General features: G+C 43.4%; 1 protein-coding gene, 1 non-coding gene and 1 pseudogene across 3 annotated transcripts; 2 read left to right on the top strand and 1 right to left on the bottom strand.

The window, feature by feature from the left end:
- The first annotated feature begins 2,248 nt into the window (after positions 1-2,248).
- On the top strand, positions 2,249-2,323 carry Trnas-uga. Its single transcript has one exon. It is a non-coding gene; the product is annotated as a tRNA-Ser (tRNA).
- Positions 2,324-56,137: 53,814 nt separating this feature from the next.
- LOC124595645 (non-symbiotic hemoglobin 1-like) lies at positions 56,138-129,567 on the bottom strand. Of its 2 annotated transcripts, none has more exons than XM_047134478.1 (4): positions 129,472-129,567; positions 66,339-66,532; positions 58,531-58,756; positions 56,138-56,743 (listed from the first exon to the last, which is right to left on the bottom strand). In XM_047134478.1, exons 2-4 carry the CDS (start codon positions 66,506-66,508, stop codon positions 56,600-56,602), a joined length of 540 nt encoding a protein of 179 aa, XP_046990434.1. In that variant the 5' UTR covers positions 66,509-66,532; positions 129,472-129,567; the 3' UTR covers positions 56,138-56,599. The 2 variants fall into 2 exon arrangements, with proteins under 2 accessions (XP_046990434.1, XP_046990435.1); XM_047134479.1 differs by having other exon boundaries at positions 56,138-56,746; positions 58,534-58,756.
- Positions 80,839-80,955, top strand: LOC124597240 (annotated as a pseudogene).
- Positions 129,568-144,179: the final 14,612 nt, after the last annotated feature.

Genomic DNA, 144,179 nt, shown 5'->3' with positions numbered 1-144,179 from the left:
TTTTAGAACATCCTGTATACTACAGTATCGAACGCCATTCAGACGTGCAGGAGGTCGCAGTTCGTCTTTTCGCCTGTAAAGTATCTTTTGTGTCTTAGAATGACGTTTTAAAAATTCGGAGACAGGTTTCTTACATCAAAACAAGAAAATAATGTCCAGTAACCATGGGCTCTAAAATGCATACCATAAGAGCTATGATCACTTGTTCTTTCTCGATACAGTGAAACATTTCTCTTCCATCGCAAACTTTTAGCTTTCCATATTTCGAAAGGAGGTAGTATGGAACAAAACAGGAAAACAATGTCCAGTAAAAAAGGGTTCTAAAGTGCACTTCTTCAGTAGACCACTGATCTGCCAAGACATTATGATAACCTACCTAATAGCCAGTATGTCCGCCTTTGGCACGGATGACAGAGGCGACACGTCATGGCATGGAAGGAATGAGGCCTTGCTAGGTTACTGGAGGGAGTTGGCACCATATCTGCACACGCTAGTCACCTAATTCCTGTAAATTCAGGGAAGGGGAGCTATGAGCTCTGACGCCACGCTCAGTGACATCCCAGATGTGTTCGATCGGGTTCAGATCTGGCGAGTTGGCGGCTACCACATCAACTGGAACTCGCCACTGTGTTCCGCCAACCACTCTATCACACGCCTGGCCTTCTGACATGGCGTATTATCTTGCTGAAAAATACTACTGCCGTCGAGAAACATAATCGTCCTGAAGGGGTGTACGTGGTCTGCAACTAGTGTACGATACTCCCTGGCCGTCAAGGTGCCTTACACGAGCTCCACCGGACCCATGCATGCCCACGTAAATGTTCCCCAGAGCAAAATGGAACCTCCGCCAGCTTGTCTCCGCCCTGCAGTACAGGCCTCAAGGAGCTGTTCCCCTGGAAGACGAGAGGTTCACGCACTCCCATCGGCATGCTGAAGAAGGTATTGGGATTCATGAGACCATGCAACTTTCCGCCAGTGGCTCAACGTTCAGTGCCGATGGTCACATGCCCATGTCAGTCGTAGCTGCCAATGTCGTGGTGTTAAAATTGGCACATCCACAGGTCGTCGGATCCAGAGGCCCATCGTTAGGAGTCTTCAGTGCACTGTACGTTCAGTCGTACTTGTACTCTGCCTAGCATTAAAGTCTGGTGTCGAATCCACCACAGTTCGCCGCCTGCCCTGTTTTACCAGTCTGACCAGCCTATGACGTCCGACATCTGTAATGAGGGATGGCCGCCCAACCGCATGATGTCTGGACTTGGTTTCGCCAAGTCTTGAAGACACTCATCACAGCAATCCTCGAAACGCGTCAAGTCGTGCAGTTTCCGAAATGCTCGTGCCGATCCTCCGCGTCATCACAATCTGCCCTCAGCCATATTCAGAGAGATTTTGCGCCTTTCCCATTCCACACACGAACAGCACAATCACTAATATAATACTACATGCACTGTGAGTGTGTCTGATTAGTAGTCATTCCTCGCCAGGTGAAGCTGCTATCACCTGTAGGTGTTTATACCGATAGGAGGTCGTTGGTCATAATGTCCTGGCTGATCAGTGTATGTTTCAGAGTAGCGGTGATGAACAAGTGCCCATAACTCTCGAAGTATGAACTTAAGAGCCCATGTTTACGAACATTCTTTTCTCGTTTTGGTGTAAGAAAGCCGTCCTCAAATTTTTAGAATGTTATTCTGAAACACCCTGTACAAACTAATCTGTGGTACAGACGACAGGTTTCTTCTAGAATGAGATTTTCACTCTGCAGCGGAGTGTGCGCTGATATGAAACTTCCTGGCAGATTAAACCTGTGTACCTGTCCGAGACTCGAACTCGGGACCTTTGCCTTTCGCGGGAAAGTGCTCTAGCAACTGAGCTACCCAAGCACGACACACGCCCCGTCCTCACAGCTTTACTTCTGCCAGTATCTCGTCTCCTACCTTCCAAACTTTACAGAAGCTCTCCTGCGAACATTGCAGAACTAGCACTCCTGAAAGAAAGGATACTGCGGAGACATGGCTTAGCCACAGCCTGGTGGATATTTCCGGAATGAGATTTTCACTCTGCAGCGGAGTGTGCGCTGATATGAAACTTCCTGGCAGATTAAAGCTGTGTGTGGCTAAGCCATGTCTCCGCAATATCCTTTCTATCAGGAGTGCTAGTTCTGCAAGGTTCGCAGGAGAGCTGTAAAGTTTGGAAGGTAGGAGACGAGATTCTCGCAGAAGTAAAGCTGTGGGGATGGGGCGTGAGTCGTGTTTGGGTAGCTCAGTTGGTAGAGCACTTGCCCGTGAAAGGCAAAGGTCCCGAGTTCGAGTCTCGGTCCGGCACACAGTTTTAATCTGCCAGGAAGTTTCATATCAGCGCACACTCCGCTGCAGAGTGAAAATCTCATTCTGGAAACATCCCCCAAGCTGTGGCTAAGCCATGTCTCCGCAATATCCTTTCTTTCAGGAGTGCTAGTTCTGCAAGGTTCGCAGGAGAGCTTCTGTAAAGTTGTTCGCGGGAGAGCTTCTGTAAAGTTTGGAAGGTAGGAGACAAGATACTGGCAGAAGTAAAGCTATGAGGATGGGGCGTGAGTCGTGCTTGGGTAGCTCAGTTGGTAGAGCACTTTCCCGTGAAAGGCAAAGGTCCCAAGTTCGAGTCTCCGTCCGGTACACAGTTTTAATCTGCCAGGAAGTTTCAGGTTACTTCTAGTTCTCTGACAGAAACACCTTTTCCCCAAGGATCGCCATACCGTTTCAGCCAATAATCCGTTATCGCTCCCTAGATGGTGCCGCCGCTCATAAAACTTTCCGCAAGACTCGAGCCGTTCCGCTAATAAGACAGACGACCTCCGGTGCGTCACAAAGGCTAAAACAAGATTAGCGGCCGCGCTCTAAGAAACGAGCATAGACGCTCGGCTCGCTCAGTGCTGTTAGTACAGATACGTCAGCGATACTGCGCGCCTGCGGGTGCCAGGGCGTACGTGCTAGCAGCGGGACAGTGAGTTTGCCTGCTGTACGAGAGCAACACGGCGCAAATGCGAGTGCAAGGCGATTAGTGACACGGAGGCTCATTCCAAAACTGTGGCTGCTGTTAAATTTTCATGAAAGAAGTGCAGGAGTCGTAACAAAACGGTGCATAAACAGGGATGCACGAAGGTGCTGGAAAGGTGCAAATCGTTGGTGCCAGAACCGTGCATGTGAGAGACTGGACGTCGCGAAGGTAATGGAGCAAACTTAGGCGACTCTAGGGTTAGAACTGTGAACAGTAGAGAAATAGAAACTTTTTCTGGGCTGACCAGCTGTTCGAGTGACGCCTTGGTGATGCAATATCGTCGCTGTCTGTGTCGAAAGAAGATGTACAGATTGTGAGCGAGGAAGTGACTATTTTCGCAGCTTTTCGCAGCCAAGAGTGAGCTATCGCCGTTGGCGGGGCACAGCTTCGAGGGTAACCACGGGCGATGGAGGAACACCACGGGAAACCTCGGCGATGGGTGGTGGGTAAGATTTCAGGCCTGCGTGGGGGCTTGCGCAACCTACTGGGCGCCTTCAGAGGCTGCTTCGTGCGCTCGCCCTACAAGGAGATGGACCCTGAGCAGGAGCTCGACTGGGACTACCTGCAGGTGCCCAATATGGACTCGACGCGCTCGCTGCCGGCCGAGCGCTAGCAGCCGATTCCGCTCAGGTGCGGCCGCAGCTGCATTAGCCAAGTGTGCGCCCTCCATATTGTTCCTGCCACTCGACGCGGGTCGGTGTCGCTAGTGGCACGGCCCCATCTTCCTTCCCACTACGCTGTTTTGCTGGGTGGAGACACCACCAGTGAGTCAACGAGTGATGCAGTAGCTTTAGACCAATTTCTGGCTGAAACTGTCCTAACATTATAGATTTTGTGGTATCTCAGGTTTTCTCGGCGTGATTTAGTAATGCTGTACTTCCGATTGCTCATCCGAATAACTGAATCCATTTTGTGCACAACATTTCGACAACAGACCATGCCGTCTTTTTTTCCCCTTCAGTTTATTGACTTTCAGGTCGCGTACATTCGGCCGTCTCAGTAATGGAAGGACGATACGATAGCATATTGAAGACAATTTTCTTGTCAGTTACGATGTAAGGACAACACAACATCCAGTCTCTGAGCGGAGAAAATCTCTGATCCAACCAGGGATTGAACCCGGACCCTTTGGTCAGCAAGCTGTCGTGTTAATCGGACAGCTATCGAGGCGGTATCTCTTCTTCATGCGCTGCAGTTGTGCTGTTATGTGTACTCGCTGCCTGGACTACAACTAGACTGTGAACTGTAGTTATTCTCGCGTCGCTATTTATGGCTGAGTTCAATTACCGACGCCTCCCCCCCCCCCCCCCCCCCAAACATGGCCTTTGTTACTCTTTTCATTTCCAGAGCTTGCACTGATATTTTTGAAACGCACATTCTCTCAGCGTTTACAGGCTCTGCCAGACGTCACGTCTGGCGAGATTTTAATAAACTGAGTTCCTGACTCTGAGCTCTCCTCCTCGGTTGATTAGGTTTTTCAACGTCTTTATTTTGACAGACTCATTAATTACGCTGTCCTAGAAACACCAGCGTACTGGATTCCTCGCATTTAATTTCGTGATTGCATTTGAGGCTGGGCTCAGCTACAGTTATTTGCTTCGTTGTTTCAGTCGGATGTATCACAGATTTTTTTTTTTTACCTCTCTTCTCAACTGTCCTAATACTCTGTCACAGAGAATACATTCCACAGTCGCATGGAGTAACGATTCCAGGAAAACCTAGTAGGTTGGAATGGAGGTTATAATTTAACTGTGGTGTACATGTCCACTGCAGTGTACAACTATTAATGGTCGCTTATTTGGCACTTTCAGTCACTCTTGAGGTTGCAGCTGCACGCACGGCCCAACACCAGTGGGGAATATCCACTGGAGTTGGCTGCGTACATTTTCGTCCTCAAGATTGATTGAAAAGGCCAAATATGCGATCATTAACAGGTGTACACTGCAATGGAAATATGAACCAAAGGATTAAATTGAAACATCTGTTGCCGGCCGGTGTGGCCGCGCGGTTCTAGGCGCTCCAGTCTGGAACCGCACGACCGCTACGGTCGCAGGTTCGAATCCTGCCTCGGGCATGCATGTATGTGATGTCCTTAGGTTGGTTCGGTTTAAGTAGTTCTAAGTTCTAGGGGACTGATGACCTCCGATGTTAAGTCCCATAGCGCTCAGTGCCATTTGAACCACCTGAAACCTCTGTTCCAGCTTATAAGGTTTTCCTGGAATCGTTATCCCACACGAAAGTGGCATGTATTCCCTGTGGCAGACTGTTAAGACAGTTGAGGAGAGTTGCAAGAAACATGTGGCACACCCGACTGAAACAACGAAACAATTAACTGTCGCGGAGCACTGTCTCGAACACAATCATGAAATGAAATACAAGGAGACCAATATTGTAGTGTATTTGGGACAGCGTAATTACTCAGTCTGTAGAAATAAATACGTCGGAAAATCTAAACACCGAGATGGATATTTCTATTTAAACAAGGCTTGGTGCAGGCACTCACTTTATTAAGATATCGCCGGGCATCACATCCACCAGAGCTGGGACCTGCTGAGATAATGCGCGTTTCAACAAACATCAGAGGGAGCTCTGGAAAACAAAGGGGTCTCAAAGAACGTCTTGCGAGAGGTTGGTAGTTGAACTCGGCCATAAATAACGACGCGAGAACGACAATAGGTCACATTCTGGTTGTAGTCCAGGAAGCGAGTACACATACCAGCAAAACTAGCAGCACCTGAAGAAGATGACTGCGTCTGTCTTCGAAATATTTTACGTAAAATGGAAACAACAACTCGACCGAATACCTGGAAGCACACCATTAATGAAAGTTCTTATTGAGTAGTAAATTTGAGTTTCCCAGCTCCACAAATGACGTGCATTTTGTGACATAGATCATCGTCAGTTTCGTGTAGCTCGTGTTGGGTGTAAAGTTGGAATTCAGTCAAGAAATTAGATTTGCGTTCTGGAGACAGCCACCCAGATTCAGGTTTTTTCGTAGTTTTCTTAAATCCTATGAAAAGGACACGGACGATATCCTTACCTATCCCTACCAACCTCTATTTGTGTTCCGTATCTAACGACCTTCTCGTCGGCAGAATGTTGAACCCTTCCTTCTCCAAATCATCTGTGTACATCAAGTCCGTTTGTATTTATAAACAACAAATTTATCTACAATAGTGTATGTATTTAATTTTGGATATTCATAGACGACAGCATTTAGCAAACAAACCACTATGTCCTAATTTGCTCAAGGAGGCAGTGTGATAAGAACTATAGCTACTATAGCACTGTAGTCCTCTCAGGTCTCCAAGTTAGGTGTAGAAACTGGTTGTATTACTTCATAAAAAGTTGACGTTCTTCGTTGCTGTTAGTAATTCCATCGATTCATTTTTAATGTCTTACATTGAACTGGAGCAACAAATATTAATACAACTAATTTTCATTATATATCACTAGTGCAGTTGCATCAGTATGTAAAACTTGAAAAGAGAATGGATAACTTATTTTCAATAATTTATGTAAGATGAGTATCAGTTGTGCCCTGTTAATCGCATGCATTACTTCGAGTGCTATACAAATAAAACAGCTTCATAGCAACTTGTTCCTTTTCTTAATTTTATTTATTTGTTTGTACTCTAAATGCATTGCGAGATGTTTGCACTGCAACCGGAAACAATTCTTCAAAGACAGCAAACAATGCTCATGCATAGCTACAAATACAGTGATAAATGCTGTCCCTTTTACTTCACCAGTAATTTTTGTAAATTTTTCAGTTATAGTGTAAGTACTTCATGAAAACAACTTTAAGGTTGGAAAAAATCCGTTCAGAAACTTCAGTGGAATCAGATTCATGTCGCTGTTTTTCTTAAGGAAATGTTACACAGGACGTTAAAACTTATGTATCTTCTTTGAGATCAGTTTGGAAAATCACTTGGCGATCATCTAACAAAAAATTTAACTTATTTTTGTTCAAAATTGTATGAGAATAATTATCAAAAGTTGTTTACGCCTTGAAACGTACGCATTTAAACGCATATCCTGTCAAAACAATACAGGGAGTTTGGGCAGATCAGTTGAATGTAGCTGTATGAAGAGCTAATATGAACATTCGAGTTTTACAGAAAAAGTTTCTATGTAAGTTTTCTGTTTTTTTTTTGTTTTTGAAATAAAGCATTATAATTCAAAAACTACTTGTGTTAATTTGGTTCTCAGTTATTTCAGTTTAATATCCTGTAAACCTTCGATTGTTTTGAGTCTCGAAAGTTGTCATACTGTCAATTCATAATGCTTCCAGTTGTTCTGTTATATTTCTTTTTCTTTTGCCTAGATCAAAAATAAAGATGTATGACTGTATTGTGGACATGTAGTGTTATTAGATTTTTCGATTAATAGGTTTCCATTTGGGTCAATTTTATTTTATCTGCGTAAGTGAAGTCAGAAGGTCTGTTCAAATACGGCATCGTTAGGTGACGGAAATTTCATACATGGGAGTGAGTAATATCTACCGTTATCAAGATGAAATGTTTAATCAATATATTGATACTAATGTCATGATGTACATGGAGTATGCACCAAAGCATAAGGTTATTTATTCAGTTCTTTTACTTCATTTTGGAGCTTATGGTTTTCGGTGTACTATAGATTTCTACTAAATAAAGTTCTATTCATTTAACTTACTGTTTACACTAAGGAGATTTCCTCTGCCAGATTTATCAATAGAAAATTATTTGTATAATTTATGTCTTCAAAACTGCGGCAATTTGTGTCATTTCTTTGATATTTGAAGGAGTGAGCTTTTAAAAATATTGTGTGTACTGAGAATAGGGGAGTACAATATATTGACTACATATGCATATTTGGTAGATTTTCTTTTTTATGATAGTGGAAACATCAGTTTTTAAAGCAAATATGTATGCACTGTGACCAAACCAGCGTCGCTGTCAAATATATAGTACTACTGAGTAATTGGAAAGTGGAATTTACTAAGTCGTCATTACGTCATTGGTAATGGTTAAGTGTCACAAGCATGTTGTTTCCTGTTGTCTTTCGTAGCGTTTATAGCTACCAGGTAAGTCGCCGAGACAGAGTATGCTGATGCATGTAGTTCAGAGGGACTCCATGATCACATCAATCTCCTCACCACAAATTTTGTCATTGTTTGTTACAAGTTGAACCTTCTTATTCTGAATGTTTATTACAGATGGCAAATACATTGTCTTGCTCATTTGGCATCAAGATGAAACTCATTACACAGTCATGCATTAATGCAACAGCATTACTGGTCAAAACCCATTAATACTTTTATTTCATAAACTTTTAAATTAAACACTCTGTGTGCTTACGAAAACACTATCATTATTGTTAGAATTTACGATTCATATTGCATATCAGGGAACCATGACTCGAAATTGTTTAAAATCAGTTTGAAACTTACTTCAAAATTTCAGTTGAACGTTTTGTAATATTTTTCAGTACGACTGTAGGCTTTCAACATGATATTTCTTTCTGGGAGTACTACAGTTTCATGTGATGAACAGATAGAAAGTGTGAAATATTTAAACTTTGTGACGTAATTTGCGGATCGTTTGCAAATTGTGACCTGATTGCATATACTATAGTTAGTTAATAAAGCAAACTGTTGTACATGGTAGTTACAACACTGAACTGTATTCTTCCTGCAGAATACACTTTAGTTGTGCTTAAATGCTATTGTGAGCGCTTTTTCTTCAACTCTGTGTTATTTTCTTACTGTGGAAGTTCGCGAGTGGAAAAGCGTTGGTACCTTAATTTCGTGACTAGCTTATCAGATGGTCATCATTATCAATTATTTGATACCAGCTGCTGGAAAAATATCCCATTCAACTTCTTACATTAAGGTTTCCAGCCATACACATTCGTACTACTCCTGAATGTTTTTACAGTAACATCTACAATTTTGAAATATGTCGTCGCCTCAGTTTTTTCTTATATCTTGTGATTCAACAGTGTACCTCCTTGGACCATTCAGAAATCGAGTCTGTTTTAGTATCTCTCCTAATAATCCCCACACAGATCGATCGTTGATCAACCCTTAGTTTTTGTACAGTTTTCGCAATATATGTCTGTCTGTATTACTAAAAGGCTAAAACACTCCACGACGTGCGGTGAACTATAGATATGCAGTTCCAGCTGCGGGTTTCCTAGGCTTTCAAGAGCAACAAAAATTTGATTTTCAGTACTTCATTTAATTATTGACCGAACAGAAAACGTTCAGATGTTGTTATAATCTACTCATTAAAAGATATAATGTTACGTTGTAGGTTTTACACAATAATTCAAGTATTACTGTTATTCAGAATTTGAGAGTAAGAACTGTTAGCGACTTCCAACAAACTTTGCTTATAATTCAAACCTTTTCGAAACTTTTTCTCGTTGACAGCCTCCCTCCCTTCCTACTTACACAAAATAATGGAAGCAAAAAAAGTTCATTTTTGATGTTCATGCAGTAAACTTCAACATCAGGCATGAGTTTTCAATTTATTACTTCCGTTCTACTAAATCTATTCACAACATGTTTTGCAGGAAATAAGCGCATATGATGTGGAATGTACGTGCAAAATCGTATCACTGTACAGTGCACGACAATAGTTCAAGAGGCATGACGTTTTATACATGGCACTTCGATTCTATAAAGAATCGAGGATGAGGGCGTTTACTGATGTCTCACTAACATGAGTCAAACCTAGTAATTGTAAACTCAACATTTCAAACACATCGAAAGGTTAATTTCGAAATATCTGTTTACTTTAGCAAAATGATTTCAGATCATTTCACTCTTTCGTTTATTTATTTTGATGCCCATCTAGTTGTTGTCTTCATATCCCCTAGATACAAAAACTAACCAACTTACTCTATGACGGTATTTAATTTGTACTATTTTCTTTCTGGTGAGTGCTTTTCACATTATTTTAGTCTCATTATAAATTATTTTCTTGCCTGCTTATACCTGCATATTTTTCAATTAGTTAGCTTGCCAGAAAGACAAATTGCACAGTGTCATCAGCAAATCGCAGGTAGTTTACAGGTTTTCTTTCTTTGTTTTCCCAACTGAGCAACATGAAAAATTTCTCAAGAGCTGCTAAGGATTCCTCTATCAGTTACGGATTTTCCACTGTCCTCTTGATGTCTAATGGATGTTGTATGGCTCGAATGGCTTTATACATGTCACCTGGGAATCCTTCCCGAATGTTATTTTTTTCAATGTGAGCTGTTTGTATTTTTTATTCCTCATTAAAAGCTGTCTTAGAATGAATGGACAGGTTTTCGTGCCATTTGTCATTTTAACTGACGAAGTCTAAAGTCTTCCCAACGTGAGTTTATGTCTGATTTTCTTCATATCTTCTTGTTTTCAGTTGTTTCCTTCATTAAATTTTTATTCTATCATCTCATCTCTTTTCAGGGTATTTTCAAATGGTTTTGGTTACTGTTGCTAATTCTAACATCTGCATGTCACAGTGTACTAAAAATAAGTCTTCTCTTTAATTGTTACGTTGAGGTTTTCTGTTCTTTTTACTCGCTCATACTTGCAACGTCCATCGCTTTTTGCTTAAATACCTTCTTAAATAATTGTTCATTTCGCCTATGTTGACATATTTTCATTTTATGTGATCGTGGACTTGCTGAATAATTTGCTCTGATATAACTCCAGTTCTAAAATAAATACTATTAATCTACGTTTCTCACCCGGTAAATTTGATTGTTTTTAGCTTTATATCTATTTTGACTTTGGATTCCACTACTAGTCGTATAGTCATAGTCTGTGATTGCTCGAACTTCAGTAATCCTTTAACATTCACACTTCTTGTATAAATTCCTTATTGCTTTATCATACAAATACACTCCTGGAAATGGAAAAAAGAAAACATTGACACCGGTGTGGCAGACCCACCATACTTGCTCCGGACACTGCGAGAGGGCTGTACAAGCAATGATCACACGCACGGCACAGCGGACACACCAGGAACCGCGGTGTTGGCCGTCGAATGGCGCTAGCTGCGCAGCATTTGTGCACCGCCGCCGTCAGTGTCAGCCAGTTTGCCGTGGCATACGGAGCTCCATCGCAGTCTTTAACACTGGTAGCATGCCGCGACAGCGTGGACGTGAACCGTATGTGCAGTTGACGGACTTTGAGCGAGGGCGTATAGTGGGCATGCGGGAGGCCGGGTGGACGTACCGCCGAATTGCTCAACACGTGGGGCGTGAGGTCTCCACAGTACATCGATGTTGTCGCCAGTGGTCGGCGGAAGGTGCACGTGCCCGTCGACCTGGGACCGGACCGCAGCGACGCACGGATGCACGCCAAGACCGTAGGATCCTACGCAGTGCCGTAGGGGACCGCACCGCCACTTCCCAGCAAATTAGGGACACTGTTGCTCCTGGGGTATCGGCGAGGACCATTCGCAACCGTCTCCATGAAGCTGGGCTACGGTCCCGCACACCGTTAGGCAGTCTTCCGCTCACGCCTCAACATCGTGCAGTCCGCCTCCAGTGGTGTCGCGACAGGCGTGAATGGAGGGACGAATGGAGACGTGTCGTCTTCAGCGATGAGAGTCGCTTCTGCCTTGGTGCCAATGATGGTCGTATGTGTGTTTGGCGCCGTGCAGGTGAGCGCCACAATCAGGACTGCATACGACCGAGGCACACAGGGCCAACACCCGGCATCATGGTGTGGGGAGCGATCTCCTACACTGGCCGTACACCACTGGTGATCGTCGAGGGGACACTGAATAGTGCACGGTACATCCAAACCGTCATCGAACCCATCGTTCTACCATTCCTAGACCGGCAAGAGAACTTGCTGTTCCAACAGGACAATGCACGTCCGCATGTATCCCGTGCCACCCAACGTGCTCTAGAAGGTGTAAGTCAACTACACTGGCCAGCAAGATCTCCGGATCTGTCCCCCATTGAGCATGTTTGGGACTGGATGAAGCGTCGTCTCACGCGGTCTGCACGTCCAGCACGAACGCTGGTGCAACTGAGGCGCCAGGTGGAAATGGCATGGCAAGCCGTTCCACAGGACTACATCCAGCATCTCTACGATCGTCTCCATGGGAGAATAGCAGCCTGCATTGCTGCGAAAGGTGGATATACACTGTACTAGTGCCGACATTGTGCATGCTCTGTTGCCTGTGTCTATGTGCCTGTGGTTCTGTTAGTGTGAATATGTGATGTATCTGACCCCAGGAATGTGTCAATAAAGTTTCCCCTTCCTGGGACAATGAATTCACGGTGTTCTTATTTCAATTTCCAGGAGTGTATATAACGATATATACAGAACAGGACAGACGATGAATACAGAACAAAATCATGGAAAATTTCGTCAGGGTTGCTAGTCCTCCAAGTTTCGCAGGTCGACTTCTATGAAGTTCGTAAGACAACTGGTGAGTTACTGGCGGAAGTAAGCCTGTGAGAACGGATAGTGAGTCGTACTTGAGTAGCGCGGTCTGTGAAAGGCAAAGGCCCCGGGTTCAAGTTCCGTCCGACACACACCTCTGATATGTTAGGCCGTTGCAATAGAAGAATTAGCCAACCTTACAGCAGATGATTGTGGACGACGTCTGTCTCAGCCACCTCTCAGGAAAGTATTATTTGGTATTATTAATATGGCTTCACCTAGTAAGCAGATGCATGTTCCGCTATTTGTTTACCATATATCCATGTCTGGGAGAAGGATTATGTGGGGAGCCAACTTTATTGATTTCATTTCATTTTATCTTGTATCAGCATCCTAAATTACCCTTTATCCATAACATAATCAGAATTACCTCACTGGTGTATGAATGAGTGGTTAACTGGGAGTGCGTGTGGGATCGTACAGGCAGTACACATTGTTCGCCTCTTGTTGCAGAAGCATGAGAACGTCTGTTGAATTTTAACTTTCAAAGCTGACTCGTGGTGTGACCAGACTAGAGACAGCGTGCCCAGCTCTTTATAAAAGTACGTCTTGCGGTTAGTAAGTCAGAAGAACGTACGGACTGTGGAATTTTCCACTGAACAGTCTTTCGAAATTTTGTTTGGTAAACTCGTGCGAGAATGAACAAAAGGCACTGGCAGATTTAGCTCGGACCCACTTGGACTAAGTGTTTGGAACTGGGGATAGTTTGTTGTGATGACAGGGTGGCAGCCAATCCCACTCTGAGGGTTTGCACAAGAGCAGAATGTCTGAGACGTTTCAGAGGGAGGTGATAACAGCAAGTCGGAGTCTGATGATGTTGTGAGTAACACGTGCTGTTCCCGAGCGCACTAACAAGGGGAGGCCGCCAATTGTGAAATTCAGATTCGATTCATACTGCGCATAATAAAAGCTCATGGCCAGCGGTGTAATGTGGCAAAGCACCAAGATGCACTTCTCAGCCGTTGTCGAGAAAATCGACAGTTAAAAGAAACAGTTGCGGTGAAATACCCTCTACGATTAATAATTTTCTACAGCGTCGTGGCGCAGCGGTAAGCGCTCGAGTACGTAATCCGAAGGTCGCCGAATCGAATCTCGCGCCATACAACTTTTTTTTTAGTATTTGTTTTTTGTAATTCAAATATATATATATATATATATATATATATATATATATATATATATAAAATTCCCGGCAATCAGTTGCAACAATTATGCATATAATAAGTTGTTGAAAGTCGTTTGTCGTGGAAAAACTGGCGACTTCGAACATCATTATGTTTTCCGCAAACAAAGTTGTATTTCACAAATGTTATTAATTGTCTTCGTAATGTTAACCACGTATAGTTAACGGAAGACGTAGAAACGATATTCCGAAACGAATACGTATAGCGTAAGTCAAACGTTCGAATTAGAATAGAGACCCCACGAACAGAAATTTGCTGTGGCAGGTATGAAATATAAACTCCGTTACTCGCTCGTTACACTTGAAGGACAGATGTTGAATGGGCCGAAACGAGCCGCCGCATAACAGCGTAGTTGCCTGCTAACTTCAAATGAAGGTAGATGCGGTCCCTAGCGCAACTTAATAACATCGTCGAAAATCAGTGCGGACGTGAGAGCTTTGGTACACTCTGTTAAACAAACGGAAAAATGGAGGCGGTACGATTGGAGAGCGATCCGCCTTCACCAACATGCATAAGCAATTCATTAATAGCATATATATATATATATATATATATATATATATATATATATATATATATATATATATATTTGAATTACAAGAAACAAATACCAAAATGAAGGAGGTTGTACTTACAAGAAACAAATACCAAAATGAAAGAGGTTGTACGGTGCGAGATTCGATCCGGCGACCTTCGGATTACGAACCCGAGCGCTTACCGCTGCGCCACGACGCTGTAGACAATTTTTAATCGTAGAGAGTATTTCACCGCAACCGTTTCTTTTAACTGTCTATTTTCTCGGCAACGGCTGAGAAGTGCATCTTGGTGCTTTGCCATATTACACCTCTGGACATGAGCTTTTATTATGCGCAGTATGAATCGAATCTGAATTTCACAATTGGCGGCCTCCCCTAGTTAGTATAAAATATTTTGTCTGGCAATTCGGTTAGTTGTTTTCGTTTCATAATGTTGGTAATCCACGCAGTAATTAAATTCAATTATCATGGGAGTTACGTAGCTAAATTCAACTTAGTTTTTGGAATGGCGACTAGATTTTTTTTTCTTTAGTCACAGTTCTTAGGATTTCGTGATTATGCTCAACATATTTTCTTGAGCAGAACGAATGGTCTCAAGCCAGGTCTGACGACAGCCGCACGCGATTCGTAGGAATTGTTTGTGAACTTAAATTGTTTGCGCTCCAGTGCTGTAGCAAGTGATCGATTTTAATATATCCACGAAAGCAGACATGTATCATTTGTTCGATGGTACAGTCCTTCGCTGACAGAATATTGTCCATAGAATTTATTAAGAAATCAAACTGCACTAGGTTCAAAATGGTTCAAATGGCTCTAATCACTATGTGACTTAACCTCTGAGGTCATCACTCCCCTAGACTTAAAACTACGTAAACCTAACCAACCTGAGGATATCACACACCTACATACCCGAGACAGGATTCAAATCTGCGACCGTAGCAGCTGCGTGGTTCCGGACTGAAGTGCCTAGAAGCGCTCGGCCACAGCGGCCGGTCAAACTGCACTAGGAAGCATAAGGTTAGGGTGAATCTGGCTTATTAAATGACAGCTGAATTTCGAATGGAGTATATCCCAGTTTGATAGATGTCCTTTTCAAGGAGTATAATTCATAGTCTTTTCGCCTACAAGTAATCATCCGCTCCTTTCCACTTCCTCTGATTAATGACCTGTCCTTGCTTGACAAATGTTGTTTTGAATCTTCATCAACGAAATTCGTTCCTGACTAGTCATGTTTTATTGCCGACTTGAGAAAACATTGCAACAATGTAATTTACTAATATAGAGGCACTGCCTACTCGTGATTGGAAGCACAACAGCTCCATCAAATCCATTTGATATGGCGAAAGGTGTACCCATCAGTACAAAACTGGTGAACTTCAGAATTAAAATAAATCCAATCAATCAATCAATTAATAAAAAAACATGCGTGGGCTTTTTTCAGCTGAAAATTATACTCTGAATTCAACGAATTGAAATACAACTACAAAGAGCCCATAAAAATTTCATGGAATTCTTGGACAGAATTTCGTACAGATAGAAAACTGACAGCTGGGAAATGCTGCCGTAGGACGATATTGCGACAAAAGCATGAACAAAGTGGGCTGAAGAAATAAAAAGAATTCCCGATGAAAAAATGAGAATTACATGGAACCTCAGAAAACTAAAACATAAAGCTTTACACGACCCAACAGGGGCCTATCACACCTAATGTTAATATTAAGGTTTTCATACATACATTACATCAAAAAGTAATTTGATATTTAGTACAATTTGGTTATTTACAAGACCATTTTCAATTTGTTTTTACGTTTAACCTCTCAGACTGTGGTAGTGGAACAGTCATTTATAATGGATCCTCTGCTATCTATGATACACATAAATAGGAGGGTTGGAACTTAAATAATGGCAACTATTTATTCACAACGGATAGAGAAGAGTTACATGTTTGCGCCTGTTACTGTCCTTCAAAGTAGTCACCAGTGTTGTGTAGAACCCGTTGCCAGCTATGTGGAATGCTTAGTATACCGTTAGCAGAGCCTGTTCTGTTGATGGTGGCAATGGAGCGGTCTACTGCCTGTCGAATCTCTGGAACAGTTCTGAAGCGAATGCCACGAAGTGGTTCCTCATCTTCGGAATCAAATCAAAGTCAGAAGAATTTAAGTCCGGGGAGTATGGTGGATGGTACAGTACTTCCCAGACCCATCGACCGAACAGAGCAGCCACAGCTTGCGCTGTATGCGCCCGCGCATTGTCGTGCAAAATGATGGGTGGGTTGCGCTGAAAGTGTCGCCGCTTCTTCCGCAAAGCTGTTCGCAGGTGATGCTCCAAAAACGAACAGTAATACTGTGCATTGACGGTCTGCCGTGGAGGAACGCAATGCGTTAGGATAACACCATCACAGTCGTACACGAGAATCACTATAACTTTAGACGGCACCATTCGCACCATCAACAGAGTAGGCTGTGCTAACGGTATACTACGCCTTCCATATCGCTGCCAACGGGTTATACACAACGCTGGTGCCTAGTTTGAAGGTCAGTAACAGGTGCAAACATGAAACTCTTTTGTATCGGTTGTGAATAAATAGTTGCCACTGTTTTAAGTTCCAACCTTCGTAATCTCCCACGTCAATTGTTGGAAAGTGCAAATTTTGTCGCTTCTACAAATGGTACAAGTTTAGGAATCAAAATTTGGCACCAGTGCTCTTACTGAAAGGCAGCTAATGGAATATATGAAAACATCGAGAGAAGGTTCAAAGGAAATGGTTTCATATCAAATTTTGAGAATACTCAGTGTATATAGTTCAGTACCTCTCATAGAATTCCACCGACTACAAAAGTTATATACTCAGATAATGAAAAACGGAAAGTAGAAACTTTTTAAGTTTTTGGTACTACAGACTGATCACAACCATAACCCAGCAACACTTGCAGTATGCGTGATTACTGGTACATGTGGTTTAGCAGAGAAGAAAAAAATAGGGTCTTCTGCGTATTTCCACTCACCAATAAGTGGGGGAACGCTCTTTGCGTGTTGTATCCACAAAATCAGATTCATAATACACTCATGTTCAGAAAAAACAGAACACCTTGAACGTCTAGAGGTAGGACGTTCATATTCACAGGAAAAGTACATTAATATGTTCTGTAGAAATGATTAGCATTTCAGTCACGTCGGTTCAGCATGTGTCTTGCTACCTACTAGGCACAAGGTCCGCGTATAATAAACTTCCTTGAGGCTAAGCAGCTTATGCCCAGGAGTCAGCACGGTATTAGAAAGCATCGCTCGTACGAAACTCAGCTTGCCCTTTTCCCACTTGATGTACTGAGAAATGCGGATGAAAGGCAACAGGCAGATTCCGTACTTCTAGATTTGACACGGTGCCCTATTGCAGGCTGTTAATGAAGGTACGAGCATATGGAATACGTTCACAGGTATGTGAGTGTCTCGAAGACTTCTTAAAGAATAGAACCCAGTATGTTGTCCTCAAAGGTGAGTGTTCACCAGAGACAAGGATGTCATCAGGAGTGCCCCAGGGAAGTGTGATAGGACTGCTGTTGTTGTCTATATACATATATGATTTAATGATTCGGCGGACAGGGTGGGCAGCAGTGTGCTGTTGTTTGCTGATGATGGCGTAGTGTACGGTGAGGTGTCGAAGTTGAGTGACCGTAGGAAAATACAAGACAACTTAGAATGGCAGCTGACCCTAAACTTGGAAAAATTTAAGTTGATGCGGATGAGTAGGAAGAACAGCCCTGTAATGCTCGGATACAGTATTACTAGTGTCCTGCTTGACATAGTCACGTCGTTTGCATAAAATATGAGGTGGAACGAGCATTTGTAAACTGTGGTAGGAAAGACAAATGGTCGACTTCGGGTTACTGGGAGAATTTTAGGAAATAATGGTTCACCTGTAAAGGAGAACGCACATAGGACGCTAGTGGGACCTATTCTTGAGTACTGCTCGAGTGTTTGGGATCCGTAAAAGGTTGGATTGAAGGAAGACATCGAAGCAACTCAGAGGAGGGCTGCTAGATTTGTTGCGGTAGGTTCCAACAAAACTTTAGTGTTACGGAGATGCTTCGGGAACTCAAGTGGGAATCCCTGGAGGGAAGGCGGCGTTCTTTTCGAGAAACACTATTGAGAAAATTTAGAGAACCGCCATTTGAAGTCGACTGCCGAACGATTCTGCTCCCGCCAACATACATCGCGCATAAGGACCACGAAGAAGAGATACGAGAAATTAGGGCTCATGCAGAGGCGTACAGACAGCCGTTTTTCCCTCGCTCTATTTGCATACATTGAAATTAATCTCATTTCTCTACCGCATTACGCTGTTATGCAAAGTAGGTAATAGGCGCTTCCCGCGCCCGGGTTCGATTCCCGGCGGGGTCAGGGATTTTCTTTGCCTCGTGATGACTGGGTGTTGTGTGATGTCCTTAGGTTAGTTAGGTTTAAGTAGTTCTAAGTTCTAGGGGACTGATGACCATAGATGTTAAGTCCCATAGTGCTCAGAGCCATTTGAACCAATTTTTAGGTAATAGGATGCTATGTATCGGCATGTACATTATCGGGAGTAGGACGCATGCGTATCGTAATTATGTTCATTTCATGTAGGAGACATGTGGGGAGTTCTGGGCTGTGAGGAAGCCAACAACTCACAATAGCAGAAGGTGGGGCGACATCTAGTCATTGGAAATTGAGAACGCTTTTGATGTCGGGTCTCTGGGGTCACAGGGATGAAAGCTCGCTGTTTGTACAATGACTGGAGGCAGTTTTCTCACGAAAGCCTCTTCTTTGGGCAGGGAAGCGACAGCTCGGAGCCACAACTGTGCTATTGTCTGGAAGGTTTCGAGGAAATGGTCGTTGAGGACCACGTGACAGCCGACCGAATGGCGCCACACGTAGCATGCCAGTTATCATATTCTGTTGGCACCTGTCGCCATAAAGCTTCCCACGCAAAGTCCTAGCGAAGGCTATGATAAGCTGCTGGACTGTTACACCAATACACGTTAGCAGTCATCGTCAGAATTTGGTGGGAAGAAATGGTATTGCCACCTAAGTTGACGGAGTACGATAGTGGGAGTGTAGACGAATTTATTGTAAGGCCATAAATGACGAGAGCTTTGTTTATTGGGGACGACTGGCCGAGTCCTGGCACAGCGGAACACCTGTCTCAGGGTGCAGGGTGGAAGAGAATTTGAGGAGTTGCTTCCTGGACGCTGCAGGAACTGGTCGCGTACTTTGCCTCCTTTGCTGCGGAGTAATTTCGTTCGCAGGTTCATTTGTGCGTTTGCACTTCGATTAGTGTGCAAGGTGGAGCTCCAGCTTCATTCAGCACAACCGACCACGAATATCAGCCGCCGTCAGCACGCCGCTTTGCGTCGTACTGCCGGTAATGTACGTAGCTCCGGCCTGTAGGGTTTCAGTTGATTTTTCAGCCGCCCAAAATTCGATTTGAAACAGTGGAAACTCCAGGTAGGAATATCAACTATGTAGGAAAAGACAGATTACTGGTTACCGTAAAGATGATACGTTAAGTTGTAGACAGGCATAATTGAAGTACAATTACACGTAATCTTTCAGTCACAGCCTTCGTCAGAAGAAGAGAAATACACTCCATTCATTCACATAAGCAAGCACACCTCACTCACACATAACTGCCAACTCCGGCACCTCCGCCCAGAATTCTTATGTGTAAACGTCTTTTAATTGTGCCTGTCTGCAAATTAACGTGGCATCTTTACGGTAAGTAGGAAACTTCTTTTCGTACATTGTCAAAATTCGATTTGCGCTTCCCCAGCGGTGGTATCCATAGAACCACTTTGCCTCCTTAGGCGATATCGTGGTACTGCATCCGATTACCCACTTGTTAATCGATATTTATACATTTCACCTGTTCTCTTTGCTCCTACTTCTCGCAGTAGACAAGTACATTATATTCCATGCAATGTCGTTTGTAATAGGTTTCTGATTGTTCCTTGTACAAATTCGTGATAAATTTTGTGCTCCATTACAAAAAATAAATGTAATTGTAAGTTTTTAGGACAGCATTTCTCTGTTAAGCAGTCACACTCACCAGAATTCTTTCCCATCATCATTTTTGGAGGGGAACTTTGATGAATTAATTTGATGAATGATTTGTATGAGAGGCTAGCCATCACACTAGGATTTATATCCGGGCCATTATATGATCGTGTTACACACCTTGTGCAGATTCAATATAAATCTACTTGGGTGTGATTCTGCGCCCTAACTTGCATATCAGTTAAGGAGACAGCAAACACGCCTTAGTTTCCAAAAAGTGTTTATGATCTCAGAAACAAACATTTATTTTACCTTATTCGGTGTAAATATTTGCGTTCCGAGAGGTTCGTAGACAGTGACTTTGTTTTGATGTTGGTATATTTTTGTAACGTCCCGAAAACTCAGTTCACTGTAATTCAAGTAACGAGAAAACATCCTGCAACTGTTAAGACATAATTTCAGCTTTCAGAAACTACTATTTTGGTACAAAAAGTTGGCTAATAAAGACAGACGTTACGTTCTCCCTGCTCTTGAAACACTTTTAGAAGACATTTGAAGTCTGTGTTTGTGGATCGTTTAAGCGAACTCAGTGACCACTGTTTGCGGTACTTTCCAGAAGAAATTAATCAACACAGCTGGATCAAAGAGCCACTCAATACAGAACTTCCATAACAGTTACCTCTGAAGAACAAGAGAAATTTATTGACCTTTCTTCAGACTGCACTTTGAAATCGAAGTTCATTTCGTCGTCATCACTCTACGAGTTTTGATAACTTTTGTAACATTCTACTTACGTGAAGCAGGTGTTTCACATCAACATGAAATACCGATCACGAATGAATATGGAGAGAGAGATACGAGTCGTAGTTCCCAATTTTGTGCCGACATATGAAGATCAGAATATGAAGAAGCAAGCTCACACGTCCCACTGATTTCGTTGCGAGAATAATATGTAATAACACTGACAGTTGATAGTTATGAAAACATAAATAAATAAATAACTACTCTTACTAATTTTTTTCGAAATTTAAATTTATTTTTCCCGCTTCCGGCTGGATGTCATGTGCGAAAGGAGCCGCGGATGTGTGTGTTTAGTTCAAGAGAGCCGTGTACCCAAAAAGTTTGAAAACCACTGAACTGATGTAAGTCGTAATTAGCAGAGCAAGCGCATACTTAGCACCAAGCATTTTTTGCTGGAAGCAAAGACGTTTATGTGTTGACAGTTGAAGTGATGTGTTTGTAAGTTACACCACTTGATTGCTATGGTTTTGAGTTGTTTCAATTCGCTCTGAATATACGAGGGTCTGGTCAGTGTTTTAATTTTTTATTTTCTCGTTGTCTTGTAACTTTACTTACATTTATTAGTTTCTTGTCTTTGTATGTTCTTACACTGTTGTCTCACTGTTCCAGTAATACTGGTTTAATAGTTTGAAGTGTTTTCAGTGTGATTCACCTAAAGTTATAGTAATCAATACACCAGAGAACCAATTATTTGGAAAGAAATGGATTAGCAATGAATATTTTACATCACAATCAGACTCATCCAGCCCCGAGCTGTGTTGACAGTTTCAAATCTTTAGCTTATCGGGAAATGATAGTTGTAAGCAAAGTAAACGAAGTATCCTCTGCCACTCATCAGAGAAGAAAGCGAAGTCTCCGGCTCATATGGAAGTTATTTTAAAATCAACTACAAAATTTATCTACATCTACATCTACATTTATACTCCGCAAGACACCCAACGGTGTGTGGCGGAGGGCACTTTACGTGCCACTGTCATTACCTCCCTTTCCTGTTCCAGTCGCCTATGGTTCGCGGGGAGAACGACTGCCGGAAAGCCTCCGTGCGCGCTCTAGTCTCTCTAATTTTACATTCGTGATCTCCTCGGGAGGTATAAGTACGGGGAAGCAATATATTCGATACCTCATCCAGAAACGCACCCTCTCGAAAACTGGCGAGCAAGCTACACCGCGATGCAGAGCGCCTCTCTTGCAGAGTCTGCCACTTGAGTTTGTTAAACATCTCCGTAACGCTATCACGGTTACCAAATAACCCTGTGACGAAACGCGCCGCTCTTCTTTGGATCTTCTCTATCTCCTCCGTCAACCCGATCTGGTACGGATCCCACACTGATGAGCAATACTCAAGTATAGGTCGGACGAGTGTTTTGTAAGCCACCTCCTTTGTTGATGGACTACATTTTCTAAGGACTCTCCCAATGAATCTCAACCTGGTACCCGCCTTACCAACAATTAATTTTATATGATCATTCCACTTCAAATCGTTCCGCACACATACTCCCAGATATTTTACAGAAGTAACTGCTACCAGTGTTTGTTCCGCTATCATATAATCATACAATAAAGGATCCTTCTTTCTATGTATTCGCAATACATTATGTAGTGACGTAACAAGACTGTTACGCCACTTGAGGTAGCCGAAAGAAAGGCACGCGTACACACACGCCGACGGGCGTCAAGTCTGGAACAGGATAACTATTGAATGGTAGCAAGAAAAGTACGTAGCTGCTTTATACTTAACTTTAATGATGCCTTGTGATACATCTCTCTTGACTATACAAATGCGACTCGTAAGATACATGCACTGGTACAATTGGCGCCTTGCTAGGTCGTAGCCATGGACTTAGCAGAAGGCTATTCTAACTGTCTCTCGGCAAATGAGAGGAAGGCTTCGTCCGTATTGTCGCTAGCAATGTCGTCGTACAACTGGGGCGAGTGCTCTATCGTATCTCGAGACCTGCCTTGTGGTGGCGCTAGGTCTGCGATCACACAGTGGCGACACGCGGGTCCGACATGTACTAAATGGACCGCGGCCGATTTAAGCTACCACCTAGCAAGTGTGGTGTCTGGCGGTGACACCACATTCCTCCCCCGCAAATCGGCGAACGGTCGTGAGATAAGGCTTCCGCCCGCCGTGGGAAGGACCCCATGTTGACGTATGCGATGAGGTGGGGAGCCTAACAACAGGCGAGGCTGTGCCACCCGCACCCGGCCATTCGGTCCGAGGGGAGCTAGGAAACGCCTGAAAACCTAGTCCAGGGTGCACGTCAACATGCGGTGTATGCGCCCGTAAAGAAACAGGAGGGGCCGAAGGGTCGACCTCCATTGCGTCGGGGTAGCCGACGCGCGATGACGTCATGTGGTCCGAAGCGGGCAAGAGGTCCATGGTGGAGGACAGCTGGTCACGGGAAGCGATCGGCGGCGCGTGACCCTGGGAGGCGCTTGGCGGCTGCAGCGAAGCGTCGAATGCGGGCTGCGCCGGCGGGAGAACAGGCGGCGGCGGCGGCGGCGGCTGCGGCGGCGGCGCGTCGCCATGGGGCAAAATGGAAGGCATCGTCGGTAACACCTGGGGATGAGGCGAGCCAGTAGATGGGTCCCCAGGGCGCTGACCGGACGGCACCGTCGCTGAAAGCAGACGGGGAGCGGCAGAACCCGGGCGACGACAGAGGCGCAGCTGATTGAGATGCCGACGCACCTCACCAGAGGCCCCCAAAACCAAATACATCGCGCGGCCGAGGCAGCGAAGAATGCACCCTGCGAGCCAACGCCGTGTACCGCGATAGTTGCGATAAAATACAACGTCGCCTGGAGCAAAAGCAGGAGTCTGCCGCTGCACAGGAACCTGATGCGGCGGATGCAGCAAAGACATCAAGGGGCGATGACGACGACCGTGGAGCAACTCAGCCGGCGAGCGACCATCTCGGGGCTGAGAGCGATACGAAGACAAAAAGAGCAACAATGCGTCCTCCCGAGAATGCGACTCTTTCAATTTCAGCATCTGTGACTTGAAAGTCCGGACCAATCGTTCAGCGGCACCGTTTGACTGAGGCGAAAACGGCGCGGATGTCAGATGTTGAATACCATTGGCCTGGCAGAATGACTGAAATTCTGCGGACATGAATTGTGGGCCATTGTCGGAAACAATAGTCTGCGGAAGACCTTCAATGCAAAAGATAGCAGACAACGCTTGGATGGTGGCAGAGGACGTCGTGGAAGACATCCGGACAACAAAAGGAAAATTACTGCAGGCGTCGACCAGAACCAACCATCGAGCATTCCAGAATGGAGCAGCAAAATCAATGTGCAAGCGTTGCCAAGGGGAAGTGGCTTTTGGCCATGCAAAGACTTTCCGCGGCGGTGCGGATTGTTGTTCGGCACACGCCATGCAAGAAGAACACACATTCGTAATCGCAGCATCGATTCCGAACCAAGTACAGTGCTGACGAGCAAGTTGTTGCGTTCGCACTATACCCCAATGTCTTTGGTGAAGAAGCCGTAAAACAGAGGACTGTAACGAACGTGGGACCACTACTCTGGACTGATCATTATCAGAACGCAACAACAAAACACCACGTCGAACAAAAAGTCTCCCCCTGTGAGCAAAGAATCTGCGAACCAACGGATCCTCGATTCGAGACTTTGACAAAGGCCATTGCGTAGCAACAAAATGCAAAACAGTAGCAAGGACAGGGTCAGCAGCTGTGGCTGTAGCTACACGACGAAAATCAATCGGAAACGATTCGACCACTTCATCGGTTTCCGAATCAATGAACATGCAAGCAAGTTCGGAAGAATCGAATGCTTTATCCTCAGCAACAGGCAAACGGGACAACGCATCAGCGTTGCTGTGCATAGCAGTGGACCGATACAAGATATCGTAGCGGTACTGCGAGAGGAAAATAGACCAGCGAATGAATTTCTGCGCTGTACGCGGAGGTACAGGCTTGTTCGGATGAAAAAGCGATGTCAAAGGTTTGTGGTCTGTGATGATGGTAAAGTGACGACCATACAAGAAATCATGGAACTTATTAACACCAAACACGAGAGCCAAAGCTTCTTTCTCTATCTGGGAATAATTTCTTTGCGCAGATGAGAGCAATTTTGACGCAAAGGCAATAGGGCGATCATGGGAGCCAACTTTGTGCGCAAGCACAGCACCGATCCCGAAATCCGATGCATCTACCATCAACAAAAGGGGTTTCTGGGGATCGAAAGGCGTGAGGCAAGTATTAGAAAGCAACGCCGATTTCAACTGGCGAAAGGCGCGTTCGCATTCCGTCGTCCAGACGAACGGAACACCTTTACGGCGTAAGCGATGAAGCGGAGCGGAAATGGAAGAGGCATTGCGCACGTATTTATGATAATAATTAATTTTACCCAACACACTCTGTAGCTGTTTCAGATTTTGAGGGGAAGGCAAATCTTGTATGGCACGGAGGTGCTCTGGACTCGGATGTATGCCTTGGGCATTGATGACATGGCCCAGGTATGGTAAGTCACGAGCAAAAAACACACATTTGTCCTTCCTCAAGCGAAGACCATTTTGTCGCAAGACCTGAAATAACGTTCGTAGGTTCGCAAGATGATCTTCTTCTGTCTGTCCGGAGATCACTATATCGTCCAGATAGTTTGCTGCAGTAGGGACCGACGCACAAATAGTTTGTAAATATTGCTGAAACAAGGCAGGGGCGGATGCACACCCGAACGGCAGTCTTTTGAACCAGTACAATCCAAGATGCGTGTTAACCACCAACACGCGCTGGGATTCGTCGTCCACCGGTATTTGCAAGTACGCATCGGCGAGATCCAACTTTGAAAAATATTTTCCCGGGCACAGTTTAGCAAAAAGATCTTCCGGGCGGGGCAAAGGAAAAGTAGCAGTCACTAGTTGTGGTTTCACTGTGGCCTTGAAGTCCACGCAAAGTCTCAATTTTCCAGAAGGTTTTGGCAAAATGACTAAGGGTGAGGCCCAGAGAGAAGCTTGCACACGTTCAATTACACCCTGTGATTCTAGATCGTTTAACGTTCTTGCGACCTCATCACGCAATGCGTGGGGAACATTGCGCGCTCTGAAAAATTTGGGTTGTGCGTTTACTTTCAGTTCCAAATGTGCTTCATAGTTTTTAGCGCAACCTAAGCCCGGTGCAAAAATGTCTGCAAATTCGTCACACAGACGAGAAACACTGTCTGAAGGCATAGTCTGATTCACTGATAGGACCTGATTTACAATAGACATGTTAAACAACTGAAATAAATCTAAGCCGAACAAGTTCACTGCAGAAGAAGAACGAAGAACATAAAATGACACAAGTTTTGTTTGTCCTTTATATGTTGCAAAAAGAGTGCACTGTCCTAACACAGGAATTGTCTGTCCGGAATATGTGGTTAGCTTAACATTTGCGGCACGCAACGGAGGTTTGCCCAGTTGTTTGTACGTGTCGTGATTGAGCAATGAAACTGCAGCTCCGGTATCGAGCTGGAATGGTATCACTTTACCTTCAAAGTCTAAGTCCACAAAAAGTTTATTGTCCTGCTGACGACAAGAGCGACTGTTTTGTGCAATTTGAACAGACACTTGTACAGAATCACTTGCTAATTGACGTGATTTCCGGCGACGTCGACGCACAGTTTTTGTGGGACGAACACAGTCACTGTTAGAGAAAGTGTCACTGGACGAAGTGGAATTAACGACATGAATGTCCATGGGCGAAGGTCCACGAGCCTGAGTGTCCTTGGTTCGAGTCCGGCGCGAAGCAAAGGGCCTGGAATGATTGTGATTGTCTGATCGGAGCTTTTTCTGGCAAACACTTTGAACGTGTCCTTTCGTATTACAGAAAAAGCAAATAGCTTGGCTTGACGGGCAATGTTCACGCGAATGTCTAGTAGCACACCGCGGGCATGATTTCACTGCATTTGTGTGCTGGCGCGGCACACCTGGTTTAGAGCGCGGCGGCAGCTTCGTTTGTGTGCGCGAGGGAGTTGACCGGGCCGCGCAGCTCGCCCGGCGGGCCGGTTAATGTTACACACCGCTGGCGAAGTTTCAAAAGATTCCTGAGCACAGTCAAGTGTGTCTTGTCTATCCAATATGTCTATCACTTGTTGAAGGGAGGGATTTACGAGTTTCAAAATTTGCTCCCGTATGCGAACATCAGAAACGTTCTGTGCAATTGCATCACGCACCATTGTATCTGAATAAGAAAGACCACAGTCACAATCAAAGGCACAGTCCCTAGTAAGTCCTTGCAACGTTGCTACCCACTCCCTATTAGTTTGACCGGCCGTACGTTTTGTACGAAAAAACGTATACCTCTTTGCAACCACATTAACTGTTTCTTTGAAATAGGCATCTAAAGCAGACAAAATTTCCTCGTAGGACAGAGTTGCTACGTCGCGTCGGGGAAACAATTTCACTATCACACAGTAGGTGGACACACCAACACAAGAAAGCAAAAACGGCTGCCGCTCATTACCTTGAATTCTGTAGGCGGCGATGTGAAAGGCAAACTGGCGGGACCATTCCCGCCAAGTCTCGTGGGTTTCATCAAAACTGCGAAATGGTGGTGCAACGGCAGGTTGTGGCTGCGGTACCGGAGAAGTGGCGGCGGCCGCATCGGTTTGAATGGCACGTTGACCCTGCACGAGCTGTCCAAGGGCATCCAATAACGCCTGCGTCTGCTGATTCTGCAAGCGATAAAATTCGGACAGTACATCTGGCGAAGCCATGACACAAGTAAATGTAAGCAAGCAGAAAGAACCTTTTTACTCGTCACCAATCTGTTGTGATGTAACAAGACTGTTACGCCACTTGAGGTAGCCGAAAGAAAGGCACGCGTACACACACGCCGACGGGCGTCAAGTCTGGAACAGGATAACTATTGAATGGTAGCAAGAAAAGTACGTAGCTGCTTTATACTTAACTTTAATGATGCCTTGTGATACATCTCTCTTGACTATACAAATGCGACTCGTAAGATACATGCACTGGTACAATTGGCACCTTGCTAGGTCGTAGCCATGGACTTAGCAGAAGGCTATTCTAACTGTCTCTCGGCAAATGAGAGGAAGGCTTCGTCCGTATTGTCGCTAGCAATGTCGTCGTACAACTGGGGCGAGTGCTCTATCGTATCTCGAGACCTGCCTTGTGGTGGCGCTAGGTCTGCGATCACACAGTGGCGACACGCGGGTCCGACATGTACTAAATGGACCGCGGCCGATTTAAGCTACCATCTAGCAAGTGTGGTGTCTGGCGGTGACACCACACATTACATTTGTCTATGTTAAGGGTCAGTTGCCACTCCCTGCTCCAAGTGCCTATCCGCTGCAGATCTTCCTGCATTTCGCTACAATTTTCTAATGCTGCAACTTCTCTGTATACTACAGCATCATCCGCGAAAAGCCGCATGGAACTTCCGACACTATCTCATAGGTCATTTATATATATATATTGTGAAAAGCAATGGTCCCATAACACTCCCCTGTGGCACGCCAGAGGTTACTTTAACGTCTGTAGACGTCTCTCCACTGATAATAACATGCTGTGTTCTGTTTGCTAAAAACTCTTCAATCCAGCCGCACAGCTGGTCTGATATTCCGTAGGCTCTTACTTTGTTTATCAGGCGACAGTGCGGAACTGTATCGAACGCCTTCCGGAAGTCAAGAAAAATAGCATCTACCTGGGAGCCTGTATCTAATATTTTCTGGGTCTCATGAACAAATAAAACGAGTTGGGTCTCACAAAATCGCTGTTTCCGGAATCCATGTTGATTCCTACATAGTAGATTCTGGGTTTCCAAAAACGACATGATACTCGAGCAAAAAACATGTTCTAAAATTCTACAACAGATCGACGTCAGAGATATAGGTCTATAGTTTTGCGCATCTGCTCGACGACCCTTCTTGAAGACTGGGACTACCTGTGCTCTTTTCCAATCATTTGGAACCTTCCGTTCCTCAAGAGACTTGCGGTACACGGCTGTTAGGAGGGGGGCAAGTTCTTTCGCGTACTCTTGAAACGTCCCCTTTAAACAATTATACATGACTGTCCTTAAACTGACACACAATATTTTTAGCGCAACGCAATCTGACTTTCAAAAATACCTACAAAAGAATGGCCCTGACTAACAGTAACCTATACGTTTCACAAATCACTTACCTCACCAAAAATCTTCGTTACTCGAACTACTGCAATACAGCGAGCGCCACTACTGCCAGCTAAATAAAAGATTCAAACTACAGAAGGCACTAACTACTGATAGGCATAGTTAGCAAATGAAAGATTTTAATAGAGAACAAACAATGTATTTACCTTAATAATGTTAAAAACTCATAATATACATATCAGTTCATGACATCCAGTTTTAAAAATTTCAAAACTCCGCCATCTCTCTCCCCACATCCACCACTGCTGGCGGCTCACCTCCAACTGCGCAACGCTTCGCGCTGTTCACATCCAGCTGCCGCTGCCTAACACTACAATGGCAGACAACAATGCAAACTAGCCACAGACTGCACACAGCACAGCCTGGGATTTTCATACAGAGCGCTACATAACGTTGCCAACAAGAAAACATAAACAGCCTACTTACATAGCCCCCATGCTCCCCACAAAAAATTTTACAAATTGTTTTGGGCAGTGGCCAATAATGATTTGATAAAATTTTTCATAATTACAATAACAAAGAAATCAAAGGCACACACTTATTGATGCAATGTTGGTCAAAAGCTAAAATTTTCTCACAGTCCATAAAGACAGTCCTGATCATTCATCACAGTAACATTGCAATGTTTTTCTCAAAGTCTGAGCAGTAAAAGAAAATGCACACAGAAGTAGTGGATTTCCATGCAGTCTTGAAGAAGTAGTGTTGTTCTTCCAACGGAAAGAGAGTGCTGACTCTCGACGTGCAGACAGGTAATGGGCCACAACAGAGGAAACCCACAGCAGAGTCATTCGACGTTTTGAAGAATATTGGTAGGTAGGTCATCACAGAGTAGACCCACTGCAGTCCTTGTAGAAATAATGGTATTGGTGGGCCACCAAAGGTGCAGACCCACTGTAGTCCTGGTAGAGATTGTGGTATTGGTGGATCACCAAAAGTGTAGACCCACTGTAGTCCTTGTAGAGATGGCCAGCAGCCATCTGTTGTGACTGCGCAGGTACACAATCACCATTGAAGAGTCTTGCAGATAATATAGCGAGTCCATAACCACCACTTGTGCACTCACAAAGTGTTTGGAATTGTCCTTAGAACCAGCAATGCTGTTATCCAGTCCCTTGCTGAATTATTAACACACGTGCAAACACTAACAGTCCCTACTTCTCACATATTGTCCATATACTATGACCAACAGAAACGTGTGCAGTGAAATGGAACTTACAAGTTACTTAATTTGATGAACTGGTGTCAAGTACAAGTTTATAACATAAGAACACAATAACAAAGGTACAAAACACATCATTAAAAACATAATAATACAGATAACATTTGTGGTAATAGGGGCTTTACAAAAGAATAGAAATAAACATATACATCAGTGTTACAGGAATTATGACATAAGTAAATACATAAAAGATCAGAATAACTTTTGAAACATCAACTTCACACATGAGCATTAAAACAGAACAGAATTAATAATGTCTAATATCTTTACAAAGTAAATAACATATTATTAATGCAAATTATATTTGAGGATAACAGTATTCCTCATCATAGTTCATGTAGCTGAGTATGAGAAAAATTCTACAACATAAGTCTTATGAGGTAAACATATAAAGACAGGACGAACATAAATATACAAGAGTACACAAACACAGCGGAATAACAGAAAGGGAAAGGACAGGGTTTGTTTTACTGCAATATCTTGCAACCAAAACTTTCTTTACTTCTTGGAGATCTCCCTTCGTTCTTCATTATTTCAAAAAGTGCTATCTATACCTGCTTTCTGTATTCTATTCATATTTCTTTCAAAATAATTATTTCTCAGTGTACAATACTCATTTTGGCCCAAATCTTTTTCATATAACTTCTCAATGCATTTTTTCCCTATTGTCCATAACATTTCTTATATAGTCTACCCCCTCTTAAGCTATCTTAAATCTACTGAGCTCAGATGCTAAACTAAGGGACAAGGCAATGCAGCAGCACAAAACAATTAACGCAAACAGCAATGAAAAAAAATGCAGATTTGCAAAGCAAGCAGCATTATAGAAATTAGCAAAGCAATTACAATATTACAACTAATATAAGGCAATGTGCAGCAAACAATAAAAATAAATCATTAGTAAAACTGGCTTAACAGAATAATACAAAGTCAAATTCAGTAACACTATGCCTGGCAAACAGCAGCAGTAAATGCAAAAACTTATATCTAAACATGACATAGCTCAAGCAGAAAAAAATATTACACTAAAAATGGCCATGTCTAATACCTGTGTCACATCTTAACACTAGAGTGATGCATCATGAGAACTTACACTAGCAGATAAGTTACCAAATCGTAAAGAAATTATTTATGCAATTCCTGTGAAGGGAAATGTCTATTTATGTGCCCTTGTTTTCTTGGAAGTAGATCATAAATTTCTTATTGACTGGATCTGTAGGCATAAAATAACTATATTAGTACATATATTAAATTTTATTTTAACCAATGCTGCAGTGCAGCTAGAAACTAGATATTAAAGAAAATGAGCAAATATGTACGAAGGACGGCATGAAACATCATTCATTAGCCATATGGCATTTCATAAGGCAATAAAAATTCTCTCAATTCTCGAGAAAGACGCTTGTCATAATCAGGTGTGCAGATGTAAGTATCTTTCCAAGTAATGAGCGTGTCGTATTTGCGGTGCTTTCTACAAAGGAATGTCAGTAGCGAGGATAATGGCCTCCCTTTTTTTTTCTACCACCTAACGGCTTTTTCTCAAGGCGGCTGGCACACCTGGCCGCTCACAACGAATTACGTCACGGTCACTTACCTTTCCCACCGAAATATTATGACAGCAGTTTTAGCTACAGTGACAGTCTCATATAAAAATTTCACAGGTCGAAAATTCGCATTACAAATGTGTAGAAACAAAATCCTGTAAATATAACAGCGTCCAAAAAATTTTCGCCAGCATTGTGATACATTCACGCATATACACACATTTCATAACTCTTAAAGTACGATTCTTGGTTTCCAACAACCTTTTTCACAAACCAGAGTCCCTAACCACTACTCATTATTCCTTACCTTATTCATCGACACTTCTTCAATATTTCATCATAACAGATATGTAGCATAATCAAATAATTCATATAGCATCAGCTTACTGATCATAAACATACCGCAACAGCATAATACACATAGTCATCGTAATAATAACATCATAACACCTCAGTCAACTCTCAAAATCGTCGTAGCTTCCTCCAATAATTTCAAAACCTAAAAAATATTCTCTGCTCATGTCAAAAGTTTCATCTACCTCAACCGTACTTTAAAAATTATGATCCCATACCAAGTACATCATTCAAAGCTCTCATAGTATCACAATGGTTCTGAAAAAATATGAACAGTTCACAAAGTACAGACAACATACAATTTTGTAAGTGTGAAGTTATCCAACGGTGTAATTACGTAAACGTCTGTCACTGATGTAGTAAAATAAATGTTTGTCTCTCTCAGGTAAATAATCAGATAGCTGTGTAATTCTGTGTTAGAGAAATATGGTACCGATGTGTAAAGTTGTATAAGCAAATACCATATTAGCTAGGGCTCCTTGTGCTTGCCAAACACATGGTACACAAAGTAGTCGTGTACCCCCCTGAGGATTAATGTAATTATACCCTCAGGTGTTACAGATTACAGCAATGGAATGAAATGTATCACGGAAAACCCTTGTATCATTGCACTTTGAATATCTTTAAAAATAAATGTTTTAAGTATAAAATTAATCACTCAAATACGTGTACTGTACCGATAAACTGTGCGTCTTGTTGTAAGATAATCTCTGTGGAAGTGTCGTAGTTATCGTCCTCAGAAAGCTAAGTTCTGCAGAAGTCAATGTACTTACCTCATCATAAACGAAAGTGAGATGCTTTGCATATAGATATCGTAGTTATTACATACCTGACCATGATCAAGAAAGTACTATAATGTAACATATTGTTGTGCTACAGAAAAGGCTGTCTCATTGTAGCTATACCACAAAATTTACTACTAAAACATGTTATACTTTCAAGAATAATTCAGAAAAACTGTGCAGATATAAAACAGAAACACCGCAAAAGCAGCATTGTAAATTGTCACTCATTAGTAGCGTCGTGATAAAATCGTGCAGCTGTCACATAAACTAACCACTGTGTCATCTGGTATCTCACAGAAAGTACTTTAAATCCAGAATGTATTTTCAAGTAAACCAAAATGTTGCATTAAAATCTCATTAGCAGTACCAGTATATGTTCTAAGTATGTAAGCCTTATAGTCTTACGTAATCGTGCAACTAACAAGCAAGAATGTACACACACAATAACACTGTGATGTCTGTTCACTCTAACAATGCATTCGTAATTTCTGTTTCAATAAGTTCTCTTGGTTCTTGACTAGATATTTAACTTCAAACATTGTTGCATGTTAACAGATTCTAAGTCTGACAAGCATACTAGAAATGTAAAGTGAAAAGTTATATGGCAAAGACAAAGTTAAAAAGCAGATTATCTCTCAATAAATGATTTTACATGTGAAATGTGGTGTAAACCTTTACTCTTCCTAGTACGCAGTGTTTTAACTTCGACGCAATTATCATGTGGTATACGTCGGTAAAGAATACTGGAATTTTTCTTAATGTTAGCGTCTATGTTATTTTTCTCTGAGCCAGTTGGCGCACGCGGCTCCCTGCGGTGTGAGTCATTGTCTGTTCCCTTGTTAGCGCGCGTCGTTATTGGGATTAGGAGACCTAGCTTCTACAAATTCACGTTGTCGAAAGTACCCTGCTCTGTTTGAATTCCGCCAGTTCTGATGAAATTCAGGTCTGTCGTTATGATTATCTCGTCTGTCGTCATGTCGGTAGATTTCATAATTTCTTTCTTGTCGGTCATGTGGTGGAGAATTTCTTCCTGAATCGTAACTGCGCGCTGAACTGTTGCATCTGAAGTTATTCTGTCTCCCTTGATAATAATTGTTTTTGTTCTCATATTGTCCGTTTCTAAGGTAATCTCTGTCATATTCACTACTTCGGAAATGCGATCTTTCTCTGTAACTATTATTACTCTGCCAGTGGTTGTCATATGGGTGGTGTCTGTTTTGGTCACGATTTGCGTTGTAAGAATAGACTTGTCATGTCCAGTTATTGTTTCTGTCGTCACGGAATTGTGACAGATGTGACCTGTAGTGATTGTTTTCCTGTTTTCACATCCCGCGACTGTCTGTGTCAATTTCTAATTCTTGTAAGAGTCCCTGTAAAGCTTCAATGTCGTCTTTGCAACGTCCTGCTAAAATAATATGTTGTAAATGTTCAGGCAATTTGAGTAAGCAAATGCGGATGTGTTCTGAGGGGCTGTATGGGTTTGAAAGATACTGACTCTTATGCAACATGTCTTCAAAATATTTGACAAGACTGGAAAATTCAGATTGTTCAAAATGTTTCATCATCATGATGCTATGTTTTACTCGGTCTTGTGTAGCTTGAGACCAATATGCTGAGAGGAAGGCGTGATAAAAATCTCCTCCACTGTGACAATCGTGAATGACCGATTGCATTCTTACAGCTGGTTCATTCTCCAAGTAGCCACACATAAATTCTAACCTGTGCTCCAATGACCAGTTGGGAGGAAAACAATGAGAGAATTGATGGAGCCACGCTTGTGGATGAATGTCGTTGGCAGAATTCTTAAACGTTATGAATTTACATGTAGTAATGAACAGCTTATAGTCAAAATCATCATGTCCGCGAGTAGCATATCGGTCAATGTTACGCCGTGTCGGCGGTTCCATCTCAAAATTCGGTGCACCTTGCCAATTTCTTTCATACTTTCCGAAATGCCCTGTGTTATTATTTTGTGGCTTTTCCGTATTTCTAAGTTCCTCTTCCCGTGTTGGAGCGCGAGTGTCCCCTGAAATATGAAATTTTTGTATTACTTGTGCCAACTGATCTTGTACTTCCCGGATTTCTCTTTTGTATTGCGTATTAATTTGATTCTGATTTTGTTTGAATTTCTTAATTTGTTCATACTCTTCTGTGTCAGTGATGGCTACAGGTCTTGTGTCATTCAGATCATCATCTACCTTTGCAGATAAGTTAGTGAACTGATCCGAAAGTTCGGCTACTTTCTCCGATAGTGTACTTATTTCCTCAGTGTGTTTTTCTGAACCAAGTTTCAGAGTGTCCATTTGTGTTGAAATCGTATCTACTGTGTCCTTTAAGTTTTCTTGAGTTTTTGCAAGTTGCGTAACTGAATCGGTAGATGCAACCGAGTCAATTTTAGCTTGCAAGGTGTCGTGATTTTCATGAACAATAGTTTGCAGTTCTTTTATGGCTGCTTCGTGATTCTGTAATGCATTTTCATGACGCGAAAAAATAGGTTGGAAATGCTCACAAATTTGTGTTTTTACGTCATTACAGACTTTTTGACATTTCGATTCGATGTTATGTAACTCAGTAGTTAAATCTTCATGTGTTTGTTCAAGCGTGGTGTCTAACTTTTGAAGATTTTGTTCCATTGTGTCTAACTTTTGAAGATTTTGTCCGATTTGTTTCTGATTTTGTTCAAGCGTTGTGTCTAACTTTTGAAGATTTTGTTCCATTGTGTCTAACTTTTGAAGATTTTGTTCCATTGTGTCTAATTTTTGTAGCCTTTGTCCCATTTGTTGCATTAACTGTAATAACAATGCACTGGTGTCTGAAACATGTTCCTCAGTGCTTTTCGGCAGTGAATTTGCACCGGCAACATTCACATTTTGACAAGCAGAAAATGTTTCTTGACTCATTTGAGAAAACGGTGAGAACCCAAAACCTGAGTCTACAGTATTTGCAATATTGTGTTCTGTCATTCCCGATTCCTGAGGCGAGCTGTTGCCGACCGATCGATCGATAATGCTTCCCTGTTCACTACCTGTTTCACTGTCTACACCATTATTTGACGCCCGCTCCATTTCCCTATGCACAGTTACCAAATTACTACTTTGAATGTCTGTTAATTCATTACACAGCGGTGCTGGTAAGCTACACTCGTCGTCAGTATTATTTCTCAGTTTACTTTGGAGCCTAGTGTTACGTTTTTCACACGCCATTATTGTCACAATATTTCACACGATAACACAGAAAAGCACAATTTGAAGAGCAAAAATAAGAGAACACATTAACATAGCACTGAAAATAATATGTAGTTAATTGCAAGCGCAGCTGCGAAATGCTTTGTGCTAATCTATATGCATGCCACAACTGTTTTACTGTAAAACAATGAAAGACTGCAACTACAAAGGAGATTCTCTCTACAATTACGCGCTAGCAATAAACAATAGCTACACTAATTACACAAACTGCAAGAAAAAAATCAGAAGATTCCAGTGAAGTATCCTCGGCTAAGGGTCGACATATGAAACGTCCCCTTTAAACAATTATACACTCCTGGAAATTGAAATAAGAACACCGTGAATTCATTGTCCCAGGAAGGAGAAACTTTATTAACACATTCCTGGGGTCAGATACATCACATGATCACACTGACAGAACCACAGGCACATAGACACAGGCAACAGAGCATGCACAATGTCGGCACTAGTACAGTGTATATCCACCTTTCGCAGCAATGCAGGCTGCTATTCTCCCATGGAGACGATCGTAGAGATGCTGGATGTAGTCCTGTGGAACGGCTTGCCATGCCATTTCCACCTGACGCCTCAGTTCGACCAACGTTCGTGCTGGACGTGCAGACCGCGTGAGACGACGCTTCATCCAGTCCCAAACATGCTCAATGGGGGACAGATCCGGAGATCTTGCTGGCCAGTGTAGTTGACTTACACCTTCTAGAGCACGTTGGGTGGCACGGGATACATGCGGACGTGCATTGTCCTGTTGGAACAGCAAGTTCCCTTGCCGGTCTAGGAATGGTAGAACGATGGGTTCGATGACGGTTTGGATGTACCGTGCACTATTCAGTGTCCCCTCGACGATCACCAGTGGTGTACGGCCAGTGTAGGAGATCGCTCCCCACACCATGATGCCGGGTGTTGGCCCTGGGTGCCTCGGTCGTATGCAGTCCTGATTGTGGCGCTCACCTGCACGGCGCCAAACACGCATACGACCATCATTGGCACCAAGGCAGAAGCGACTCTCATCGCTGAAGACGACACGTCTCCATTCGTCCCTCCATTCACGCCTGTCGCGACACCACTGGAGGCGGGCTGCACGATGTTGGGGCGTGAGCGGAAGACGGCCTAAGCTTCATGGAGACGGTTGCGAATGGTCCTCGCCGATACCCCAGGAGCAACAGTGTCCCTAATTTGCTGGGAAGTGGCGGTGCGGTTCCCTACGGCACTGCGTAGGATCCTACGGTCTTGGCGTGCATCCGTGCGTCGCTGCGGTCCGGTCCTAGGTCGACGGGCACGTGCACCTTCCACCGACCACTGGCGACAACATCGATGTACTGTGGAGACCTCACGCCCCACGTGTTGACCGATTTGGCGGTACGTCCACCCGGCCTCCCGCATGCCCACTATACGCCCTCGCTCAAAGTCCGTCAACTGCACATACGGTTCACGTCCACGCTGTCGCGGCATGCTACCAGTGTTAAAGACTGCGATGGAGCTCCGTATGCCACGGCAAACTGGCTGACACTGACGGCGGCGGTGCACAAATGCTGCGCAGATAGCGCCATTCGACGGCCAACACCGCGTTTCCTGGTGTGTCCGCTGTGCCGTGCGTGTGATCATTGCTTGTACAGCCCTCTCGCAGTGTCCGGAGCAAGTATGGTGGGTCTGACACACCGGTGTCAATGTGTTCTTTTTTCGATTTCCAGGAGTGTACATGACTGTCCTTAAACTGACACAAAATATTTTTAGCGCAACGCAATCTGACTTTCAAAAATACCTGACTAACAGTAACCTATACGTTTCACAAATCACTTACCTCACCAAAAATCTTCGTTACTCGAACTACTGCAATACAGCGAGCGCCACTACTGCCAGCTAAATAAAAGATTCAAACTACGGAAGGCACTAACTACTGATAGGCATAGTTAGCAAATGAAAGATTTTAATAGAGAACAAACAATGTATTTACCTTAATAATGTTGAAAACTCATAATATACATATCAATCATGACATCCAGTTTTAAAAATTTCAAAACTCCGCCATCTCTCTCCCCACATCCACCACTGCTGGCGGTTCACCTCCAACTGCGCAACGCTACGCGCTGTTCACATCCAGCTGCCGCTGCCCAACACTACAATGGCAGACAACAATGCAAACTAGCCACAGACTGCACACAGCACAGGCTGTGATTTTCATACAGAGCGCTACGTAACGTTGCCAACAAGAAAACATAAACAGCCTACTTACACTCTGTGTAGAATCGAATTGGTATCCCGTCAGGTCCAGTGGACTTTCCTCTGTTGAGTGATTCCAGTTGCTTTTCTATTCCTTGGACACTTATTTCGATGTCAGCCATTTTTTCGTTTGTGCGAGGATTTAGGGAAGGAACTGCAGTGCGGTCTTCCTCTGTAAACCGCTTTGGAAAAAGGTGTTTAGTATTTCAGGTTTACGCGTGTCATCCTCTGTTTCAATGCCATCATCATCCCGGAGTGTCTGGATATGCTGTTTCGAGCCACTTACTGATTTAACGTAAGACCAGAACTTCCGAGGATTTTCTGTCAAGTCGGTACATAGAATTTTACTTTCGAATTCACTGAACGCTTCACGCATAGCCCTCCTTACGCTAACTTTGACATCGTTTAGCTTCTGTTTGTCTGAGAGGTTTTGGCTGCGTTTAAACTTGGAGTGAAGCTCTCTTTGCTTTCGCAGTAGTTTCCTAACTTTGTTGTTGTACCACGGTGGGTTTTTCCCGTCCCTCACAGTTTTACTCGGCACGTACCTGTCTAAAACGCATTTTACGATTGCCTTGAACTTTTTCCATAAACACTCAACATTGTCAGTGTCGGAACAGAAATTTTCGTTTTGATCTGTTAGGTAGTCTGAAATCTACCTTCTATTACTCTTGCTAAACAGATAAACCTTCCTCCCTTTTTTATATTCCTATTAACTTCCATATTCAGGGATGCTACAACGGCTTTATGATCACTGATTCCCTGTTCTGCACATACAGAGTCGAAACGTTCGGGTCTGTTTGTTATCAGTAGGTCCAAGATGTTATCTCCACGAGTCGGTTCTCTCTTTAATTGCTGGAGGTAATTTTCGGATAGTGCACTCAGTATAATGTCACTCGATGCTCTGTCCCTACCACCCGTCCTAAACATCTGAGTGTCCCAGTCTATATCTGGTAAATTGAAATCTCCACCTAAGACTATAACATGCTGAGAAAATTTATGTGAAATGTATTCCAAATTTTCTCTCAGTTGTTCTGCCACTAATGCTGCTGAGTCGGGAGGTCGGTAAAAGGAGCCAATTATTAACCTAGCTCGGTTGTTGAGTGTAACCTCCACCCATAATAATTCACAGGAACTATCCACTTCTACTTCACTACAGGATAAACTACTATTAACAGCGACGAACACTCCACCACCAGTTGCATGCAATCTATCCTTTCTAAACACCGTCTGTACCTTTGTAAAAATTTCGGCAGAATTTATCTCTGGCTTCAGCCAGCTTTCTGTACCTATAACGATTTCAGCTTCGGTGCTTTCTATCAGCGCTTGAAGTTCCGGTACTTTACCAACGCAGCTTCGACAGTTTACAATTACAATACCGATTGCTGCTTGGTCCCCGCATGTACTGACTTTGCCCCGCACCCGTTGAGGCTGTTGCCCTTTCTGTACTTGCACAAGGCCATCTAACCTAAAAAACCGCCCAGCCCACGCCACACAACCCCTGCTACCCTTGAAGCCGCTTGTTGCGTGTAGTGGACTCCTGACCTATCCAGCGGAACCCGAAACCCCACCACCCTATGGCGCAAGTCGAGGAATCTGCAGCCCACACGGTCGCAGAACCGTCTCAGCCTCTGATTCAGACCCTCCACTCGGCTCTGTACCAAAGGTCCGCAGTCATTCCTGTCGGCGATGCTGCAGATGGTGAGCTCTGCTTTCATCCCGCTAGCGAGACTGGCAGTCTTCACCAAATCAGATAGCCGCCGGAAGCCAGAGAGGATTTCCTCGGATCCATAGCGACACACATCATTGGTGCCGACATGAGCGATCACCTGCAGATGGGTGCACCGTGTACCCTTCATGGCATCCGGAAGGACCCTTTCCACATCTGGAATGACTCCCCCCGGTATGCACACGGGGTGCACATTGGTTTTCTTCCCCTCTCTTGCTGCCATATCCCTAAGGGGCCCCATTACGCGCCTGACGTTGGAGCTCCCAACTACCAGTAAGCCCACCCTCTGCAACCGCCCGGATCTTGCAGACTGAGGGGCAACCTCTGGAACAGGACAAGCAGCCATGTCAGGCCGAAGATCAGTAACAGCCTGAGACAGAGCCTGAAACCGGTTCGTCAGACAAACTAGAGAGGCCTTCCGTTCAGCCCTACGGAATGTCTTTCGCCCCCTGCCACACCTTGATACGATCTCCCACTCTACCACAGGTGAGGGATCAGCCTCAATGCGGGCAGTATCCCGGGCATCCACAGTTGTAGTCCGATCGGGGGATGCGTGGGGCGAGTTGGCCGTCCCCGACAAACCCCCATCCGGACCCCCACAGTGATGCCCATTGGCAACAGCCTCAAGCTGTGTGACCGAAGACGACAGCTGGGCGCGAAGGGATGCCAACTCAGCCTGCATCCGAACACAACAGTTGCAGTCCCTATCCATGCTAAAACTGTTGTGCAAAGAACGTCTGAACTAATCTACAGAGAGCGCAAACAAATCGACACAAAATTTAAACGGTTATTAAAATACAAGATTGCCTAGTAAATGCAGTAATGCTGCTACTTGCGCACTGATGACACACTGCTCGGCGGCGGAAGGAGACTACGCCATTTTACACTATTCAGGTACTAAAACGCGATGCTACAACTCTCAAATACTATAATACGCCCGAAATTTATGAATTAAACAATGCAAGTACCAAAAACACGCAAAGAAATTAAGAATTAAACTATGTAACAAATGAGTGAGGTAGGAGTATACGACTTGCTGCTGCAGCTGCTTATCCAACGGCGGCAGGGAGCACAAACGGACAAGAAAGCGACCTAATAGAAACGTGTTAGGAATCTACTCATCGCAAATAAGAAAGATAAGTAAACTGGCCAGGTATTAGGATTCCCACCCAAATAGAACTGGAGGTATTTTATTTATCATATACTGCACAGATTTAAAAATTAGTATCTCTCTAAAACAACGAAAATGTTGCTATAAGAAAATTAAATTCAAAATACTCACCAAGAAGTGATGTCACAGCAACCACTAGTATTTCGTCACTGTATCACCGATCCTCTTGACACCAACTTAGTGCCATTAAATCCTGGCTATGAGCAACAACTTAGAGCTAATTGTTGAGGCAAAACTACACACTGTAGTGAACGGCTAGCGTAGTGTGCTGGCGAACGATGAACATTCCGACATTTCTGCAATGCAAGATGATTAGTGCCTTAAACTTCAGTGGTGATGCCTACACAACGGCCATTGCTAGGCAACTGTAGATGTTACTTGAATGCGCTGGTTGGTATTGTTAAATAACAATCGCCGCGCATAGCAGTTGCGTAGTAACGAGCGGACTCAGTGCGAAGTTGTCAGAGAAGTTGAGCGTGTCTCTCTGTACCGAAGCGATGCAGCATCCACATGTCCAAGTAACAGGTGTCAGGGTCAGAAGAAATCTGCAATACTAGACGCCTGCTTTGACGAGACGAAACGGTAATTGCTGATTTGAATTTACGCTTGCTGCGTGTTTTGAATTTAATTTCTTTTTGTAGCTTTCTTCGTTGACTTCCTCTTGAGGTAAAAAGACGATGTATATTTTACGATACTGGCTGCAGTTTTTTTACGACACATACGTTTTTTTTCGTTCTGTGTGTCCTGGTATCCATTACAGCTGTACGATGTGCTTTACATTCCTCGTTTCGTTTTCATTGCGATAAATGTTTATTTTATTAGTCTCTTATTGAGAATCATAGTTGTGATTTGAAATATTTCTTTCCGTGATGCAGTAAATTCTCCGTAATCTATGCTTACTATTTAGTTTTGTTTCGTAATAATACTAAGAACATGGTGTTATAGTCGACATGTTCAGTACGTCATTATGTATATCCTGGAGTTTGATTTGGCTTGGGGCTCTAGGTTTATGGGATGAAAATGAGGTATACTGCCTGTCGCTAGTTCCCTATCAGAAGGTGAAAACAATCTCACCAGCTAATCTTCTGTTCGCTGCGGCGTGGAGTCTTCAGCCTTCAATATCAACAGCAGGAGATTCTATTGCTTGGATAAATGACTGAATTATTGAAGGGGAAGGGGAGAAAACTACAGACCAGTAACAGACAGTAAATTATCAAAGATATTACTCATGACAAAGACACGTAAACGCGAGGTAGTCTTATAACAAAGAATGGAATTTAGCGAACCTTCAGTTACGGCCTATATGGAAAGCTGCCGTCTTGCTGTAAGACATTTAAACACAAATGAAAAACAATGGAAATTAAAAGAGAAAGGAAGATAACTCCTCCGATGAGAGTAGCACTGCGTCTTCAGGCCACAAGTGGCCCATCGGGACCATCCGACCGCCGTGTCATCCTCAGCTGAGGATGCGTATAGGAGGGGCGTGTTGTCAGCACACCACTCTCCCGGTCGTTATGATGGTTTTCTTTGACCGGAGCCGCTACTATTCGGTCGAGTAGCTCCTCAATTGGCATCACGAGGCTGAGTGCACCCCGAGAAATGGCAACAGCGCATGGCGGCCCGGATGGTCACCCATCCAAGTGCCGGCCACTCCCGACAGCGCTTAACTTCGGTGATCTGCCGGGAAGCGTTGTAACCACTGCGGCAAGGCCGTTGCCTCGGATGAGAGTCGTAATCATAAATAATGAAATGAATTTCAGCAGTTGATAATCACGAAAGCAACTAGTTAGCCATGATGAGTTACATAATACGAATACATAGACAGGAACAACACGGTAATGCTTAGCACCTTAATGCCGTTCGCTTGCAGTGTAAATAGCATATTTGCATCTTAATTATGGCACAGTTTCCAAGAGTGTTCTACAGCGAAACATCTTGACTGAAGTTGATTGAATGTATACATGATTACTTCCAAAGTGATGGAAGCCAACACACGTGCAATAAAACGGCGGCAACTTCCGCACCATTGCTAACAACAAAGGCAACCCGACCAAGAACTGCAACGAAATGGAGAGGGAAGAGCGCCTCCCCACAGTTCCGCAACCTCGTGTGCAGCACGGCAGTGAGACGTCAACTTGACTGGGGGTGGCAATACAAGTGGTTCCTGCTCCTTTCGGCTGGAGGGTCAGCTCGTGCTCCTGGGTTTGCTGACCCTGTGTAGGCTCCAGGTCTTCGAACGTGGCCGGCACTTGTATCCTGACTCGTTGGCGTGGCTACAGTTTCAAATTAATGGATCCAGACCGCTACAGATATCCGCCATCTTGTGGATTATCTGAACTATTTGATTGCTGAGTATGAAAACTGCTCTACCCCCACAATTCGATAGTCCTCTACTCAGGCGACCCGTCAGCGGTTTGAGTTTGCGGGGGAAAATTGATTCTGTGGCAGCTGTGCCGCAAAAATGCGTGAGCGGATCTGAGCCGCTCGTGGCCGGTCCAAGTTACCTGCGTCAGATATCATCTGGCGTGTGTACATACCGATAGGCAAAACTGTGACAACGTGTGGCGCGCACGAGCGCGGGACAGCAAAATAGCAAAAAAAAAATGGTTCAAATGGCTCTGAGCACTATGGGACTTAACATCTGTGGTCATCAGTCCCCTAGAACTTAGAACTACTTAAATCTAACTAACCTAAGGACATCACACACATCCATGCCCGAGGCAGGATTCGAACCTGCGACCGTAGCAGTCCCGCGGTTCCGGACTGAGCGCCTAGAACCGCTAGACAACCGCGGCCGGCGCAAAATAGCAACGGTAGTGCGAACTGAGCAACCGCAAAGGCCAGAGGCGTATTTCAAGAGTCTGTAACTTCAATCCGTGGACCACATGGATGGAGGTTAACACGAGCTCTCCACAGACGCGTACGGAAGTTTGTTTGGCGCTTCCTGTTCATTTCCACTTTCACTTAGTCGTGTCCGCAAAACACACTGCGCTCTGCGATCGCCAGGAAATGGTTAGTTTCGTTCTGGACACGCGTCCACTGTTCTCCCACGCTCGGGCGATAGAACGACACGCTCGTCACCGAGGAGAGTGCCTCATCCGCGATCGGTGGCCGAGTGGAACTGTTGTTGTTGTTGTTCTTGTGGTCTTAAGTCCAGAGACTGGTTTGATGCAGCTCTCCACGCTACTTTATCCTGTGCAAGCTTCTTCATCTCCCAGTGCCTACTGCAACCTATATCCTTCTGAATCTGCTTATTGTATTCATTTCTTGGTCTCCCGTCTCCGATTTTTACCCTCTATGCCGCCCTCCAATGCTAAACTGGTGATCCCTTGATGCCCCAGAACATGTCCTACCAACCGATCCCTTCTTCTAGTCAAGTTGTGCCACAAACTTCTCTTCTCCCCATTTCTGTTCAATACCTCCTCATGAGTTATGTGATCTACCCATCTAATCACCAGCATTCTTCTGTAGCACCACATTTCGAAAGCTTCTATTCTCTTCTTGTCTAAACTATTTATTGCCCACGTTCCACTTCCATACATGGCAACTCTCCATAAAAATACTTTCAGATACGACTTCCTGACAATTCAATGTTAACAAATTTCTCTTCTGCAGAAACAATTTCCTTGCCATTGACAGTCTACATTTTATATCCTCTCTACTTCGACCATCATCAGCTATTTTGCTCCCCAAATAGCAAAACTCATTTATTACTTTAAGTGTCTCATTTCCTAATCGAATTCCCTCAGTATCACCCGATTTAAGTCGGCTACATTCCATTATCGTCGTTTTGCTTTTGTTGATGTTCATCTTATATCCTCCTTTCAAGACACTGTCCATTCTGTTCAGCTGCTCTATCAAGTCCTTTGCTGTCTCTGACAGAATTACAGCCGACCGGTGTGACCGAGCAGTTTTAGGCGCTTCAGTCTGGAACCGCGTGTTCGCTAAGGTCGCAGGTTCGAATCCTACCTCGGGCATGGATGTGTGTGATGTGCTTAGGTTAGATAGGTTTAAGTAATTCTAAGTTCTAGGGGACTGATGACCTCAGATGTTAAGTCCCATAGTGCTGAGAGCCATTTGAACCATTTTTGAACAGAATTACAATGTCATCGGAAAAACCTCAAAGTTTTTATTTTGTCTCCAAGGATTTCAATTGCTACTCCGAATTTTTCTTTTGTTTCCTTTACTGCTTGCTCTATATACAGACTGAATAACATCGGGGATAAGCTACAACCCTGTCTCACTCCCTTCCCAACCACTGCTTTCCATTCATGCCCCTCCACTCATATAACTGCCACCTGGTTTCTGTACAAATTGTAAATAGCCTTTCGCTCCCTGTATTTTACCCCTGCCAACCTCAGAATTTGAAAGAAAGTATTCCAGTCAACATTGTCAAAAGTTTTCTCTAAGTCTACAAACGCTATAAACGTAGTTTTGCCTTTCCTTAGTCTATCTTCTTAGATAAGTTATAGGGTCAGTATTGCCTCATGTGTCCCAACATTTCTACAGAATCCAAACTGATCTACCCAGAGGTCGGCTTGGACCAGTTTTTCCATTCGTCTGTGAAGAAATCGTGTTATTATTTTGCAGCCGTGACTTAATAAACTGATAGTTCTGTAATTTTCGCATCTGTCAACACCTGCTTTCTTTGGGATTGGAAGTATTATATTCTTCTTGAAGTCTGAAGGTATTTCACCTGGGTAGAGTTTTTCTGGGGATGGTCACCTAAAGCTATCAGTGGATCTAATTGAATGTTGCCTATTCCTTATTTCGACTTAGGTCTTTCAGTGCTCTGTCAAACTCTTCACGCAGTATCATATCTCCTATTTCATCTTGATCTACATCCTCTTCCATTTCCATAATATTGTCCTCAAGTACATCGCCCTTGCATAGACCCTCTATAAAGAGTGTTGCAAACAGGTACGGCCAAACTTTCAGGAAACATTCTTCACACACGAAGAAAATATCTTATGTGGACATGTGTCCGGAATCGCTTACTTTCCATGTTAGAGCTCACTTTATTACTTCTCTTCAAATCACATTAATCATGGAATGGAAACACACAGCAACAGAACGTACCAGCGTGACTTCAAACACTTTTTTTTACATGATATGTCCAAAATGTCCTCCGTTAGCGAAGGTACATGCATCCAACCCCCGTCGCATGGAATCCGTGATGCGCTGATGCAGCCCTAGAGAATGGCGTATTGTATCACAGCCGTCCACAATACGAACACGAAGAATCTCTACATTTGGTACCGGGGTTGCGTAGAGAAGAGCTTTCAAATGCTCCAATAAATGAAAGTCAAGAGGGCTGAGGTCAGGAGAGCGTGGAGGCCATGGAATTGGTCCGCCTCTACCAATCCATCGGTCACCGAATCTGTTGTTGAGAAGCGTACGAACACTTCGACTGAAACGTGCAGGAGCTCCATCGAGCATGAACCACATGTTGTGTCGTACTTGTAAAGGCACATGTTCTAGCAGTACAGGTAGAGTATCCCGTATGAAATCATGCTAACGTGCTCCATTGAGCGTAGGTGGAAGAACATGGGGCCCAATCAAGACATCACCAACAATGCCTGCCCAAACGTTCACAGAAAATCTGTGTTGATGACGTGATTGCACAGTTGCGTGCGGATTCTCGTCAGCCAGCACATGTTGATTGTGAAAATTTACAATTTGATCACGTTGGAATGAAGCCTCATCGGTGAAGAGAACATTTGCACTGAAATGAGGATTGACACATTGTTGGACGAACCATTCGCAGAAATGTACCCGTGGAGGCCAATCAGCTGCTGATAGTGCCTGCACACGCTGTACATGGTACGGAAACAACTGTTTCTCCCGTAGCACTCTCCATACAGTGACGTGGTCAACGTTACCTTGTACAGCAGCAACTTCTCTGACGCTGACATTAGGGTTATCGTCAACTGCACGAAGAATTGCCTCGTCCATTGCAGGTGTCCTCGTCGTTCTAGGTCTTCCCCAGTCGCTAGTCATAGGCTGGAATATTCCGTGCTCCCTAAGACGCCGATCAATTGCTTCAAACGTCTTTCTATAGGGACACCTTCGTTCTGGAAATCTGTCTCGATACAAACGTACCGCGCCACGGCTATCGCCTCGTGCTAATCCATACATCAAATGGGCATCTGCCAACTCCGCATTTGTAAACATTGCACTGACTGCAAAACCACGTTCGTGATGAACACTAACCTGTTGATACTACGTACTGATGTACTGTAGAGCAATGAGCCGCATGTCAACACAAGCACCGAAGTCAACATTACCTTCCTTCAATTGGGCCAACTGGCGGTGAATCAAAAATGGTTCAAATGGCTCTGAGCACTATGGGACTTAACATCTATGGTCATCAGTCCCCTAGAACTTAGAACTACTTAAACCTAACTAACCTAAGGACAACACACAACACCCAGCCATCACGAGGCAGAGAAAATCCCTGACCCCGCCGGGGATCGAACCCGGGAACCCGAGCGTGGGAAGCGCGAACGCGGCGGTGAATCGAGGAAGTACAGTACATACTGACGAAACTAAAATGAGCTCTAACATGGAAATTAAGCGTTTCCGGACACATGTCCACATAACATCTTTTCTTTATTTGTGTGTGAGGAATGTTTCCTGAAAGTTAGGCCGTACCTTTTTGTAACACCCTGTATACTCCGTCCACCTTTCTGCTTTCCCTTCTTTGTTTAGAACTGGGTTTCCATCTGAGCTCTTGACATTCATACAAGTGGTTCTCTTTTCTCCAAAGGTCTCTTTAATTTTCCTGTAGGCAGTATTTATCTAACCCCTAGTGATATATGCCTCTACATCCTTACATTTGTCCTCTAACCGTCCCTGCTTTGCCTTTTTGCACTTCTTGTCGATCTCATTTTTGAGACGTTTGTAATCCTTTTTGCCTGCTTCATTTACTGCATTTCTATATTTACTCCTTTCATCAATTAAATTCAATATCTCTTCTGTTATCCAAGGATTTCTATTAGCCCCTGTCCTTTTACCTACTTGATCCTCTGACACCTTCACTATTTCATCTCTCAAAGCTACCCATTCTTCTTCTACTGTAATTCCTTCCCCCATTCTTGTCAATCGTTCCCTAACGCTCTCACTGATATTCTCTATAACCTCTGGTTCTTTCAGTTTATCCAGGTGCCATATCCTTAAATTCCCACATTTTTTCCGGTTTCTTCAGTTTTAATTCTATGTGGAACTGTTATGCAAAGACAATTATCGCCATCACCAGTTAATAGGCATTGCGATCTGATTTCATTTATGTCATTGTTCATTTACTCATTTGGCAGAATAGGTACATTTTCGGCGTCTACTTATCAGTTATCGTTACCACACCGTGAGCACAGTCTACATTCTGAACAAAGTGCGTGGGTATGACATCAAAGTCGGCCCACTGCACGAACGATATGTAAGCAGCGATACCCACACGCTCCCGCTTCAATTTTACTGCGTAAATTTGATTCACAGGCCCGTGACTACTATCAGTGCACTCATTATTACCTAAGCAACACGAAACTGCGATCGGAAACGTGTTTTTAATTCAATTAAACTCTTTTTCTTTGTAGGACGGCTGAAATGGACAGTTACTGAGGCTCCAAGTGCTTTATACGTCTCAGAAAATTCTCCGCGCTACAGCTAGATAAAGTTGACGGCTACTATCAAAATCTCAACATTATCATGGCAGCCTGCAGATATCACGCAGTAGGGTTGCATACGTTGGAGAACGAATGAAAAACGTACTTTCGTTCGAGATGGTGGACGGATGTAGCCACGATCTACACTTTGCAACAAAGATGCAACAGTGCCAAATCAAATGGCTGCTGTCGTTTCATTAAAAAGAATTTAAGGTCAGTCTTGTTAAAGTTTGCTGTCAGTTGAACCACTAAGCCAACGGCCTTGCGCATGATGATACCGGTTCCCATCAGATCATCGAAGTTAAGAGCTTTTGGACTTGGCTAGCACTTGGATGGGGGACCATACGGGATGCCGAGCGCTGTTGGCAAGTGGGGTGCAGTCAGCCCTTGCGAGGTAAATTGAGGAGCTACTTGACTGACCGCTTCGGTCAAGAGAACTGACGACGCCCGGGAGAGCGGTGTGGGACCTCATGCCCCACCAAATTCGCAACCAGTGACACCTGTCGGTTGAGGATGAAACGGCGGTCGGTCGGTACCGTTGAGCCATCCGAGGTCTGTTGGAGTTTAAGTCACTGAAGTGAGTCTGTATTCTGGGGTTACTTTTTTATTATTAATAATGCGTAGTTGGGACTCATTAAAATTGCTTGGCATGGAACTGTTTGCAATAAGTCATTTATAATAACAACTGGTCTCTCATCGTCAGTATAATTTCTTCATTACAGCAGTCAGATAGTAGGATTGTCATAATTCAGGTGTCATTGCACTTTAAAGTCTTATTTGATAAATGTTTCTAGTTGAGTGCCACGGGTGTCATTTTTTTATTATTAACTTCTAGAGCTTTCAAGCGTGTTCAGTAAGGGATAAAATGAACTGCTCTTTTTCCATTGGTACGGCCATTCATGTCGTCAACTGTGATGACTTTATTAAAAAAGTACATGAGTTCAGTATCCTGTTGGTGCAGAATAATTTTCTTTACCTCTTTCATTAAATCGACTTGGTAAGCTATGTTCACGATTCATCCGCTCGAGAATTTTGTGTAAGGCGACGTTCATGAACGAACTACACTATCTGAGAGTTCTTCCAATTAATCTCAACATGTCTTCCGGGTTCAGTACAAATGGTTGAAATGGCTCTAAGCACTATGGGACGTAACATCTGAGGTCATCAGTCCCCCAAAACTTAGAACTACTTAAACCTAACTAACCTAAGGACATCACTCACTTCCATGCCCGAGGCAGGATTCGAACTTGCGACCGTAGCGGTCGCGCGGTTCCAGACTGAAGCGCCTAGAACTGCTTGGCCACACCGGCCGGCAATTTCAGTACACCAATGTTTATGATACACTACTGACCATTAAAACTGCTACACCAAGAAGAAACGCAGATGATAAACGGGTATTCATTGGACAAATATTTTATACTAGAACTCACATGTGATTACATTTTCATGCGATTTGGGTGCATAGATACTGAGAAATCGGTACCCAGAACAACCACCTCTGGCCGTAATAACGGCCTTGATACGACTGGGCATTGAGTCAAACAGAGCTTGGATGATGTGTACATGTACAGCTGCCCATGCGGCTTCAACACGATACCACAGTTCATCAAGAGTAGTGACTGGCTTATTGTGACGAGCCAGTTGCTCGGCCACCATTTTTGCGTAACATACTGATGTTCCCAGTAATTTTTTTATTACAATTTGAAACAGCATCACTATGTGACCTTCAAGCATGCGCATCTAATAATATTACAAGGTGCGTTCCAGTGCTGAATCAGTGTATGCAATGGTACATGAAATAGTACATGTTTGAGCCTCCTTCACTTGGATTTTTTGTTTTGAGCCTTTCAGATCCGATGACGACAGCGTAGATCTGTCGAAACCGGCCACAGTAATAAAAAGAGCTGCTAGCGATCTTGGCAAAGCTGATTCTTCAAGAGTAATAATATTTCTCACTGCAATTGCTGTTTAGACAGTAAATCGCGACACATGTATATCGTTTATGCTTTAAATTTCTAATTGTGTAATGTCTTTAAGCTGTGTAGCCTGCATACTGTGACATGGACGTAGAATGTACAGCTGACTCATTATGAACACATGGCTGTGCAGCGCTCTGAATGTAGAATGGTAAAGAATTTTTGTAAATCCAATATTCTGAATATAATAGCAAGTTTGTACTAGCATCCGTGATTGATAACTTTTCAACAGTCAAAAACTTTGATATAGACTGAAGAACAGTACCACCATGTGCGCTTACTGAAACTAATATGATTGTATGTAGAGATGTGTAAATGTTTGCTGTTCCTGAAACCCACCGAACAACGTTTTTCACAGCCCTGATGATAATCCTTACCTGCGCAACCCAGATAACGGAGCTCAGCTCTGCTCTGTCACACTAGCTACAGTGGAACCCTTGGCTGCACGTTAGTCTGAAAGAAATGACGCAGCTTCTGCCAGAATCATTGTTAGATAAATCTCTGCTAAATAAGTCACGCAAGGTGCAATGAGTTGAACATGTTCCAGATTAAAAGATTTCTGGTCGTTAAATATAAGTGTAGAATTTCACGGTAAAGAGAATCAAATCCTATCCTATATCAGTTTAAAGTTATATTATAGCTCAGAAAACGCAGTTAAGTATTTCAGTTAGATTTGAATGAAGGCTGCAAATCTCCTAGAGACACTGTCACTCACAAATATACCTCAACATGACTATGAGGCAGAAAGTTCATGCTTTGAACACTTTTAGCAAGATTTCAGAAATAAACTTATAGGTGTCACTGCCCATACAAATACTGGAAAAACATTACTACAGTTGCGAGCAAGAGACATGTTTTACATTTTTGTAAGGTGTACTATACAGAATATGGAACCAATAAACTAACAATGAGAACTGACAGTCACTTTATAAGCAAATTATTACACATAAAGGACTGGCAATAAGGAAGAAAATGTGCTGTAGTCTCAACAAACGTGAACAGGAGGTAAACTGGAACACTTATACTATGCTGTATTCCTAATGGTCAACTATACAAGGCATAAAAATTTTGTGGACAGAAAATTACATTATTGCATCTTCATGCATCACTTACAAAAGCAGATTTTTGGACTAAACAAAAAACTGTGGTATATTTTGAATCCAAAAAGACCATGAATCACAAAAAGAAGAAAAATACCAAGTTACAAGATAAGGAAACATTACAGAATACTGAAACAGACTAATAAGGCAGCTATTTCAGAATTTTAGGTATCAATACTTCTCTTAAAATGGAAAACAAGAAAGCTCTGATTTTCACCTAGTTTAATATCATCATGTATGTTCTTGTTCTTCTTAAGTATAACTGACCTTTCATCTTGATAAACAAGTAACATTTATTTTTGCAGTGATCAAACTCTTAAATAAGCTACCAGAAGATATACAAAGACAAAGAATGAGAAATAAAAGAAAGTGATCTGGTAAAATATCATAAAATGGATTAGCATGTAGTTAAAATAAAGATGGTACATATATTTCTGCCCCATATTCTACATGAACAGCAAATGTCAAAAAGTCAATGAATAAGCACTAAGGTCTGTAATATTTGATGCATATATATATATATATATATATATATATATATATATATATATATATATATAAAATAAGTTGTAGTACACATCATATAATTTCTTGTAGATATTCTTAAAGGGTTAAATTTACTTATCTTTGCTCAGTAAAACATTTCATCACCTCCCTGAGGGATTAAACATATAAACAGATAATAAAAGTGATTTTAGAAATAAACTTGTAGGTGTCACTGCCCATACAAATACTGGAAAAACATTACTACAGCTGTGAGCAAGAGACATGTTTTACATTTTTGTAAGGTGTACTATACAGAACATGGAACCAATAAACTAACAATAAGAATTGACAGTCACTTTATAAGCAAATTATTACATATAGAGGGTTGGCAATATTACAAGTTGTGGTAAGATACTGTCCCTAGTATGAGGACAATGAAATTTAAATACATGATGTTTCGTAACATGTACTAGTGATACCAGCAACTGCTTCACCTTGGTAAGTTACAAGGTTCCATTTGATGTACTGGACACAAAGTCATAAGTACCAGATTTTGTTGGAGATATACATTTAAATTCAAAATGCCAATCATCACCTTGCCTAAGTAATATAGCTATCAGTGTTCATTAGTGGTTTCTCACTACTGAGTGATCTGTGAAACATTGAGTATGTTATCACATGAGATTTACAGTCATATTTGCAAATGGAGCACCCTAAATATATCTAAAATTTAATTTACAATAAGAAGCTGAAGTTATGGGTCTAAATGATACCATCTCATTCATTTCTTCGGAGAACAAATCTGTGATACATATCAAACTGCACTGCATTATTAAATTTATTGAGAATAAATGTGAATACACAATATGATTCAATGAAATCTGTGGTTCTGCATGCTACTAAATGGTTTCAGACTTCCTCGTCATTAGGTGAACATATCTTTGATATGCTCAGAATTTTCTGTTCGTATTTCATCTGAAAAATTTATTAGGAGAAAACAAGAATATGCAATATGTTATGATGAAATCTTCAAATCTGTGATTCCATGAGCTACTAAGAGTCTTCAGAATTCCTCATCCTCATGTGAGCATGTCTCTGATATGCTCGAAAGTTTGTTTTTTGTTACATAGCAATTTTTCACATTCCATATATATGTGTGTGTGTGTGTGTGTGTGTGTGTGTGTGAAGGAGAGAGAGAGAGAGACAGAGAGAGAAAGGAGAGAGAGAGCATGCCTGTGTGAAGATGAGGGAGAGAGTGAGACGGAAATATAAAACAATTCGTAACTGCATTAGCGACCCACCCCAATATTGAACAGATAGCACTAAGTATCAATGGCTGGATGACTTGTCAGCATAGCGGTAGTACATTATATAAACAAATTTTCCCCTTGAATCAGCTTATATGTTAGTGGAAACTGTACTAAAATCTCTATACAGACAGAGACGATTTAATTAATATATTTATAACCAATGTATTCCATGTGGATCATGTGTGTGGTGGTGGTGGTGGTGGTGTGTGTGTATGTATGTGTGTGTGTGTGTGTGTGTGTGTGTGTATGTGTGTGTGTGTGTGTGTGTGTGTGTGGGTATGTGTGATACTGGACATGTGTATCAATTTCCAGCATGTCATGTACTGCAGGCTGGTGGGAGAAGATTGTGTTTAAAGGTCACAAATAAAACAAAATAAAAAAAGAGAAAGCACACCTAATCTGCATATGCTTGACATTGCTTCAGTTTGGAGGCGATCTGAATGTCACATTATTCTTGAAGACTCAGGGTAGAAGAGATCGCTAGCAATTCTTTTTATTACTATGTTTACTAGTATGACCGCTTTAGACAGGTCTATGCTGTCATAATCGGATCTTGTAACGTAATCAATTGTACATGCCAGGACATCAGCACAGTATGTATTATGTTTTAATCCTTCAAGAATAATGCACTTAATCTAGATGTGTAGCACGTGATAGTACTTCTCCTGTAAACCTCAGTATGTAGTGTCCATTGTTGAGTCTCAATGCTGCAGTTATTTGTCAGGGGCTCATCATGGCATACGTTTCCACCTTACAACGCAAAGAAGCTTGTCCGTACCGTATCTAGGTTTGAATGAAGGGAAGCAGAAAGCTGAAAGTTGAATCAAATGCTGCTCTGCTGTAAAGAACATTTTGAATGTAAACCTACCAAAGTCGTATCCCTTGGAAAATTTTTTACTTTTTGCAGAGAAAAGTAGAACTCATAGATTCCGGATTCGAATATTTTTTCACTATTTAGTCATTCTCAAATGATTGCATAAAATGCTTGGAAGTTAAGTAACTCACTGCCTGTTGTTCGAAGTGTGTGCAGTCAATTATAAGTGCAAATTGGGATCATTACTCTGAGGAAAGCAGAAATTGACAGTCTTTAACTGTCGTTTTCTTTTTTTCTTTTTTTTATGCGTGCCCCCCCCCCCCCCCCCCCCCCCCCCAAGCATCTGTTGCAATCTTCCAAAGTTTTCTGTATTCATCTGCAAGAAATTTCTGACTCCCATCCCAGTCTCTATTTGTAAGGTGTCGAAAAGATCTCGCCCATGTCTGCTTACTTCTTTAAAAAGCTCATGAATGGACCAGTGTTTGTGAGGACGTGAAAGGGCTGTGGCCCTTTCTCGCCAGTGGAGATTCGTTTTCCAATCTTATGCATAATTTCGAAGTGACCAAAGAAATAATATCTGAATACATTAAGTCGTATCACTCTGACTACATCACGCCAACACATTCCTCCCGTCATTGGTACATCAAAGTAAGAGGAGCGTTAGCTCACTCTGACTTGTCAGTTTGGTGGTGGTTGCATAGTGCTGCACGGAGCTATGCTCCTACGTTGTGACATTCACTGCTAGATGACAATGGCATCGTTTTCACTGCAATGGGAGTCTAATTCAGTTTAAATCAACTGATTTGTACAAAATCTTTATAAATTATACAAAAAAACCTTCCTCGTAAGTAAGTCAACCTATTCGTGAAAATCGCATCGAAATCACTACAGTAGTTTCTGAGATTAGTCCAAACACCCAGACAAAAGTGAGCAGGGGACTTCAATTTATATATGTGCAGAATAGACAGCTAGATAGACAGAAAGAAGATAGAAGAAAGACAGTAATATATAAAGTTAGCTGGTTGGTTTTCCATTTTTGTTCAAATAAGACATGAAAAAGTCCACGTTTCGGAAAATGTTATTAATAACCAAAGACATTATAGCAAACTTAAAGATAAATGTATAAGACACAGAAAGAAACGACTACTTTACATAGGTGCGTAATCTATAACAGACAGTTCATGAACACCATCTGATATGAGATACTGAATTTTGTTAAAACAAAATACTAAATGTTATTGTTTCAAGAGATTTTTATTTCATCATTCGTGATTACATCATAAAAACAAAACAATTTCAGTGCGTCTTTGAATACATTTCCTTGTGTCACTACGGTCTCCTTTATACAAAAATATTTTTATAATGGTAGACTTATATTTACCACATATTTATCTGTTTACCTATGTCTTTTCGCCTGGCTTCCCCACAGATACGAATGAATGAACTGAATCAATTTGTTTCTTATAAGCTATCATCCTTCCAGTTACTTGTTTATCATGGAACTATATTTGATATTGTACGTTTTCTTTTTAAAAAAATAATACCTGTTGATTTCAGTGTGAACACAGACAATTCGTAGGACAGAGTTTTCAGTACTCTAAATGAATCATTCTGAATATCCTACTTTATCACCCTTGATTATATAGCTGAGTGTAGCCACTGTTTCCTGACTACAATCTAACACAGCGCACAAGATTAAAGCTTTCAATTTGTACAGAATGTGCACCATTTGCAGTAGAGCTGCCATCGGTCTGGCAGTGACACCAGTGGGTAGACAGCTGCTGCAGAAGATTAGGACGAACACCTTCCAGGGCGCAGCTATCACTTGTCTCTGGTCTCTGCCATGCCCTTGAAGATGCCCTTGTACATGACGTCAATGGCCTTGCTCCAGGCCTGCTCCCCTACGGGGCTCTTGTGAATGTCCAAAGCATCCCTCAGCAGCTGCATCAGCACATCCTTCAGAACCTGTGAATAACACAACAGTGTCAGTGCAAGTGGCCATCAAAGTCGTAGCAATGGAGTCTCTAACGGTGACGCTGGGGAATTACCCTGTTGTGTTGCACTTAGAAATTAAAACTGTGGATTTCGTGTGTTTGTTGCATACTAAAATGTTTACGTAGACATGTAGAATATTTGGAGCATGTAGGAAGTCGAGTCAGCATTTTACCGCTATAAAAACACTCAGCTCGAAGTTACAGCTAAGCAACTCACTATTATTATATAGCCGGGCTCATAATTACACTGTTTTATCTCAGAAGTGATTATAATTTCTTCTTGAAGGATAGGATGAAGGGAAATGCTATACTTTATCTGGTCCATCTTAGACTGTAGTATGAAAATCGTGACTATTTGTAACATGAAAGATAATCATGTAACTTATCATTTCAGAGCCTCTTGAGACAAAGGTTTGTGGAAGCAGTCATCCGATTTAGATTTTATTTGGAGCAGGGATTTTATTTACTTTTAAGTGTGACCCAGTATGTGGCTGTGCCGCGGAAATGTCACTTTAGCCGCTAGCGACAACAGGCGACGAGCGTCCGATGGAATTTCAGCGACACATTGTAGTGTGGTTCTGTCTGCCAGACCAGAGAGGATTGGTTGGTTTTTCTAAATCAACGTTGAATGAGTTATAGTGGATACTCACAAATTATTACGAACGTTGTAATCTTTCAGGCTCGATTAAGTGTGAGAGATTTTCCCTTGACTTTCTGCTGACCTCAAAAATTCTGCCAGCAGTAATGCCAATATTTCGAGTACTCCTGACAGGAGGGAGCACTTTATATAGGAGTACTGTTAGTGGGAGAAAGGGGTGGCCAATTCGAATGCCCGCACTGTGTTCGTGGGCCTGACCTGAGTGGTGAAATATTTTAGAGAGTTGGGTGGCAGAACTCACGGATATAGCGAGCAAGTCGGGCGCCACCTGGGGTGAATGTGCTCTCTGACTTGTTTTTGATGTAATTTGGTGATACGTACTGACACAAAATGTCATTTTCTACTATGGAGAACCTCAACGAATCCACAAAAGCGTTTCCAGTGCGTGTGTATGGAGCTTTGAGCAGTTTTCTTATTTAGATTTTTGTAGGCAGTTGTGTGGTTTATTGTGCGCGCACGTGGTTTGGTAGAAAAAAGCTAGTATTTCTATTCAATTATTTTGTCAAACTCATGAGTAGTAATAGGATGGATAGCCAAACACATTTTGGATTTCAAAAGGTCCACTCTACTGAATCAACTATTTATGCATTTAATGAGTACGTAATAGAAACCGAGCGAGTTGGTTCAGTGGTTAGCACACTGGACTCGCATTCGGTAGGACGACGGGTCAAACCCGCGTCCGGTCATTCTGAGTTAGGTTTTCCGTGATTTGCTGGTCGCTGTGGCCGAGCGGTTCTAGGCGCTTCAGCCCGGAACTGCGCTGCTGCTACGGTCGCAGTTTCGAATCCTGGCTCGGGCATGGGTGTGTGTGATGTCCTTAGGTTAGTTAGGTTTAAGTAGGTCTAAGTCTAGCGGACTGATGACCTCAGATAAGTCCCATAGTGCTTAGAGTCATTTGAACCATTTTTCTTTCCACATACGTCTCGCTAAATGACCGTGAGCTCATACGGAGGCTTAGAGAGTAATAATGATAGTAGTGCCAGAAGTACCCTCCCAGAGACATCCGGTATTTACAGTGGTATAACACGAACAGAGAACTGTCTATAATCGCCATTATTAATCCAGCAATACAAGCTGCATTTTGAGAGTAGGATACCAACCATGAACTCGTCTTCTGGAACCTTGCGCCGGCCGTGATTGTTCCCGATCTTCAATAACATCTCTTCCAGCACTTCAGGGTCGTCCAGGTTGCAGACGATGGAGTCTATGGAGTACATGACGCTGTTGGCGTGCGCCTTCAGCCTTTTGGACGTGGCGAGCTCGTCGCGCGGCAAGTCCGCGAAGCTGGAGAACCTCTTTTGCGCAGCGGGCAGCTTGTCGAAAAACCTGTGAAAGAAGCAGGGATACCGTCAGGGGGCCGTACAAAAGAACAGCTGCCCTACATCCTCCCATAGGTTTCCAGTATTTACATTTGCGCTGACTTTCGTAAAATATATCTAAATCTTGAAAATTATTGTAGTCAGACGAATTCCTTCAGACAAAATATTAATTATTTTACAAATTATTATCACGCAGAGAAATAATTTATTAAGAGATATATACAGGGTGTTTCAGAAATACTTTCACAAGCTTTGGGAACAAGTTCCTTAGACCAAAACAGGAAAAATGTGTAGTAAACATGAGTTCTAATAGACACAGGCCCTACCTTAAGAGCTATGTGCATCTGTTCACCTTCGCTACTGTGAAACACATCTCTTCTATTGAAGAAGTGCTCACAGATCATAAGATTGCCTTTTAGAGTCCATGTTTATTGGATTATTTTTCTTGTTTTGGTCCACACTACCACATCCCAAAATACGGAAATCGAAGAGCATGCACTAGAACAGACCTGTTTTACAACATCGAACATGAATAAGTGGTTATAGCTCTTAATGTATCCATTTCCGACCCGTGCTTACAACACATTTTTTTCTTGTTTTATGTAAGGAACCTCTTCCAAAGGTCTGTAAAAGTAATTTTGAAACACCCTTGATATGCCACTTACCTAAGGAATCATCTTCGAACTTGGTACAAATCACCATAAGAGATTCAATAAATCGACAATTGATACGCCCATTTTCCAGCCAGAGACAGATGATTCGTCCCTTACATCAACAAACGAAACCACTAACATTTTCGTGAACCAGAGAAAAACGAATGATGACATTTTTACTAAAGCTATCAATCAGTTTCCTGTCAATTAACCAGCACTCGCAAAAGGAAAGGTACATACTGCAATGCCTCCCACACGTCAGCAGTCAAAATCCGACATTTTCCTGCAAATCCAGCTCTCGGACTAGGATCTGATGTCAAAGAGATGCTGCCAACGGTGGGAGAAGATTTTCGGAACTAGATCTGATTTAACAAGTGTTGTTGTCTCAAACAAAGTGTGCAATCAATTCTTTAGAGAAATCTGCCCGTCTTTTGCAGAAAGAAGTGTTTGTACGTGCTGTGGTTAAAGCGGAAATCGTCAAGCTCTGTTAACTTTGAAGCCACATCGGCTGTTGAAACCTGGAGAGACCAGGTGCTCCTCTTTTACCTCAAGACTGTGCCGTGAAATCAACAAGATTCACACGGGAGGGAAAGGGAGTCGCCTTGCTCAGAATTGTCCAAAATTGAATGAACTGGCAGCTCCAGCAAGAACCCCGCATATCTGTACTGTGTAGTAGTACAGGAAAGTCAGGGCTAGTTTTGTGTAACGTTTTTAATAACGTAATGTTTACATAAATTGTACATCGTGACGTGTTTTAAGGAGACGTACTGCTGGTCACTCTTCGTACCGAACAAAGTTACAAGAAACGAAATCATGTACACATCTTAAAATTGACCATATCTCTGGCAGAAACCAAAGAAAACAGCGAAAAGTGCATCTACACAGTGCAATTGATATATAACTGCAACAATAAAGTGAAAATCTGTTCTTTAGGCGGACACAATGTCCTGTTGGTTCCAAGTAGTTCCTAAACTCCAGAACAGATAGTAGCATCCCAGAAAACAGGGACGTCCCTATAACTGTGGACACTGAGCGCAGATGTATTAATGGGACATTGCCAGGAGATACCGCGCTAAAACTGAGTATACCCACCACTGGCGTTGATAATGTCCTCAGTCAGCGAGGAAGAGCTTTCGCAAGTATATTCAGGTATGCCACATCCAGGAGACGCCACTCATTGGTGATTATGTCATGTAAATCGCCCAAATTGTGGGGATGTTGACTGCTACGGTTCACTTGGTGTTACAGATGGTCTCAAGCTGTGTTTTACGGTATTGAGATCGAGTAATTTAGCGGGCCAGTGGAGATGTGGTAGGATACCTGAGGGTTTGTTTTGTTTTGTTTTGCTTTAGGGCGCAAAAAACAGCTGGGGTCATACACGCCCAAGTCAAAACTAGAGAACACGAACACACAGTGGGGTCCGTCGATACAGGAACGTATGGGTGCAGCCCTGTGAACTCAGCTGATCTCATATTAGAAGAAGAGAATATCTACAGTAGATTAATCATGATAATAATAATTTCGATACAATAAATTTGTATACAAACATACCAGTAGTTGAGACAACAGAAATTATAAAAGACAACGTCCTCTGATATAGAAAGGCAGCCCCTGTTGACACTTAAGAACTCATAAAATTACTACTGCTCGCGCCAACACAAAATTATTTTGAATTTTATAAGAAAGTACACACACAGAAAGGTGGGGCACCAATGGGAAATTGCATAGCAGATACCATCGCAGATACGTTTCTCAAATTCTATTGACATAAGAGAAAAGAAGAGATATGAAAACACGATAAACAAAACACAAAAGACAACATTAAGATCGCACATCTACATATTGCACAATATCTCTGGCAAGAAATATCCCTGAGTACCTAGGGTGTGATTTATTTGTAAATACGAAGCAGCATTGGAAGGATTTGTCATTTTACAAGTATAAAAAAATAACGTGACATTTGTATTGAAGATAAATTCTTAATCTATATTAACAACATAGCAAATACAAAAATTACGTCCTGCATAGTATAGGACCACATAAAATCGCGTAGATGTAGAATAAAATGATATATAAATGTGATGTCAACAGGAACTCTTGGCGGTGGCACATATGCTGAAAAAAGCTTGTTATAAGCTTACGTAATCAACAAGAAATAAATAATTAGCAGCTAATTGTGTCAAAAGTATAAAGAAGATGTCACATTATGACCTTATGCAAGCTGCAGATCCAGCAGAGAAGAAGAAGAGAGTAACACGTGGTCACCAAAAATGATACATACTGGTTCATGTTCAGGATAACCTGAATGAGCCGGCCTAAGTCGTGATCCGAAAATACCGTCGCAACATCACAGATCCACCTCTCGCTAGAACTACACCCTCCACGCACTGTATGTTAAATCTTCATTGGGTTCTCAGTGCACTCACTGCCAAGAATTTGAAAGGAGGGAAAATCGCGACTTGTCGGACCACAGTATGACCTGCAGTCAGCTGCTGTCCAGTTTTATGCGCGCGCCTTCATAGGAAATAGCCTTTTGCCAAGTTCCCTACTCCATATGTCAACTGCGTGCAGTTCACTTCGCAATGATCGCTCGGAAACTGGTGAAAATTTACTGACAGCAACAATTCCTGTCTGGTTGAAAGCAGCTGTACAAGACAAGTGTGACACTCATCCCTGGTCCCTCTCGCTTAGGGTCTTTCTTCGACCACTGTTCTTACGGCACACATTGGACGGTCTGCGTTGAGACACCAACAAATCGGGCAACTTCGATCATGGTGTATAGATGGGCACTTCCAAACACTAGAGCTCTTTCCTGCCATTATATCACGTCTCTACGTCATCCCTCATTTTCTATGATCGACTGGCACATACCTTTACGCAACTCTTTTTCTGGAAACGGTCAATTACGTATGCAAATTCATAATGAAAGAACCATGTGATAGAAATACTGAATTGAGGTCGAGGAATGCGATAAACAGCGGTACTAATGATTGTTGGTAATTGACTAATCCAGCCCTACTCTTCTTTTACTCTTGATTCGAATTTGCATGGTTTGTAGAAGTGAAACAACATTGAAAGCATTCTGAGCAGTGGAAGAAGCACTCAGATTGCCAGGGACAATAGAGTCAGCCACCATCCCTGGAGCCAACTCACAGAAGGCTTGCGGAGGTAGAAGAGAGGGTCCATTGCCCATCGGCCATCAGTCGCGCTTTTGTTGTGCCACACCGCGACGTCCACCTTCGCTATGAATGAACGAAGATAGGAACTTCAGTCGTGAAAACTCCTGGGAAAAGCGTTTTACAAGCTTGGAGTGGAGTGAGAAGTTTCATTTTTTAGCAGAGGACACTGATGTGCCCAAATGTAGACGGTTAACTGTTTCTTAGAAAGCACTGGACATCAGAGATAAACATCTCAAAGACATATTGGGGTCCCGCAGTTGTGGGAACGTACTGAGTCTCCAAAATACAAATGTTGACACAATGTAAGAACTGTTGTTGTGGTCTCAGTCCTGAGATTGGTTTGATGCAGCTCTCCATGTTGCTCTATCCTGTGCAAGCTTCTTCATCTCCCAGTACCTACTGCAACGTACATCCTTCTGAATCTGCTTAGTGTATTCATCTCTTGGTCTCCCTCTACGATTTTTACCCTACACGCTGCCCTCAATACTAAATCGGTGATCCCTTGATGCCTCAGAACATATCCTAGCAACCGATCCCTTCTTCTAGTCAAGTTGTGCCACAAACTCCTGTTCTACCCAAACCTGTTCAGTACCTCCTCATTAGTTATATGATCTACCCATCTAATCTTCAGCATTCTTCTGTAGCGCCACATTTCGAAAGCTTCTATTCTCTTCTTGTCCAAACTATTTATCGTCCATGTTTCACTTCCATACATGGCTACACTCCATACACATACTTTCAGAAACGACTTCCTGACACTTAAATCTATACTCGATGTTAACAAACTTTTCTTCTTCAGAAACGCTTTCCTTGCCATTGCCAGTCTACATTTTATGTCCTCTCTACTTCGACGATCATCAGTTATTTTACTCCCCAAATAGCAAAACTCCTTTACTACTTTAAGTATCTCATTTCCTAATCTAATTCCCTCAGCATCATCCGACTTAATTTGACTACATTCCATTATCCTTGTTTTGCTTTTGTTGATGTTCATCTTATATCCTCCTTTCAAGACACTGTCCATTCCGTTCAACTGCTCTTCCAAGTCCTTTGCTGTCTCTGACAGAATTACAATGTCATCGGCAAACCCCAAAGTTTTTATTTCTTCTCTACGGATTATAATACGTACTCAGAATTTTTCTTTTGTTTTCTTTACTGCTTGCTCAATATACAGATTGAATAACATCGGGGAGAGGCTACAGTCCTGTCTCACTCCCTTCCCAATCACTGCTTCCGTTCTTCCCTTTCTTGTCCCTCGACTCTTATAAGTGTCATCTGGTTTCTGTACAAATTGTAAATAGCCTTTCGCTCCCTGTATTTTAGCCCTACCACCTTTGGAATTTGAAAGAGAGTGTTCCAGTCAACATTGTCAAAAGCTTTCTCTAAGTCTACAAATGCTAGGAACTTAGGTTTGCCTTTCCTTAATCTATCTTCTAGGACAAGTCGTAGGGTCAGTATTGCCTCTCGTGTTTCAATATTTCTACGGAATCCAAACTGATCTTCCCCGACGTCGGCTTCTACCAGTTTTTCCATTCGTATGTAAAGAATTCGCCAGCATTGGCAAACGTAAATAAACTACAGTTCAGAAAGAGTAATAGGACGGTTTCAACGAAGACCGCCTCACTGATCACAGAGAGAGACAGAGAGAGAGAGTGAAGCGAACTTTGTCAGTGGAAGATGGTAAGACAAATACTGTTGGTTAACCTGCTGGAGGATGGGGCTATTATTTTCTAAGGAGAATATGTATTAGTCAGTGCTCAGAAGACCCAGAGCCCAAACAATCTGAATTTAGTAAGAGGGACAAAACACGGCAATGTGATGTTTCCTAGTAGTAAATCTTCGATCAGGAAACATCTCTCGCTCTCGATCTTCAGGAGCCTCCGCCCCTAGACTTCCATCCTGAGAGCCAACGTCAACTCTGCCGGTCTGCCATGCCACCTGAGCTGGCTTAGAGAAATTTCGAGCTGACCTGCACTTAAAAGCTGGGAAGGGTCGTCTGTTACTCCAGTGATTGATTCCCAAGCCACTTCGGTCTACGCCTGCGATACTGTGGAGAGATCGAGACACAACCACGACATGATGTGTAGGGGTATTGAAGTCATTTCACACTAATTCATTTATTTCAGGCTTCACTCTGAATACTTGTATTTTAACGCCAATGAAGTCTCCTTTCATCTCAAGCACTGGTGCAATGTACCGAGTGATCAAAAAGTCAGTATAAATTTGAAAACTGAATAAATCACGGAATAATGTAGATAAAGAGGTACAAATTGACACACATGCTTGGAATGACATGGGGTTTTATTAGAACCAAAAAAATAAAAAGTTCAAAAAATGTCCGACAGATTGCGCTTCATCTGATCAGAATAGCAATAATTAGCATAACAAAGTAAGACAAAGTAAAGATGATGTTCTTTACAGGAAATGCTCAATATGTCCACCATCATTCCTCAACAATAGCTGTAGTCGATAAATAATGTTGTGAACAGCACTTTAAAGCATGTCCGGAGCTATGGTAAGGCACTGGCGTCGGATGTTGTCTTTTAGCATCACTAGAGATGTCGGTCGATCACGATACACTTGCGACTTCAGGTAACCCCAAAGCCAATAATCGCACGGACTGAGGTGTGGGGACCTGGGAGGCCAAGCATGACGAAAGTGGCGGCTGAGCACACGATCATCACCAAACGACGCCCGCAAGAGATCTTTCACGCGTCTAGCAATATGGGGTGGAGCGCCATCCTGCATAAACATCGTACGTTCCAACAGGTGTTTATCAGCCAAGCTAGGGATGATGCGATTCTCTAACATATCAGCGTACTTCTCACCCGTCACGGTAGCAGTCACTGACGTTTTGCTGTCCACCGCCATCTGTCGGACATTTTGTGAACTTTGTTTTTGTTTTTTGGTTCTAATAAAACCCCATGTCATTGCAAGCATGTGTGTCAATTTTTTCCTATCTATCTACATTATTCCGTGGTTTATTAAGTTTTCAATTTTATACTGACTTTTTGATCACCCGATATTTCCTTATTACTGTTACTATCATATTTTTTCAATTAATGTCACAACAAACACTGAGAACTTCAGAACTACAATTAATTCGACTGAGCGATTATCATCATCTTTCCCTGCAAGCTCTATGTCAGATATGCCAAGGCCTTATTCTATTAATGTTTCGCCGGCCGAAGTGCCCGTGCGGTTAACGGCGCTGCAGTCTGGAACCGCATGACCGCTACGGTCGCAGGTTCGAATCCTGCCTCGGGCATGGATGTTTGTGATGTCCTTAGGTTAGTTAGGTTTAACTAGTTCTAAGTTCTAGGGGACTAATAACCTCAGCAGTTGAGTCCCATAGTGCTCAGAGCCATTTGAACCATTTTATTAATGTTTCCACTGTTTTCCAATCGTTTTTTCGATAAGTTTATCGGAATAAATCAAAGTAAATGTGATTTGAGTCTCAATCAATACAAATTTCCCCAGTCATTATATTCGAGGGCACCTAGATATTATTGCGACGCCTGGAAAGCTTACCTTTCAGTTTTAAAAACCAAGCCACCTTACATTACACACCATTTGACTGCTTCGGCTTACGCCAGCAGTGGAGGGTCACACTACTGCCTGGTACCAGTTCTACACCATCTACGGTGCTTCCAGCGCTTATGTACCAGCGGTCGTAAAAGGGTTAAAATGAGTGATACCAATATTTCCTGAGCTGTGAATACCTTGAACAGTCATAGCGTATGCAGGGTGGGCTGACCTGAGGAAGAGCTGGACGCCATTATTGGAGATGTCCTTCTTTACAGAGCCCCAAGTGGTGACCACGAAGTCCTTCTCCCGCGGCGTCAACCCTGTAACGGGGTCGGGGACCTCTGGCAGCGCGGGCGTCGCCTTGCCGCCGCCCCACAGGAAACTCAGCAGCGCTCCCATCCTCCTATCGTACGATGTCTGCTCCTGCAATGGACACACACGTCTTAAAATCAAACAAAGAGTAGCATGGTTCTTTCTCCCCAGCCCTTCATCATAGTAATGGACACGATCACCAAAGATATTCAGAAATTTGTAGCTGGGACACTGCTGATCATGTTCTTCTGGTTGACGAAGACGGTAACTACCCTCAAGGACACGTCCAAATATGGACGAAAGCCTTGAGCAGTTCGAACTAGGCCTCAGTAGAAAGACGCCTGAATAACTGTCAATAGGTGCAGCTAACACGGCCATTACCAAGATAGACGGTACAGATTTGCCAAAGACAAATATCCTCAAGTGCTTTGGTTCAAAATTCGCTGCCGACGGCTCATTCGTTCACGACGTCACAAACTGCGTTAGAAATGCACGGTTTAAGCGTAGGACAGTGAATGGCGTGCTATATGACACGATGACATCGGACCAACTGAAATCCAAAATACACCCTCTGCAATCCGTCCTGATGCCTGTGTGGTGCAGAATGTTGGCCTGCAGCAAAAGAAGCTACGACTTGCGGTGATATTAACCATAATGCTTCACAGTAACCATAATGCCTCGCTTGATCTGACCTGACACTTCATGATCATGGAACCAATGATAGAATCCGCACGTGGTGCAGAGTGGTACTTAGCACTGAGAAGATGAGGGAAAGTTGTCTTCGGTGTCACAGACTTCGACCAAATCAACAAGCAATAGCAAAAGCGGGTTTTCGTTGAAAGTCGATGGTAAAAGACCTATTGGGAGACGATGCAACGTTGGCTGGATGCTCTCCATGCAGTCCTCAAAGTATTGGGTCTCCATCCTCGCCAAGCACAAGATCTCAGCAATCGGAGATACAGCCATGAGGGCTGATCCCATTGTATTACGAGACAAATACAGAGGGATAAGAAAAAAAGAAGAAGAACGTATATGGCGATTTTGGGCGGGAGACCCTGACGGGCTATCCCACCACCTAATCGGGAAGGGTTTTCTTTCCACGTGGTGTACGATAGTGTGTACATTGATTGTAGGTGACGGTGATGGGTGCATATGCATAGAGTGGTGTCATTTTTGTATTGTGTCGTGATGACAGAAAGGAGAAGATGAACCTGGTGCTGACTCATAGCATACTTCTCTCCAATAGTACCAAGGGGACCGGCGGAATTAACATCCCCTTGGGACAGATTACTGACACCACACTTGCTAGGTGGTAGCCTTTAAATCGGCCGCGGTCCGTTAGTATACGTCGGACCCGCGTGTCGCCGCTGTCAGTGATTGCAGACCGAGCGCCACCACACGGCAGGTCTAGAGAGACGTCCTGGCACTCGTCCCAGTTGTACAGCCGACTTAGCCAGAGATGGATCACTGACAAATACGCTCTCATTTGCCGAGACGATAGTTAGCATAGCCTTCAGCTACGTCATTTGCTACGACCTAGCAAGGCGCCATAGTATTTGATAATTAATATTGTGAAGCATGTACCGTAACGAGAGATGTTCTACAATTGTGGATTAAAGTTAAGTATTATATCAACTACGTACTTTATTTGCTACTTTTAATTCCCTTAACTGTTCCAGACCTCACGCCAGTCAGCGTGTAATTAAACGCGTGCATTTCGGCCTCCTCTAGCAACACAGTGTTGGCTCTTCTGCCAACACTACAATTACCATCACGATGTTACATCTCCATATTTCACGAGACACTATAAAGAGGTTTGGAATTTAATCCATGGTACTAGCGCAAAGTCTCTGATGATCAGAAGATTTTCGCTAACCCCTCGCCTCCTCTTACTGACCAAACACTAGTGGGGGAAATTCTTTCCTCATGAGGGCCAGGAACACATCATAGGAGAGTGCATAGATGTACAATTCAAATGTCGAATGGAATTATTGACTAGGATATTAACAGGCTGGGTTCAACCACGTGTCGAAAAAAGGCGTTCTTTCTACGTGCTCAATGCCCAGCTTTCCTTGCGAACATGTGAGAGTTGTGTCATATATGTATTTGTAGAGCGCTGGTGAGTGTAAAGGTTGATTAGCTGATTTGGGGGAGGAGACCAAACAACGATGTTATCGGCCCTATCTGATCAGGGAAGGAAATCGGCCGTGCCCTTTCCAAGGGATCCATTCCGACATTTACCTGAAGCGATTTAGAGATATCACGGAAAACCTGAATCAGGATTGCCGGACGCGGGTTTGAACCGTCGTCTTCCTGAATGCAAGTCCAGCGTGCTAACCGCTGCGCCACCTCGCTCAGTGAGTGTAATGCATGTGCGTATAGTGTAGTGTTATGTTTGTGTTTTATGTGATGGCAAAAGGGAGCGGGTGAAACCCGGTGCCGGCACATAACCTACTCCTCTCATTAGCAAGGGGGCCGCCGATCTTAACGTATCCATCTGAAGCACACGTCACTATCAACAGTGTCACATGTCTTTCACTTCGTAAGACACTGCAAAGGGAATCCAGGACAGTGGTGCGAAGACTGCTGATCAGAAACTTTATGCCACCGCCTCTTCTCACCTAGCAGGCCACATACTAGCAGCTAAAATTTCACCCAGCACCAGGATTCGAATCGATTTACCTCCAAATCAAGAGCATCGCACTGGCGTGCGTTAACGAGTTCGGCTATGGAAGTACGAGCGTCGATGGAAAGGAGTAGAGAGTGTGGTAGGCAGAAGTATAAGGCTTGCTGACGACATGGTAGTGTTAGCCGAATCGAAGAAGTTGCTTCATGAAATGGTGCAAGACCTAAATCGGAAACGAACGAGAAGAACTTGGAATGAAAATAAATAAGAAAAAGGCGAAAGCATAGTACTGTGAGGAAAAGGAGAGAAAGCCAAAGTAACAATAGACGGACAAAAACTACAGTCGGCTGCAAAATTAAATACTAGGTAAGTATTATAGCGGAGGTGTTAAAATATGACACAGGCATAAGCTCGAGAATGGCGGCAGCCAAGGAGGTGTTCTACAAAGATGATATTCCTATGCGAGCAAATGAACAAAAATCGGAGGAAAAGAATGGCTATTACTCTTTGCTAAGCATAGCTTTCTACGTGGCAGAGATGTGGACATCAATAAATAATGAAGAAAGAAGCCTGGAAGCAGTCGGAAAGAAACTAGAGGGAGGTGCTGAGAAGAGGTGAGGAGAAAATAAACTCCTTAGACACTATATGGAAAACGCCAAGCCGAATAACTGCTTACTAAATGGCCAGAGGTGGACCAACGCGTTATTGACTTGCTCAATTTGTGAAGCTCTTTCTCTTGAATAAATCATCCATATTTTCTGAAACTGTAATTATTTATTTGTCTATATATGTACATCATACCTACCGATTACTGTCCCATTCGGATAATTCGTTCGTGATGCATCTTTTTATTTGTCTTAGAGTTTGTTATGTTTCATTAGGACATAACAGTCAATGCTACTGATTTGAAGACTTCGCATCAGGCAGTAGGCAGTGCGTCATTATTAATCGCGGACAACGCCAACAGCGCAAAGACCGTCTGGTGTACCTCAACGATACGTCGTAGGACCTTTATTGTTAACGGCATTTCTAGGTGACGTAACGAATAACATTCTTAGTTGTCTCATGCTGTCTACAAACGAGGAAAGGAAGGTTACGACTTTGGAAAATTTTTACTGTCAGCTTACCCTAAAGATAGGTAGATGCAATGTAATTTTTGTACCCAAGAAAAGTTAATACAGCTTGTAAAAATGCGCCCTGAAAACTACAGTTTTAAGAATTCGGGCGCAAACCAGACTCTCAGAAGTGAAGATTAAATTAAGTCACACACGCTGTATACGGATGTTATAAAGTAACTACTTACAGTTTTATTTATTTTTGTACTGCAAGTAAAAAAATTGTGTATTTGGATAAATAGCTGATTGATAACCAAATGAAAATTTGTTCGAGATATTTCTTGTAGTAAGAACTACACAATCCAATATTGTAGACCAGGGGGTAATTACCCCCTCAGGAGTAAAATGAAATTTTCTGAGGGGTAAAAATAAAAAGGGTTTGTTTGTGTCTATCACGAAATAAAATCATTTTTAAGTGATAATATTGGTTATATTAGTTATCAATAATTACTGTTTCCCAATTATTAGCATTAATGTGTGACACTAGGCGGAGGAGGTTACAGGTTACTCACATAGACCACTCACTACAAACATACTTTGTGCTTTTTACCATACATCCATGACGGGAAACGTTAGACATACAAACAACAAATACCAAATGTTTGATTAAAGTTTGTTCTCCAAATTGTAATAGTTTCTGCAGTAGACCAAAAATCGTGTCATTATTCACTTCGAAACAGATAAATGAACTAATTGTCAGTACGAAGCAACAGTAACTACATAAGTTTACTGTAGCACTCTATATAGTATTATTATTATTATTATTATTATATTGGTGAGACACAAAGCATTAACAGTCTGAAGTCCACCAATTTCTGACAGTGGAGAAGTAAGGAGCCCAGCAAAGTGATTTACAAACACACTTTAAATTAGTTAACTTTAAACGGGGGTGCACAGTGTGGGTGAAGCAGTTACCACTAGGGAGAGGAGTGTGCAGGGAAAAAAATGTTTTGTACCAAATGCCCACGCTCACTTGGATAGTGAGCTTTCTTACCTGAGAAGTTATTGTAGGTAGCTCTCGCGATATACCGGGAATCGATTCAACATTCATTCCAAAGCAACACTCACAGACACGCATACATACACACACACACACACACACACACACACACACACACACACACACACACACACACACAAACTTCCAGAACGAAACACGTGGAAAAGAACTGTCCATTCAAGATTTATACATGCGAAAGTAGATTTTTGACTATGATAGCAATGAAAATAAAAAAGAAGGAAGTGAATGAATTTGGGTCTTTATTTAAGTCGTAAGCTGACTGAGAACAACTCAAATACAAAAAAAGGTTGTTCGACATGAGCAGTACCAATTGTCTCACTGACTCGCTAGTTCGTAGCTTGCTAAAACACTCACAAAAACTAAATATCATTCACCTTCCATAATTTTAAGAATAGAACTGTCAAAAGAGTTTTCTTTTTCATTGCAAAGGCGCTGAAGTTGGCGATGGGGAGGAGGGTGGTTGCAGGGTGTTGGTACTAGAAAATATCTGATTGCACTCCTGGGTAATGGTTCAAGAAAGGCTGGGAGGCCCGGTAAGGCCTGGCGAGGCGAGGTAAGGCCTGGTTAAGGTACGGGTCTTTGTTTCCGGAGGACAGCGGTTCAAATCTCCTAACGACCACCTAGGTTTTATCTTTCCGTGGTTTCCCCACAAATCGCTTGATGCAAATACCGGATTGTTGTCTCTGTACAGGCCACCGCCGATGTCTCTCCCCATCTTTCCCCAACCCGAGTGACTGTTCCGTCTCTAATGAGCTCATCGCCCACGGGAATTCAGACCGTACAGTCTGAATAAAGTTCGTAACTGAGGTCTGAGGTTTAAAGTAGCGTAAAGTGTTGTCTGCAGGCATCTGACAAAGCGCTCCGCTTACCACGCCCATACAAAATTTCCTTAGTCTGTACCTGCTACAAAAATCACGTTCAGACTCTTAGATCCCACGTCTGTTATACAATGATGAGTAAGAACACTATGACCACGTGCTTAATAGTGCTCTACTCAACCTTTGGAAAGTAATATTGCAGCAGTTCTGTGTGTGATGTATTCGACATGTCCTTGATAGATTTTCGGAGACGTTTACGCGCGGGTCACATAGATCCCCGGTGGTTTGTGGGTGCGTATCTGGAGCCCAGCAGTGCGCCAGGGGTGTTCCATCTGGTTGACTATCGTACGCCTCAAACCTCTGTGGAAATTTTCTGGCCTTATGACATGGAGAGTTATTTCGTTGGCAGATGCCATCGCCATCGCGCAAGACATCAACCATGGAGGGATGGAGATGGCCCGCAATAATATTCATGCAGTCCATAGATTTCACAGTACCTTCGATTACTCCCAAAGGCCTCATGCAATGACAGGTGAATGTCTACTGTAGCATGACACTGCCGCCATCAATCTGCGTCCGTTCTGCGGTGCGTAATTCGAGCAGGCATTCGTCTCGGTGACTGCATGTCCGGACATGACCATCGACCTGGCGTAATAAGGAACTTGGTTTATCCGACCAGGTGACACATTCCCATTGATTCACGGTCCAGTCTCGATAGTCCCGTGACCACTGCAGTCGTGATTGACGATGTTGTTGGGTCAACATGATAAAAAGTAGTGATCACCGCGTACGGAGCATCATGTTCAACAGCGTCCGTTAAATGGTGTGCTCCGAAACGCTTGTACCTGCAACAACATTGTACCGTGCATCAGATCTGCCACAGATCGCCGGCTATCCTGAGCAGGCATGCCTCAGATCACAATAAACGGCTCCTCTATTCTTGGTTTTACCGTTCTATAATCACTTTACAAAGATCTTCACGACAGTAGCAGGCGAAAGCCCGCCCAGCTTTGCTGTTTCCAAGTTGCCATTCCCAGTCACAGGGGCATGGCAATCGGCGCTGCGTCAGTGGAATTCGCCTTGTGCTGCCCGAAGCGTCACTAGAATGCTTACTCGATCTTCTCTGCTCTGCTTACGTACTTCCCTTACCGCGTCACGTGCCCGCAACGCCACCAGGCGGCTTTCAGCCTCGCGGTGAGCAGATATCATAATTTTTTATTCATCACTGTCTCTAAGAATGTCAAAAATCTGTTCTTAGTTTTAACTGTCAGTTAGAGTTATGTTAGTATTTTTGAAACGAACACATTAGCCATCTCGGAAACAGCTTCAAACAAATGATATCGTATGCCGGAAACTTTCTTGCGCACGAAAATAGCTTTTTCTGCGTTGGTTATCAAAATATCCACTTGCCAACGAAGCTTTTAGAAGTAGTGTACTGCATTACATTCACTATGTCAGTCGACGTAAAATAGAGTTCTTATGTTTCGATAAGCCGTGCATACAAACAGGATATTTCCGTGGTTCATACCTCGGGTTATGTCGGCGATAGAAAGGTAGGGTCTGCTGTTTAGGATAGCCCTTGGACGAAGGACCATTTATATATCAGGGGACTTATGAAGGTACCGTTTCGTTCATGGACGGTTCCTGAGAAAACTCTTTTAAAAAAGCGATTTTCACCCTTTTCTCTACTTCGGCAGCGAATATCTAAATAACTAACAGCAGAAAATCGCTCAAATTTTAACGGTATATTCTCTAGGCATTTACCTAGAAGTGCCATCCTCCAGCTTTCAAAAATCTTTATGCCTTATCCAGAAATACCCCAAAGACATGGTTTTTCGGTCCAGGGCCGAGCCGCGAGACGGCAGTGTGCAGCAGACGGCTGAAATTTTTACTGTAAATTCCTATGATCCCTATCTCCAACAACCATGAATATGTTATAGATACACTATTGGCCATTAAAATTGCAACACCACGAAGATGACGTGTTACAGACGCGAAATTTAACCGACAGGAAGAATATGCTGTGATATGCAAATGATTAGCTTTTCAGAGCATTCACACAAGGTTGGCGCCGGTGGCGACACCAGCAACGTGCTGACATGAGGAAAGTTTCCAACCGATTTCTCATACAAAAACAGCAGTTGACCGGCGTTGCCTGGTTGTGGTGCCTCGTGTAAGGAGGAGAAATGCGTACCATCACGTTTCCGACTTTGATAAAGGTCGGACTGTAGCCTATCGCGATTGTGGTTTATCGTATCGCAACATTGCTGCTCGCGTTGGTCGAGATCCAATGACTGTTAGCAGAACATGGAATCGGTGGGTTCAGGAGGGTAATATGGAACGCCGTGCTGAATCCCAAAGGCGTCGTATCACTATCAGTCGAGATGACAGGCATCTTATCCGCATGGCTGTAACAGATCGTGCAGCCACGTCTCGATCCATAAGTCAACAGATGGGGACGTTTGCAAGACAACAACCATCTGCACGAACAGTTCGACGACGTTTGCAGCAGCATGGACATTCAGCTCGTAGACCACGGCTGCGGTTACCGTTGACGCTGTATCACAGACAGGAGCGCCTGCGATGGTGTACGCATCGACGAACCTGGTTGCACGAATGGCAAAACATTTTTTCGGATGAATCCAGGTTCTGTTTACAGAATCATGATGGTTGCATCCGTGCTTGGCGACATCGCGGTGAACGCATATTGCAAGCGTGTATTCGTCATCGCCAAACTGGCGTATCAACCGGCGTGACGGTATAGGGTGCCATTGGCTACACGTCTCGGTCACCTCTTGTTCGCATTGACGGCACTTTAAACAGTGGACATTACGTCTCAGATGTGTTACGACCCGTGGCTCTACCCTTCATTCGATCCCTTCGAAACCCTACGTTTTAGCAGGATAATGCACGACCGCATGTTGCAGGTCCCGTACGGGCCTTTCTGTATACAGAAAATGTTCGACTGCTGCCCTGGCCAACACATTGTCCAGATCTCTCACCAATTGAAAACGTTTGGTCAACGGTGGCCGAGCAACTGTCTCGTCACAATACGCCAGTCACTACTCTTGATGAACTGTGGTATTGTGTTGAAGCTGCATCGGCAGTTATACCTGTACACGCCATCCAAGCTCTGTTTGACTCAATGCCCAGGTGTATCAAGGCAGTTATTACGGCCAGAGGTGGTTGTTATGGGTAGTGATTTCTCAGGATCTATGCACCCAAATTGCGTGAAAATGTAATCACATGTCAGTTTCTAGTATAATACATTTGTCCAATGAATACCCGTTTATCATCTGCAGTTCGTCTTGGTGTAGCAATTTTAATGGCCAGTAGTGTATCTTATCTTGATATCTTTATCATCAGAAGGATTATGGGGACCCCATGTTGTTGTACTGATTCACATGAACTTGAAATGAGGTCTGTGGTGTAAAATTATTGACCTATTAACTTCTTTTCGTATTTGGTGACATGGCCTACTATAGCAGGCAAAGAAGGCAACCAGCGGAAACATCCTCCTACCACAACAGAAAAAAGGCGAATATGCTCCCGTTTAAAAGACTCTGACGGAAAACTGGGGTACCAGCTCATTCTAGCTTCCTCAGCACCTTTAAAATTTTTCCAAAAATTTTAGCATGCGATCATATTTGCGTCTTTTGTGCTGAGAGAGAAGGGGATAAAGTGAGTGGGAAAGAGACGGAAAAGTAATAAATATTGAAGATAGTAGACAGCGGTTGTGGTACAGAAAGAGTGAGAGAGACAACGGCAGTGTGAGAGAAAGAGGGGGACGTGGCACTGGAACATTATTGATAGTGACAGAACAATGCTAGGAAAAGAGTGGTGGAGAAAGTGCCACTGCGAAAGGAATAAACAGAGGGGGAAAATGGATGTGGGTGAGAGACAGTATAGTGAGAGACAGAGGCTATGACAGTAACTACGGGGAAGTTAGAGATACTGACAGTGTCAAGAGACAGCAACAGTGGGAAGGAATGAACAAGATAGTAGCAGTAAGAGAGAACAAGAGGGAGACACTGACAGTGCGAAGAGACAGTAGTAGTAGGACAGAACGAAAGAGACTGTGACGGTGAGGCAGGAGACAGTGACAGCTAGAGAGACCTAAAGAGATAATGACTTTGAGTGCGTGAGTGAGAATCGAAATGGGCAGGTGGGAGTGGATGGGTACAAGCGACCCACAGCGATGTGCCAGCTGGTGTGAGTGTGTTACGGTTAGGAGAGCTCGTGGGAGTGAGAGACGAGTTGCATGTTAAAAAGAGCGCGAATATGTCCGCGTGCCGAAGTTTTTAGAAACATTTATGAAGGTGCTGAGGACAGCAGAATGAGGCAGAGTCTTTTAAAGAAGAGCGCATTCGCCTTTTTTTGTGCTCCGATAGAAGCATTTTTCTGCTGGTTAATTCAATGTTCAACTGTTAACAAGTATGAATTTTAATTCTGTGCTTTTAAAAATATCACTAAATAATGGTGAAATTCACTCGTGCTTTTCTCACATGACATCCTGAAACCCGTGGAACAAGACAATGCGGTAGAGGCAATATTTCTTGACTTCCGAAAAGCATTTGACCCAAGACTATACATACGCTTATTATCAGTAACACGAGAGTATGGGGTACCAATCCAAATTAGTGATTAGATTGTGGATTTCTTGGTAGGGAGGACGAACATATTATCCTGGATGTAGAGTCGTCAAATATTGTAGAATTAACTTCAAACATTCCCCGTGGAAGTGTGCTGGGACCCTTGTTGTTCATCTTGTATTTCATGACCTTGCAGACATTATTAATAGTAAACTAAGACTTTTGCGTAGACCATACAGTTATGTACAATGAAGTACTGTGTCGAAAAGCGGCAGAACTATTCAGTCAGATCTTGATCAGATTTCATAATGGTGCCAATAATGGCAACTTGCTTTAAATTTTCGGAAATGTAACACTGTGCACTTCACGTAACGAAAAAATGTAGCATCCTATGATTACAGTATCAGTGAGCCACACTTGGAATCGCTCTACTAATGCAAATGCCTGGTTATAGCAGTTTGTCGGGATACGTAATGGAATGGCCACGTGGACTCAGTCGTAGGGAGAGCAGCTGGTAGCCGTCGGTTATCTGGCAGGATACTAGGTTCAAATGGTGCAAATGGCTCTAAGCACTATGGTACTTAACACCTGAGGTCATCAGTCCCCTAGACTTAGAACTACTTAAACCTAACTAACCTAAGGACATCACACACATCTATGACCGAGGCAGGAATCGAACACCACATAAAAGGCAACAATGAAATCGATTTTTAACTGTCCTGAGACCAAAAACCGCATAGAAAGGAACTATGGATTTGGTTTTTAACTATTGCGAGACGAGCTCTAGACATGTTCAATGTGTTGTCCATTGTTTTCTGCCACAAGTTGACATCCAGAAACAGCATGTTCCACAACAGATCTGACTGTTTCGGGGATCACGCTCAGAATGCGTTGCGCTATACGTACGTTCAAATTATCTACATTCGTTATCGTAGCACTGAACACAGCATCTTTCAGATAACGCCACAGCCGGAAATCACGTGGACTGAGATGGGTCGATCTGGACCACCAGGCTGCAGGGAAATGACGATTGATGATTCCAGAATTTCCAAAATGCCTCTGCAACAGCCGTTTCATTTGACTGTGATTGTCCACCTCCATGCAAGCAAAAAATTCTAGAGCAAACGTTTGCTTACGGGCAGATCAGCATGAAGCAACTCTTGAACATCGGTAGTTTTGAACGGAGAGCAATGAAGAAAGTTTCGTAGAATTTTATACACCCTGCTCACAAGCATGTCCAAAGTTTGAGCAATTCCCCGTGCACTGCATGTTTGGGCAACATCCCTCGACCTCTCTCCTGCAATGCTGTAATTACATCTTCAGCAGACTCGGTCCATTTCCTTTCCTCCCTCTGCCACATTGCACTTGAAAAGAATTTGTCGTTTGGAATTTTGGAATCATTTTCTATCGACTCTTGGCAGACATCGGATCATTATCAGTTTTCATGTCATTGAGTGCCTGCAACGTCTGCAAAGCTTCTGGTGCATAGTCATCGTTCTTGTTAAAGAGCTTTACTAGCAGCGCGCGATCCTGCAATGAGTCATGTCGAGCGTCTCAGACGCAAACTTAGGAACAGCCGTGTAACCCGCGTCTTTTACGAGAGTCGTTCAATAAGCAGTGCCCCACATCTTTTTCTCAGAACATATTTATTGTTAAGGGTCAGAATTTGGTGACAATATACATCAACATGTCTTGTCCATGTCCTATTTTTCTACGTGGTCTCCATCACGTTCTATGGCCGTACGCCAACGTTGAGGAAGAGCATGTATTCCTGCTGGTAAGAGCTCTTGTCCTGTAGGCGTGGCCATGTTTTCACTGCATAACTGACACTCTCGTTATCTTCAAAGTGTGTTCCCCGTAGAGAATCTGTTAGCGGCCCAAAGAAATGGAAGTCTGAGGGTGCCAGGTCCGGACTGTAGGGTGGATGAGGCAATGATGTTCAACCCAATTTGGCGATGTGTTCCCGGTTTCTCAGACTTGTGTGTGGGCGTGCATTATCGTGTTCGAGCAAGATTTCTGCTCGATTCGTGTCCGATCGAACATGTCGGAAACGGTTCTTGAGTTCATTCAGAGGCTTCACGTATGCCTCTGAATTGATGGTTGACGCTCTTGGCATCTTATCCACGAGAATGACGCCTTCACAATCTGAGAAGACAGTCACCATGACATTTTCAGCAGAGGGTCTGTCTTGAATTTCTTCTTTTGTGGAGAATGAGGGTGATGCAAGCTAGTGGACTGCCTTTTTGTTTCCGGCGCAAAGTGGTGTACCCAGCGTTCGTCCCCCGTAACGATTCGTGACAGAAAGGCCTCTCCGTCGTTCTCAAAACGCTCCAACAATTCATATGAAATGGCCTTTCTTTGAATCTTACGGTCCGCAGTGAGCATCGTGGAACCCATCGTAAACACTTCTTTATATATCCGAGAGTCTCGATCACAGCAGACGCACTTCCAATGCTGACCGGCAACTGTATAGCCAATTGTCGAATTCTGATGCGCCGGTCGGCACGAATAATGGCATCAGCACGATTTAGCGTGTCTGGAGCAGTGGCTGTGAGAGGACGTCCGGAGCGTGGCTGATCGTGGAGCTCTGTTTCGGCATTTCCTGAGGCTGTGACTTTCTTTACCCGTCGCCCAGCCGTACTCCTATCAACTGCAGCATCGCCATACGCTGCAGACAAACGTTAATGGATGTTCACCACGGTTTCTTTTTCTGCACACAAGAATTCAATAACAGCACGCTGCTTGTAACGTGAGTCGTGCGTAGGCGCCATTTTGGCGCTGTACTACGGTTCTGCCATATGCCAGAATGCCAGAACGGTTCGAAACTTCACCGGCGCACACATCAAACATCAAATGTGAAGCACCAACAAGGACGTTTGTCTATGTGGATTAATGGATTTTTAAAAGAAATGCGGGGCATTACTTATTGAATGACCCTTGTGTATTGCATATTCTGCTACTTATACCGCCAACTATTGGCACATTTTAGCTATTTCTTTCTCATAAAGTGTATCCCCTTTTCGATAACATTGCGTTCACACTTGTCGTCATTCTGAGAAGTGGCTGTTCTTCTACAGTGTTTGGAACTTTAATCATAATTACGCTGTATTACAACTCGCTACGTATCGCTTAAGGATAGCGAAGACGAGATTAGACTAACTGCTGCGTGACCAGGGTCATAACAGCAACGAGTCTTCCCGCGCTCCATGGATGAATGGGTCGGGAAAGAGCCCCAATAACTGATACTACTGTAAGTATCCTCTACCATACGCTTTACAATCGTTTGCAGAATATGGATGTAGATGTATCATATAGTTTTCTATAATATCTCTAGGCACACCAAAAATCTGTGTTAATTAGGGCCGAATTAAGGTTTTTCTCGGACAGAACGAAATTTTTGCGTTCGGAACTGTTCAGTACTTGAGACCCGGCAGGCACAATGCTACGCACAGCGGTAGCAGCCTCGCAGTGGGGTCCGACAATGACAGTAGAGCTGCTACTGGTGTGTTGCAAGCGGAAGCACTCTGGCCACACTAAATGTCACTAGTTCAAAGCGAACTGGAATCGACGGTCCGTACACAATGCCATCAGGCTCATATATGCTTCCCACGAATAAGTGAAACTGCGTTCTGTCTGCCTGACTTTATCAAAGTGCTGTGCATTCCATAGTCTATGATCGTATGCTCAGACATGTTTCCAAGTTCAGCAGTCAATGTACAGAGGTCAATGTAGTAGTCTATGTTCCTCAAACAAAAGCGGGGCTTCCCCGCCACATACCGTCGCACAGCAGAAGGACTTGCTCTCAACCAGTCGCTTCACAGCAGGATGTGGCTGTGACCAGCACATTATGATGTGCAGTGGGCGCTTTCTCCCAGCGGAAGGCTGTGATCATGCAACCGTGTTAAAAGTGGCGTAATCCCTCTGATTCATTTTCCTGTGCCTAGAGTCCCACATTCATTGTCAGATGCAGCAGAGATGAACGGCTACACACGGGTGGGAGATAAGCACACAGCAGTCTCAGCTGTAATTCCGAACCCCATTGCTGAATGTAAGTACAGGAACAGAAAGACTACATCGAGTATCTAATGCTCCCCACAGTCACACGATTAGAAAGTATCATTATATATGTGGATGTTCGCTACAGACAACAAACCCACTTCCGTATCATAAAAGACATTGCTGATTAATACACAATCCTTGTTGAAAACGCCTTTCAAATAATTATTACATGGCATATATAACTATGGCAACGGCCTTGCCGCAGTGGATACACCGGTTCCCGTGGGATCACCGAAGCTAAGCGCTGTCGGGCGTGGTTGGCACTTGGACGGGTGACCATCGAGCCGCCATGCGCTGTTGCCATTTTTCGGGGTTCATTCAGCCTCGTGATGCCAAGTGAGAAGCTACTCGACCAAATAGTAGTGGCTCCGGTCAAAGATAACCATCATAACGACCGGGAGAGCGGTGTGCTGACCACATGCCCCTCCTATCCGCATCCTCAACTGAGGATGACACGGCGGTCGGATGGTCCCGATGGGCCACTTGTAGCCCGAAGACGGAGTGCTTTTTTCTGTGTAACTATGGACCTTCTAGACTCTACCACCAGCTCATCATCTTCATTAAAGGACTGGAATTAGTTGCCTATTCTGTTGTTCAACCAGAGTGTCTACCATCCATACCGCAATATCTCCACTCCTTTTCAGGGATTGTGTTTGGTGAAGTAACGGTATGTGAGGTGTGACAATAAAGTAATGACACTGATTTTCTTTGCAAGATGTGGCAACCCTGCAGGCTTTCATAGGCACAATATCTTTGACCTTGGCCTATAAGCTGCTCCTAGTCCAAGCGACACATCGATGCAACTGCTCAGTTGTGAGTTGTGCTGTAATAAGTTAACACGTGTTTGTGTCTCTCGTCACGGAAATGGAACCGCATAACACTGCGCAACGGTATGCCATTTCTTTTTGCGTTAAATTGGGTGTTATCTCTGGTGATGAAAGCTGATTTTTTCAGTACGATCCAGAGACAAAACGCCAAAGTTCGCAATGATGCTCAGTGGGATAGCCCAGACCAAAAAAACCTCGCAATTCAAAGTCAGAAGTGAAATCCATGCTTGTGTGCTTCTTTGATTCAAAGAGAATTGGTCATAAAGAGTGGGTGCCTCCTTGACAAACAGTTAACCAGTATTACAAGAAAGAAATGTTAGAAAGACTTCGTAATAGAGTTCTTCGTGTCCATGCCACCATTGCTGTTAATTGGATTCTGCATCACGATAATGTGTCATCCCATACTGTTCTGTTAGTACAGCAATTTTTAACCTCAAAAGAAATTTCAGTACTACCACAGCCACCTTATTCACCAGATATCGCTCCGTGCGACTGTTTTCTATTTCCAAGAGTCAAAACGGCGGTCAAGGGACACCATTTCCAAACAATAAAAGATGTCCAAAAAGCTGTGACGAGGGTCTTGGAGGATATAACAGAAGATGAGTTCCTGAAATGTTACCATCAATGGCAGAAGCGCTACAAAAAGTGTGTGCAATCAGAAGGGAACTACTTTGAAGGAGACAACACTAAACTTGACTAAAACGGGAAGCACCATTTTTTTTCGCATCAGCCTCGTTACTTTATTATCGCACCTCGTATGGTCTGCCTAACGCCTTCTGCACCCAGATTATCTGTTGCACTGGACATTTTTAATTCTCTTCGTAAATCCTTGTTCATTATTTTACCTTCTATAGGATATCGCTTAAAAGTCCAAAGAGATATAATTCCAGTGAAATACATCCGTTTTCTTCGTTTTATCGTCTACGTTTAGCTTCTCTGTAGCAAACTTGAAACGCATATGGTCTAACCACGTCCAAAACACGTGTAACTATTAGGAGGAACAAAACTTTGAAAGATGAACAGCGATTGCTTAGAAGCTCTGCCAAGAAACCGTCCTCCCATTTCCAAAAAGACGGACGCTCGTCGTCCTTGTGCGAAGCATTCCATTTGGAGCGCAGCAAATTGCAGTGTGTGAAGGGAAAAACAACAGCGAAATACTTGGATGTGTCTGTATGTTTCTAATTACTATTGTCCTTCCCAGGAGAGGTTACAGAGAAAGTTGGTCAGATTTGAGACACTGGGAGGGGGGTAGAAACCTCATCCAACAGTTCAGGTTATGTTTCTTTTGATTTTCCCTGGACGATATTAAGAAAGTGCCGGGATTACTCCGCCAACTACGACCCCGTTGACCCTTAGTCCATTCTCGTTCGTACAGCCTATCTCGCTATGTTGCAAATGAACTTGGTCTGACAAGGGCATCCAACATTATGCTTCTATCCGTTCTTTGTTTTCGACTGTAGTTTATGCCACTTTTGAAAGAGGATGTAAAGGAAAACTTCATTCTGTAAAACAAAAACGTAAGATTAGGGGTAACAACCCGTCGACGTTGAGGTAGTTCGAGACGGAGCACAAGCTCGGTTTGAAGATGGATGGGAAAGGAAACCGGCCGTGCTCTTTGAAGGAAAGCATCCCAGTAATACTTTAACGACTTAGTCTCAAATCATACTTTTTTATAATACTGTTGCAAGAGAAAGGACTTATGTGACTTCCTAAAGTCTTAAAAATTTGAATATGTACAGCAACGATGACATCACAAGTTGAGAACCCACAAGAAAGATGTAAAACAGGATTTCGAGTTTTTGGTTTGAAGTGAGACCGAGAAATCCTCCATGCTAATAACAGTACCTAAGTTCTTCGACAAAAGTTCTGTAAGTGTACTGTATGAATGATAAGCTGGTGGCATGCACAGAAAGAAACGCAGCTACCTGAGATTTGAAGTTCTATTCCATTTGAGACTAGATTGTTATGTGAAAATGAGGGGAAATGGTTCAAATGGCTCTACGCATTATGGGACTTAACATCTGAGGACATCAGTCCCCTAGAGTTAGAGCTACTTAAACCTAACTAACTTAAGGACATCGCACACATCCATGCCCGAGGCAGGATTCGAACCTGCGACCGTAGCAGCAGCGCGGTTCCGGACTGAAGCGCCTAGAACCGCTCGGCCACAACGGCCAGCATGAGGGGAAAATATTGCACAGGAAAAGCATAGAAAAAATGCTGTCAGCATCTTTTTCTGATTTAATAAAGCACTATCTACCTATCGTCGCTTAAGATGTAATCCAATGAATAATTTATCACATACGGCACAACACTGTCGAAGGATACAAATATGCGCAAAATTAAAAGTACCATGTAGACGTTACACAGTTGTGTGATTTGGTTTCGTGGTTAGATTTCCTTTGTCTCCTTCTGCACGTGTATCTATATTCCGCAAGCCACCTTATGATGTGAGCTGGAGAGTACTTTGCGTATCATTGTCCATTTATAATAGTTCTGTTATATTTTGGCATAATATTTTTTCTCCAACGTTATCAATATGGCACTGTGCTGTTGAAAGATACAAATATGGACGCCTTAGAATCGTTTACGCAGGAATCAAATACAAAGTGGGGTGATCGTCATTAAGACCAGTCACGAAGCCTGTCATTGGCGGAAAACCTGAGAGACAAGTTCAAATAGGAATCTTGTATGTTATCATATAAACTGTTATACCGTTATATTTACTAATAAATCAGACTGTGATGTTTTAGTTTCGACGAAGAAATTAACTACAATTTTTTTGTACCACTCTGAACCACGTAAGGATATAATATAAATAAAAAGGATGAAAGACGACCAATGAGAACGTATCTCGGCGGGTGTTCGAGTGATGGAAGAGACTCGAGAGTGGGTTATCCGTGAGACTGAAGCAAGTAAGAGATCGCCACACACGATGGGTCGCCACTGTGTGTTGGCGAGATGTCGGACGGCGGGAGCAGACAGCAGAAGTTGTTCGGCGCGGTCTGGCGAAGAAACATCGGAAGTGAGTCTTATTGCACGCTGTTTAAGTCACGCGGGACACCATTATGACGTGTACACGCTGTATCGAAGGCGACAGAAGCCGGTTATCGACTTTTGTAATCGTTCGAGAATCTAAACTGCGATAGCCATTTTTGCAGACGAATTAAAGGACCAGCTCATTGTATACCCAACTGGTATATTCGCTGCAATTTTGGAAGTTATTGATGTCTTTATTTCCTTTGAAAACGTAAGTCTGCACACTCTTGGAAAAAAAGAGCTCACAATACGCTTTATAATGGTAAATCTAGGACTCAACGTATGTACGTCATAGTGACTCAGTCAGTTTGCATGAAGGCTAATCGTAAAAGAAGTACCGTGTTCGAAACTATTAACGGCCGTCGACCAGTATTACATATCATATCACGCGAACTTTTATTAACATTACTCATCACAATCCTAAAAGCTCAGAACACATTTTTGAATGCGAAAATTTCCGCCAAGTAGCAGCGTGCATCGTGATAAGAGGTCCAAGTTAAATTCGACGCAAATAGGGAATGACCTTCACATATGATTCAGTTGTCAAAATTAAATACTGAAATGTCTAACGACAAAGCGTATCCTCCATCATCTTTGTGTTGAAGCTTTTTTTTCCCGTGTTTGCTTTAACAATACATATGATTTTGGATAGGGTCCGCCTTTAGCAAAACACAATTTTGTTTTTTTAACCCAAACATATTGTACTGAAGTTGCAGCATCTACAATCACTGCAGAAACATTATACATCGGGAAAACCACACCATGTGGTAAAAAGCCATAAAATAAACGCCCACTGAAGATGCTGCAACTGCAGTGAAACATGTTTGGATTAAGAAACAAAATTTTGTTTTGCTAAAGGCGGACCCTATCCAAAATCATACATATCCTCCATATTGTCAACCGATTACAAGTATCATTGAAGAACTGCTTCAGTGTGTAGGAACTTGTCCAAGTACGGATAGTTTATTAGGAAGTATTATTGAATCTGACCTCCAAAGACACTTTCGAGATTTCCAGCCTCACCTGGGAGAGAGACGTGTCAATCTAAATTACTTGCCGTGAGATGTCAGGGGAGTCATTAGCACATCTAATTCTAAATTTAACTTATCATTTCGTTTTTGTTACATGATAGGTTCAGCATTTTTGCTGAAAATAGGTTACCAAAGAGCTTTTTCTCAAATACCAGCTTCAGGTTACTGTACACAGCTGACAATATTTGCAAACGATTCTTTATATCAGTAAAATCCGAAGTTTTCTTTTCATTACTCATTTGATTCTCAACACATTTTAAAACTTGCATGAGTACTTCCATTGCAGTTATCAAATGATGACGAATACTGGATTGAACAATTCTGTTTTCAAGTAAAATGGGATGTAGATATTAAAGTACCTGGAAAAATAATCTCATGGCATGCTATGTCCTCCTAAATCTATTTCGTGAGTCAAGGCAGACTGCTTTCCTTAAACACATTGTCATTATGACTTCATACAGGGTGATGAATTCTTCTCGGGTTATCAGTCGAGTGGTGGCGTCGTCTTGTCGCAACCTTTCAATGAGTTTCGTACCCATCATCTTCGCCAGAAGAAACTCATTGAAACGCTGCGACAAGACGACGCGGGAAGATGATGGGTACGAAACTCATTGAAAGGTTGCGACAAGACGACGCCACCACTCGGCTGATAACCCGAGACGAATTCATCAGTGGAATACTCTAAGAAAGACTGCAATCGCATATTCATACATGGTGTTTCAGATAACATACAAAATAATGCGTGAAAGGAATATAGCTTCCTCGATACGTTGTTTGAAGCTGACTGTGATTGCGGTTCGGTGGCTGAACCTGATTCTTTACATGTCCAAGCAAAAGAAATCTACGGTGCCAAGTTGGTTGAGCGTGTGGGCCAGTCCTGAAAATCATGATGTCCTAGCCATTTTCTGGGAAATCTGTTGTTCAGTTTCTAACAATACCACCACTTGCAAAGTAGGTTAGAAATCAGATTAATAATGTTGCTCACGCAGCATAAGTTCGCTTTATCGGCTAACGACAAAGTTATTGAGTGTGGATGGTATCGTCACTGTAAAAAGTCATTAATTTTGGCACTTATCTTGAATGGATTCCCACGTAGATTTCGTCGAAGTTGTTATGGCTCATCTTGTTGATTCTAGGGTGATTCTACTTTGACTGCTAGAAGGTCCAGATCTGTATTTTAGTAATATTTGAAGACCTAACACATGCGTTTTTCAGGAAATTCTTAATGATCAAACAATCCCAGATCAGAACAATGGGCCGGCCGGAGTGGCCGAGCGGTTCTAGGCGCTTCAGTTTGGAACCGCGCGACCGCTACGGTCGCAGGTTTGAATCCTGCTTCGGGCATGGATGTGTGTGATGTCCTTAGGTTAGTGAGGTTTAAGTAGTTCTAAGTTCTAGGGGACTGATGACCTCCGATATTAAGTCCCATAGTGCTGAGCCATTTGAACCATTTTTTTTTTCAGAACAATGGTATGGTAGAAATAATTTTTGACTTGGTGTTCACGATCCACATTTTTATTAAACTTCTTGTAAATTTACATAATCTTCTTCTTAATTGTCACATCATCAAGAAAACTGTTTTGTATCAATTATTCATATATTTAATTTCCACTTTAACCAAACACAAGACATGACTGTTCTTTTACAAAGCGAAATAACAGCTTAACTTCTGCAAAGTGAAACAAAGACTGCCCTGTGCGCATTCGCGCCAAAAACGGTTACAAGTAAATCAAAGATTATGACATTCTCACAGAAATGAATACACACAAGAACCATATCACTATAATATATCGATACATCGGAGTACCTATACATTAATAAAAGCAAATGTGAATATTGTCACAAAAATATGTCTGTTACTTCACAGAAAAGTGGTACGATATTACTGGTATCGAGAACTGGGGTTGGAGTGCCATAATGGTCACGTAAATAAAGAACCATTACAAGTTGTTGCTCAACATCATGCGCAGAGTGGGCTGTGTGACTATCGTGCTGCAGCTACTTACGCTCACTAATGTATAGATTGACCTTTTCAGGGAGAGCACCTAAAATTCCGCTGTTCCCTCTAATGACTGCAGACGAACGCCCGAATTGTTCTACCCGCTAGGTCAGCGTATTTTACCTTTTATTTCATTGTCCTATGCCAGCTACTTCTTTTCTTCTACTGATCTTGATGTTTAATAACGGAATTAGTTAATAAGAAGGCTACTTAACAGCAATTCTCGTACGTCAACATTCCGTTTCTTTTGGAAGGACAGACATCAGGGTCGGGGAATATAACACACAAACCGACACGTCGATGAAAAAAAAAAAAAAAAAAAAAAATGCTGACTTGGAGACAGAGGTCGCTGTTGACATTTCAGTTGAGCAAACCAGATGACTCACACACGCCTGTTTGTACCTTATGCTGACGGCGGACGTGAATAGTTGACCATGGTGCGAAATGATAAAGCTTCGTTGTTCACTTTATCTCGACATGGTAAACCAAAGGCTTAATCAGTGATTTTGGCCTTAATTAGTGATTTTGGCCTTGGCGCCCAATGATAATCCAGCGTTGTTCATGTTATCTCGACGGCGTAATGCAAAGGCTCAATCTGTGATATTTTTCCTGTGTTCATGAACAGCCCAGAGCATTCTGCGTTTTATTTGCTCATCTTTACACTTCACTGTGAGGTTACAGGATATGTTCATATACTATGAGAATGGCGGAGACAATATTGATGGAACGCCACTTTCACTGTTCAGAGTCTTCCTATTTGAATTAATTTCAGACGGTTGTGGTACAACTCTCTTTCACAAGGTTGGGTGTAGAAGGTGATTATTTACTAGGTATTTGAATTTTATAATTTTAAAAGTTGGATAAAAGAATTATATGTGGCAAACGTAATGTGACGCACATTCGAGTGCTAACAAATGTCAGTTTTAGAGAATGATATTCAGTCTTTTCAGTGAGATACACGTAGCGAATACTGTGCGGTTGCTTATGAAACCACCATAAGCATTAAGTGCTCTCACTGCACCCAGCTGGCGTCTGCAACAGCAGACATACAAGTGTACGCAAAGTTTTGAGCATCACCATGGAAAGGAAAAGGAAGGGAAAATAGGTCAGTGTTCCGTCGACGGCGACATCATCAGAGACGACGACCGAGTTAGGTATGAGGACCACGTTTCGTTAGAGGTTCATTTAGTAAGCTCGATAACATCACAGAGGGTTAACTGATGTTGACCATTTTTCAAGTTTCGTTTCAAAGAATGTTGGTGTGTCATCTAATTTGGGAAGGCTTCTCGTATTCGCGTTTCAAATTCATACGAAAGATCTGGACCCAAAAACCGACCCTGAAAGTGTCACATCTACCGACTAGAGGATGCAGGCGACGGGTGTTGACACTGGCCGTGAACAACCAGCAAGTCATCATAGTGCGTTTCTGCGCCTAAGCAGAAGGCTATCTGCTAACGTCACGTAATGTTTGGCCGCTAAACTGACGTTGCGTCAACATCACTTAGGGGACACCTACGCTCCAGTACTCTTCTAGGAGTGGGAACACTCCCACTACCTTCAGAACGTCAGGCGCCCTCGGTGGCGGCGCCTAAGTGGTGGCAGGTATTTGAAAACGTTTCCAAACCTGTGGTTCAGTGTTTCAGTCGACCATTCCCAAACTACAAATCTCAATGTCTGGTGGTCTATCCTCCGCTGGACCTAGGACTTCTTCTCTCGCCGTAAATGCAAAGCACTCTTTGAAATTCTGCAGTTGTTGTTATTGTTATTGTTGTTGATTTTGTTGCGGACTGCAGTCCAAAGACAAGTTTGATGCAGCTCTCCATCCTAGTCTATCCTGTTCAAGCCTCCTCATACCTGAATAACTACTGCAACCTTCATCCATCTGACACTGCATACTGTTTTCAAGCCTTAGTCTCTCTCTACTCTACTATTTTTACCTCCCATACTTCATCCCAACTATCAAACTCAGGATTCTTTGATGCCTCAGATTGTGCCCTGCCAACTAATCAATTGCTTTAGTCATGTTGTTCCATAATTTTTTTTTTCGCTAATTCGATTCACTACCTCCTCATTCACTTTTTAATCCACCAAACTAGTTTTCAACGATCTTCTGAAGCACATCGTCAAAAAACGTTCTATTTTCTTCTTGTATGAACTGATTTCCGTCCACGTTCCATTTCTGTATGAGGTTACACTCCATACAAATAGCTCCAGAAAAGGATTCCTAACGCTTAAATTTAGATTCGCTATTAAAAGATTTCTGTTTTTCGGAAACACTATCGTTGCTATAGCTAGAAGGTATTTTATATCTTCTCTGTTTTGCCTATCTGTCAATTATTTTTCTGCCCAAATAGCAAAATCCACCGACAGTTTTAAGTGTGTGATTTCCTGATTCATCAGCATCAGCTGATTTAATTCGACTACATTCCATTACACTGATTTTATTTTTGTTTATATTCGTCTTATAGCCTCATTTCAAGATGCTGCCCATTCCGTTCAAGTGCTGTTCCAAGTCCATTGCTGTCTCTGAGAGAATCACGAGGATGTACTTGAAAGTTATGCCTCCGAATTTTTCACCTGAAAATTTTAAAGCTTTTTAAATGAAACAAACATTGTTAACAGTATTCACCTTTATTCTTCATGCCTAAATATTTATTTCACAACTTAGTCACCCTGGCGACGAATACATTTCTCCGATCGAGAGATCAGTTTGTTGATAACTTCACTGTAGAATGTTTGATTTTGTTGTCGGAGCTGCAACCTCATCTCAGCTTATACCGCTTCTTCACTATCAAAACGAAGTCCTCTAAGGTGTTTTTAAGTTTTGGAAACAGATGAAAATGGGATGGGGCCAAGTCGGGACCGTATGGAGGGTGATCGATGGCAGTGAGCCCAAGGCGATAGGGTCTAGCAGATGGCTCAGCACAGGTTTGTGGTCTGACATTCTCACGCTGAAAGGGAGGGTGCTCCATATGTGGACGAGCCCTTCGAATTCGAAACTCGATTACAGCACGCTGTTTTTCAGGCACCTACATAGTTAACACCGCCATGTCACACGCTGCAATTCGGAGCCTTCTAGCGGCACGGGGCTGCAAATGTGCAGACATGAACAAAAAGATGTAGAACGTTAATAATGCTTGTTTTATTTAAAAAGCTTTAAAAGATTTCACATAAAAAATTCGGAGACATTACTTTTCTGCACGCCCTCATATAACGTCGTTAGCAAACACCAAACACTTTATTTCTTCAAAAATGGCTCAAATGGCTCTAAGCACTATGGGACTTAACATCTGAGGTCATCAGTCCCCTACACTTAGAACTACTTAAACCTAACTAACCTAGGGACATCACACACATCCATGCCCGAGGCAGGATTCGAACCTGCGACCGTAGCAGCAGCGCGGTTACGGAATGAAGCGCCTAGAAACGCTCGGCCACAGCGGCCGGCTTTCATTTCTTCTTCTTTACATTAATTTCCTTTCCAGATTTCTCCTTGGTTTCTTGTAGTGCTTCTTCAATGTGGAAAGTAATTGACATTGGCCATGATTACATTTCCAAACAAGCACTGAGAGCATGCGATCGGAGCGTTTTAAAGTCGGACAAAACTAATCGTAGAGACGGTAGATGAAGGACTGAGATATACTGGCAGAATCTTCGGCAAGTCTAATCACCCACGAAGGCGTTAGGTATCAAAGCTCCCACTAATCTGAGACCCATACTTCTCTTTACTTCTGTTCAACACTTGCTTCGTAAATAGAAAACTTGCCTGCTACTTTCTATGACTCATTTCCTAATCTAATTTCACCTTAAGTAATTATACTTCGCCACACGCCCTTGTTTTAATTTTACTTATGTTCAGTACAGTGCGGCTGCACCTATAATAATAATAATTATTATTATTATTATAGAACGAGCAGAAACTAGCAAAATACACAAAGCAATCACTCATATAAATACATCGGCTACACCATTTCAATTTCATAACCACTTCTACAACCCTTTAGATCACAAACATCAACAGATACGAAGAAAGTAAATTGGAAAAAAAACACTACATGGCAAGCACCCGTATCATCTAACACCGCCACACATCGATCAAGACGCATCCAACACATGGCTAAGAAAAGGCAATATATACAGTGAGACGGAAGGATTCATGATTGTAATACAGGATCAAACAATAAACACCAGATAGTACAGCAAGCACATTATTAAAGATCCCAACACCACAAGAGATAAATGCAGACTTTGCAAACAACAAATAGAAACAGTAGATCACATCACAAGCGGCTGTACAATACTAGCAAGTACAAAATGCCCCAGAAGACATGACAATGTAGCAAAAATAATACATCAACAACTTGCCATACAACATAAACTAATAAAACAACACGTTCCCACATACAAGTATGCACCACAAAATGTACTCGAGAATGATGAATACAAATTATACTGGAACAGAACCATTATAACAGATAAAACAACACCACATAACAAACCTGACATCATACTCACCAGTAAAAGGAAGAAATTAACACAACTAATCGAAATATCCATACACAATACAACAAATATACAGAAGAAAACAGGAGAAAAAATTGAAAACTACATCCAACTGGCTGAGGAAGTCAAGGGCATGTGGCATCAGGATAAAGTTGACATTATACCGATTATACTATCAACTACAGGAATCATACCACACAATATCCACCAGTACATCAACGCAATACAGCTACATCCACACGTATATACACAACTACAGAAATCTGTAATTATTGATACATGTTCAATTACCCGAAAGTTCCTAAATGCAATGTGACATATACCGTACAGTTAAAAGGAAGTCACGCTTGATCAAGGTCCGAGTCACTTTCCATTTTTAACCAGACATAACGTCTGAGAAAGGAAAGAAGATAATAATAATTACGTGTGGCTCTACGGCCATGTGCAAGTCCTGGACGTCGCTTTGGCCACCCCAATAATCTTAGCGGCGATAGGATCACTACATTTTAGCATGGATTCGAAGCACGTGTTGCTGCTGGCGAATCTTAACATATTTGAGATGTCAAGGCTAGATGAAAGGTAGACACAAAAAATCCGTGGTCCGAATAGGATCCGATCCCACGTTCTGCATTTTGCCACTAGAGCACACGGCCCGACACAGTTTTTCCTAGTTAAATAGCCAACTTAAAACGTCACTTTCGTTACTAGACAGAGAACTGAACAGCGTTGTCCTCAAGTATTACTATAGTAAGTGTGTGTGTGTGTGTGTGTGTGTGTGTGTGTGTGTGTGTGGAAGAATCGGCTAGCAACAACTGGGTGAAAACTAAAACGGAATGAACAACCCGTTCACGTTGTAGAGACGGACTCATCGTAACGTTGGTCCAGTGACACAAGAGTCACCCAACGGGTTGCCAGTGTCTACAGCACTATTGACTATGTGCTCTGATGTCGAAGGATATACGTTTCCGGCTACAATAGCCCAAGTAACAGAAAGTGTGAAGTAAGGAATGTCAATATACAGCACCTTCTCTTATGTAAAATCAGTTTGGACTTCAGCGATTGCCGAATACTGTACGTATGAGAGGAGGATACCGACAGATAACTGCGTCAGCTACTTGCTCATTTTGACGTTGGCACGACAGGCAACTGAAGTTCACTCCCCGAGCTGTTCCCACGTGCATCGCAGGAGACAATATTTGAGCAGTATAAGTGAGGAATGTTTTCCTATTGCACAACAGTTTGTTTCCCCGACTAATTCGTGAGGGTGATGTCACCGCGGGAGGCCTTCAGCCAAACAAACACTTGAGCACGTCGTGAAGGGTTCGTCTGTGAGTGTCGCTATGTCATCCTGCATAACAAATCCAACGATCCGTCGGCATTCCACATCGTATTTAGCAGTATGATTAAGAAGGCCGAAAAGTCGCATTAATTTTACAGCGTTACGTAGCAACTTTCGCAGATAGTCTACAAAGAACAGTAGCCCCTAGAAGACATCGCAGGACAGTAATTAGCATTACTATAGGTATTGAGTTTAGAACCAGTCATATAGTCGTATTTTGCTATTAAAGCTACGTTTTGGATCTAGAGATTGATAGTTTATGTTCATATTTGTAAAATTTATAGAAATATCTGCGTAGTTTGCAAAATACTATACATTTTCAGAGAACACCGGTCGACTGACGGGTCAAATGGTTCAAATGGCTCTGAGCACTATGGGACCTAACTTCCGAGGTCATCAGTCCTCTAGAACTTAGAACTACTTAAAACTAACCAACCAAAGGACATCACACACATCCATGCCCAAGACAGGATTCGAACCTGCGATCACAGCGGTCGCGCGGTTCCAGACTGAAGCGCCTAGAACCGCTCGGCAACCCCGACCGGCGACTGACGGTTCGAAAACAGTCAAAGGTTTCGCGACCGATGCATACGGGACACAGCTCTGACGAAAGGGCGCAATCTCTCTAAAGTATGTGGCCATGGTATTCCAGGTAGAGTAAATTACCATCAGAATAAGCGCGGAGGGGAATCTACGTACGTCTTACCAGGATCGTAACATCTACGTTCATTAAGACTGTCAAGCAGCTCTGAAATCTCTATCAGTCCCTGCAAAACTCTCAAAAATCGTTGCAAAATGCCACAGAGCCATTATGAGACTAGAGGAAAGCAACAGGTTGAACCTACTGTGGGTATCTGGTCGCCACGGATGGCGGTGACGGCTGAAACAACCGGTTTTCGGTTACATCGGTTTCTTTCCACGCTAGTTTAACCCCAGTGTCAAAACCGCTCAAAATAACAGGTTTCTGAAATAACAGATTTTCGGTTTTTTTCCTGCTATTTCTTGTAATAAACGTGGAAATCGAACGAAGACGGAAAAATTTTAACTCTCTCTTTCAAGATACATAGAATAAAAATATTAAATTAAACAGGCAAATAAGAGAATAGGTAGCCCATTCACCGTTCGCCACTTTTCTCGAAAAGTGATAAGTGGTTCAATACTACAAAAAATGACCATCATTCTCCTACTAATTCTAATTTTTTGAAACTTTGCTCAAAAATCATGTTGTAATCGGGGATCATACCACTATTTGTGCATTACGAACAGACAGTGCTAAATGGGGGAAATCGAAGCTGAAGGACTATGTCTTTCGTGTTAATTTGTCCGTTTTCAAGTGCTGCGAGGAGACAGAGGCATATTATGTGCACGGAAGGAGCACATGAACTACTTTCTATTTTTATTGTATGCTGTAAATGGATTCTTGTTAGGTTTTTAATTTACTACTGTTACCATAATTTTCCTCCTCTTTTATTATTTAATGAGATGGCAGACAAATCTTTAATGTTTTAAAGCAAATGAAGCGTTCTACTTCATAACTGTGTCATTTCCATGCTAGAGTTGGAGCTATTCTGCAATAAAACGGATATCCGGCGACGACAGGAGGGAAAGGGAGAGGTGGACAGCACCTCTCTTGCCTCTCGTTGGACACGTCGTTGCCTACATAAGCTTACACTGAGGTGAAGAAAATCATGGGATAGCGCCATGCACATACGTGCGTACACAAGATATAAAAGGGCAGTGCATTCGCGGAGCTGTCATTTCTATTCAGGTGATTTATATTAAAAGGTTAGCGATGTTATTATGGCCGCACGACAGGAATTGAACGAGGAATGCGGCTTGGAGCTAGACGCATGGGCTATTCGATTTCCGAAATCGTTAGGGAATTCGGTATTCCGAGATCCCTAGCGTCAAGAGTGTGACGAGAATACCAAATTTGAGGCATTATCTCTTACCATGGACAACGCAGTGGCCGATGGTTTTCACTTAAAGACTGAGAGCAGTGGCGTGTGCGTAGAGCTATCAATGCTAACAGACAAGCTGCACTGCGTTCAATAATAGCAGAAACCAATGTGGGCCGTGTGGTGTCACCGCCAGACACCACACTTGCTAGGTGGTAGCTTAAATCGGCCGCGGTCCATTTAGTACATGTCGGACCCGCGTGTCGCCACTGTGTGATCGCAGACCGAGCGCCACCACAAGGCAGGTCTCGAGATACGGGATAGCTCTCGCCCCAGTTGTACGACGACTTTGCTAGCGACTACAATGACGAAGCCTTCTCTCATTTGCCGAGAGACAGTTAGAATAGCCTTCAGCTAAGTCCATGGCTACGACCTAGCAAGGCGCCATTAACCGTATCTGAAGATAGTCTTATGTGTATTATCAAGAGCGATGTACCACAAGGATAGAATAAAGTTAAGTATTCGAGGAGCTGCATACTTTTCTTATTAGAATTCACTACTTATCCTGTTCCAGAATTCACGCCCGTCTGCGTTAGATAGCGTGCATTTCGGCCGCCTCTATCTACAAGGTGTTGGCACATTTACCAACACATCATTGGCGACGAGACAACGGAAAGGGTTTTGTTCTTTCTAATTGCTTACATTTACTTGTGTCATGGCTTCGCCACAATCTCCCGATGTACTGTCCGAGTTTTATCGCTTGCAGAATCAGCAGACACAGGCGTTATTGGATGCCCTTGGACAGCTCGCCCAGGGTCAACGTGCCATTCAAAGTGATGCAGCAGCCGCCGCTTCACCGCTACCGCAGCCACAACTCGCAGTTGCACCGCCTTTTAGGCCCTACGACCGTGACGTGGAATCGTCGACCGAGTGGTCCCGCCAGTTTGGATTTCATCTCGCCGCCTACAGAATTCAAGGTAACGAGCGGCAGCCTCATTTATTGTCGTGTGTAGGGGTGCAAACCTACAGTGTGATAGTGAAATTGTTTCCCCGACGCGACGTAGCAACTCTGTCCTACGAAGAAATTTTGTCGGCATTGGACGCCTATTTCAAAGAAACAGTTTATGTAGTTGCAAAAAGGTATACGTTCTTTCGTACAAAACGTACGGCCGGTCAAACTAATAGGGAGTGGGTTGCAACTTTGCAAGGCCTTACTAGGGATTGTGTGTTTGAATGTGACTGTGGCCTTCCTTATTCAGATACAATGGTACGTGATGCAATTGCACAGAACGTTTCTGATGTTCGCATACGGGAACAGATTATGAAACTAGTTAATCCCTCCCTTCAACAAGTGATAGACATATTAGATAGACAAGACACGCTTGACTGTGCTCAGGACTCATTTGCAACTTCGCCAGCTGTGTGTAACATTAACCGGCCTGCCGGGCGCGCTGCGCGGCCCGGTCAACTGCCCTCGCGCACACCAACGCAGCTGCCGCCATGCTCTAACCCAGGTGTGCCGCACCAGCACACAAATGCAGTGAAATCATGCCCGCGGAGTGCTACTAGACATTCGCGTGAAAATCGCCCGTCACGCCAAGCTATTTGCTTTTTCTGTAATAAGAAAGGACATGTTCAAAGTGTTTGCCAGAAAAAGCTCAGATCAGACAATCACAACCATTCCAGGCCCTTTGCTTCGCGCCGGAATCAAACCAAGAATACTCAGGCTCGTGGACTTTCGCCCATGGACATTCATGTAGTTAATTCCACTCCGCCCAGTGCCACTTTCTCTAACAGTGACTGTGTTCGTCCCACAAAAAGTGTGCGTCGACGTCGCCGGAAATCACGTCAATTAGCAGGTGATTCTGTACCAGTGCCTGTTCAAATTGCACAAAACAGTCGCTCTTGTCGTCAACAGGACAATAAACTTTTTGTAGATTTGGACTTTAATGGCAGGGTCATACCATTCCAGCTCGATACCGGAGCTGCAGTTTCACTGCTCAATCACGACACGTACAAACAATTGGGCAAACCTCCGTTGCGTGCCGCAAATGTTCAGTTAAAAAGTTATTCAGGACAGCAGATCCCTGTGTTAGGACAGTGCACTCTTCTTGCAACATACAAGGGACAAACAAAACTTGTGTCATTTTACGTTCTTTGTTCTTCTACTGCAGTGAAGTTGTTTGGTTTAGATTTATTTCAGTTGTTTAACATGTCTATTGTAAATCAGGTCCTATCAGTGAATCAGACTGTGCCTTCAGACAGTGTTTCTCGTCTGTGTAAAGAATTTGCAGACATTTTTGCACCGGACCTTGGTTGCGCTAAGAACTATGAAGCACATTTGGAACTGAAAGTCAACGCGCAACCGAAATTTTTCCGAGCGCGCAATGTTCCCCACGCATTGCGTGATGCGGTCGCACGACTGTTAAAGGATTTCGAATTGCAAGGTGTGAGTGAATGTGCGCAATGCCTCTTCCATTTCCGCTCCGCTTCATCGTTTACGCCGTACAGGTGTTCCGTTTCTCTGGACGACGGAATGCGAACGCGCTGTTCGCCAGTTGAAATCGGCGTTGCTTTCTATTACTTGCCTTACGCCATTCGATCCCCAGAAACCCCTTTTGTTGATGGTAGATGCATCGGATTTCGGGATCGGTGCTGTGCTTGCGCACAAAGTTGGCTTGCATGAGCGCCCTATTGCCTTTGCGTCAAAATTGCTCTCGTCTGCGCAAAGAAATTACTCACAGATAGAGAAAGAAGCTTTGGCTCTCGTGTTTGGTGTTACTAAGTTCCATGATTTCTTGTATGGTCGTCACTTTACCATCATCACAGACCACAAGCCTTTGACATCGCTTTTTCATCTGAACAAGCCTGTACCTCCACGTACAGCGCAGAAATTCATTCGCTGGTCTATTTTCCTCTCGCAGTACCGCTACGATATCTTGTATCGGTCCACTGCTAAGCACGGAAACGCCGATGCGTTGTTCCGTTTGCCTGTTGCTGAGGATAAGCATTCGATTCTTCCGAACTTGCTTGCATGTTCATTGATTCGGAAACCGATGAAGTGGTCGAATCGTTTCCGATTGATTTTCGTCGAGTAGCTACAGCCATAGCTTCTGACCCGGTCCTTGCTACCGTTTTGCGTTTTGTTGCTACGCAATGGCCTTTGTCAAAGTCTCGGATCGAGGATCCGTTGGTTCACCGATTTTTTGCTCACGAGGAGAGACTTTTTGTACGACGTGGTGTTTTGTTGTTGCGTTCTGATAATGATCAATCCAGAGTCGTGGTCCCACGTTCGTTACAGTCCTCTGTCTTACGGCTTCTTCACCAAGGACATTGGGGTATAGTGCGAACGAAACAACTTGCTCGTCAGCACTGTACTTGGTTCGGAATCGATGCTGCGATTACGAATACGTGTTCTTCTTGCATGGCGAGTGCTGAACAACAATCTGCACCGCCGCGGAAAGTCTTTGCATGGCCAAAAGCCACTTCCCCTTGGCAACGCTTCCACATCGATTTTGCTGGTCCATTCTGGAATGCTCGATGGTTGGTTCTGGTAGATGCCTTCAGTAATTTTCCTTTTGTTGTCCGGATGTCTTCCACGACGTCAACTGCCACCATCCAAGCGTTGTCTGCTATCTTTTGCATTGAAGGTCTTCCGCAACTATTGTTTCCAATAATGGCCCACAATTCATGTCCGCAGAATTTCAGTCATTCTGCCAGGCCAATGGTATTCAACATCTGACATCCGCGCCGTTTTCGCCTCAGTCAAACGGTGCCGCTGAACGATTGGTCCGGACTTTCAAGTCACAGATGTTGAAGTTCAAAGAGTCGCATTCTCGGGAGGACGCGTTGTTGCTCTTTTTGTCATCGTATCGCTCTCAGCCCCGAGATGGTCGCTCGCCGGCTGAGTTGCTCCACGGTCGTCCTCATCGAACCTTGATGTCTTTGCTGCATCCGCCGCATCAGGTTCCTGTGCAGCGGCAGACTCCTGCTTTTGCTCCAGGCGACGTTGTATTTTATCGCAACTATCGAGGTTCACTGCGTTGGCTCGCAGGGCACATTCTTCGCTGCCTCGGCCGCGCGATGTCTTTGGTTTTGGGGGCCTCTGGTGAGGTGCGTCGGCATCTCAATCAGCTGCGCCTCTGTCGTCGCACGGGTTCTGCCGCTCCCCGTCTGCTTTCAGCGACGGTGCCGTCCGGTCAGCGCTCTGGGGACCCATCTACTGGTTCGCCTCATCCCCAGGTGTTACAGACGATGCCTTCCATTTTGCCCCATGGCGACGCGCCGCCGCAGCCGCCGCCGCCGCCTGTTCTCCCGCCGGCGCCGCCTGCATTCGACGCTTCGCTGCAGCCGCCCAGCGCCTCCCCGGGTCACGCGCCGCCGATCGCTTCCCGTGACCGGCTGTGCTCCGCCATGGAACTCTTGCCCGCTCCGGACCACATGACGTCATCGCGCGTCGGGTACCCCGACGCAATGGAGGTCGACCCTTCGGCCCCTCCTGTCTCTTTACGGGCGCATACACCGCATGTGTATACACCCTGGACTAGGTTTTCAGGCGTTTCCTAGCTCCCTCGGACCGAATGGCCGGGTGTGGGTGGCACAGCCTCGCCTGTTGTTAGGCTCCCCACCTCATCGCATACGTCAACATGGGGTCCTCCCGACGGCGGGCGGAAGCCTTATAACACGACCGTTCGCCGATTTGCGGGGGAGGAATGTGGTGTCACCGCCAGACACCACACTTGCTAGGTGGTAGCTTAAATCGGCCGCGGTCCATTTAGTACATGTCGGACCCGCGTGTCGCCACTGTGTGATCGCAGACCGAGCGCCACCACAAGGCAGGTCTCGAGATACGGGATAGCTCTCGCCCCAGTTGTACGACGACTTTGCTAGCGACTACACTGACGAAGCCTTCTCTCATTTGCCGAGAGACAGTTAGAATAGCCTTCAGCTAAGTCCATGGCTACGACCTAGCAAGGCGCCATTAACCGTATCTGAAGATAGTCTTATGTGTATTATCGAGAGCGATGTACCCCAAGGATAGAATAAAGTTAAGTATTCGAGGAGCTGCATACTTTTCTTACTAGAATTCACTACTTATCCTGTTCCAGAATTCACGCCCGTCTGCGTTAGATAGCGTGCATTTCGGCCGCCTCTATCTACAAGGTGTTGGCACATTTACCAACACATCAGGGCGTACGACGGACGTATCCGTTAGGGCAGTGTGGCGGAATCTGTAGTTAATCTGCTATGGCAGCAGACGACCGACGCGAGTGTCTAACTGAACGACATAGCCCGCAGCGTCTCGCCTGGGCTCCTGACGATATCAGTTGGACTCTACACGACTACAAAACCGTTTCATGGCCAGATGAGTCCCGGTTTCAGTTGGTAACAGCTGATGGTAGGGTTAGAGTGTAGCGCAGACTCCACGATAACATGGACCCAAGTTGTCAACAAGGCACTATGCAAACTGGTGGTGGCTCCATAATGGTGGCTGTGAGTACATGGAATGAACTGGGTCCTCTGGTCCAACTGAAACAACTGACACCATTTGCAGCTATTCATCGACTTCATGCCCCGAAACAACGATGGAATTTTTATGGAGGACAATGCCCCATGTCACTGGGCCACAATTGTTCACGATTGAAGTGCATCTTGGACAGTTCGAGCGAATCATCCGGCCACCCCGATCGCCCGGAATAGGACGTAATCGAGAGGTCACTTCGTGCACAAAATCCTCCACAGTCAACATTTTCGCAATTACGGACGGCTATAAAGGCAGCGAGGCTTAACATCTCTACAGGGGACATCCAACAAATTGTTGAGTCCATGCTACGACCAGTTGCTGTACTACGCCGGGCAAAAGGAGGTATCCGATGAATGCTATCACCTCACTGAACACTGCAGTTATCAGTTCTTTCAATAGGTCGACGCGGCCCGCCAAGACATCTTCTCCTGTGCCAACCTCTTCATCTCAGAGTAACACTTGCAGCCTACGTCCCCAATTATTTGTCCAATGTATCCCAATCGCTGTCTTACCGTACGATTTTTACCCTCCAGAGCTCCTTCTAGTACCATGAAAGTTACTCCTTGATGTCGTATCCCTTGTTACATCATCCTTCTCTTCTTCCCAGTCAGTGTTTTCCACATATTTCTTTCCTCGCCAATTCTGCGAAGACTCTGCGTAATTCTCATCTATTCAGTGCACCTGATTTTCAACATCCTTCTGTAACACCACATCTCAAATGCTTAGAGTCTCTTATTTCCGATTTCCCCGCAGTCCATAATTCACTTCCATGATTGTCAACATCGTTCTGCAGCACCACATCTCAAACGCTTAGATTCTTTTTTTTCCTCTTCCCGCAGTCCATGACTCACTTCCATGAATGTTCTACTCTCAGAAATGCTGTGGTCAGGAATGTCCTATTTGCCTATGTTGGTCTGCTTTTTATCGCCTAGCTTTGCCCATCGTACTTCATTTTGCTTCCGAGATAGCAGAATGGCTAGACGTAGTCTGTGTCGTGATCTCATTCCTGCTGTTTCTCATCACTTTCGAGTGTCTTCGGTTTACTCTCAATACATATTCTCTTCCCAGTACACTGTTCCTACCATTTAATATTCACTGTTATCCTCCGAACGAGGTGGAGCAGTGGTTAGCACACTTCGGGAGGATAACGGTTCAAATAGGAATCCAGCCATTCAGATTTAGGTATTCCGTGGTTTCCCTAAATCGCTCCAGGAAAATGCTGCGATGGTTCCTTCATAAAGGATATGGCCAATTTCTTCCCCCAGACTTGAAACAATGCGATCTTGTGCTCCGTCTCTAATGACACGGATGTCCATGGGACGTTAAAGCCTAACCTTCTTTCCTTTGGCAGATCTTCCTCGCTTTCTCTGAGGATGGCAATGCCATCACCGAATCTTATCACTGATATTCTTTTTCCATGAATTTTAATACCATTCCTGATCCTATCTTTTATTTTCGTCATTGGTTGTTCCATGTACAGTTTCAACACTACGGGCCAAAGACTGCATTCCTGACTTGCATCTTTTTCCTATCCGAACGCTTTGTTCCTGGTCTCTCATTCTTACTGTTGCTTTCTTGGTTCTGTTACATGTTACACATTACTAGACTTTCCCTATAGCCTACACTTATTTTTCAGATAATTCCAAATTCTTGACCCATTTCACATTGTTGAATACTTTTAGTACGTCAACAATTCGCATTAACGCGTCATGATTAATCTTGAGTCTCTTACCCGCCACGTTAGCTGAGGGCGCTGATGCCCTGCTTCCTGGACTCGGGTAGGCGCGCCGCGAATCCGTCGGGCGGATTGACGACAAGGGTCATTGTGCCGGCCAGCGTGGATGTGGTTTTTAGGCGGTTTTCCACATCCCGCTAGGTGAATACCGGGCTGGTCCCCACGTCCCGCCTTAGTTACTCGACTTGCAGACATTTGAATACGTTCGTACTATTTCATGGCTTACACTAGACGCAGGCCGATGGGGTACTCTAATACTGTCCCAGGAGGTATGGGATGGCGACAGGAAGGGCATCTGGTCACCCTCTGACACTAACATCGCCATAGTAATAAGGCCGACCCCGCGTTGAAGTGGGACAAAGGCCTAAGGAAATGATGGTGAATGATTAATCTTGTATCTATTATCGCGAGCAACGTCGGAGCTGCCTCTCTTTTGCCTTAGCCCTCAACACTGACAGTAATTTGATTACTTCTGTAGTTCGTTTCGGAACAGCACGCCTGCAATGGATTCCAGAAGGAGCAAGTGTTCTCTGCTGCGGGACCTGGTGAGACGGCCCTTCCTGTCCCGGGCCACGCGTCGCCAACTATGCCCGCTGGGAAGCCGAGGAATGCGCCGCTGCCGGCACGCCTCCGGTTCTCGGGGCGCTCCGCAGACGTGTGTTACTCGGCCTTGACCTCCGGCATCTGCTCCCAGCAGCGCGCCAACAAGCTCAATGGCCACTTCGTCCGTCGGCGTCATCTTCACGCTCTATACACTGTGCTGCGGTCGTCCTGCGGCATCCGAGGACTGTTGCAAACAACTTCCTTGTATCGCAAGGTGGCACAGTGGATAACTGCCACATTGTGAATCAAAAAGTGTCGTAGTCGATTCCCAGTCAGTTCTAGAGTTTTTATATGTAATTCATCATTTCTACCTTCTCTGGCGATGTTTGTACACATGAAAAATGCCTAGTTGCACAACGGTTCGCAGAACACCTTAAACTGTAGGTCCCCGTTTAACTAGCTCGGCAAGTTAGTTTAAAGGCCGGAGGAAAGGTACGCAAACAAGCTCCAACACGACCATGCCTAATACACCACTTTGATGTTCAAACCGATCTTTGGAGTGTTGAGAGATTTACCTCACTCTAACTCGAAGTATACTGCTGTGTGGTCTTGAGTACGTCGACTGGCTTAATGCACATCTCCACGCTAATCTATCCTCGTCTCTGTCGAACTGCTGAAACCTTCACCCACTTTTACCTACTTACTGTAGCCAAGAGTTTGTGTACCTATAAACCCCCCCCCCCCTCCTTTTCTCTTCCATGCAACATTTTCCGTCTCTCTGAAAAGGTCTGTAACCTATAGTATTATATGGCTGAAACGGTCACCCCTTCACCAATCCTTGTTGCAGGTCGCCTATCGAAGGGCTTACCACAGGTAACAAACATTTGATTTTCAGTATTTCATGTAGTTACTGGCGAAATTTGAAAATTTTAAATGTTTTCATAACCTATTCATAAAGACTATATAACCTTACGTTAAAGGTTTAACAGAATATGCCAAGTGCTAAAGTTGGAAACTGTGTATATGTCTTGAGCTAGCTTAATTAATGAAGCGTAAATTTCAATGATTATATTCATCTAGTATTTTAGAATGAGAGTCCTTACCGACTTCCGACAAACTATATACATGACTTCAAAAATGTTTCGCTACTACCTCCCACAAAATAATGAAGGAATTAATATGTCTTAGAGCATTTTCATGCAGTAAAACTTCGGAATCAAGCCTGAAATTTTAATTTGTTACTTCTTTACTAACAATCCTGTTCGCAACACATTTTGCAGACAGTATCCAAATACACAGCTGAATGTACCTGCAAAAACATACCATTGTATGACACATAGTTCAGGAAATGTGACTTCATAGACATTGAGATACACGAGTAGTTAGCTTTTCTTAAAATGCAGCGTAAATTACCCAGATTATAGATCCAGTAAGTAATCAAACTAAGAAAAACAACATAATTCGGGTTACGTATCTTCAACTATGCAAGTTTTTCATCCTTAATGTCACATATTAAACACATTGACTCTTTTGTAAAGTAATCAGACGTTTGAAGCTGTTTTAGTCGCGAGAGACTGATTATTTAAGGATTCGGAGGTGGGCGGGGGGTTACTGGTAATTACATTATTGCAACTGCTGTAGCAGTAAAACTGAAAACATGTGGTTCCACAGAGACAACTATTGCGAGCTCTCCATTTTATGATCACATATTTCGTTCAGGCAAGATCTATTGATTCCAAAAGTTATTAAGAGTATGGCGAAATTTCTCCGGAAAACGCCAAGTTTATAAAAAATACCAGTGAGCTTATAGTACAGGAATTAGTCTTTCGCAGACATTATGATCATTCCAATACTAACGGAAATGAACTAGAATCTCGATTACGACAGTAAATTTAATAATTTAATCGCGCTGAGTACATTCGAGGAGATTTATCGTAATTCCCTGAGTACTAATCTGCTGTATGAAATATTAGCACTCGCAGTTGTCTTCCATAAGCGCCTAATTTCCTGATTTTTTTGTTTTGAAGCTAGCTTTCGTCACAGTGTTCGGGGAGCAAATTTGGTAAAACTATGCTTTACTCCCTCCTGGGAAACAATTTTTACGAACCGAACTTTTTACTGTAACGAAGTACGAATTACAGCTGCACTGTATCTTGCACGTCTGTGTAACTTTGTGGGTGGTACGTTGTTAGTTTGCGATACTGACACAGTAATCTGACTGTCCACTATCTTATCATTCGCTTCACGGGATTCAGCCAATAATCGATAACAAACGTTCGCTGACAAACTGGTTACGTCAAAGAAATTCTTAACGTGTCCCGTCAGTTCTTCTACAGGCTACTCTTTCCTTTTCTTTCCTTATAATTGACGAAAAAGGGTAAATTAGTTGTCCGTGACACTGTTATATCATCCTAGTATGCATCCTTCCGCTTACGGTATGTGAAATATACAGCTTGAACTCTGACGGTGCAGCGCGATTCCTTGCCTACTAAGAATACAAAAATGTCTGACAAAATTTCATCTCATGCACATTTTCGGTACAAAACGGACGTCAAAGAGAGGCGGTTTTCCGACACTGCTATCAACTATGCCTCCTACTTTGTTCAACGGATAGCGTTGTGCGTTAGAATACTCGAGTTCGAGAGCTCGATTCTTGGTCTAGGTGTTATTTTTCCTAGTCATTTATTTATTTATTTTAATTTTAGAGGGCGTGATATGACATCTGGGTTCTTAATCATTATACTGAAGTTACATCAGAGCTTACGCAAAACGCATGTAATCGTTTATATCAATACAGAAACGAGAGCAAGAACTTTTTTTTTTAATTCTGCTTTTGAAAACATAATTTTTCTTTATACGTTTACTGTGTTCCTTGCTTTCGGGCCCATTGGTTCCGTTTTGTTCACTTATACCCCTTCCGCCAAAGCAAAAATAAAGGGAGAAACCGACTATCCCTCTCCTGTTTGGTCTACCGCTGTTCTGTTATGCTAGGTAGTTTTACGAAGATTGTATCTGTTCCTTCGGACATGTCCGTGCAGCTCTCTAGACTGAAATGATAATTAAATCAAGACCTCCATGGCCCAGATGGTTAGAGCGTCTGCCATGTAAGCAGGAGATCCCGGTTTCGAGTCCCGTTCGGGACACACTTTTTCAACTGTCTCCGTTGATGTACATCAACGCCTGTCGGCAGCTTAGGGTCTTGATTTAATTAACATTTCTAGGTAGTTTTGCTGCAACCATGCGAATCCTGTAGTCACGTTGTCTAAGTGTATTGTTTCGCATTACTTCATCAAATACATTCGTACCCTGCTTCCAGCATACCTTCATGCCACTGCTGGTTCTGTCGAGTACTACCAATGATAATGCTTACCACTTTCACGTCCATAAAGTTTCATTAGCACATTGTGTCACCAGTAGGTCTAGTAACCTGCTTCAAAAATGGTTGAAATGGCTCTGAGCACTATGCTACTTAACTTCTGAGGTCATCAGTCGCCTAGAACTTAGAACTAATTAAACCTAACTAACCTAAGGACATCACACACATCCATGCCCGAGGCAGGATTCGAACCTGCGACCGTAGCGGTCACGCTGTTCCAGACTGAAGCGCCTTTAACCGCACGGCCACACCGGCCGGCCTAACCTGCTTCACAGATACCTAATTATTATATTCTGTTAGATTTGTCATGTTCCGGTGATGAATGTGGAAGAATTGGTAGCACATTTCCCTGCTGCTCTTGTAACTCGGGATGCAGTTAAAATGTTGGGAAGTATTCAGAGAAGCATAATCCAGCGGCTCACTAAATGTTTGGAGATGCAGCTAGGATGGTCTTAGCGTTTGCTCTAAAGACGGTGTATGTGTTGTGAACGACATTCTGTCACTGATGGTGAAATTGAAATATTACAATTCGACGCTCTTACTGAATGTAGTAAGCATTTTAACATCGCCACATTGGTAAGTTTTGTAGTTACTTGTCCTACAATAGGTAGTTTGTTTTTAACTGATTATTAGTTTACCGGAACATATCTGACATGGTCTGACCAGTAATTATTGCATTCAACGGTAAAAACGTTGTAGTCGTATGATACTTAAGCTTAAGGCACAGTGTATGCTGCAGCATTATTGTGCTGATTCAAGTTTGAAAATAAAAAAACTTACTTCTATACCCGGAATACATTTCACGAACTCGTGAATTCTACCGCAAAGATCTATCCACTGCACTAACTACCCCTCACTGTTGCAGCGTATTGAATGAAGGTATTTATCGGACTTGGAGGTACAGTGCTACCAAATTGTATTTCTCTGACGTACATTTCCTACAGAAAATAAGCACGGGACGAAATTTTGTTACAGGCATTTTTACACTGTTAGCATGCAAGGAACAGCGTTGTGACGTCAGAGAGCGCGAATTCTGGTTTGATGGTCTAGATTTCGGCTAGGGTCTGAATTTGGGCTAGATAGGTATTTGGTTCAACAATCATGAAAGAAGGTTGTATACATGAAAGAACCCTGGAGATACTAAAAGGTATCAGATAGATCATATAATGGTAAGACAGAGATTTAGGAACCAGGTTTTAAATTGTAAGACATTTCCAGGGGCAGATGTGGACTCTGACCACAATCTGTTGGTTATGAACTGTAGATTAAAACTGAAGAAACTGCAAAAAGGTGGGAATTTAAGGAGATGGGACCGTGATAAACTGACTAAACCAGACGTTGTAGAGAGTTTTAGGGAGAGCTTAAGGGAACAATTGACAGGAATGGGGGAAAGAAATACAGTAGAAGAAGAATGGGTAGCTTTGAGGGATGAAGTAGTGAAGGCAGCACACGATCAAGTAGGTAAAAAGACAAGGGCTGGTAGAAATCCTTGGGTAACAGAAGAAATATTGAATTTAATTGATGAAAGGAGAAAATATAAAAATGCAGTAAATGAAGCAGGCAAAAAGAATACAAACGTCTCAAAAATGAGATCGACAGGAAGTGCAAAACTGCTAAGCTGGGATGGCTAGAGGAAAAATGTAAGGATGTAAAGGCTTATTTCACTAGGGGTAAGATAGATACTGCCTACAGGAAAATTAAAGAGACCTTTGGAGAAAAGAGAACCACTTGTACGAATATCAAGAGCTCAGATGGAAACCCAGTTCTAAGCAAAGAAGGGAAATCAGAAAGGTGGAAGGAGTATATAGAGGGTCTATACAAGGGCGATGTACTTGAGGACAATATTATGGAAATGGCAGGGGATGTGGATGAAGATGAAATGGGAGATACGATACTGCGTGAAGAGTTTGACAGAGCACTGAAAGACCTGCGTCGAAACAAGGCCCCGGGAGTAGACAACATTCCATTAGAACTACTGACGGCCTTGGGAGATCCAGTCATGACTAAACTCTTCCATCTGGTGAGCAAGATGTATGAGACAGGCGAAATACCCTCAGGCTTCAAGAAGAATGTAATAATTCCAATCCCAAAGAAAGCAGGTGTTGACAGATGTGAAAATTACCGAACTATCAGTTTAATAAGTCACAGCTGCAAAATACTAACGCAAATTCTTTACAGACGAATGGAAAAACTGGTAGAAGTCGACCTCGGGGAAGATCAATTTGGATTCCGTAGAAATGTTGGAACACGTGAGGCAATACTGACCTTACGTCTTATCTTAGAAGAAAGATTAAGGAAAGGCAAATCTCCGTTTGAAGCATTTGTAGACTTACAGAAAGCTTTTGACAATGTTGACTGAAATACTCTCTTTCAAATTCTGAAGGTGGCAGGGGTAAAATACAGGGAGCGAAAGGCTATTTACAATTTGCACAGAAACCAGATGGCAGTTATAAGAGTCGAGAGGCATGAAAGGGAAGGAGTGGTTGGGAAGGGGGTGAGACAGGGTGGTAGCCTATCCCCGATGTTATTCAATCTGTATATTGAACAAGAAGTAAAGGAAACAAAAGAAAAATTCGGAGTAGGTATTAAAATCCATGGGGAAGAAATAAAAACTTTGAGGTTCGCCGATGACATTGTAATATCGTCAGAGACAGCAAAGGACTTGGAAGAGAAGTTGAACGGAATGGACAGTGTCTTGGAAGGAGGATATAAGATGAACATCAACAAAAGCAAAACGAGGATCATGGAATGTAGTCGAATTAAGTCGGGTGATGCTGAGGGAATTAGATTAGGAAATGAGGCACTTAAAGTAGTAAGGGAGTTTTGCTATTTGGGGAGCAAAATAACTGATGATGGTCGAAGTAGAGAGGATATAAAATGTAGACTGGCAATGGCAAGGAAAGCGTTTCTGAAGAAGAGAAATTTGTTAACATCGAGTATAGATTTAAGCATCAGGAAGTCGTTTCTGAAAGTATTTGTATGGAGTGTAGCCATGTATGGAAGTGAAACATGGATGATAAATAGTTTGGACAAGAAGAGAATAGATGCTTTCGAAATGTGGTGTTACAGAAGAATGCTGAAGATTAGACGGGTAGATCATATAACTAATGAGGAGGTATTGAATAGAATTGGGGAGAAGAGGAGTTTGTGGCACAACTTGACAAGAAGAAGGGACCGGTTGGTAGGGCATGTTCTGAGGCAGCAAGGGATCACAAATTTAGTGTTGGAGGGCAGTGTGGAGGGTAAAAATCGTAGAGGGAGACCAAGAGATGAATACACTAAGCAGATTCAGAAGGATGTAGGTTGCAGTAAGTACTGGGAGATGAAGAAGCTTGCACAGGATAGAGTAGCATGGAGAGCGGCATCAAACCAGTGTCAGGACTGAAGACCACAACAACAACAACAACAACAACAACAACAAGAAATCTGAAGATGTGTTTAGCGAGTGTATAGTCACCCATTCTCGAAATATGTCAAAAAATGGCAATATACTCTTCGTAACTGTTTCTGAACTGTTTTCTAGCTCGTGATAAAATTTATCGTTGCTCTTATACTATACGCTTTTTCCCTCTTGTTTGTCCTTTTCCCTAAAGGAGATTTCTGTAAAACGTTTTCTTGAATAGTCTCACCCAAATTTTTATCTGCATGGCTGTAACGGATAGTGCAGCCACGTCTCGATACCTGAGTCAACAGATGGGAACGTTTGCAAGACAACAACCATCTGCACGAACAGTTCGACATTTTGGATCACTTTTTATATTTGTTGTAAATTACATTTTCTCTGCACAGATTCTTACGCCCTGTTGTGTTGACTGTCTCTTGCAGAAGATTGGTGTGCACTGCTGTTCCTTTCAGGCTTTTAGAAAATATTGCAAAATCGTTCGCATATGCTAGGCCATTTACTGCAAAGCCTTTGTTCTCTCTCTCTCTAGCACGGGTGATCATATTTTGGATTTTTCAGTTTTTCGTTTCAAATTATTGCAGTTTTCTCCATAACGCAGTTGGAGATAAGCCATCGTCTTGCCTAACACGTGTTTTCATTTCGAAAGATCGAAATATCTCACACATAAATTTTACTTTGTGATTGTGTCTTTCAGAGTTTCTCGGGTTAGGTTACTTTTTATTTATGCTACCGGCCATTAAAATTGCTACACCACGAAGATGACGTTCTACAGACGCGAGATTCAACCGACAGGAAGAAGATGCTGGGATATGCAAATGATTAGCTTTTCAGAGCATTCACACAAGGTTGGCCCCGGTGGCGACACCTACAACGTGCTGAAGCGAGGAAACTTTCCAACCGATTTCTCATACACAAACAGCAGTTGACCGGCATTCCCTGGTGAAACGTTGTTGTGATGCCTCGTCTAAGGAGGAGAAATGCGTACCATCACGTTTCCGACTTTGATAAAGGTCGGATTGCGGTTTATCGTATCGCGACATTGCTGCTCGCGTTGGTCGAAATCCAATGACTGTCAGCAAAATATGGAATCGGTGGGTTCAGGGGGGTAATACGGAACGCCGTGCTGCAGCCCAACAGCATCGTATCACTAGCAGTCGAGATGACAGGCATCTTATCTGCATGGCTGTAACGGATCGTGCAGCCACGTCTCGATACCTGAGTCAACAGATGGGAACGTTTGCAAGACAACAACCATCTGCAAGAACAGTTCGACGACATTTGCAGCAGCGTGGACTATCAGCTCGGAGAGCATGGCTGCGGTTACCCTTGACGCTGCATCACAGACAGGAGCGTCTGCGTTGGTGTACTCAACGGCGAACCTGGTTGCACGAATGGTAAAACGTCATTTTTTCGGATGAATTCAGCACATTATCCAGATCTCACACCAATTGAAAACGTCTGGTCAGTGGTGGCCGAGCAACTGGCTCGTCACAATAGGCCAGTCACTACTCTTGATGAACTGTGGTATCATGTTGAAGCTGCATGGGCAGCTGTGCCTGTACACACCATCCAAGCTCTGTTTGACTCAACGCTCGGGCGTATCTAGGCCGTTATTACGGCCAGAGATGGTTGTTCTGGGCACTGATTTCTCAGGATCTATGCACACAAATTGCGTGAAAATGTAATCACATGTCAGTTCTAGTATAATATATTTGTCCAATGAATACCCGTTTTTAATGGCCAGTAGTGTATTTACTTACTTATCAGAAGTGAACACAATAGTTTACAGAATGATGATTAGAAAACTGAAAAACTAAAGAATGAATAAAACACGAAAAGTTTATGAGACATGACAATTACGTAAAATATTACACAAAACAGGTACATCCTGCTAAGAACAGGTCCTATACAGGATACGAATTTCCTACAACAAAAGGTTTCAACTTAGATTTGAATACTCGACGTTTATTACTCCATTTTCTTTGAGTTGCGCTAGGAGTCTACTGAAAATGAAACCTGTTGACTAGGACACACCTTTCTGTACAATGATTAAGCAAATATTATCCATGTGCAAATCCCTTACCGTCTAGTGTTCGCTCAATAAATGTTGTACTTCCTTCTGAATGAGACAAAACTGTGCGCAGGGAAGCCCATTTGTGTGTACAGGGTTGGCAGAAAATTCTGAGACGTCTGGAAAACCGCCTTGCTGTTCCTTTTTTTCTAGTATTTTTCCATCCCATACACAGTTTCCGTTATGTCTATTACTTATCGTTTCAAGGAACATCGAACCCCTTGCAAGTGAACTCATAAGAGGAGAGTAAGTACAGTAACGTAGCATGCAGTGCACAGACAATTTGTTACAAAAAATTTTATCATTTGTGATGTCACGCAATTCGAAAATGTAGTGCTGTAGATTCCGAGACATTAGCATTAGTTACTAGCAGTGAAACATGCAGCAACCAGAACTTAAAGTTCATCGATTTCGGGTAGTTTACTTTTTCAAGTGTTTCTGTTTTGTGGCAAACACTGTGTGGTTTTTATCTTAATTCCCCTACCTTTTACTGTATTTGTAATCGCTGGGCACACGAGTAGATAAGACTAAAAGTTGCTGCCGCTGGGTGATCGTGATGGCGCAGTTGGTTGCTGTTCGCCGATGGCTGCGTTGGGATGTGTCGACCTGTTTGAAACAGCCGCTGTGTATTTCGGCGGTGATGGAATGAGGGGTGGTCTCGTGTTGCAGGCGAGGCAAGGATCTGACCAGGTCTGGAGCAGTTTCGCGAGGAAAGTCGTGTCAGCCTAATGGCCGAATGAGATGCACCCGTAAGGCCTTGTCTCTCTTGCTCTTGCAGGACCGGTAACCGAAAGACGGAAAATGTGGGGTTCTCAGTCGTACGTTGCGGAGACAACTGGTTGAACTCAGCTGCAGATCGTCGCTGACGTCAGCACAAGCGACATCTGCCCCCTTGGTCTGATAACTTTCTCAGCTGTCTCCAGAGACCGGCCAGAGACATGTGGTCTGAAGTAGAGCGAACGGTCTGGCGTCTGTGTGATGGAGATCAATGGGTGCCTCCAACTTGTCAATGACAGATCCTGGGAACGATTAACAGTTAGAAAAATACTTGATACTAGTCATTTATACTACCTTTTTTCAGTGGTAAACATATTTTAGATTACTGATCTGGCAATAAACAGGAAGGGAAAGCAAATAACGTAAAGGTTTAATGTCCTGAATCCATCGACGAAATTACGGACGCAGAATTGGTTCAGCAGGATGAGGAAGTCGGAAGTAATCAGCAGCGGTCCTGAGACGATATGGAAGACCTTTAAAAAGCTTGATACGGGTTGAGGAAATTGATCCGTTCTGCTCCCAATAGATCGTCCACTGTCTTGAGCACTGCATCACGAATCCTGTGCCTCAGGCATCGTGCCACCTCATTCGGGAAGGTAAGGGTGTCAGAGAAGCTTAAAAAATATGTAGCCACTTCTGGAACAGTTTTTCGTTTTGTCTTAGTTTTCTAAAACCAGTTGTCACAATGTGCCACCTCGTAATAAACCTATGTATTCTTAATAGGAGCAGTAGCAAATTTCATTTAAAAAATTAAGTGGACTGATCAAGCACCTGAACATCACGGGTCGAGGTGCATGGTCGGCCGGAGTGGCGGAGCGGTTATAGGCGCTTCACTCTGGAACCCAGCAAAGTCTCTAGGACTATCTTATGGCCGAAATTATATGGTGCTATAATAACTGCAGGAGTAATTTCCAGCCGGCCGGTGTGGCCGTGCGGTTCTAGGCGCTTCAGTCTGGAACCGTGTGACCGCTACGGTCGCAGGTTCGAATCCTGCCTCGTGCATGGATGTGTGTGATGTCCTTTTTTTTTCATTTATTGAATTTCAATTCCCCCCGAAGGGGGCGGGCTGCCAGCAGCTTAGTACGCCGCTCTTCAGCCGACAGATTTCGTGACAAAGAGCAAGAGAACAAATAAGAAAAACAACAGGCGATAAAATCGGAGACTTAGAGAGTAACAAGGCGAAAAGAAATCGTGGAACTTAAAACAACAACACAGGGATGATGACGCTAATAAAAATACATACGAAGTAGACAGGGAAAACAATAGACAATTAAAAAAAACACGGCGACAGTCTGGATTCTGTTCGCAAAGGAAATAAAATTCACACCGAGCGACAGCATGGTGTCTGTTCGCAACACGAGAAAGACAAACAACACTGAATAGTCACTGGAACACTGCACTAAACAGTTGGCAAATGTGACACCACAGTCGAGAGCAGGTGGGGGGAAACTGGACAGAAGATGGGAAAACGAAAAAGGGGGGGAAAGGAGAGTAAAAGCGAAGGGGGGATGTGATGTCCTTAGGTTGGTTAGGTTTAAGTAGTTCTACGTTCTAGCGGACTGATGATCTAAGATATCTTGACTAGGTGTGACGTCACGTGTGCTGCACTGCTGTTGAAATAGCTCGTTAATATTTTATAAACTTTAGACTGCATTTATTTATTTTAAAGTTTATTTGTTTTAATATTTGACGTAAAAGTAACTTATTAGTGGATTTTCATTAATCTCAGTCTTTCTTCCTGTGTTATTGACTCGAGTGGTCTTTTATTTGTGAGTCTGCTTTCGTCGTTCGTCTAGGCCTCGCGCGTCAGTAGTGTGTTTACATTTTGCGGCGTGCACTGCAGCTGTAGAGGTTATAAGCTAAGTACTGACAAACTTATTTGCGCTCTGTAATACAGTTATTAAATTTAATAGATTTCAGCGGTGTTGCGTGCCGTTTGTGGCGAAATAACGACTTAGTAAACTTTTGTAATCGTTCGCTCGCTGTGTTTTATAGAGTTTTCAGTGTGTTGAAGACGTTTAGTAAATTTCGTGCTTTAGTTTTCAACTGACGTTTATTATTCTTTCTAGTGACATATTTCAGTTAAATTTTCATTTAGTGTTTTAACTTCGCTTAGTGTTACAGCGGTCGTTTTAATTTTTTGGTTTCAACTAAAAATTTTGTGAAGTTTTTCTGGTATTGGTATCGGCTGTGTTGTAGTAGTATTAATACAAGTAGCTGCTTTCTTCGTAGGCAGAGAATATCGAGATAATTATTGTTAGTTCTTAAATAGTTCTACTGGTGTAACTGAACTTTGGTAACGCAGACGTATAGTTTTTTGCAGTAACTGTAAAATTTTGTCATGAGTGAAAAGTGTGGGCTCTGTCGTAAGTTTTTGAGTAGCGGATTACGGTGTGGGATTTGTTCAAAGTATTTTCATTGGGGGGAATGCAGTGGGGAAGCCAGTGGTCATTTTAGGGAGATCCTCTTCTGGGAATGTAAAATCTGTAGTAGAAACAAGTTAATAGAGGAGCAGGAGCGTAAGATCTGTGCCCTTCAGGTGCAGATGCAATGCGCAAAGGAGGAACTAGATAGGTTGAGGAGAGTGAAGGGTGGTGGGGAATGGGAACTGGCAGTTGGCAAGAAGGTAGCTAGAAAGAGGAGCTATTCAGATAGTTTTATTTTGCATATATGCAATAGATACGACCAACTGTCAGAGTTCAGTGGAGAGGAGCCTCGTGTAGCCGTAGATGTAGGTAACTTGCAGCAGTCCTCAGCAACTAGGAGGCTTAGGTTGGTTGCAAAGTCTAGCAGAAAGAAGGTTCTGCTGCTAGGTAGTTCCCACGGTAGAGGTGTGGGCCAACAGTTGCAGGAACTGTTTGGGAGTGAGTACCAGGTCACCATCATTATGAAGCCTAGTGCAGGGTTGGCTCAGGTGACTGAAAGCATAGGGGAGTTACGTAAGAATTTTACGGAAGAGGATCAGGTAGTGATAGTGGGTAGATCAGGGAACAGTCTCGATAGGGACGGGGACTATGATGTCAGTGGTGACTTAGTTAAGATAGCTACTCAAACTGGTGGCACTAATGTGCATTTCGTGCAACTGTTTCAGCGTCATGGTCGGCCTCACCTTAATGCGGCTGTTAGGCGCGTTAATGTGGGGCTGGGGAGGGCACTGATGGCGGAGGGCATGGATCACATCTCAGTGGTGCCAGTTGGGTCTATCAGTAGATGGGGTTTCATTAGGCATGGCCTGCACCTCAATTGGTATGGGAAGGGGAGGCTGGCTAAGCTTATAGGTGTCAATGTAGTAGGTGGTGGTGGTATCACTCATGGAAAAATTGCTGTAGTAGTTGGTGTTAGAGCTGCACCTTTTTTAGACTGAAGTCAGCTGATAGGTATACCTGCTTAAAAGAAGTGCCTCTAACTAAGGGCCCACCTCCAGATGATGTAATGCTTCCAAGTAGAGAAGGAATTAGCATATTTGATCAAAATATAAGAGGTATTAGAGATAAAGTTAGTGAACTGCTAATAGATGTTAACTCTGAAATTATTGGTATATCAGAGCACCACTTAAATAATTTGATAATTCAGAGGCTTCCTTTACCAGGCTACAGATTAGCAGGCTGTTTCTCGAGGAGTTCCTTGCGGGGTGGGGGAGTGGCTCTGTACGTAAAAAACAGTATTTCATTTGAGTCCATAGAAGTATCACAACACTGCGCTGAACAGATATTTGAAAGTTGTGCAGCATTAGCTGAATTTAGTGAAACTAAACTTCTAATTGCTGTTGTTTATAGGTCTCCTAACTCCGACTTCAGAGCATTTTTGCTTAAGCTAGAGAGGGTTCTTGATTCACTTTGTAGGAAGTATCAGAAAGTAGTTGTATGTGGTGACTTCAATATTAATTTTGTACATGATTGTGTAAGAAAAAGGAAGTTGGTAGATCTCCTAAATTCATATGATCTGATGCAAACTGTGTTTTTTCCAACTAGGGTGCAGGGGAACAGTAGCACAGTTATAGACAGTATTTTTATTCATTCTTCATTACTAGATGGGCATTCTGTTAGTAAAAGGGTGAATGGCCTTTCAGACCATGATGCACAAGTTTTAACACTAAAAGGTTTTTGTACTCAAACCAATGTCGTATTTAATTACAAACTACGTAGGAAAGTTGATCCAACAGCAATAGAGAGTTTTTCAAATCTTGTCAAGGAACAAGAGTGGCAAGATGTTTATAGCGCCGATAATATAGATAATAAATACAATGCTTTCCATAACACATTTCTCATGCTCTTTGAGAGTTGCTTTCCATTAGAACATTCTAAACGGGGTACTAGCAGTAATGGACAGCCCGGTTGGCTGACTAGTGGGATAAGGATATCATGTAGAACAAAGCGGGAATTATATCAAAATGTTAGAAGTAGTCACAATCAAGCTACAGTAGCCCATTACAAACAGTATTGTAAGGTGCTTAAAAATGTTATTAGCAAGGCAAAAAGTACGTGGTATGCAAACAGAATAGCTAATTCACAGGATAAAATTAAAGCCATATAGTCAGTTGTGAAGGAAGAGTGGTCAGCAGCACAAGGTTGATGATATAAAGTCAGTTCGCAGTAATAATATTTCTGTTACTGATAAATCAGATATATGTACAGTATTTAACAACCATTTTCTGAGCATTGCTGGTGAATCAAATAAAAATTTAGTTTCTACAGGAAATCATATAAATTTCTTAGCAAATGCCTTTCCGAGATTGACGTCTGAAATACTCCTCTGTGATACAGACAAGAGGGAGATTGAGTCAATAATTAAATCACTGAAGACTAAGGACTCTCATGGTTATGATGGAGTGTATAGCAGAATATTAAAGTACTGTGCTGCACATGTTAGCCCTGTATTTAGCCATATTTGTAATTTTTACTTTAGGAATGGTCTGTTTCCTGAGCGATTAAAGTACTCAGTAGTAAAGCCGCTTTATAAAAAGGGAGAAAGGGATAATGTAGATGATTTTAGACCTATTTCTATGCCATCAGTGTTTGAAGAAGTTATCGAAAAGGCTGTGTATGTAAGGTTAATTGATCATTTTATATCACACGATTTACTATGAAATGTACAGTTCGGCTTTAGAAGTCGTTTGACAACTGAAAATGCTATATTCTCTTTTCTCTGTGAGGTACTGGATGGGCTAAACAAAAAGTTTCGAACGCTTGGCGAATTTTTTGATTTAACAAAGGCATTTGACTGTTGATCTCACAGTATTGCTCCAGAAGTTGGATCATAACGGAATAAGGGGAGTAGCTCACAATTGGTTCACCTCTTACTTTAGCAACAGGCAGAAAAAGGTCATTATTCACAATGTTGATAACGGCTGTGATGTGGGATCTGATTGGGGTACTGTCAAGTGAGGGGTGCCCCAGGGATCAGTGTTGGGGCCGCTCCTGTTCCTTATTTATATAAATATGCCCTTTAGTATTATGGGTAATTCTAAAATATTTCTGTTTGCTGATGACACTAGCTTGGTAGTAAAGGGTGTTGTGTGCAACATTGACTCGGTTTCAAGTAGTGCAGTACATGACCTCAGTTCATGGCTTGTAGAAAATAAACTAAAGTTAAATCACAGTAAGACTCAGTTTTTACAGTTTCTAACACACAATTCAACAAAACCTGACGTTTTAATCTCACAGAACGGGCATATGATTAGTGAAACTGAACAGTTCAAATTCCTAGGTGTTCAGATAGATAGTAAGCTGTCGTGGAAAGCTCACGTTCAGGATCTTGTTCAAAGACTTAATACTTCCATTTTCACTATTCGAACGGTGTCGAAAGTGAGCGATACTTCGACACGTAAATTAGTCTACTTTGCTTATTTTCATTCACTTATGTCATGTGGTGTTATGTTTTGGGGTAACTCTTTCCATTCTAGAAGGATATTTTTGGCTGAGAAACGGGTGGTTCGGGCAATAAGTGGTGTGAGTTCACGAACCTCTAGTCGACCTCTGTTCACGAGTCTGGGTATTTTGACATTGGCCTCTCAATATTTATATTCATTATTGTCGTTTCTTGTTACCAATATTAAGCAGTTTTCACTCGGTTAATACTCGGCAGAAATCAAACCTCCATTTGGATCGGACTTCCTTAACTCTTGTGCAAAAAGGTGTGCAGTATACTGCTGCATCCATTTTTCAATAAGCTGCCACTCGAATTCAAAAATCTTAGCAGTAATCCACGCGCTTTCAAATTGAAACTGAAGAATTTCCTCATGGGTCACTCCTTCAATTCTGTCGAGGAGTTCCTTGAAAAATTAAGCTGATTCTCATTGTATAGCTGGTAGCGTTTGCTTAAACTTATGGACTGAGTTTCTTGCAGGTTCATGAACATTTATTTTTATCTGTTATTACTTTTATGTTGTAAGTTCATGTACTGACTCATTCCATGACCTTGGAGATTTGCTCCTCAATTTGGTCCTACGGAACTTGACGTGTAAATAAAAAAATAAAATAAGTCCCATAGTGCTCAGAGCCATTTCGAAGTGCATCGTGTACTGCAATAAAACTGGTTCAAATGGCTCTGAGCACTATGGGACTTAACTTCTGAGGTCATCAGTCCCCTAGATTTACAACTACTTAAACCTAACTACTTAAGGGCATCACACACATCGATGTCCGAGACAGGGTTCGAACCTGCGACCGTAGCAGCAGCGCGGTTGCGGACTGAAGCGCCTAGAACCGCTCTTCCACAGCGGCCAGCGGAGCCTGTTAATCCCAGACTTCAGTCTTTGGACAGAGCGTCTATCTCAGGGCTTATCGATGACATTCCTCGATTTAGATTATGAGTGGTGCACATTGCTACACAAAAACACGGCGGCGTTGACAATGAGAGGACGATGTAAGCAGACATGGCGATATGCTTAGTGTAGTGTCGGTAGCTGGACCGACACCGTGATGTGGATTGCTGAAAAGGAATGCTAGACTAAAGCTGTAGCCGATAGTGCACGCACGGCAATAAGCATACGGGCGTGAAGTCTGGAACATAAAAACTTATGAATGAATAAGAAGAAAAGTATGTAGATGCTTTTTACTTAACTTTTAATAATTCCTTGGAATACATCTCTCTTGATTACTCGTAAGCTATAGGCACTGATACAAATAGCTCCTTGCTAGTTCGTAGCCTTAACTTCTAATGGCTATTCTGTCTCTCGGCTAATGAGAGAGAAAGGCTTCGTACAACTGGGCGATAGCTAGGTTCGCGTACAACTGGGCGGTAGCTTGGTTCTCGTACAACTGGGGCGAGTCCACTCTCGTATCACGAGACCTGCCTTGGTGGTGGCGCTAGGTCTGCGATTACAGTGGCGACACGCGGGTCCGACATGTACTACATGGACCGCGGCCGATTTAAGCTACCACCTAGCAAGTGTGGTGTCTGGCGGTGACACCACACTTAGCACTGATAATGCCACGTTGTTGCGATAACAGCCGTTACTAGGATTGATTCTGCCGGAGCAAACTTCAGAATCACTCGTAACTGTAAAATCTCAAGCCTGTATGAAGTCATCGTCAAGAAAACGTGAGATTTGCAAAGTGTGTGGCTAACGGCGACTCAGAGAAGAAGTTGACGCCTCTTATAAATTCACTTTTCTTATTAGCGCACGCAGCTGAAAGTCGTTGTTGACTGCTGCGTTCTACCATGCCTCTATGTAAGATAGGAGTTAAGTGGCAGTAAATGCTTGAACAAATTGGTGAGACAGCAACGACGCAGTTACAACCCACATACGGTGAATCAGCGACGTACTTCCAAGCAGATGGGTTAAGGAAGCATCAGTTGTATTGTGAAGACGTATTCGTCGTTTTGGGAGGAGGAGGAGGAGGAGATTAGTGTTTAACGTCCCGTCGACAATGAAGTCATTAGAGACGGAGCACAAGCTCGGATTAGGGAAGGATGAGGAAGGAAATGGGCCGTACCCTTTCAATGGAACCATCCTGGCATTTGCATGAAACGATTTAGGGAAATCATGGAAAACCTAAGTCAGGATGGCGGGAGACGGGTTTGAACCGTCATCCTCCCGAATGCGAGCCCAGTGTACTAACCACTGCGCCACCCCGCTCTGTCTGTCGTTTTGGATAGTATGTAAATAGCTGTTGAGGTAAAGTCCTAATCAGACTGTAGACCTATGGAGAAAAATGGTTCAAATGGCTCTGAGCACTATGGGACTCAACTGCTGTGGTCATAAGTCCCCTAGAACCTAGAACTACTTAAACCTAACTAACCTAAGGACAGCACACACATCCATGCCCGAAGCAGGATTCGAACCTGCGACCGTAGCGGTCGTGCGATTCCAGACTGTAGCGCCTTTAACCGCTCGGCCACTCCGGCCGGCTCTGGAGAATCGTCTCAGCTGAGCGACTGGGTACGCGATTTCGTGCCGCAAAAGTCAGAATTCATAGTAACTGAAGACAACTCATCTACTGAAAGTAAAGCTATACCTGGGGTTACCCCAAAGTAGAGTTATACGCTCCCTGCTGTTCTTAATCTATACAAACGATTTAGAAGACAGTCTGAGCAACCTTCTTACAAGGGGAGGCCACGACGTTTGGAACGCGGATTTATTGCAAACTTCGAACACTCGTAGTCCTTCATGAGAACAAAATGTGTAAGCAGTAGCGCGTAATTGTCAAGCGTTATTGAGAAAATCGCAAGATAATTTCCGTCGTCAAATATATACCTGTGCGTGGCCATTTTTACCACGAAGCGGCGGAAGCCAAGCCGCCTCGGTAGCTCAGCGTGTTCGGTCAGAGAGCCGGTTGGCCATGTAATAAAAAAAACTGAGTGGAACGATCAACAAACGAACTGGAACGGATGTCATTGTGACGTCCGCAACGACCAAACACAACGATCTACAAAGAACAAAAAAAAGAAAAAAGTCGTTAGCGTTCAAGCCCCCGTAATCACTGGATCGAGTCCCGTTCGTCAGTTTTTTTTTTAAATTTCTAACACAGTAATTTTCTTTACTATTTATATTACAATTGATATAATGGGAAAAATAAGTGTAATCAGATGAACTTTTATTAAATTTACAATTTTATTTGGCAGTCTACAAATTGTTACTATCACAAATAATATAATATTCATAACACTCGACTAGTAAACGACCAAACGCATAAAGTGATACTGAAAATGTACGCTTGTCCGTGATTTGAGAAATCCCTTATACCTGGAAGGAGCCCTAAACGACTTGTTACCTCCAAGTTTTGACCGGCACAGACTGCTTTCGAAAGATATAGAATTAATCGTCGCTTTCGACATCACGAGTACAGGTTTCAGGACGGTATTTTTCGTAAAAACATTGAAAACATAAAATTAAACGGCACCAGCTGAATAAACGCTATGTTTCCGCGTACGCAAGGTCTTTTGAGGTTTTCAATGGAAAAACAAACTTCGCTAACATTTTCGAAAACCTCTCTTTCAGACGATAATTTGGAAGCAAACCATGCATAACGCAGCATTTCCTTAAATATCGGCGCTGATAATTGGTCATGTAGTATCGACTGTATTTTAATAGCGTCTTCACGGGAAGCAGTTTATCGTTCTCTTTTGATTAAGTACGAACAATTTTGAAGACACGGACAAGCATACATTTTCAGTATAACTAGTCGATAGTTACGAATATTATATTATTTGTGATAATAAAAATTTGTAGACTGCCAAATAACATTGTAAATTTAATAAAAATTCATGCGATTACACGTATTTTTCCCATTACATCAATTGTAATATAAATAGTAAAGAAAATTACTGTGTTAGCAATTAAAAAAAACTGACGAACGGGACTCGATTCATCGATTACGGGGCTTGATCGCTAACCACTCGTCTGCCGCCGCCTCATGCTAAAAATGGCCACGCACAGGTATATATTTGACGACCGAAATTATCTTGCGATTTTCTCAATAACGCTTGACAAGTACGCGCTGCTGCTTACACATTTTGTTCTCCTCGTGGAGGGCTACGAGTGTGCGAAGTTTGCAATGAATCCGCGTTCCAAACGTCGTGGACTCCCCTTGTTAGACAGTTTGCAGTTGAGTAAAGTCATCAATACATCGAAATGAATTACAAGAGGCGATTAAAAAGTTTCCGTTCGAAGGCTATACACTCCAGAATCGGCAAGCCAATTAGGAAAGATCTCCATGACCATTAGTCAAGCCCCCCACCGATGCACCTGGCGGAGGACGCCCATGTGGTAACACGCTGCTTTGTCCTGCTGCGTGAAGAAGTCCATAACTGCCTGCTGCACATCCTCGTCCGACAAGAACAGTCGACACTTCAAAGCCTTTTTGACGAACCGAAGGCGTGATAATTGTATGGAGAGAGATCAGCACTATAGGGCGGATGTTCGAGTGTCTTCCGCTTGAGCCAGAGTAACTTCTGCGTTACGAGACTTGCGATATGGGGACGTGCGTTATCACCAAGCAGCAGCAGCCCTTGGCGCACCATTCCACAACTGCAGTTTTCGGCAGACGTGCTGCTTCGTACACATTCTTCACTCTTTGATGGATATCTACCGGTGTTTGTCCTTCGGCTACCAAGCACGTTGGTCCTACTTGGGCGCATTTTCTAGAAGTATCACCGTAGTCCACAATTCCGCATTTACCGCACGCACGTCGGAAAGACACGAATACCACACTGATCCCTTGCCTACACGTCGGTGCTCATGTACCCGAATCGAAGTCGCGCTATGTTGCACATACGCTGCAGCAACCCCCTTAGACGAAAACTTTTTTGGTAGCCCCTTATACAAAATAATTTAAATAAAATATTTCGAATGTGAAAAGTGACAATTGACCCTGAATAACGGAAAGTCTGAGGGCGTCCGGATGAGTACTAAATACACTACTGGCCATTAAAATTGCTGCACAAAGAAGATGACGTGTTACAGACGCGAAATTTAACCGACAGAAAGAAGATGCTGTGACATGCAAATTATCAGCTTTTCAGAGCATTCACACAAGGTTGGCGCCGGTGGCGAAACCTACAACGTGCTGAAATGAGGAAAGTTTCCAACCGATTTCTCATACACTAACAGCAGTTGACCGGCGTTGCCTGGTGAAACGCTGTAAGGAGGAGAAATGCGTACCATCACGTTTCCGACTTTGATAAAGGTCGGATTGTAGCCTATCGCGATTGCGGTTTATCGTATCGCGACATTGCTGCTCTCGTTGGTCGAGATCCAAGGACTGTTAGCAGAATATGGAATCGGTGGGTTGAGGAGGGTAATACGGAATGCCGTGCTGGATCCCAACGGCCTCGTATCACTAGCAGTCGAGATGACAGGCATCTTATCCGCATGGCAGCCACGTCTCGATACCTGCGTCAACAGATGGGGAAGTTTGCAAGACAACAACCATCTGCACGAACAGTTCGACGACGTTTGCAGCAGCATGGACTATCAGCTAGGAGACCATGGCTGCGGTTACCTTTGACGCTGCATCACAGACATGAGCGCCTGCGATGGTGTACTCAACGACGAACCTGGGTGCACGAATGGCAAAACGTCACTTTCTCGGATGAATCCAGGTTCTGTTTACAGCATCATGATGGTCGCATCCGTGTTTGGAGACATCGCGGTGAACGCACATTGGAAGTGTGTATTCGTCAGCACCACATTGGCGTATGACCCGGCGTGATAATATGGCGTGCTATTGCTTACACGTCTCGGTCACTTCTTGTTCGCATTGACGGCACTTTGAACAGTGGACGTTACATTTCAGATGTATTACGACCTGTGGCTCTACCCTTCATTCGTTCCCTGCGAAACCCCACATTTCAGCGGGATAATGCACGACCGCATGTTGTAAGCTTTGTACGGGCCTTTCTGGATACAGAAAATGTTCGACTGCTGCCCTGGCCAGCACATTCTCCAGATCTCACACCAAATGAAAACGTCTGGTCAATGGTGGCCGAGCAACTGGCTCGTCACAATACGCCAGTCACTACTCTTGATGAAATGTGGTATCGTGTTGAAGCTGCATGGGCAGCTGCACCTGTACACGCCATCCAAGCTCTGTTTGGCTCAATGCCCAGGTGTATCAAGGCCGTTATTACGGCCAGAGATGGTTGTTCTGGGTACTGATTTCTCAGGATCTATGAACCCAAATTGCGTGAAAACGTAATCGCATGTCAGTTCTAGTATAATACAGGGCTATTACAAATGATTCAAGCGATTTCATAAATTCACTGTAGCTCCATTCATTGACATACGGTCACGACACACTACAGATACGTAGCAAAACTCATAAAGTTTTGTTCGGCTGAAGCTGCACTTGAGGTTTCTGCCGTCAGAGCGCTCGAGAGCGCAATGAGACAAAATGGCGACAGGAGCCGAGAAAGCGTATGTCGTGCTTGAAATGCACTCACATCAGTCAGTCATAACAGTGCAACGACACTTCAGGAGGAAGCTCAACAAAGATCCACCAACTGCTAACTCCATTCGGCGATGGTATGCGCAGTTTAAAGCTTCTGGATGCCTCTGTAAGGGGAAATAAAAGGGTCGGCCTACAGTGAGCGAAGAAACGGTTGAACGCGTGCGGGCAAGTTTCACGCGTAGCCCGCGGAAAATTGGCTCATGCCACAACTGGTGACCGACAGCGCCGACTTGATCTTTCAACAGGATGGTGCTCCACCGCACTTCCATCATGATGTTCGGCATTTCTTAAACAGGAGATTGGAAAACCGATGGATCGGTCGTGGTGGAGATCATGATCAGTAATTCATGTCATGGCCTCCACGCTCTCCCGACTTAACCCCATGCGATTTCTTTCTGTGGGGTTATGTGAAAGATTCAGTGTTTAAACCTCCTCTACCAAGAAACGTGCCAGAACTGCCAGCTCGCATCAACGATGCTTTCGAACTCATTGATGGTGACATACTGCGCCGAGTGTGGGAGGAACTTGAATATCGGGTTGATGTCTGCCGAATCACTAAAGGGGCACATATCGAATATTTGTAAATGCCTAAAAAACATTTTGAGTTTTTGTATGTGTGTGCAAAGCATTGTGAAAATATCTCAAATAATAAAGTTATTGTAGAGCTGTGAAATCGCTTCAATCATTTGTAATAACCCTGTATATTTGTCCAGTGAATACCCGTTTATCATCTGCATTTCTTCATTGGTGTAGCAATTTTAATGGCCATTAGTGTACATTTAGACTCCAAGAAGAACGAAGTAATTCCATTTTCAATAAAAGGCTGACGCTAACACGTGTGAACATTACCGAACCATCAGTTTAATAAGTCACAGGTTACGAAATACTGATATGAATATTTGCAGAAGAATGAAAAAAAAAACTGATGAAACCTTACATCTCGGAATTTCAGTTTGGATTCCAGGAAAATGAAGGAACTCGCGAGGCAATATTGACCTCAGGAACTACCTTAGAAGACAGATTAACAAAGACAAAACTACTTTCATAGCAGTTGTGGTTAGAGTAAGTTTTTGACAATGCTGAATGGAATGCACTCTTTGAAATTCTGAAGATAGCAGGGATAAAATACATAGCGCGAAATGTTATTTACAACTTCTACAGAAACCAGACTGCAGTGGCAATGAGTCGAAGGATGTAAAAGGGCAGCAGTGGCTGAGGCGGGAGAGAGACGGGGTCGATGCCTGCCCCTAATGTCATTCAGTCTGTACACAAAGAAAGCTGTGAAAAAAAGCAGAAATTTGAAATGGAAATTAAAGTCCAGGGGAAAAAATAAAAATTTTAAGATTTACTGATGACGTTGTAAATCTTCAGCGGGAATAAAAACGGACTTGGAAGACAACTTGAACCGAATGCAAGGGTCTTGAAAAGAGGTTATAAGATGAACATCACCATAAGTAATATGAGGGTAATGGAATGTAGTCAAATTAATCAGGCGATGCTGAGGGAATTAGATTACGAAGTAACTGACAGTGGCCGAACTATAGACGATATAAAATGCAGGCTGGCAAAATCAGGCGAGCCAGTGTGTGAAATGGACACTCAAAGAAGCTACGATGCACCTCGAAAATCTCCTCTGCAGATGGAAGCGAAACATCGGGTTTTAATTTGAAATCCATCCAACCACGGCATAATAGCCCCGAATATTTTAATAATTGTGACATTTCTGGCCATGAAAGTTTACATTTTGCAATTATGTTTTACAGTATCAAGAAAAGAAAATTTGAAAAAGGGAAATTTCTTTACATCGACCCTAAATTTTAAGTTTGGGTAGTATTTTCTGAAGGCAATTGTCTGGAGTGTAGCGTGGTACAGAAGTGAAAAACAGTCGTTAAGCAGGTCACACAAGACGAGAACACAAGCTTTTCGAAATGTGGTGGTAGTGAAGAATGCTGAAGATCTGATGGATAGATCTAAAAACTAATGGGTAGATACTGAATCGAATTGAGGAGAAAAGAAAATTATGCTGACATGAAGAGAGTTGCACAGAACAGATTGGCTTCTAGAGCTGCATCAAATCACTCTTCGAACTGAAACCAAAACAACAACAATCAAAGAGAGCTATAGCGACGTTACTTGACTGCACACGAAATACGGATACACCTTACTTTTTTGACACAAAACCGCGGTCACAACCTTTAGTAGGTGATGGTGAAGTCTGCTAACAAAAGTGATACTATTAATTGGCAGGGCCACTTCGATGTTGAGTTGAAAAAGATGTAAGAAGATACGGGCATATATATATATATATATATATATATATATATATATATATATGGAACAGAATAACGTGAACCTGGAGTATATATATATATATATATATATATATATATATATTCTGTTTCCCAACACCAGAAAAGCGGTTCAGAGGGAACAAATATTAGTAGAATGAAGAAGTCATCTGTGCTGCAAAGGGGTTTTAAACAGACTCGCATACAAATTTAATTTATGAGAGAAAAAACATTGGGAATTCGTTAGAAAAATGCAATTAACTCAATGGAGGTAGCACCAAGAAATTTTTAAAAATGTAAGTGCTGCTGCTGGTCGAAGGCGTCCCGCATGATAATACAGCACTTGCATCTAGAAGACTTACAGTTTTTCTGAAGTTGTGACTCTTTTTTTTTTAGAAGATAACTGAAAAATTCGGTTTTAGAAAAGGAAGTTGCATGTGCACTCGGTGCCAAATAGTCGGCATCATGCCATCTTTTTCTTTTCTCCATGTTATTCCCCACTCATAAAATTACCGTTTTATAGTCTATTGTTGGAGCATAAGAACAGGAAGCGACTCATCATAGCATTTTTAAGGATCCCGGAAGCAGTAAAACTACTGACGCAGCTGTTGATGGCAGTCTGGCCAACTATCTCGTGGCTATCGACAGTTGTAGCTTCGAATGCTAGCCTGATTCACAGCTTTCTCGATAGCGTACTATATGCTATACGTAGGGGCTTCAGAATGTAAGTTCATACGTCGTCACACGCTAAGACTATTGCGCAACACGGGCGGCACGTTGTCAGAAGACATTAGGTTTTCTGCATTTCTCGCAGACACGTTTCTGCTGCGGTACTGATAACAGGTGCATCATAGTGAGTGAATGAAGAGGCGTGGCAACTGGAAATTTACTACAAAGTCGAAGTCCGCGACACGGTATGGTTTCTGTGAGCAAAGCGTTTAAATTTCGCACAGATTCACCGTGAAATTTTGACGGCATAGACCAAATGCGATGTAGTATCCAGACGATGTGAAATAGTGCCAAAAATTCAAATGGCTCTGAGCACTATGGGACCAAACTTCTGAGGTCATCAGTCCCCTAGAACTAGAACTGCTTAAACCTAACAACCTAAGGACACCACACACATTCATGCCCGAGGCAGGATTCGAACCTTCGACCGTAGCGGACGCTCGGCTCCAGACTGAAGCGCCTAGAACCGCTGGGCCACACAGGCCGGCCACAAAAATTCAACCAAGGCCACACTGTCGATGGTGATGCTGAGCTGGAAGGAAGGACACAAACTTCGTCCACAGACTACAATACGCAGACAATGGAGAAAAAAAACCTGTCTGCGGGGCGGGGCGGAGAGGGAGGGGGGGGGGGGGGGGGAAGAACTTTCCTTACGACGTGGAGGTTCACACAGCAGCGTACGAACGCTTCCACGACCATGGAGCGGCTTCTGTCTTGCTTTACACAGGCTTGATGACTATGTTGAAAGCTGTGTCATGTATCTGTGTCACTTTGATGTGCCGCATTCGATAAAAGTTACTTGGCTGGCCATAAAAACGTATTGCTTAAATTTTGAAGTTCCCTCACGAGGGCTTGCGCGTTAAACTACCTCGCAGTTCAATAACCATTTTGAGATGTTGGTTCTGACGGGATGGCTACAGACGGAATATCTAATGTAAGAGAAATACAAAAACAAACACCTTTCCGAACACATCTTGGAGGCCCAACGGTACCGACCGGCCGCCGTGTCGTCCTCAGAACTTAGGCGTCACCAGATGTGGGTACGGAGGGGCATGAGGTCAGCACACAGCTCTCCCGGCCGTTGTCAGTTTTCGTGATCGGTAAAGGGAAATACAGAAAAGCTAAAAAAGGACGATACGCTGTTGACAGTTTCTGGAACTGAGAACTGGCTGAGTTATGAAGCTGCTCTTCAGTATAACTCACAGTTCCATCAGACAAGCAGAGAGATTGCAGATAAAAAAAAATTAAAAAAAAGCCATTAGGAGAGATAAAATGGAACTCCTGTAAAAAGAAAAGTACATTATCTTAAGACTATGTGTATTAACCGTGAGTCACGATGTCTAACCTGGAACTAGCGTAGTAACGCGACGCTTCTCAGAGCTGCAGCGGTCAGTAGAATACAATGCGTGTCCAGCGGCGCCTGTCTGTGCCGGGTTACCAGCGACTGCACAACCCACGTGCGCGACCGCCTCTTGTAGCGAAGTTGGAGGGGCCTTCTGCGCATGCGCGGATCCACTCTCTTCGCGGCGGCGGCGGCGGCGGCGGTGCCCGCTGACTCGCGACGTAGTTGTGTGACGTAATACCTATTGGTCCCTCGTCAGCTGTACGGCACTTCATCCTGCAGCAGGTACTGATAAGTTTCGACTTCAAGGACGGACGTTTCAATTAGCTGAGCAAAAGATTACACTTTCTTGCATCTCTTCCGAAAACCGCCATTTACGTAAGTAGTAGCAGCCTCCTCCAAATACATCGCAACCTCCAGCAACATCTGGACAAGATTACGCTGTGGTGTAATCGATGGAAGATAACGAACAACCCCACAATGTTCCAGGCGATGTATTTTACCTCCAAAATCAAGCTCCCTGATCGTCAACTCGCCATTGACAGCAGGAAATTGATTTGGTGGAGTACTGTAGCATACCTGGGCCTTGAGATTGATCGACGCCTAACGTGGAACAAGCATCTCACCAGTGCAGCAAACAAAGGCTGCGGACTTTTCTGCCGCGCGGGATTAGCCGAGCGGTCTGTGGCGCTGCAGCATGGACTGTGCGGCTGGTCCCGGCGGAGGTTCGAGTTCTCCCTCGGGCGAGGGTGTGTGTTTTTGTCCTTAGAATAATTTAGGTTAAGTAGTGTTAAGTAGTGTGTAAGTCCCATAAGATTTCACACACATTTTAACATTTTTTCGAGCTTTTCTGTATGTTGTATCCCCTCCTGAAAGGTAACGGACTAACAGTTCAGTGCAAACTCCTCCTCTGGAGCCAGCTCGCACTTTCGGTCATCTTGTATGGTTTGCAAGTGATAACTATGACGTCAGACATACCACTAACAAGACTGCAGCGTCTCCAGAACAAAGTTTTCCGTGTCATCTCAGGTGCTGACGTATCTGTCCCCAACACACATAAGAGACTTCTAGGCCATCCCACCACATAAACACTTTTTCAGGATAAATCCACCAAATTTTACGAAGCAACACAAACTTCACTCCACTTTCTATTCAAAATTTGGGACAAGAACCACCAGAAGCTTCTCACAAACGCCCAAAAGTAACCCTTACGCCACGCTTTAGGGACCAATAACACACACACACAAAACAACAAGGATAAGCTTACACATTGAAAATAAGCTTACACACTGAAAACACACCACAACCACAATTCCTCATCTTCACGAAATCCCCTAGCGTATTCTGAAGTCAGACGGGTGGTACTACATGCACAACATAGCACAACCATAGCCTTCATCTTCCGGAAACGAAACGCAGCAGCCTCGACTGGGTAGACACACCTCTTAGAGTGGACAGCATTTCTGTGAATCTGTGCACTTTAAATGTTACAGGGTGTTCAAAATGTAAAGCAAGATTATGGAAATATAACTATCAAGGGGAGCTTACATCCAGTGTGTCGTCGATTTTGCTGATCTTTCGCTCATTTGACGTTGAGACGTGGATGTAACAAAAGTTGCTCTAATAGATTCCCCTTGTCACACAGTCTTGATCAATGGAGTTGCAAAGTTTTACCAACCTGTCGAATACAATATAAAAATGCCATCCATTGAACAACGGCGTTAGCTCAACTCACCAAACGACAGGCTTCAAGTCTGCCCGTCCTATGTTCGAGTTTCGTAAATTTTTTCTCTGAATTTGCGCCAAAGTAGGGTCTGTTAAGTTCCAAGCGACACAAGACTTTCGGTACCCCTAGCTGAGACGAGCGCCAAACGCGAAAAGTGACACGTGCGAAAGTATATGATGTCAGTAGCAAAAATCTTCCAGTATTCATGGGTCCGCAAATTAGCCATTCGCGACATAACTGTGGTTGTGAACCAACAGTGACACAGTATGAAATATTGTCCGAATTAGTACAAATGAATTTTAAAAGTAGACTTTTCGAATAAGTCACCATCTAATTGACTCAAATTTCCCCAAGGCGCACCTTAACAAGAAATACAACACTTCTTAAGCTGGTTACATGGTGCAATTCACAGTACAGTTGCATACGTGTCTGCTCATATTTAGAGATAATACCGCACTCATCTCTGCAGTGAGTATTATTTCTTTTAAACACCCCGGATCATTCAGTGAATACTGACAGGGCTGTGCAATTCTCTGCTGCGCTACTTCAACCATATCAGCAGGAGTGCTCGACACTCAATCTTTTAGGTGATGGCAGACAGAAATAACAACATGGCTAACGTCAGGTGGCGTTGGTGGTCAAGGCACAGGCTTTGATCTGCCTATCCATTTTGTTACATCTTAGCGCTTTTGCTGCCGTTTTCAGTCAGTAGCAAAATGTGCCTGTGCCCCATCACACATGTGCCATATTCTCCAATGTTGCGCGAGGTAATGTGGGCCAGGGGGTAAATTTGAGCCCAATTTGACTGAGACTTAATAAAAAGTTTATATTCCTATTACGTTTTTACTAATTAGTTGGTTGGTTGATTTGGGGAGGGGACCAAACAACGACATCATCAGACCCACAGGATTAGGGAAGGATGGGGAAGGAAGTCGGCCGTGTCCTTTCAAAGGAACCGTTCCGGCGCTTGCCTGAAGTGATTTATGAAATTCACGAAAATCCTAAATCGGGATGGCCGTGCGAGGATTTGAACCGTCGACCTCCCGAATGCGAATCCAGTGTACTAATCAGTGCGTCATCTCCCTCGGTGTAATAATTAGGATAACATTTGATGCTGAAGTTAGCAGCAGCTCGTAACCATACATTTACGGTTGTATCAGTTATGTAATTTGCAAAGTGTTGTTTATTGGGGCATTTTTGATTATGTTACGCTTTGCTTTCACGCGAAGTATTTTCGGCATTAACTGTGATCCGCCGTGTGTATCTAATAATAAAAGTTTTATTATAATGTTTACCGTAAAGTAATACATCTCATGTGGCTCACAGCTTGCAGCAACTATTTTTATCTGACACCATTCCAGTGATCAGCGTGTGGGTTTAAACTGATCATGTGCCCAGTAATCTAATCCAGGCACAGCACATTAAAAAGCATGAATTTTACTATTAATCAACAGAAGGGAAGTATTATATTTACGATGTGAATAAAATGACCTCAGTAAGATTAGAAAAATGAGTAAAAGCCACGGAAAGGCAACTACTCTCTAAGTGTGTGTGTGTGTGTGTGTGTGTGTGTGTGTGTGTGTGTGTGTGTGTGTGTGTGTGAGGGTAGGGGGCAGAAAACGGAGGGAAATAAAATGATGGGGCGCAATGATGTGTCGCTTGTGTAGAGAAACGTTCTCGAAGCGGCCCTGTACCAAACATCTGCATCGCTACAACGAATCATGCTTCCGCGGACAGAAAGAATAATGATACTCATTGTGGTACATTCGGGGTGAGGTATAACAAGGAAATGTGATAAAATAAACGTTGTTTATTGGGAGATTCATGTGAGAACTGTAGTGAACATACCGTGCTATACCTCCATTGAATAGAGAATGCTGTATTTGTGATACGCGCATGAATGGAAGATAAATAATTGTTCATTTCATCATGATTCCTCATTACACCTCAATTATACCTCGCCTCGAAATCGCTTGACAAGCCCTTCATACTAGAGTAGAATTCGTTACTTCTAACTATGTACTATAATTGTTCGAAAGATATAGAAAGACGTAGACCCACTTCGTTCCAAGTTAATAACGTTGTTGAAAGTGGCCTCGATTCACGTAACTGACCACGACCTTAAATGTTTAATTCACGTTGTAATCAGACTGTGGTGGCTCTTCTATTTAGGCCTGGGTTTAATTTCAACAATTCCACCCTCTAGTTTCTGAGCGCTAACTTTACAGTGAAAGTCGATTCCGGCAAATTGGTTCGGGCGAACTGTCAATAAGGGGCCTAACAAAACAATTCCGATTACAGCAACCGATACAGTACATAAAGTCCTATTGGGGCTCCGAATTTTCCATCTGACTGCGAATTCTGACCTAATTCCTATGATCAAATGTTCCGTCACCGCCCGCATCTCGTGGTCGTGCGGTAGCGTTCTCGCTTCCCACGCCCGGGTTCCCGGGTTCGATTCCCGGCGGGGTCAGGGATTTTCTCTGCCTCGTGATGGCTGGGTGTTGTGTGCTGTCCTTAGGTTAGTTAGGTTTAAGTAGTTCTAAGTTCTAGGGGACTGATGACCATAGATGTTAAGTCCCATAGTGCTCAGAGCCATTTGAACCATTTTTTTTGTTCCGTCACCACGTGGGTATAATAATACAAAGAGTAAACCAGCACAACCAAGGAATAAATGTACCTGCCGACTTCACGTAACATTCATTAAATAAAAGGAAAACCTGCACTTCACTCTACTGAAAATAAAAGTTCACAAAAAAACATGATGAATTACTGAAACTAATCCTTCACACTTAATCCGAAAATAGATGTAGAGTTACTGTGCCTCGTGAGATCTGACTATTCCGTAAGTGAAAATTAAGCAGTGTTCGGTTCAGTCAATCTGGCCTGGCGCAGAAAGGAATTATCAGTCTGGAATTATTGATATTTTACAGAGTTTTAGGAAGATAATCTTCTTGCTCGGTAACAGAATCTATATATTCCGTGCTGCCCGGCCCATAATTTTGTCGCCTCCACCTTTCGCGCATCTTCCGTCCAGGTACCCCATCCCCTGGGGGATGCACATGGGTCGCAGTTCAGAAGCTCTTCATCGTCAAGAATTTGTAACAGAGTTTGCATAGCAGCTAAGAACGTCATTATTCCTCACTTGATGCCTTAATTCTGCCACTCATAAGTATGCTTAGTGAGTCTTTTGAATACCACGTTTTAAGCTTACACTGTGCTAACGGAGTAAAAAAGTGCATGTATGTACGGCGAATGTAGTCGGACGATTACGAGATAAGCCTTTCAGTGTGCGGTGGTGTGTACACTGTTTCCAACATTACTGACTTGTCACAGTAACTTGTATTTTCAATGCGTATTCATTAAGGTCGTGTTCTAGCTTAACCAAAAATATTCAGTCGTTGCAGTGACTGTTGAGGAATTTCAGCACCACATTGTCGAATTACTTTTTGCACTTCATAAGTAAGGGGTGGATACGTTTTGAATATGAGACCAAGGGCGGGGGTGGGGGGCATAAGTCCTTTGCAGTCACTTGTTCATGAAAACACTGATCCAAGAAAGTCACAGAGTCGTTGGTTATATGAATCATAGCACTGTCCTGAAATCACGTGTTCTCTAACTGATCTTGGGATATGTTTACAAATTCTTGCACCATTTGTACGTAACACTCACAGTTCACTGCGCCATGAAAAAAAGTGATGAATATTCGCCTACGATATACTCCACACCAAACACCCACTTTTTGTGGATGCACAAGGGCTTCGTCCAGCTTATGTGGGTTTTCTGCAGTCCAAATGTGCCGGCCGCGGTGGTCTCGTGGTTCTAGGCGCTTCAGTCCGGAACCGCGCGACTGCTACGGTCGCAGGTTCGAATCCTGCCTCGGGCATGGATGTGTGTGATGTCCTTAGGTTAGTTAGGTTTAAGTAGTTCTAAGTTCTAGGGGACTGATGACCACAGATGTTAAGTCCCATAGTGCTCAGAACCATTTTTAGTCCAAATGTGTCAGTCATAATCATCAACGTGGAACAATGCCTCATCAGACAAAAGCAATCAACGAGTTCTTTCGTATTAGGCATTACAGCAGACATGAACCACAACAGAAAACTACACTTTTTCCATTGACCTCAGCAAGCAGCTAAATATCACGAATTCTCTACGGGTGCATCTTTTAACACCTGTGCAATGTCGTGTCGGCACCAGCAACAGAGAGGCCAGACTGGCTACATAAGGCGTAGCAGTCAGTTAACGACGGGTACTGCTCCTTTCACAATTCCCATAAACCTGACGTCATTTACTGCAGCCATGGACTGTGCGGCTGGTCCCGGCGGAGGTTAGAGTCCTCCCTCGGGCATAGGTGTGTATGTTTGTCCTTAGGATAATTTAGATTAAGTAGTGTGTAAGCTTCGAGACTGATGACCTTAGCAGTTAAGTCCCATAAGATTTCACACACATTTGAACATGGCGTCATTTAGACGTCACGCGCAATATCGACGACCGCCTGATCGACTATCGACTTTGTGACAAGGAAGAATATGAATATTATTGCTCCTCAATTCACTTGCAGAAGTTTCAGCTGTCCACTTAGGTTCCTGCCTAACCACACACTCAGAAGGTGCTACATATTCGGAAATAAAGAGACAAATATTTGTGAGAAGAAAAATTACAAATTTCATTTAAGATCGTTTTAGTCGCAGTACTTAAAGCTGTATTCGTAGGTTCCAGTGTAACCACTCGGAAATCGCCATATATTCGGAAATAAAGAGCGAAATGGGAATTTCATTTCTGCTCGTTTCAGTCGCAGTAATTAAAGCTGTACTCTTAGGTTCTTGTCTAACGACACCCTCGGAAACCGGCGCAGATTCTTAAATAAACAGCGAAAGATTTTTGACAGGCAAGAATATGAATGTTAATTAATGCTCCTCGTTCCACTCGCAGCAATTTAAGCTGTTCTATTACGTTCGCCGGCCGGAGTGGCCGAGCGGTTCTAGGCGCTACAGTCTGGAACCGGGGGACCGTTACGGTGGCAGGTTCGAATCCTGCCTCGGGCATGGATGTGTGTGATGTCCTTAAGTTAGTTAGGTTTAAGTAGTTCTAAGTTGTAGGGGACTGATGACCTCAGAAGTTAAGTCCCATAGGCGCCTTCTCACGGTCCGTGGGGCTTTCCCCGTCGGAGGTTCGAGTCAAAAAATGGTTCAAATGGCTCTGAGCACTATGGGACTCAACTGCTGAGGTCATTAGTCCCCTAGAACTTAGAACTAGTTAAACCTAACTAACCTAAGGACATCACAAACATCCATGCCCGAGGCAGGATTCGAACCTGCGACCGTAGTAGTCGCGCGGTTCCGGACTGAGCGCCTGAACCGCTAGACCACCGCGGCGAGGTTCGAGTCCTCCCTCTTGCATGGATGTGTGTGTTGTCCATAGCGTAAGTTAATTTAAGTTAGATTAAGTAGTGTGTAGACTTAGGGATCGATGACCTCAGCAGTTTGATCCCATAAGACTTTACCACAAACTTCCAAACTTTTCTCTTACGTTACTGCCTAACCATACACACGAAAGGCGGCACATATTCGGAAATAAAAAGTCAAATATATTTATGAAGGAAGAATATGAATTTTATTCTTGCTCGTTTCGTTATCAGCAACTTAGTGACCTCTTAGGTTCCTGACTAACCTCATCCTAGGAAATCGCTAAATATTTATTTCATACTTCGTTCTCAGATCAGGCTGAATGAAAATAACATCCAGTATTGCAGAACATACTTGTATTTCGTTCATAAGAAAGTAACAGAATTTCTTAACAACGTTAACATGAAAAAAATTGCATGTAAGGGGATGCTAACAAAAAACTTTAGATTCCAGAAAGACGACGTTATTCATGCGATGTTTAACTCCGGTCTTGGTTGTCATATTCTATCTTGAAGGCTTGTATCGCTGATGCGTTATTAAGTGACATTTAATGGAAAAGTTGAGATGTATCTTATAAATTTTCAGTGCTGCATTACATTGAAACGACATACCGCAAATCATAAAACAAGTGTGTTTTATTCTTAATTTGTAAATTGTTAACGATAATAGCTCACTCCTAAGAGAACATTCTTACGTGAAGGCATTAACCGTCGATAAATGACTACGTCACATTTTGTTATAGCAATAATTATAATACACTCCGGGAAATGGAAAAAAGAACACATTGACACCGGTGTGTCAGACCCACCATACTTGCTCCGGACACTGCGAGAGGGCTGTACAAGCAATGATCACACGCACGGCACAGCGGACACACCAGGAACCGCGGTGTTGGCCGTCGAATGGCGCTAGCTGCGCATCATTTGTGCACCGCCGCCGTCAGTGTCAGCCAGTTTGCCGTGGCATACGGAGCTCCATCGCAGTCTTTAACACTGGTAGTATGCCGCGACAGCGTGGACGTGAACCGTATGTGCAGTTGACGGACTTTGAGCGAGGGCGTATAGTGGGCATGCGGGAGGCCGGGTGGACGTACCGCCGAATTGCTCAACACGTGGGGCGTGAGGTCTCCACAGTACATCGATGTTGTCGCCAGTGGTCGGCGGAAGGTGCACGTGCCCGTCGACCTGGGACCGGACCGCAGCGACGCACGGATGCACGCCAAGACCGTAGGATCCTACGCAGTGCCGTAGGGGACCGCACCGCCACTTCCCAGCAAATTAGGGACACTGTTGCTCCTGGGGTATCGGCGAGGACCATTCGCAACCGTCTCCATGAAGCTGGGCTACGGTCCCGCACACCGTTAGGCCGTCTTCCGCTCACGCCCCAACATCGTGCAGCCCGCCTCCAGTGGTGTCGCGACAGGCGTGAATGGAGGGACGAATGGAGACGTGTCGTCTTCAGCGATGAGAGTCGCTTCTGCCTTGGTGCCAATGATGGTCATATGCGTGTTTGGCGCCGTGCAGGTGAGCGCCACAATCAGGACTGCATACGACCGAGGCACACAGGGCCAACACCCGGCATCATGGTGTGGGGAGCGATCTCCTACACTGGCCGTACACCACTGGTGATCGTCGAGGGGACACTGAATAGTGCACGGTACATCCAAACCGTCATCGAACCCATCGTTCTACCATTCGTAGACCGGCAAGGGAACTTGCTGTTCCAACAGGACAATGCACGTCCGCATGTATCCCGTGCCACCCAACGTGCTCTAGAAGGTGTAAGTCAACTACCCTGGCCAGCAAGATCTCCGGATCTGTCCCCCATTGAGCATGTTTGGGACTGGATGAAGCGTCGTCTCACGCGGTCTGCACGTCCAGCACGAACGCTGGTCCAACTGAGGCGCCAGGTGGAAATGGCATGGCAAGCCGTTCCACAGGACTACCTCCAGCATCTCTACAATCGTCTCCATGGGAGAATAGCAGCCTGCATTGCTGCGAAAGGTGGATATACACTGTACTAGTGCCGACATTGTGCATGCTCTGTTGCCTGTGTCTATGTGCCTGTGGTTCTGTCAGTGTGATCATGTGATGTATCTGACCCCAGGAATGTGTCAATAAAGTTTCCCCTTCCTCGGACAATGAATTCACGGTGTTCTTATTTCAATTTCCAGGAGTGTAAATCATTCCAAGAATGACTTGTTTTTGTAAATCGTCGGTACGAGCGCTTGAAATTTTATGAGAGGCCCGTATCGAGTGCTAACGAAAGTTGATAGCCGATCATGCGGTCGTCGATATTGTGTGTGACGTCAAAATGATGTCATAGTTGCGAGAATTGTTGTGATACGAGCGTTACGCCTTAATGAGAAACACTGAACATGCAGACTGCACGACTGTCAACTCTTCCGTTGTCAGAAATTTTCGCTGCATGTGCTAAATTTCCTGTCCACCACTGTCGCTCAGCGACTGCCGTGCGGTAGACCTACGTGGTGAACTTTCGGGTTCTGCCATGGATCTCTCCGTGGTCGGAGGACCGGAACGTGCTGCACTCGGGCTCGTGATGAGGATCGAGGAGCTGCTTGGTTGGGAAGTAGCGGCTCCACTGTCAAGAAAGCCGGCAACGGCCGTCCACACCGCATCCAAATGACGCCATTGGCTGAGGATGACATGGCAGTCGGTCGGTCCCGATTGTCCTGCCTGTGGCCAGAGTAGCGGAGTTTTGGTTTGGCTGCTGCGTCTCCTGTCGTTCGGGACTTGGCTTACAGCTGCACCCTTATTACACATTCCTGTGTTGGCAGCCTCAAAAGTCTCGGCACAACCGACACATCTCATGTATTAGGCCACAATTAATACTTTATTTTGTAATATGTAGTCTTCTCTACCTAAATTAAACAATGTTCGTACCTGCAAGAGAAACGAAACATTCTCCCAGAAGGCTGCGTCACTTTCTAACATCCTGTGTAATGAGCGACCTGCGACTTGACTTTGCTTACGAGTGGCTTAATTTCGATTTTATCCTTACAATGCATCATGATAATGTTGTCTCCAAATGTATGCGCATTATCCGCTCTCATATTATCTGAGAAACTGTGGGTGACGTATTTATTGCTTGACATTGTATCTTGACTATTGTTGCTATAGACTTTTCCCTTTTTTCAACTAACGCTTTATGTATGAAAGTGTTACATATTGTGAGTGATGCTTCGCACCCCTAGCCCTGCCTCTATCCTCTTCTAATGTTGAACTATTAAGCGTATTATTCACGTTTCACGACTGCGCTTACTTCTCCATGTAACTCTCAAACATCCATTATATCACAGAATGAGATTTTCACTCTGCAGCGGAGTGTGCGCTGATATGAAACTTCCTGGCAGGTTAAAACTGTGTGCCCGACCGAGACTCGAACTCGGGACCTTTGCCTTTCGCGGGCAAGTGCTCTACCGACTGAGCTACCGAAGCACGACTCACGCCCGGTAGTCACAGCTTTACTTCTGCCAGTAGAGCACTTGCCCGCGAAAGGCAAAGGTCCCGAGTTCGAGTCTCGGTCGGGCACACAGTTTTAATCTGCCAGGAAGTTTCGATCCATTATATCAGTACACTAAGCATCTGTTTCTTTCAGTTTCTTGAGAAGCTGCTGTCAATCTTCAACATCGGAAGCTATTCCCAGATGGAAAAAAGCTATCTACATCTACATGAATACTCTGCAAATCACATTGCCTGGCAGAGGGTTCATCGAACCACCTTCACAATTCTCAATTATTCCAATCTCGTATAGCGCGCGGAAAGAATGAACACCTATACCTTTCCGTACGAGCTCTGATTTCCCTTATTTTATCTTGGTGATCGTTCCTCCCTATGTAGGTCGGTGTCAACAAAATATTTTCGCATTCGGAGGAGAAAGTTGGTGATTGGAATTTCGTGAGAAGATTCCGTCGCAACGAAAAACGCCTTTCTTTTAACGATGTCCAGCCCAAATCCTGTGTCATTTCTGTGACACTCTCTCCCATATTTCGCGACAATACAAAACGTGCTGCCTTTCTTCGAACTTTTTCGATGTACTTCGTCAGTCCTATCTGGTAAGGATCCCGCACAGCGCAGCAGTATTCTAAAAGAGGACGGACAAGCATAGTGTAGGCAGTCTCCTTAGTAGGTCTGTTACATTTTCTAAGTGTCCTGCCAATAAAATGCAGTCTTTGGTTAGCCTTCCCCACAACATTTTCTATGTGTTCTTGCCAGTACTGAGACACATTTCTGTAATCACCCTCAGGGCACATACTGCTTGCTTGTCCCCTTTGCTTTTCGTTATTTGACATCCCATTTATCAGCTCAATATTGCAATCAAGTACACTGCCTCTAACAGTCAGGATGATCGAAATTATTAGGTACTCACCTCAGGAAGAGAACTATAGATTCTGACAAGGCAGAATAAAAGATGTCTGTTCTATGATACGCATACTGCATGAAAGACTGATTTTGTATAGACAGCAATGCAGTTGAGGGAGCTAAACTTATTCAGAACTAGCTGAGTGCCCGGAATTGCCCAGCTATGTGTTTATTTCAGTTCTACTTGTCCATCTCTTCCTTCCCTCTCTCTCTCTGTCGATCCCCTCTGCCCACTCTCTGTTCATCTTCTTCTACCCCTTCTCTCTGCCCACCACTTCCGTCCCCTTCTCGCTGTCCATCTTCTCCCGTCTCTCTCTCTCTCTCTCTCTCTCTCTCTCTCTCTCTCTCTCTCTCTCTGTCCATGTGCTACTACCTCCACTCTTTATCCATCTCCTCCTCCCCCTCTTTCTGTCCGTCTGCTCTTTCTATCTCCATCTCCACTTCACCACTCTCCCTGTCCACCTCACCTTCTTTCGTTTCTCTGTTCATCTCCTCTTCCCCCTTCCTCTGTGTCGTACACTGATATACTTTTGTAGATACATTTCGCGGTATATGTGGATACGGTCTGCTAAATGTGTTGCGAATATAGTTGACAACAATGAAGTAATAAATTTAAACGCCATGCCTGATGGGACAGTTTCATTGCACGAACAGCAGAAATGTAGTAAGCAATAAACTTTTATCCTTTCATTATTTTGTGGAGGCTGTTTGAAAAAGTTTCGTAAAGATTTGAAATCATGCGTTTGTTGCAAGTCACTAAGTGCTCTCGTTCTGAAATGCTGGACAGCACATATATTACCTACACATTATGCAACGTGTACATTACACAACAAATACTGTGGAAGTATGGATTAAACAGACTGAAGATTGATAAGGATTACACTCATTACTTTGAATCGTATCTCGTAGCACGTATCGTCCAATGAAGTCATTTTCACAAATGTGATAAAGTTCAAAACTCAGAGAGTAAATAGCTTTATCAAAGAGTGAATATTTTCTCCTAATTCCCGTAATATTCTTCAAATCAATAAGTATCTTGAACTATACACTTTCTAAAGTAGACTTCTTCTTCCTAAGGGTTCAAGCTATCTCGTTACCAAAATTTGATCGGAATCTCTTCATCGGGTTAGTAATATTAAATATATACGTCATGCGTGATGTGACATATTTTCACGCAAGTCAGTGTTCATGATCTCATACATTCAGTGCTACGTGTCGTGCAATCATACAATTTTGCAGGTACATTCAGTGGTATATGTGAAAAGTGTCTGCGAAATGTGTGGCGAAACAGTTAGTAGCAAAGAAGTAACAAACTAAAATGTCATATCTGATGCGAAAATGAACAGCTGAAACGTAGTAAATGATAAAGATGTCTCCTTTCATCGTTTTGTGGAATGTCAGCGAGAAAAGGTTTCGTAAAGCTTTGAAACTAGGTGCAAAGTTTGTTGCAAGTCACCACCTGCTCTCGTTCTCAAGTACTAGATAAGTAGAACCTCGATATTCGCGCATCGTGGCCTACACTAATTTTTCACTCCCACCCCTTTTAATAGATAGGTGGTTCTTACCCCCTCTCCCCCTCCCCCCTCCCCCCTCCGCGCAGCGATTCTTTCCATACAGTAAGTGGTATGTGTACCAAATTTGGTTGGAATTGTTCCAGTGGTTTCGGAGGCGATGTAGTGCACCCATTTTCACAATACGTATGAATAACGTTCTTTTTCCTCACCCGATACTGACGAAATATAGACAATACGGAGCCCAAAGCTGTATTATAGTTACCTCCGTGAACCTCGCGAAAATTCGTCTTTTAGTTTTGAAGATTATCGTGTTCAAACAGACAGACAAGAAAATATTAGTAAAACTTTTACGATAAGTTTTTCCATGATATGATTTGATGAAATATAGCCTGTACGTTGACCCAAGCTAAGCTGCAGTTATCAGTGAAAAATCCATAGAAATCCGTCAAGTTGTATTGGAGATTAACGTGTTCAAAGACAAACAGTAATGATGATTTTACAGCTTTATTGTTAGTATAGACGATTTCCGCCGTTTTTTGTGCTTGCAGTTGTCCTACTAAGTGCACAGGACAAAAGGAAGGATTGCTCAAGAGACATCCCGTTCGTACCGAGTAACATCGTGTCTCGCTTTCATAATGGCTTCATTTCGGCAAAGAAGAGAGTCCACAAGCTTCTTCAGGCGTGTTATCCTGTCATTGGGGATTACATGCCGCAGAGCCACTAAATTGTGAAGGTCCTGAATGCTGCGTTTCATCTGCTGTAAGAAATACTCCCTCACATCTTCTATGGGTCCCTGACGGTTACGAACTTCCTACGACTTTGCTCTTACATCATATTACATGGTTGCACCATTGCTTCTAGACACGTTGAACAGTTCGCACTGACTGACCAATACATCAGGCGACTTCAATCACGGTGTGATCATGGTTACGTTCAAACACGGTAGCTCTTTCCTACATTCTTTAAAGTCTCGATGTCAACTCATCTTACGTACGCCGATGATTACATACAACCAACTGATACACACAAACCACTTGACTGTTACGATTTACGTCAGTAGTGAGCGGTTACGTGAGCGGCTGGTACCAATTATATGCCGTCTACAGCTCTCAAAAGCATTCAGTGAGCTACACTACTGGCCATTAAAATTGCTACGCCAAGAAGCAATGCAGATGATAAACGGGTACTCATTGGACAAATATATTAAACTAGAACTGACATGTGATTACATTTTCACGCAATTTGGGTGCATAGACCCTGACAAATCAGTACCCAGAACAACCACCTCTGGCCGTAATAACGGCCTTCATACACCTGGGTATTGAGTCAAACAGAGCTTGGATGACGTGTACAAGTACAGCTCCCCATGCAGCTTCAACACGATACCACATTTCATCAAGAGTAGTGATTGGCGTATTGTGATGAGCCAGTTGCTCGGCCACCATTGAACAGACGTTTTCAGTTGGTGACATATCTGGAGAAAGTGCTGGCCAGGGCAGCAGTCGAACATTTTCTGTATCCAGAAAGGCCTGTACAGGACCTGCAACATGCGGTCGTGCATTATCCTGCTGAAATGTAGGGTTTCGCAGGGATCGAATAAAGGGTAGAGCCACGGGTTGTGACACATCTGAAATGTAATGTCCACTGCTCAAAGTGCCGTCATTGCAAACAAGAGGTGAAC

Source organism: Schistocerca americana, chromosome 2, assembly GCF_021461395.2.
Source record: "Schistocerca americana isolate TAMUIC-IGC-003095 chromosome 2, iqSchAmer2.1, whole genome shotgun sequence".
Taxonomy (NCBI): Eukaryota; Metazoa; Arthropoda; class Insecta; order Orthoptera; family Acrididae; genus Schistocerca; species Schistocerca americana.
Note: the sequence above shows the minus strand (reverse complement) of the source record. Positions and strands in the feature narration are given on the sequence as shown.

Coding starts and splice junctions, on each gene's coding strand:
- LOC124595645 (XM_047134478.1), bottom strand. CDS start 66,508: ATGGGAGCGCTGCTGAGTTTCCTGTGGGGCGGCGGCAAGGCGACGCCC. Junction 58,757..66,338: donor GGCGTCCAGCTCTTCCTCAG/GTCAGCCCACCC, acceptor CTTCTTTCACAG/GTTTTTCGACAAGCTGCCCG. Junction 56,744..58,530: donor TTCCAGAAGACGAGTTCATG/GTTGGTATCCTA, acceptor TGTTATTCACAG/GTTCTGAAGGATGTGCTGAT.